General features: G+C 31.5%; 12 protein-coding genes and 1 pseudogene across 29 annotated transcripts in view; 3 read left to right on the top strand and 10 right to left on the bottom strand.

Annotated features, from left to right (window-relative positions):
* Positions 1–207: 207 nt before the first annotated feature.
* ALDH6B2 (putative methylmalonate-semialdehyde dehydrogenase [acylating], mitochondrial) lies at positions 208–7,441 on the bottom strand. 2 transcript variants are annotated; one of them, XM_006584891.4, is made up of 20 exons: positions 7,302–7,441; positions 6,388–6,502; positions 6,172–6,252; positions 5,530–5,601; positions 5,263–5,424; positions 5,077–5,155; positions 4,815–4,969; positions 4,511–4,574; positions 3,282–3,361; positions 2,904–2,969; positions 2,614–2,664; positions 2,366–2,517; positions 1,929–2,019; positions 1,675–1,755; positions 1,501–1,578; positions 1,354–1,389; positions 1,037–1,080; positions 876–954; positions 536–626; positions 208–413 (listed from the first exon to the last, which is right to left on the bottom strand). In XM_006584891.4, exons 5-20 carry the CDS (start codon positions 5,296–5,298, stop codon positions 304–306), a joined length of 1,293 nt encoding a protein of 430 aa, XP_006584954.1. In that variant the 5' UTR covers positions 5,299–5,424; positions 5,530–5,601; positions 6,172–6,252; positions 6,388–6,502; positions 7,302–7,441; the 3' UTR covers positions 208–303. The 2 variants fall into 2 exon arrangements, with proteins under 2 accessions (XP_006584954.1, XP_003531010.1); XM_003530962.4 differs by lacking the exon at positions 7,302–7,441 and having other exon boundaries at positions 6,155–6,252; positions 6,388–6,779.
* Positions 7,442–9,940: 2,499 nt separating this feature from the next.
* Positions 9,941–11,232, bottom strand: LOC100784485 (uncharacterized). The gene has a single exon (XM_003532548.5). It carries the CDS (start codon positions 10,938–10,940, stop codon positions 10,059–10,061), a length of 882 nt encoding a protein of 293 aa, XP_003532596.1. The 5' UTR covers positions 10,941–11,232; the 3' UTR covers positions 9,941–10,058.
* A 7,920-nt stretch (positions 11,233–19,152) lies between these two features.
* LOC100783956 (L-type lectin-domain containing receptor kinase IX.1) lies at positions 19,153–21,498 on the bottom strand. The gene has a single exon (XM_003532547.5). The coding sequence runs from the start codon at positions 21,379–21,381 to the stop codon at positions 19,318–19,320; it is 2,064 nt and encodes a 687-aa protein (XP_003532595.2). The 5' UTR covers positions 21,382–21,498; the 3' UTR covers positions 19,153–19,317.
* A 3,951-nt stretch (positions 21,499–25,449) lies between these two features.
* On the bottom strand, positions 25,450–28,472 carry LOC100783420 (L-type lectin-domain containing receptor kinase IX.1). Its single transcript, XM_003532546.5, has one exon. The coding sequence runs from the start codon at positions 27,715–27,717 to the stop codon at positions 25,669–25,671; it is 2,049 nt and encodes a 682-aa protein (XP_003532594.1). The 5' UTR covers positions 27,718–28,472; the 3' UTR covers positions 25,450–25,668.
* A 1,567-nt stretch (positions 28,473–30,039) lies between these two features.
* Positions 30,040–32,439, bottom strand: LOC100782884 (L-type lectin-domain containing receptor kinase IX.1). Of its 2 annotated transcripts, none has more exons than XM_006584890.4 (2): positions 32,029–32,439; positions 30,040–31,860 (listed from the first exon to the last, which is right to left on the bottom strand). In XM_006584890.4, exons 1-2 carry the CDS (start codon positions 32,355–32,357, stop codon positions 30,156–30,158), a joined length of 2,034 nt encoding a protein of 677 aa, XP_006584953.1. In that variant the 5' UTR covers positions 32,358–32,439; the 3' UTR covers positions 30,040–30,155. The 2 variants fall into 2 exon arrangements, with proteins under 2 accessions (XP_006584953.1, XP_040873924.1); XM_041017990.1 differs by having other exon boundaries at positions 30,040–32,134; positions 32,207–32,439.
* Positions 32,440–35,261: 2,822 nt separating this feature from the next.
* On the bottom strand, positions 35,262–37,884 carry LOC100782344 (L-type lectin-domain containing receptor kinase IX.1). Its single transcript, XM_003532544.5, has one exon. It carries the CDS (start codon positions 37,725–37,727, stop codon positions 35,598–35,600), a length of 2,130 nt encoding a protein of 709 aa, XP_003532592.1. The 5' UTR covers positions 37,728–37,884; the 3' UTR covers positions 35,262–35,597.
* Positions 37,885–42,564: 4,680 nt separating this feature from the next.
* Positions 42,565–45,755, bottom strand: LOC100781258 (L-type lectin-domain containing receptor kinase IX.1). Of its 2 annotated transcripts, XM_041017989.1 has the most exons (3): positions 45,443–45,755; positions 43,552–45,352; positions 42,565–42,811 (listed from the first exon to the last, which is right to left on the bottom strand). In XM_041017989.1, the coding sequence occupies exons 1-3, from the start codon at positions 45,675–45,677 to the stop codon at positions 42,805–42,807; spliced, it is 2,043 nt and encodes a 680-aa protein (XP_040873923.1). In that variant the 5' UTR covers positions 45,678–45,755; the 3' UTR covers positions 42,565–42,804. The 2 variants fall into 2 exon arrangements, with proteins under 2 accessions (XP_040873923.1, XP_003532590.2); XM_003532542.5 differs by having other exon boundaries at positions 43,552–45,754.
* Positions 45,756–47,472: 1,717 nt separating this feature from the next.
* LOC102662553 (anti-H(O) lectin 1) lies at positions 47,473–48,631 on the bottom strand. The gene has a single exon (XM_006586284.3). It carries the CDS (start codon positions 48,483–48,485, stop codon positions 47,631–47,633), a length of 855 nt encoding a protein of 284 aa, XP_006586347.1. The 5' UTR covers positions 48,486–48,631; the 3' UTR covers positions 47,473–47,630.
* A 3,117-nt stretch (positions 48,632–51,748) lies between these two features.
* Positions 51,749–58,451, bottom strand: LOC121175262 (L-type lectin-domain containing receptor kinase IX.1-like; annotated as a pseudogene).
* Positions 58,452–58,681: 230 nt separating this feature from the next.
* LOC100780181 (L-type lectin-domain containing receptor kinase IX.1) lies at positions 58,682–60,688 on the bottom strand. Its single transcript, XM_003532541.2, has one exon. It carries the CDS (start codon positions 60,680–60,682, stop codon positions 58,682–58,684), a length of 2,001 nt encoding a protein of 666 aa, XP_003532589.1. The 5' UTR covers positions 60,683–60,688.
* Positions 60,689–72,093: 11,405 nt separating this feature from the next.
* LOC100779647 (MADS-box transcription factor 23) lies at positions 72,094–78,564 on the top strand. 6 transcript variants are annotated; one of them, XM_041017986.1, is made up of 8 exons: positions 72,094–72,226; positions 72,441–72,622; positions 73,966–74,044; positions 76,647–76,708; positions 77,139–77,247; positions 77,364–77,405; positions 77,491–77,571; positions 77,797–78,558. In XM_041017986.1, exons 2-8 carry the CDS (start codon positions 72,441–72,443, stop codon positions 77,914–77,916), a joined length of 675 nt encoding a protein of 224 aa, XP_040873920.1. In that variant the 5' UTR covers positions 72,094–72,226; the 3' UTR covers positions 77,917–78,558. The 6 variants fall into 6 exon arrangements, with proteins under 6 accessions (XP_040873920.1, XP_040873921.1, XP_040873922.1 ...); XM_041017987.1 differs by having other exon boundaries at positions 72,165–72,226; positions 72,409–72,622; positions 77,797–78,559; XM_041017985.1 differs by lacking the exon at positions 72,094–72,226 and having other exon boundaries at positions 72,350–72,622; positions 77,797–78,560.
* A 10,866-nt stretch (positions 78,565–89,430) lies between these two features.
* LOC100779119 (MADS-box transcription factor 23) lies at positions 89,431–108,809 on the top strand. 2 transcript variants are annotated; one of them, XM_006584888.3, is made up of 8 exons: positions 89,431–89,566; positions 89,696–89,987; positions 103,812–103,890; positions 106,472–106,524; positions 107,322–107,421; positions 107,569–107,610; positions 107,699–107,779; positions 108,300–108,809. In XM_006584888.3, exons 2-8 carry the CDS (start codon positions 89,806–89,808, stop codon positions 108,477–108,479), a joined length of 717 nt encoding a protein of 238 aa, XP_006584951.1. In that variant the 5' UTR covers positions 89,431–89,566; positions 89,696–89,805; the 3' UTR covers positions 108,480–108,809. The 2 variants fall into 2 exon arrangements, with proteins under 2 accessions (XP_006584951.1, XP_003532587.1); XM_003532539.4 differs by having other exon boundaries at positions 106,463–106,524.
* Positions 108,810–109,766: 957 nt separating this feature from the next.
* The window catches only part of LOC100778583 (uncharacterized), a 4,095-nt gene continuing 3,913 nt past the window's right edge, over positions 109,767–109,948 (top strand). For 4 of the 9 annotated variants that reach the window (XR_005892527.1, XR_005892526.1, XR_005892528.1 and 1 more), the window contains exon 1: positions 109,768–109,948. This exon is cut by the window's right edge and continues 212 nt beyond it. Coding sequence is in view for 6 of the 9 variants with exons in the window: in XM_014778401.3 (XP_014633887.2) it covers positions 109,862–109,948 (87 nt within the window). In the remaining 3 variants the exon portion in view is untranslated. The other 5 variants (XM_041017983.1, XM_041017984.1, XM_041017980.1 and 2 more) reach the window with 4 other exon arrangements.

Genomic DNA, 109,948 nt, shown 5'->3' with positions numbered 1-109,948 from the left:
AAGGGAAAACATCAAAACAATGGTTCCTTTCGCTCTTGGTCAATTAAGTTCCTCCATTAAAACCATTTCGTGTGGATGGATATGGTATTAATGGATTAAGCTCCACGTAAACCTTCACATTAGAAAACTAAGAAAAAGAATCGTATAGTCCACGTGGAGGCACGAGACAGATAAAAACCAGTAAAGAAAAGGGAAAGGCTTCAGAACAAAGCATAACAGGAGGGTGACCTGTGACATTTTATTCAAGAGAGCAAAGGTTTCAGAAACAGCATTTATATATATTACACGCTCTGGCTATCAACATTATTTTTGAGAGGTTGGCATTGCCAAGTTAATCCTGCTACCACCAGTTGAATCCTTCCATTGCTGTGTTATTGTCTTGATCTGTGTATAGAAGTTAACCCCTGCTTTGCCTGTAATTCAACAAAGCATGCCAAATTCAAATCAAGCAGTATTATATTATGAGCAAATGTACTCCTAAATAATTATGTGATAAACAAGTGCAGAGGAGCCAGGTTTGGAGAAATCATTATACCATAGAAGTTGAGATCACCGGCAAACGATGCCTTGTTGCCGGTAAATGAGAAGAAGGGCAAAGGAACTGGAATGGGTACATTGATGCCAACCTGGTTCAAATGCAGTGAAGAGTTATTATCCATAAGAGTAACACTATCAAAATATATTTATTAAAAGAAATACTAGTAAGTCATTCTCTCCTAACGGATGAAATTCAGGTTAGTCTCATTAAATATGTGGGACTCATCTCCAAACTAGTAGGACTTGCATGAATTTCAACTAATATGAGACTGTATTGGAAAGAAAGTTACAAATGTGTTGTTAATGAAGAACGAAACGTCTCACTTAAGTAACATTACCTGTCCAGCCTCTATCTCAGTCTGAAATTTCCTCGCAGCAACACCGGATGTAGTAAATATAGAAGCACCATTTCCGTACCTGTTGGAAAAGTAAACTCAAGAGGAAGAATAGATAGAATTTTAACATAAGGAAATGACAACAAGGAGTTGTTAACAAATACTTGTTACTGTTGATAATGTTTATGGCTTCTTCCAAGCTATCAGCCTGAAGTTGAAAAGACGAAAGAAAAAAACTGTCAGCATATCTATCTATTGAGTTAGAATGAAAAATTCAAGATAGCTGTGTCTATGACGTGGAAATATTTTCAATTTAGAAATAATTTAACCCGTCAAGTGACTGGTTAATCAATTGCCAGTGTTTGGACCCCATTAATCAGTTGAAGGGTTAATTGTTCCTAAATATGAAATATTTTACCAAGAATTATATTTTTTACTCATTTTATGAAATAATATAATTCTAAGGAAGAAACAGACACACCTCCATGAAAAGAAGAACTGGACCAAAAATTTCCTCCTGCATATGTAATTTTAGAGACAGTCAACTCTAATAAACATCTAAAGTTCAAGTCTTGTGTAGTGGGAATTCTTTTAGAAGACACATTAAGATTGGAGAGCAGTGAGTAACCTTGTAGCACTCCATGTTGGCATTGATATCTGATAAGATGGTTGGACCAATAAAATTGCCAGATTCATATCCTGGGACCTACTAGCCATGCACGTATGAATACATTAGTATGAGGCAGAATGCTATATTACATTTAACCAGAGTCTGGCAATTTTAAGAGGATATAACAGCTACCACTATATTTCTTCCATCAAGCAGTAGTCTGGCACCACTTTCAACCCCAGATTGAACTAATCTGTGTATTCTCTCCTTTGCCTGTGCAGCCAGTAAGAATATTCAAGAAGCATAAATATGAATAGCTAAAATATACCCAACAATTTGTGTGGAAATGATGCATTAAATAGCCATTTTCAGTAATTCTTGAATGATATTAAGGTATTTACTTCAAATCCAATGTGGAAAAATTAAATATGGAATCATAAACAAACCTGCTTGCTGATCACCGGACCAAGGTCTGTATCAGGTTCAGTTCCAGCATTTACTTTTAGAGCTTTGGCACGCTCTAAAAGTTTATCCTCCCTGCACAAATATCGCAAAGGATGCTAAAAATAGTACAACATTGAATAGTATTTCCTTGGAACCATGTTCTCATAATTATCCAAAAGGATGAATATAATTAATTGGTCATACACTCATACTAATATTGGCATTACAATAACTATATAGTATATACAATTTGTGATTATACAGTACGGGAAGAGTGATGATTCCACTTAGCACACAATCAAATACATTCAGAATTCAAGATCATTTTGGAACAACCAACTAGAGGAGCTTTGAATTGCTCCAAGTGTAAGATGCTACTACAGGAGTCATAATAAATATGAATTAAATCAAAAGACTCAAACAGAATATAATATGGTACCATGGTTTTGAGCCACCAACAAAAACAACTGTGCTGAGAGCCATACACCTTTGTCCAGCAGCACCAAAACCAGAAGCAACTAAAGCATTAAGAGTAGCATCAACATTTGCATCTGGCATGACAATCGCATGATTTTTGGCTCCCATGTTAGACTGCAAACAGTAGCATATTAGTTGCCCAACTTCATATCCTTGTATGGTTATAAACCAACAATTTTACCAAGGGGAGAAAAAAACTACACAACCTACCTGAACACGTTTCCCTTTAGCTGCTGCTCTTGAATATATGTGCATTCCAGCCTTTGATACAAAAATAAGAACATCAAAATAAGCATAGTAATATAGGGGGTCTATCATTTAAAAAATCTAAGCATTTGATCACTAGACCTCTTCAATCTATCTTTACATTTAAGCACAGTTTAATCTAACAAATATTAAATTTTGCTGACAAGTAACAGGATTGTCTTTGGCTAGTTTAAGGTCGCAAAGAAGAATAACATCAAGAATTGGAGAAAACAAACAAGTATTAAATGACTTACAACATTTGAACCAACAAAAGATATGGCTTTGATGTTTTCATCATCACAAATAGCATTCACAATATCCTGCTCCAGTTATATGATTAAGAAAGTCAAACAGTAGGAAAAACAAAGAACTAATGCATGACTCATCATCATAATGTGACAAGTTGTCACCCTTGAAAAAATGGTTTTATGAATAAAACCAAATTTATGATGGTATCAACCATTCTTTGTATGGTACAAGTGCAATATTATAAGCAAATTTTAGATTTAAAACTTGAGTTTATGATGAAATCACCAAATGCCAAATGAGCCAATGAGTACCTTTTTTGGAAAGTATCACAACACAAAGGTGAAAAACAAAAGTATAATAAAAAAAACCAGGTGATGACATACATGGGTTCCATGAACTATATTTAAGACACCCTCAGGCAAACCAGCCTCCAATGCCAATTCTGCAAGCATTACAGAAGCACCTGGAAAATACAATGAAATTCAGATAACAACCAAGCCTTATCACAACATCTAACTACATTGAAATTTATTTCTCTACATGATGCCATCAAAAAACCAAGGATGATGAACCATAAAAGTGGACTGATGGACCAACATATGTTTGCCATATAGGACTACCCTGCATAATATTACAAGGATAGGAAAGAAAAGCTAATGAATGAATGATAAATACACAGTATTCAATAACTAGGTGGACAGTGACACTATAGCTACTAACTTACTATGATAACTTAATTTAGAATTTCCAGACAAACTGTAAAGTCTGACAATTTTCTCCCAACACACAAATTACAGTAAATAATACGACCAACATGAAGCAGAATCAAAGCCTCTGTCAAAGACACCAATGTTACTTGGGTGTTAACTTATTTACCCTTTCCTTGCTACATTGTCATCAGCTTCCTTGTATAAATTTAAATAAATTACAAAGTAAAATTCATTAATTTCAAGTACAGTGTAGGCTGGACAGACATAAGTGGAGAGTTACCATTTATTATTCAAAATTAAAAATGACTATTGAATAAAGATTGCCCGTGTACAATATTGCTCCTAGAAAAAGGTTTTTGAAAAATTCTTTAGTTTAAATGTAATGAGAAACTGAGGTGTGGAAAAATTAAATGTAAATAACACTATTTCTTGGAATTTGCAACTTTGTGCCCTGCATATCATTTTCAAAATATGCAACTCTTGGACACTGTCAATAGTAATACAGATGAATGGCCTAGTGACTGCAAAATCATTTACACTAGCTGAAGAGGTTATATTAGAGGCAATTATGTTATTCAGAAAATTTCCAGCTCACGGTGTTCACGGTACAATTCAGGTTGATAGATTAGAAATGCCTTAAGCTTGCTTTGAATGACAAACAATATTAGAGTCTATTTTTCCATTATAACATTATATTATGCTCCAGATTGAGGAGATAATTCAAGAGAAAATTTCCAGTTCACGGAACAAGTCAGGTTGATAGATTTGAAATGCCTTAAACTTGCTTTGAATGACAAACAATATTAGAGTCTATTTTTCCATTATAACATTATATTATGCTCCAGAATGACGATATAATTCAAGGGTATTGATAGACAACCAAAATTAACAGAAAACATCACCTGGGTCTTTCTCTGATGGTTTTAGAACAAAGGTATTACCGCAGGTAACAGCCATAGGGAACATCTGTAAATGATAGACATTCAGAATTTGTTATCATATCCATATCCTTATTATGTACATTACATTGCTATGAGAAATAAGAAAATTATTCAGGCTAATTATTTCTGGATCATTCTACAAAGTATACTTTTTCTATCTCATGCATGCTGATACGAATGATGACCATGCAAGTAATGGAGGTGAATGTGAAATATTAATTAGGTAGCCAAAAAGGCATCCAAAAGATAGAAGAAGACTGCTTACCCACAAGGGAATCATTGCAGGAAAGTTGAAAGGACAAATACCAGCGCAAACACCAAGTGGTTCTCTAATGCTGTAAGTATCAATTCCATGTGATACATTGGAAACATACTCCCCCATTTGTAGAGTAGCCATTCCACAAGCATGTTCCACCACCTCTAAATGACAAAGGTAAATATTCACAAAAATTGCATTATAAAAAATTATGAGCATAATTATTATCGCATTACAGTATCTTCTCAAGCAACATAATAGAAATACCAACCTAAACCACGAAATACATCTCCTTGTGCATCTTTCAATGTCTTTCCTTGTTCAGTGGTCACATTCAAAGCAAGTTTATCCTAAAACAATTACAAAGTGGTGATGCAATAATAACATGTGTTCCAGTATGGATGTTTCTCTGTTTTGGAATGAATGTGACAGCCATTGAATGTCCTAAGATGCTTACCATATCTCTGCGTATAAGCTCTTGAAGCTTCAACATAACACGTTGGCGTGTTGTAATTGGAGTGTTACGCCATGATGGAAATGCTTCCTTTGCTGCAGATACAGCTGCCTTAAACTCTTCATGCGTCGACAAAGGAACTTGTGAAACAACTTCTTGGGTTGCCTATGATCAGATTATAGGAATATTATAATTCAGCATTTTTCAAAACCACAAAAAAGAAATACAACTGTAAACACAGTATAAAACAAACAAAAAAGAAACACTTGCCGGGTTTATAACATCAATGACAGTTGATGCTTTTGAGTCAACAAAACTGCCCCCAATAAGATTTGGAACCCTCTGATAGAATCCAACAAAAAAGAAGGGGGAATTAGATGTTAAAAAAACTTATTAATGCTCACAAGTCATAAGTCAACGAGAATAGCATACATTGAATTATGTCAAATCCAATTCAGACTTACTGTCAAGTTCCACCCTGAATTATGACATGATATAAATTTGAATGTAGGACCTAAGGCTAGAAAATCTCTTAAACTTTAGACCACTGTAGATTAAGTAAGCCAAAAGGATACCCCTTTTCAGTCAATTTGACAAAATAGTCTTAATAAGTCAACAATCTTTAAGCAAAATGAAACAAAATCAAAATAAATAAAAAAAATTTATAATTTTTTCACAGCAGTTTCTCTGGGGAAAAAAGAGCCTTCAGGAATAAAGTTTCGATTTTTTCAAGCACTAAGGTAGTTAACAAATACCCATAAAAGCAATTTTATTTATTTTTACATCAGTTTCTCTGGAAAAAAAAAGAGCCTTCAGCAATAAAGCTTCGATTTTTTCAAACACTGAGGTAGTTAACAGATATCCATGAAAGCAAATACTCCAAGCTTGAGCTTACAGGTGGATTGCTCTTACTGGAAGATGGTTCAGCAGCAGTTGACAAATGGGACCTTCCCAAAGCAGAGATCTGAGGCCTCAGAAAGTTCAACTTCCTCACTGCAACACCAAAATAGAAAAAGAAAAAAAAATAATCAAAACATTTCTAATTGCTTCATCCGAATCCACATTCCATGTATTGATCAGAAACCTTGCATGTGGGCATTCCAAAAAACGAGTAATACTACGACTTACCTCGTTGAATCGAAAGCCGCAACATCCTCGTTTCCATATGCTATGAACAACCGTGTTTGAAGAGATTAAGGATGTTAACTTTTGAGTTCTGCTACGACGCCAATAAGGTTTGAATCTAATAAGTGCACACAACCAGAAACATTGACTCTGTCAGTAATCGTATAGCATATTGCGTATCAATATAATATTGGGAAGAACTAGAAAGGACAAATCAATCGATAGACATGCCAAATCAGATTCAATCTCATACTATTAAAATTAAATATCATTTAATTCAATAACTTTCTATAAAACTGTCATTGTATTTAATTTAAATGCATAGCTGATCATTTTTTTAAAAAAATTGAACATGAAGGTAATTTGTAGAGTAAAACTCATTTTGCAGAAAATGATGCATGCTATTTTCAGTTTTCTAAACATGTGAGTATAAATAATATGTTTACAAAACTGAAAATAACAAATTACTATTATTATTTTTTAAAGCAATTACTATTATTTAGATGTGAATATAAATCAAATTAATTACTTAATATCATTTATTTTTTTAAAAATAATTTATTTTGTTAAATTATCATTCATTAAAACTTGAGATCATAAATATAAAAAAAAAGAATATTTTGGAATACAATCTCATAAAAAGGTATTTTGAAAATTGAGTCATTAAATAGGATAAAGATATAAATTTAGTTGAAATTTACTTTGTATTAATATACATGTTTTTTTATTTATATTCAAGATAGGAGAAGTATTAACTTATTAGTTATATATATATATATATATATATATATATATATATATATATATATATATATATATATATATATATATTATTTTTTCTATTTTAAAATAAGTGACTTTTTTTAATACACACAATAATATGTTTTAGGTTTTTAAAGTTTTTATTCTAATTTTACCTCCCAGTTGAGTTGTAGAGTCATGTTACACATAAACCAGAGACACCACAAATGCAGGAAACACCAGCAGTCATGGTGCAGAAGAAAGGAGAGACCAAGAGGAGGGTCTGCTCACAATGATCCTGCATAACAGAATATCGTTATTAGATTTCTATTAGATTCCTTTTTGGATTTGGATAGAATTTCACACATTCTGTTATAGGAAATTAGCCTATATATAGCTATGTACATAATCAAAGCGGGATATGAGAAAAATAATACTTTCCTTCCTTTATCTTCCTCTTTTCCCCCTTGTGCTGGAGGTTGCTGCCCTCGAAGTCAGCATCTTATTCTTTTCCTCTAACAAACTGGTGCTTTCATTGATGTCGGACCCCTCCCACACCCCCGATAAACTTGAGGATGCTCTCCTCCGCCTTACACAGCAACAGTCCTCCATGACCGCCAAAATTGATGAACTCCTCATGCGTTTGCCACCCCTCCTTCACCATAACCCATCCCCTACTTCATCGTCCCCACCTTCACCGTCCCCTGCATCAGTTCATAAAATGAAGTTAGACGTTCCCCGGTTTGTATTTCACAGTTTTGTATTATTTTAAGTGTTATATTTATAATATGAATTTTAAAAACAATTATACTTACGTTTTATATCTCACAATTTTACAAATCTATCATTTATTTGAGTTCAAAACCAATGTTAGGTAAGTTGAATTCTGCGACTATAAGATTTAATTTTAGAAATAAGTATCAGTTAGTGAAGGGAAGAAAATTAGTAAAAATAAACACTTAATTAAAAGTTTAAAATGTTAAAAAGTTTAATTTAAGTGAAATTGGGGTTAAAGAAGTGATGGCCATAAAGTAAGAGGATAAGGTCAATCAAAGGTGGAGGCTTTCTAAGAGGATGAACCAAAGCTTTTGTGTGATTTTGTTGATAGTGTGGTGCAGAGGGTTAGTTAGGTTATGGTGGTTTGTGCTATCAACAGAGTTTTTTTTCTTCTTTGTAAAACAAGAGTTTTTATTTATTTATTTATGAAGCTATCAACAGAGTTAAACGAAGTTAAAAAGATTAATTTGTTAAAGTTAGAAAATTAAAATGAATTAGGAAATGTTTTTTTTTGTAGTTACTTTTTTTTGGTACGGCAGTTAATTTTACCTTTTAATTCTTTATGCAAGGTTAAAATCTATAAAAAAAAAAGTTTATCATTCTTCTTTTTTAAGAGAAAAAGTTTATCATTCGTTTTTTTTTAAGAGAAAAAGTTATGAAGTCAGGTAAATGTAATTTATTTTACAGTTGAACTTAACCTCAATCAATGTTATGTTATTGTCCTTTATTTGACTCTATAATCACCTTATGTTCATCAGTCTAGTCATCTATCTGCTCTTGTTATGTTTATCACCTTATTTTTAAGTCAAAACCGATCATTCTCATGTCATTTATTCGATACTAACCAATTTAGATGTAAAAAATGGATAGAAAGCTAAGTGGACCCGCATGAGGACGTTTTTCTACCAATACTTTAATTTTTAAAAGAACAAATAGAAATCTATGATTATCTCATAAATAGTATTGCAAGAAATGAGAAAGAAGAGAGAAATTTGCACTTAATTTCCAGTGATTTAAAATAGGAGTTTTATCTTATTCTCGAATACAAGGCCTTCCCTTGTCCTCTGTTTCTATCATATTAACCCCATGTCCCCCAAACCAAGAGAGAAAAACACAACGCGAGAAAAGGTACATTACATGTACAGTAAATGATCATGTAATCCTATAAGTTGAGACTACAATAACTGTCAACATAAAACCCCAAATAGCCATAGAAAATGTCCACAATCTACTGCGTATATTTACATGCCAACGAGTGTGTTACAATTTTAACTGCTCCAGTGAAATTTATCACATAATTACACAAGTAAACCAGGAAATTAAGGCAAATTTATTATTTCCAATGCAAATAATCCTTGCAACGTAATTCATTCAACAAAATTACACGAGTAAACCTGAAAACCTTGTGGCTGAATGGCTCATATATTGGTGTCCTGCAATCATCCGAATCATATCCTTGCAATTCAAGTGTTTCAATCCAATTCATTCAACAAAATTACACAAAAAAACTCTAGAGTTAAGGGACCAAACCAAAATGTAAGCTCCACTGCATACGTGGTGTATGATGGATAATGCTTTATGAACAATAAAAGGGACCAACGAAAAGTTGTCCCTTTGATTTTGACGTCTATTTTTAATACGTCCACTCACCATTATTGCATGCAAATAATCCGTGCAGTGTCAAGTGTTTCAATGCAATATATCCATGCAACAAAATTATATAAGAAAACCTAAACCTTGAGACTAAATGGCTCATATTCATTGTTGTCAACAACAAGCATCGAAATCAGATCCTTGCACACAAGTGCTTCAATCCGGCCAATTCTCAACAAATTTACAATCATACTAAACCAGAAATAAGGAGACTAACCCACTACTATACTATGTCCACTATACAGTACTCGGCAAAAAAAATGTCCACTATATAGCTCCCATTCTACAAAGCATCAATCTTAGCAACATTACGTGCTTAATTAAATTTATTCAAAACGAACACTATTAAACCTGAAGGTTGAGCCTAATCCATCATGCAAACAAATAAAAAATATATATAGGCCTTCGATATTACTAAATTATGGATAAATACAATTTACACTTGGAAACCGAAACAGGCCGATGTAAAGGCATTTCATTTGTATATAATAACCTTCCAAAACTTACAAGGTCTGTGATTCGGTTTCGGGAGAGCTACCTACTGAATTACCATCAGGATCATCATTATCATTATCACACATAAAACACCTACTCACTTCATCTTCAATTCGCTCTATTTCATCATCTCTCATAAACTGCCTCAGCTCCTCCTTACACATCCCTATCCGATCCTCCACCTCACACTTCTGAAACTCGTGCTGCGTGATCGTCCACTGCAACGACTCAATCACCTCCTGGTCGTAATCCAGCTTCTGCTCCGCCATCCGCCGGAACTGCGTTGCCTGAATCTCTGCCGCGCTCTTCTCGCTCTGCAGCCGCAGGATCATCGCCATCGCCTCCTCCGCAGATGAGGAAGCCGCCGTCCTCTCCTTCTCGAGGTCTGCGCACGCCGCATTGGCCTTCTGCCGCTCCATCCTCACGATTCTTCTCAGCGTCATTACGTCGAACACCTCGTCCTCATTGCAACCCTCTCTCTCGTTCTCTACCTTTCCCTCCGACCCATCATCCGAAACCGCGTTGCCTCTCTCCCCGGACTCATTGGGCCGCCTCCGGAAGGAAGAGCTCGAAGTTGGGTGGCGCGGTTTTTTCAAAGGTTTGGTCTTTGCTTTGGAGACTTTTTCCCGAGCGACGTTATCGAGGCAGAAGCGGAGTTTGGGGATGCCGCCGGAGTCGCAGAGGAAGCGAATGGAGCCCTTGGTGTTCCAGCCGAAGCGCAGAAGCTTGAAGCAGAAGGTGAGCATGAGAAAGAGGCCTAGAAGATTGAAAATGCGCGAGAGGGAGCGGAGAAGGACGAAGCCGCAACCGAATTCGGTGAGGAGATTGAAGGCGGGAGGGAAATCCATGGGCAGCCTCTGATGCAAGAGAAGGGAGGGAGTGGTCTGCATCTGAGGCGGGAGGAGGAGGCGAAAGGAGGGAAGGAACACCGATCAGAGTTGGCGCGAAAGGGAGCGAAGAAAAGAGAAGAATGAAGAAAGAGAGTGTTGGGAGCGCAGAGAGGAGGAAGAGTGGCACTGGTGATGGAGGAAGTGGTGGCGGACAAATAGAGGAGTGGTGTGTGGTCATTTGGACCATTTCAGAGATTCTGTCATGTTCGGTTACAGTTACAAATCAATATTTTATTATTATTCTTAGACTTCTTAAATTTCCATCTCCTTCCATAATCAACTTATGTCACTTCAACCTCATAATTTTGAACATCCGAATGATCCAATAGGTACGTAGCTTTAATTATAGATTTTTTTTTAATTCTATTATTTTATGACTCCTATTAATTTGTTGACCGAACGATGTTGCCAACTCCATCATTCTCGTTATAATTTATAATTTGGTGAAATCCATGCACAACATTCATCAAGGTTAAGTTTGTTCGGACTAATGTTTATCAACATGCAAATCAAGTTGTTGATGTCTGGGATAAATTTGAGCCTACTCTTTTCATATAAACTAATAAAGACGACTTTTTGATGTAGCACCTAAATTTATATCGAATGCCTTACTGACTGACATTGTTTGTTGTAGTTTTATTAAAAGTTTATAGTTTTATTTCTGTACATTCAATAAAATTCATATATATATATATATATATATATATATATATATATATATATATATATATATATATATATATGCATATTATTCAAATTACCTTGAACCTGTTCTGGTTGTGTTTTATAATTTAGGTTGAGTTTATTGTAAAAATAAAGTGAGCATTTTAAAAAAACTACAATTTATGTGTTTGTTGAAAATTATAAAATCATAATAGAGACTCATTAATTATGAAGTAGAATTTACTAAAATAGTGATTTTTAATAATAATAATAATAAAAAAATTAAAGGATGATTTTTAATAAATGTTAACGAAAGAGTGTAAATTAACTAAAAAAACTAATAAAAAATATATTTAAAAGAGTATGGTGAATAGTGTGTTGTTAACCTTTCTCAATATAATTGTGTCACTCAACTCAAAGAATATAATATTTGTCAATATACCATTTCTCAACATATAGTTTTGTCCCTCACAGTTAGTGTATAACTTACTATAATTTTCTTAAGCAACAAACTTTAGTTCCTTTTATGATAATTTCACCATAATTTTATCTTCAACTTAATTTCCTAGTTACGATCGACCCAAGTACACTAAATTATCTTTTATTCAATGCGAATTAGTTGAAATTAGATACTCGATATTTTATTAGAAAAAGTGTCTTAAAAAAATCTGAGTATTTTATTTATGATCTTCTTAACAAGTGTTTTTAGGATATTAGTTGGTTAAAAAACTAAAAAAAAATATTGTGAAAATTACAGAAAAGCATAAAAAATTATGAGTAGTAAGACACTTTGCGCTTTTTAATTTTTTTTTAATTACTTACTCAATGTCCAGAGGAATTAGTTAGATATATATATTTTAAAATCAGATAGACAACTAATAAATATATAAACTTAAGGACACCAACAACCTTAATCTGACCTGAGTATCAGTGTGTAACTATGTATGTGTGCCCAAGAATATTACCATTAATTTCTTGGAAGACATGTTCACGTACTTATATAATAAGGACACAAACCTTAATCTAGTATCAACTCTGAAAACTCAAATCACCCATCTCCTGTCCTTGTTATTTTTGCAGAAAAAAAAAAAGACTCTGAAAGCGAAGAACAAATAAAAAAACACAGAAGAAGCAGCAAGTTTCAGACAGCACAAAAGCCTTGAAATCCAAATCATGGCTCGATATCTTCCAAAGCAACTTGCAACATAATAGAAATGCACCCAAATATGGACAAACAAACATCAGTTTCGGGGGCATAATTAAGTCATGGAGAACAGCACCAAGACGTGTGATCCAGATTCAAAACTTGCCTAGCTTCAACTCTACATTAATTCAGATGATTCATACACTGAATAATACCGCAGCTACATTGCACATCGTCGCACATTATTCGAAGCTTCATATTTTAAAATGGTGCAATCGTGTTGGAGCAGACGCACTAGAGAGTTGATAAAACTGCCAAGGTACCCTTGTAAACACTACGTGGGGTCTTCCAATGGCATCCTCATAGCTGAGATTGAACCTCTTCACATGTACTATCCGTGTAATCCGACACACGGAGAAGTTCTTCGTCTTCTTTTCTGGGATCCCAAGGTACCAATTAAACTGGCTGTGCTTTCTTCGCCACCCTAGGATCACAATTGCACAGTTATGATACTAACAGGAATTAGTGATCCCGCCTTTGCATTATGTAAAGTGAAAGAAACTTGTTGGGTTACAAAATGGAGGTGGTCTAAGGATTGTGTAACTGTAGAACCTCAAAATCAACGGGCCATGCAAGATTGTACCCTTACTGAGCAATTAGGGAAGCAACAAGTTATGCAATTCACTAATGCCATTGGTTTTAAAGGTAAGTTTTATGTTCTAAGTGTTAAGGGTAGTCTAGCTGTTATAGAAGAAGTTGATTCTGTTCCTAAAGTCACGAATTTAAGTGACACAAGGATAGTGTTCCTTCTGTTTCATCAAAACCACTTTAGAGAATATCTTCTTGAGTCTGATGGAGAAGTGTTGCTGGTTTTTCTCATACCGAGAAAATCGTCTATGCACATTGTGGATAATGTTGAGGTTTATCAACTGAATACGGGAAGACTCTCTTGGGTTAATTAAGTTGGAGTGTTGGGAAAGGGCGTGGGGAGTAATTGTAGCATGCCTCTGTTGGCAAGTGAAGTTGGATGTAGATAGAACTGCATCTTTTTTAGGCACCCCATAGCTGATGAATGGTGTGTATATGACATGGAATTTGGTAACATATTGCCAGGTTGGAATGTTGGGGCAAATCCAACAACATCTGCAATTTGGATTGAACAAATAGCTAGAAGAGTAATTAAGTCTAAACGAGTAAAACATTAATGTATTCTTTTTTTTGGTCTTGTGTATAATTTACTATTGTACATAGAAGTAATGATATTTAGAATCGGTTTGCTTTGTTAAAATTTATAGTATTGAATAGGATAATTATTTCTGTTCTATGTTTCATTTAAAGAAAAGTTTATGCAATATCTTTTTTTATGTAATAATTTTTTGTCTCACATACATTAAGTATTTAAAGAGATCCAATCTTACATTTTTCTTATTTTTTGTCCATTATATGTTAGCTACAATATGTATCATATTGTGTCATGTATATTTTAAATTTATATTATCAACTAATTAACTTGCTTGCATTTTATATTTTAAATCCTCATAAAATATAATAATAATAATATAAATTATATTAAGATAATTAATATTAAAAATAATATTTTATTAAATTTTATATTTTTATGTTTGTATTGTAAATTGTTAATCAAACAATGCATTTTCCTTGTGGGTCGCATAAAATAAATATTTATTTTTATAGAATTATTTTTTTAATAAATAATTATTTTCCAATATATAAAATATATTACAGTTAAAACTTATAATAAAAATTATTTTGAGTATATAAATTATATTTATATTAATAAGAAATAATTTACATAATACTTGTAAGAAATCAAATAATATTTTAATTGGGTCTCTAAATATTAATTAAAAAATAAAAAATAATTTTTTTTATTAGAAAGTCATAAATTAATTAACAAATTTTAACGTTTTCTACATTTTTTTGCTCAGTCAGCTTATTAGAAAATTCATTAAAGGTTATTTTAGCTTTAATTAACTAAATATATTTAATAAATAATATTGAATATAAATCTTGAAAAAAATAGAACACCAAAAGAGGAATTTAAAATCTTGAATATTAAATGACGATATTAATTTAACACTTTAGCCTTTTATGTTATGTTTCATATGAAGAATACCATTAATAATTTATATATTTGATAAATTATGTTTTTAGAAGACACTTATTAATAATGATAGAGTGGTATTGGTAAAATAATAAATATATTTTTTTAATAAAAATAATTTTTACTCTTTGACTATTATTTTTAAACATAATAGTGCACAAATGTAATGCTCTTTTCATATATTTCATATCATGAATATCATTAATATTTTATTTAATTTGATAAATATTTTTCAAATACATTTAATCAAAATAATGATCAGGATATATTTTTAAAATCATTTAATCAAAATAATGATCAAAATAATGATTTTATTCGTTGACTATCATGTATTCAAACTCTATAAAGTTCTCACTCACAGTAATTGTCTTTTTCTCTACGTGAATGATGTGAACCTGGATACCTACTAATATAAAAATTAAGAAGAAAAATGAGCGTCTTAAAAGAATCCACGAGTATTTTTCTTATAATATTTTCAAACCAGGCGACTCATAAATAAATCAAATTAGTATTAGTTAGTTTTATTGATTGAATACACTAAAAAAATCAGTTATATTATATTGATAAAAAAAATGTATTAGTTGCCAGGATGTTAGTGTGCTGCCCAAGATTACCATTTATTTTCTTGGAGGCCAAGTCCACGTACTTCATATTAAGGACACCAAAACCTTAACCTAATCTCAAGTCAAACACGCAACTTGAATTTGTCATTCCAACAAAAGAAAATGGCTCTGAAGGCAAAGAACAAGAAAAAGCAGCAACCTTCAGGCAACAAAGAAGTTCAGAAATCCAAATCGTGGCTCGACCTTCCAAACCAACTCATCAACACAATACAAGTGCACCAAAATCTCGATAAAGACATCACTTCTGGTGGCATAATCAAATCATGGAGAACATCACCAAAGCACTGCAACTCAGATTCCAAGCTTCCCTGGCTTCAACTCACAAACCCTGATGGCTCAAACACTGAAAAATACCGCACTCACATTACACGGCGACGTGGTTCACTCCTAACTTCATATGCATACATTCCCTCGGGGTTTTGGTGCAGACACTTCTTCAGAAAACTACCCAGGTACCCTTGGGAGAATTATGTGGGGTGTTCCAATGGAATTCTCATAGCTGAGGCTGAACCACTTTACATGTACCATTTGTGGAATCCAACACAAGGGGTAATGTTTCGGCTTCCTTTGTGGGATCCTAAGGTACCAATTAAACTCGCTGTGCTTTCTTCACCAACAGAGGATCCAAATTGCACTGTTATGGTGCTAACTGGAATTGCTCAACCTGCTTTTACATTTTACAAACTGAGAAGAGGGTCTAATTATAGTTCGTGGATAACACAAGAGCCTCAATGGACCATGCAAGATTGCACCCTTACGGAGTCATTAGGGAGGCGACAAAAACATGTTATGCAAATGCAATTCACTAATGCCATTGGATTTAAAGGCAAGTTTTACGTTCTAAGTGTTCAGGGTAGTCTTGTGGTTATAGAAAACATTGATTCTGTTCCTAAAGTCATGGATATAAGTGGCACAAGGATATTTCCTTCGGTTTCTTCAAATCACTTCAGGGAATATCTGCTTGAATCTGATGGAGAAGTGTTGCTGGTTTTTCTTATATCGAGAAAATCATCGGTGCATAGTGTGGATGATGTTGAGGTTTATCAACTGAATATGGGAAGACTCTCTTGGGTTAAGTTGGAGAGTGTTGGGGAAAGAGCAGTGTTGGTGGGGAGTAATTGTAGCATGTCCGTGTTGGCAAGTGAAGTTGGATGTAGAAAGAACTGTATCTATTTTAAGCACCCTGTAGTTGATGAATGGTGCGTACATGACATGGAATTAGGCAACATAAGGTTGGAGTGAAGCAAATGGGTTGAACAAATCGAAGAGTAAGTAAGTCTAAACCAGTAAAACATTAATGTGTTCTCTTGTTTGCTATTGTTTATTATCTATTGTATTTGGAAGCAATGATATTTGTAGTAATAAATACTGAAGAGATGAATGTATGGTAGTTTGGTTATCAGCTGGGGCCTTGGCGGAGTTTGGAAAATACTTTTACTAACAGTAATAGAAAAAATATTTTTTTTGTTTAATTATTTTTTTTTTTTGCCTTTATCTATATATGCAAACAACTTTTATTTTTGTTTCTTATAGTTTAAAACATTCTATTTTCATCCTATAAGTATAATTTTTAAACTATTTTAGTCCTCCATTCTAAAGTCACGCAATTATATCCGGATTTTTTTTTAGAGGAACATCCAGATTTCTTAAAATAGATACAAATCTAAAACTGGCCATGCTAAGCCGCTTAAAAGAGATTTTGACAGATTTTAACTACGACAAGTTTTAAAAAAAAAACAAGACTCTATAGTGGTGATCCATCCACCGTGACCTCAATCAACCATATAATTTTGGCCCATGTTTAAATCCATTAGTAATTTCACTAATTTGTAAGTAGCATTAATTATAAAATTATATAAAATAAAATAAAATTAACAGCTAGCATCATATTATTAAAAACATAAAACTAAAACTATATAACAATATTAAATGTTATAATTAAAAAAATATAATATGTTTTTTAAATATATTTATTTTTATATTAAAAAGAGTTATTAATACAAATACATGATAATATATTTTTTCTTTTGGCTTTTTAATGAACCAATTCTCCCTTATATTTTTTGTCGTTTACATTTAGAAATTTAGTCAATGCCATGAAAAGAGAACCGATTCCCTAGAAAAATTGTTTTGCTTATAATAACTTTGAAACTTTGATTTCATTATCAAAGTCATTTTGAAATTTTTATTATTTGCAAATTATTATTAAAATAAAATTTGCTGAATATACACTCAATTTGATTTGATTTTGAACACACTGATTGTTAGTACATAATGCTCTTTTTTTTTTTTCTCCTCTTCGCTGAAAATAGTGTGTTTTGCAAACAAATTCAATCACTAGTCAACTGAACATAAGCGGAAAGACGTAGATAGAGTTACTCTTAGCCTATATATTGGAAGATAAAATTGATCAATTCTTACAATTTCAAAAACCAAGTTGGTGATTCACTCTAATTAGTTTTTACAAAACTGAGATGTACAATTGTCAATTAAACAGCGTGAAACTTGATCTTAGGATATCAGTGGGAGGCATACACCTTATAACATGTTTTTGAGAGTTAAATTTAGAGAAGGGTGATAAACAAATAATCAGAATCACCTATTTGACATCCAATGCCCTTTTTTTTTCCTCTCTCTTTTTATCAAATCAAGTTTTAAGATGTGTGTTCAAAAGAGTATTTCAGAAAATGTATTGCTAGCATTAATTTGCTTCAAGCTTACTTTTCTAGTTTTGGCTGATGTCTGTTGACTTTGTACCATCTTGAGATTAATTTTGACATTTAGCACATTCGACCAGTATATAAATTATCAAATGCTGTATGCTGGGGGTTCATTTTGTCTATATCAGATTCAAACCACTGAAAGTTAACAAATATTATCTGCCAGTTACAAGATGTAGCTCAGTTTGAACTTTGAAGTGATCAATGCTTCAACCAATTGAATTTGTCAAATTACACGTATAGAAGTCTATAGAAGCTTTTGAAAACCGCTGTCCAAGTCGAGGGGTTAGTTGAATATATCCTCCTAAAAGACAAATATAAATAAATAAAATAAGAAATTACCAAACAAAAAGGCAGTTGACAATATCACCATTCCTCCTTCCTTGTGCATCAACTCGTCAATTCCATGTGATTCCAAGCTTTCATTGGAGATAAAATAAACTTCCATAATGTTATGATTTCAGTATTCATGGTTCTTGGTTTTCAAATGCTGATTTTTTCTTTATTTATTCTTTTTTTTATATATATAAAAACACGAGTTTGAGAATATCCCATTGGGCATATGATGTGATTAACTTGGGTCAAGTTGGGTAATGTAATACTTCTGTAGGCGGTAAAAGAAAAACTATCTCCATATATAACAAGTCTTGGAAGTACTGTATATATTAGCCAATATAATGTATGTACTGAAATGGTTGCAGTTCCTATTTTAAATAAATAAATAAATTGGTACAATGAGGTAGTTTTTTTTTTATTGCCAGTAGTAAAGGTTCTTCCCTCTCCTCAGTCCGCACTGATTAGCATAAAAATTTGTAAAAGCTGAATTTTGAAGCCTCAAAATCTTAGTTGCTGTCTTCCTTATCTCATTTTTGCTGGTACTCTTGTTTGCATGGATAGACACTCATTATGATGCCCATTATATATTGATGTTTATTATTACCTAGTCAAAAGTTAATTAAAATAAAATAACTGTAAGCATTACATGAAAAAAAAAATATACAGATGACAAAATCTGGCTTCACAGAAATATAATTAATACAATGTATAGAAAAAGAAGTAATTAAATATATTCATAAGTAACAAGGAAAGAAGCAAGATATAATCAATTTCGCCGTGAGTACATAAGCGACACAGAGGGAGAAGCATCATCAGAAGTTGTGGTGAATCCGGAGGAATTTGTGTTTGAACTGCAGCCTGTGATCTGGCTTTGACCTTCCTCTGAGGCATTTATGCTGAATGGTAATATGGATGAGTGCAGTGGGTGCTCAAGATATGTTGGAACAGGCAAACTTGATGGAAGATTAGGCAAGGGAGCTTCAAAGTTAAGCACTTGAATTGCTTGCCTTATTGAAGGTCTATTACTATGGTCAGGGTGAGCACACCAAAGACCAACAATCATCAAGCATTTTATTTGCTCCTCCTCAAATTTCCCTTCTAGTCTTTGATCTGCTGCTTCAAGAATTCTCCCTTCTCCATAGAGTCCCCACACCCACTGCACAATACTTATTTCATTTTCTTGAGCCCTATGGTTTATGGGTTTTCTTCCACAAGCTATCTCTAAAGCAACAACTCCAAAACTGTAGACATCTGATTCCTTACTAGCCGGCCTGTAGCCCAAAGTACATTCAGGAGCCATGTAGCCCATAGTCCCAGCTAAAGCTGTAGTTTGTGCACTTTTTGCATGGTCCACAAACCTTGCTAAACCAAAATCCCCAAGTTTGGCGTTAAACTCTGAATCCAGCATAATGTTGCTTGGCTTTATGTCTCTATGCACTACACATTGTTCCCATTCTTCGTGCAAATATAGCAATGCTGAGGCCAATCCTCGAGCTATGTTATACCTCACCGCCCATTGCAAAATGCTTTGCTTCTTGAAAAGATGAATATCCAAGCTTCCATTTGACATGTACTCATACACAAGCAAGAGCTTTTTCCCTGCATGACACCAACCAATCAAGTTCACAAGATTTCGATGCCTTAACCGGCTAATAATTCTTACTTCTGATGCAAACTCCTTTATCCCTTGATCAGAGCCTTCTGATACCTTCTTAATGGCTACATGAGACTTTAGGTCTTTAAGGTAACCCTTATAAACACCTCCAAATCCTCCCTGTCCTAGCTTGTGCTCATCTTTGAAACCGTTAGCTGCTTGTGCTAATTCAGCATATGAATACTTCTGGGGTCCTGCCCCCCTTTCAAAATCCTCATCTATATACTCTTCAAAATCATGATCCTCCTCTTCACTTGTTTTCTTCCACAAGCGAATTGAAATCAACCCCAACCCAGCAATCAAAACAAATCCACCAACTCCCAATCCCACTGCCAAGGCTTTCTTGTCCTTTTTCTTCTGACTGGGAGCTATAATGGAGGTTGAGTTAAAATCCCATGAATTGAGAGTATGTATAGCAGTTAAATTTCCCGTGGCAGCTGAGAAGCCAACAGTAACAAATTCTGGTAAATAAAGTTTCAGATCAACTATGACAGATAGATGATGTAGCAGAGCGGTACCATTTTTAAAACCTGTGAACGCAACGCTTAAATTTAATGAAGTGGAGTTGTAACTGATCAAAGCCTGGTTGACTTTCCCTCCCTTGATATCAGCCAACCATGTGGCATTAGCAACAGATCTCAAAGAGTTGATGTCGATTCCAACATGTTCACCGGGTGGATCCCAGTCATTCCCAAAGATATCAAACTCCACAGCAACAAATGGATTGTCTGTGGAGTTCAATATTTGGTTATCAAGTGTCAGACCCATAGTACCTCCTAATGTGGAATTAGGAACCATTGAACCAGCAGGGGCAAGGAAGAATGCAATTCCATCTCCATATACACTTTGACCTCGTGAGTTTATGACAAAAGAGAAATTGGTACTGAAATCTGTGAGAGTTCCAGTGGCTTTGTCCCACAGGTGCATAGGTTGGTAATAAGTGGCTCTACCAATGCTTCCATTCATGCCCTTGTCAGCTTGGTTTGTTGTGAGTTGGATATTTGGTGCTACAGCGTTTGCTGATCTGTTATATATTATTCTGTTGTCATTAGGATCAAAACTAGGGAAGTTAAAGGACAAAGAGGAAGCATATGGGATAATCAAGAGGAAGAAAATAGATAACAACATCACTACTAAGTGATAGGAGAAATTGAGATTGGATAACTGGACATGCATTGCTTTTGGTGCTACTAAGACAATTCTGCTCAAGCTTGCAGAATTCAAAACAATTTATATATATTCTTATTGGGCCGCCAATGTTTACTCCTTCTTGTTCCTTTCCATTTCCAATGGTTTCAGTTTTGATGAAGTCTAATATGGACCAGGACACCTTCTAGCGTGCCTAACCTTGTTGCTAGGTCTTCCACAGTGCCAAAGTTTTTTCCCTGTACAACACAGTTTCCCAATCTGTTTTTAGTTTTTATTTAAAACAAATGTGAAATATGGCCCCCACGGTACATAGGAGCCTTACGCTTGATGCTTTGTCGTCTTGTGATCACACCAATGATGTCCATAGTTCTTGTCCTTTCGCATGTTTTTTACTATTTAAGATGTTATATCTACTCACAATTTAATAATTAACTAATTATATGCAATATATCAAATTCTATTTAAAATTTATTTATAATTAAACTATATAATTGTTTTTTATATTTATTTTGTTAAATATATATGTATAATTAAATGTATTTAATTACAAATAGGTTTAATTGTATTTTTTTTATCTCCAACATTTTAATTTTTGACAAATTTTGCCACAACAAATAAATTTGATGTATTTTATCTTTTAAGAAACTTGTGAATTGTAATCTCCCTTGTTTATCTATAATAAACACAAAAATTGAGGTAAAATTTGTTAAAAAAGAGAGATAAAATTCATCAAAAATAAAAAAATAGGTGCAAAATTTGCCAAAAGAGTAAAAATTGAAATTATTTTAGGAATAAAATAACGGAGAATAAAATCATAAATTTTATTAAAAATTGTAATTATATACGTCAAATTAATTTGTTAGAGATGAAATTTATTAAAAATTAAAAAAATTAGAATAAAAAGTACCATTAAGCCTTATAAATAATATGTATATTTTAAATTAATTTAAGTTTTTGTAAAAAATTGTTGAGATAATTGCGAATGATATATTTATGATTCAATATATTTACTAATAAATTATAACGATTTTTGTAATTAATTTAAGTTAATTTTATAACAGTAGAAAATCGTGGTAACCTAATAATGAAATAAAATGGAAGATAAGATAACCAATCTGATTGATTCGTAACTTAGTTCTCCTCATCGCGTTACTGTGGCTTAACTTTACGTGGTTATATTTCACATTTGTTTAAAATAAAGACAGATGGATCCCACGTACAAATTTTATTTCGCACCATGCTGAACCTAACAAGGTTACGCACTCTTGAATATAATATTGATAGGTGGTCTTGGTCCATCATGGGTCATATTTTACCACTAGAAATCACAATTGTGCCAAATGTAATGGTACTGGGTGACCCAATCTTTCTTCAATTTGGACAGTAATGTAAAAAAATAAAAAATAAAAAAAGGAGCACACTGATCGAATATATAGAAAGTAAGAGGTAACTATCATTTTCGTTTACCATGATGGTACTGCGAGAGAAAGTCCAACTGTCCATGTATGGCTGGGAGTGGTGATATTTTTCTAATTTCTGATATGATGTTTATTAAAGCTTTTGCTGTCAATATTGGCATTCAGTTTGCGTTCATGACAACAAAAATTATGGATGTCATAATTGTGATTGAGAAAGCAGCTGAAGAAAATTGAACCTGGTTAATTATGACAGAAAGCAGATTGCAAGTTGTTGACTCTTGCTTTCTCTAACCCGAGTTCTATGCCTTGGTAGATGGTATATATTTACCCGTTGGATGAATTGTATAAAGTTAGCTAATTCCTGCAACTTTAGAATATCTCACATTTTTTAAGGAAGACAATGCTTACACGGATAAGCTTGCCTCTTTTGGTGCTCATAATATAGGCATTTCTTGTTGGGATTCTCCCCCAAATTTTATTTTACAGGATCTCATTAGGTCCATATATGAGCTTCCTTAGTATAGATTCTCTTAGTTTTGATTCCTTGGGCTCGATTTGGTCCTCCCAAGTGCTTGTTCAGATTTTCTTTTATATTACAATGATATATGAGGTGTGTGCTTTTGGGGGAAATGTTAATGGGTGTCAACACAGTGGAGATGTCATTTTCATCTTCCTCTCGCACTCCTCTTCTTTTTTATTAACAAAAAAATATAATAAATGCTGGCATGAATAAAAGAAAAAGGAATGGGTCAAATTTCAATTGCTAACATCACACAAATTAAACACCGTACAAACACATTTATGAAAGGGTTTTGTTGAAAATGTCACAAAAGATAATCAAAGAGATAATTTTAGTGTTAACTCTATCATATTATTGAAAAAGATAAACAATCATTTTTGTCTTTAAAGGTGTAATTTGTTGATAAATATATTCTTGTAAATATAAAAATACAAAATTTAGTCTTCAAAAGTGTAAAAAGTACAACAAGTGTATTAGAGCGTACTTTTGTGTGTCACCATTAATAAAATAAATAACCTACGTGACACAGAGAGACAAATTTGTCACTAAAATGATAATCGCCGTGGTCATTCATGATTGTCAACATTAGAGTATATTTGTCATGTAATATTTTTTTTACTTTTCATTTTCTCACCCTGCTGACAAATACGTCCCTAAAAGATGAAAATATAAAATTTAGTCCTCAAATAGATTGTAATTAATTATTATAATTTGGAAAATTTTATAATGATTATGAAAAAAGGATCAAATTAGTAATTTAATATTTTTTTTAACTTAACTTATCACAAATAACAAACAAAAATCAATGTACATTTAAAATTTTAATTTGGTTGTTAACTAAAATTCAAATCATGGAATTAAGGTGAAAGAAAAAACATTTAAATAAGAAAAACTATAATAAATAATTATTTTTGTATTTGTTTTATTAACTTTAAATTACTGATAAAAATTTGTAAATTAAATTGAATCTAAAAAAAAAGAATATTTGTTTTATAAACTCGTAAATTATTTTTTTGTACTCTCATGCTTAATAAAAGGTTCAAGTAAAAAAATATTTATTATAAAGTATTATAGTTAAATTAGATTCATGAATAATTTTTAGGAAAAATTACAAATGTAATAATACTTTTAATTTGTAAAAAACACTCACCTCCTTTGGAATGATCTTTTTTAAGGTTATGATTTTTTAAATGACCACTCAATAAAAACTAATTGTATATAATTTAAAAATCAACAAATTTTTATTATAATTTAATATCATTGCATATACTAATAGACATTCATATTTTATTATGAAACATTTATTAAAAAAATAAATAAATAATGTTTGATTTAAGAGAAACAATAATTTTTTTTATCGTTTTACAATAATTTTTTTTGTGTGTTGATAGCTTCAAAGTTATATAACAAAACACAAACACTTATGAATATGATATAGCTCTCCCAAAATTTTGACACAATCATTATAATTTGTTTTCAAATTATAATAATTAATCACAATCTATTATTAACGTCCGAATATATTTGTCGTACATTTTACACTTTCGATGACTAAATTTTGTATTTTCATGAACGCATTTATTAGCGGGATAGGATGACAAAAAATAAAAAATAAAAATATTATATGATAAATATGTCCCTATACTGACAATTAGAGATAACTATGTCGATAATCATTTTAGTGATATTTTCGTCCTTTGTGTCACTTAAGTTATTTTATTAACGTAAGTTAACGGTTAGATATATTTTTCGCATTTTTTACACTTTTAAAATTAAATTTTATATTTTCAACTTTCTTTTACTAGCAAACTACACCGTTAGGGAAAAAAAATTAACCTATAGAGAATGTAGAAACGAGTCATATGTAATTTAAAACGGATTAGTAGAGCAGGTCTGGCGGTCGTATCAAATGTGCCCTCTCTACAGATTTTCTTATCCCTCTTCCCTTTTTCCTTCTTCCTCCTCAGATCACTGCCACGGCCTTCTCCGTGAGTGATCCAATCTTTCATCAGCAAGATGTAAGCTTGGCGATAAGGATATTGCAGTATCCAATGTTACGCAAATGATATATTGGCAATAAAAGTTCTAAACTTCATGTTGCAGGAAAAAAAAAATTGAAAACGGAATTGGATGAGTACACATCAAAGAATTGGAAGACATTTGTGGCACTTATGTAGAGAATTTTAGTTCAAACATGTTTCAATAATTAATATTACATAATGACAATTGACAAGGCTAGTTTTTAACTTGAAATTGAAAGAAGAAAATGCATTGGACCAGAAAATATTACAAAAGCTGCAGATAATGTGACAACAGATATAGAATTACACTTAAAGAAAAAAAATATTACCATAAATATCAAACTTAGTATGTATGTCAATGTGCGGCTGCTGGAGAAATGATGACTTCACAAGTTGTGTTCGATTGTGAGGATCCAGTGCCTAAGCTACTTGAAGTTGAAGAGACACATTGGTTATTTGCAAAAGCAGAAGTCCTAGAGGGCATAGAGCTGAAAGATGAATTATAGGAAAAGGATGGAACCTGTGGTGAGAGAGTGGGAAGTGGAGCTTCAAAATTAAGCACCTGAACAACTTGCCTAATTGTAGGCCTCAGATGGAAATCTGTGTAAGTACACCACAGGCCAACTATCATTAACCTCTCCATTTCCTTCTCATCAAAGTGTCCATATAAGCTTGGATCAGATGCTTTAAGAAGATCAACCATGCCATGGAGTTCCCAAACCCAATCCACCAAATAGAGCTGTTCTTCATTCACATTAGGTTCAATTGCCTTTCTACCACAGGCTATCTCCAAAGCAGCAACTCCAAAACTGAATACATCAGACTCCCTACTAGCCTTGCCTCTTGTGACAGCTTCAGGAGGCAAATATCCAATTGTTCCTGCTAAAACAGTTGTTTTTGAACCTATTGCATGATCCATTAGTCTGGCTAACCCAAAATCACCAAGCTTTGCATCAAAATTAGAATCCAACATAACATTGCTGGATTTTATGTCCCTATGAAGCACACATTCTTCCCACTCTTCATGCAGGTATAATAATGCGGAGGCCAGGCCTCTAGCAATATCATATCTCACTTTCCATGCCAGAAGGCCTTTTCCTTTAAACAGATAAGAATCCAAGCTTCCATTTTCCATGAACTCATAAACCAGCAGCAGGTCATTGTTCTGATGGCACCACCCTAAGAGTTGAACCAAATTTTTATGCCTCAGTTGGCTAATGATCTTTACTTCAGATGCATACTCCTTCACTCCTTGACTAGATCTGCGAGATACCTTCTTAATGGCAACATGGATGTTCAACTCTCTTATAAGTCCCCTGTAGACTGCTCCAAAACCTCCCTCTCCAATTTTGTTTTCTCTTGCAAAGTTATTAGTTGCTCTGGCAAGTTCTTCATAGGAAAACTTCTTGGGTAGAGACATTCTTTCGAAATCGTTGTCCATAGCATGATCAAAAAGTGAGACTTCCTCCAAACCTCTATTCTTCAGCATCCATCTCACAAGGAAAGTTACCCCCCAAATAACAATTAAAACACTCAGCCCTGCACCAAGTCCAACACTCAGCCCTATCACCAGCCCAATTTTGCTTCCACCCTTTTGTTGTTCCTTGTCTAAACTAGAGTTGAAGGACCATGAGCTAAGAGTATGTTCCTCATAAAAAAATCCTGTTGCTGAAGAGAAGCCAATTTCAACCCATTCAGGTAAGACATCACTCAGATTGACCACAGAGAATAAGTGCTGTTTAATTTTGACACTATCCTTATATCCAGTTAAGGTGACACTTAATCTGTTTGAAGCAGAATCGTAACTAATATCAGCATCATATCCTCTCTCATCCATGCTTGTGAACCATTCCGTAGTGTCAGTAGTGTTGATAGAATTAACATCGATACCGACATGGTCATATTTAGGATCCCAGTCATTAACAAAGGTATCGAATTCCACCGCTACAAACGGATAATCCTTCGCGTAATTCAGATTCTTAAGTTGTTCGCGGCTCGCAAGACCGATACCGCTTCCATCTATGCCCGATTGTGGAAAGTCTGGGTGTGCAAGAAAGAAGGTGATGCCATCTCCATGATGGGTTTTATTGGGGGTGTTGATGGTAAAGGAGAAATGGGTAGTGAAGTCTGTGACTTTTCCTGAGTTCTTGTCCCAAAGATGCAAATTTTCGTAATATGTAACTCTACCATAACTATCTGGCTCATAACGGGTGAGTAGGAGGACATCTTGGTCAGGATAGACATCTCCTGAAGTCTTGAGGGCGTTTCCCGTGTCACCAAGTTGCTGATAGTTGAAGGCTAATGAAGCTGCTGCACGAGGAATTACAAGGAGCAAGAATATTAATGTTACATGCAGAAAATAAGCACGTACATAAGTTTTCTTACAGTAACGAGATGCTGCCATTGCTGGAGAATTGGTGTTGGGTGCGGTGGAAATAGAATTGTGCAAATATGGCTTGGTTAATTTGCTTGGGGTTAGATGAATGTAGTTAATGTTTCTTGCTTCAGTTGTGTACGTACGTGGACTGGGTACCCTCTTGAATATAATTATTGTTTGCTAGGTACAAGATGTAGCTCACTTTGAAATTTGAAGTGATCAAGGCTTCAACTAATTGAACCTGTCGATTTACACATATAGTTGAGGGGTTAGTTGAAGCCTTCTTCCTCAAGGACAAAATAAGAAAAATCCAAGCAAATTAATGAAGGCAGTTGACAATATTGCCATTCCTCCTCCCTCCTTGGTATAACTCCCCAGTTCCATCTGATTCCTGCAGGACTCTCATTGGGTGAAAGGTAAATTAAATGTTATGATTTCAGTATTTGTTGTTTCTGATTTTCAAAAAATAAAAATAGCAAATCGACTTAATTATATTCTCATGAAGTAACACATGAATAAAAATAAAAAGGTTAAAACATCATATAAAAAAATCCACACTACACGTGAATAGTCTTGAGAATAAGAGAATATTAAAAAAAAATCATAATTACGAAATACTCCTTAACCCGTCTTTGTGAGTTAAGGCTCCTTACCTACTTTCTAACGCTCATCTTCACAGTCCTTACCATAACCTTATTGGCCACGCACGCACACAAGTCAAGTCACAAACGTGAGAATCATCCATCATTTAAACCGAAACGCTTCACCCCACTCACACGTAACATTCCGATAAAACAGGGGCCACCGTGGGAGATTATTAGTATTCTCTTAATACTTAAGCAATATATTATGTGTTTAGGTCATTAAGTTAATAATAGATTATTATTATTTATTTGTAATTTACGGTTGGTATTCGTTTATTACTTAAACAATATATTTTTTAAATTTTCTTTATATATATATATATATATATATATATATATTATTTTGATTTCCTTATAAAACATTAATCTTTACGGTTAAAAAAAACTTTATTTTATATCTTATAATTTTATCAAATTTCTATTAAATTGTTCACTTTTAATCTTTAAAATTATTCCATATCCCAATTTTAATTTAAGTATCCTTATATTTGGACTAAAATAATAGGTTGAGAGTTTTGAGTAGAAAAAATAAAATCGACCGTGGGACCAAATTTATTTATTTATTTATTTTAAAAAAAGAATTTAATCAACTATTTTTATTTTTAAAAAAATAGTCTCACAAAATTTAAAATACATAAAACTAAAGTAGAATTATAAGTCTTTTTCCTTAATCAATAAAATGTATATATATACCTCAAATATGAAAGAATTCCTGAGATAAATCTTGTGTGCTTCCACTTGATAAAATAAAAAAACAATTACTAACAAATAAAGAACTTAAATAAAAATACAATAATACTCAAACTAATACAGAGATAAACTTTAAAACAAAAAAAATAATATAGAGATTTATTTTTGTCTTTGGGGTGTAGAGTTATATCTGTAGGTGATCTAGGAATTGCAACGACCATATACTCCATTTGACATACTGTGGCAGAGTAGCTAATAAAGATTAATAATTAATTCAAGAAACAAAAAATTTCAAAAAATAAAAGACTTTCATTTTTTTAAATGGCAACTCAACTTTTTTATATCATAAAATTAAAGAAATTTATTTTATTTTGGAAAATAAATAATTATATTGATTAATTAAAAAACTAATTAATAATTTGATAGATGAATAAATAGATAGATAATCAAAGTATAAGAGTGTATTTTACTATTTTTTTAATCTTTTTTTTCCTAAATTCTCTTCTATACAATTCATTATGTTAATCCAAGATATATTTATCGCATTTTTTATACTTTCGAAGAATAGATTTTATATTTTTATCTTTCAGGGATGTATTTGTTAGCAAAGGAAAAAGACGAAACGTAAAAAAAAATATTATGATAAATATGTCCCTATGCTGACAATCTATGTTGACAATCATTTCAATGACAAATTTGTCCATCTGTGTCACATAAGCTATTTTATTAACGATAATGAACGAAAGTTAACGGATGAATATATTTGTCGCATTTTTTACACTTTCAAAAACTAAATTTTATATTTTTATTTTTTAGGAATGTATTTATCCGCGAATTACACCTTGACGAATAAAAGTGATTATTTACCCTATTCTAAATAATATATTTCGAAATATCTTAAAGACTCATAAATGTTATTATCACTACAACTTAACGCCAAATCTGTACAAATATAAACTAGATCCCTGTTATGGAGGGGTACGAAACTATGAATAAGATCAAAATATCCCAAAAATTAAAAATTAAGTAACCCTTTTTCAAAGAAACATGAATGCTAAATAGATTACACTTCCCTCCATTAGCTATATATGAATAAGAAAGAAGGAAAGAAGCATTCAGATAGAATCAATTTCACCGTGAGTACAGAAGCGACACAGAGGGAGAAGCATCATCAGATTTTGTGGTGAACCCAATGGAGTTTGTGTTGGAACTGAAGCTTATGATCTGGCTTTGACCTTCCTCTGAAGCAGTTATGCTGAATGGTGCTATGTATGAGTGCAAGGGGCCTTCAAGATATGTAGGAACAGGCAAACTTGATGGAAGATTAGGCAAGGGAGCTTCAAAGTTAAGCACTTGAATCGCTTGCCTCATTGAAGGCCTATTGTTATGGTCAGGGTGAGCACACCAAAGACCAACAATCATCAAGCATTTTATTTGCTCCTCCTCAAATTTCCCTTCTAGTCTTTGATCTGCTGCTTCAAGAATTCTCCCTTCTCCATAGAGTCCCCACACCCACTGCACAATACTTATTTCATTTTCTTGAGCCCTATGGTTTATGGGTATTCTTCCACAAGCTATCTCTAAAGCAACAACTCCAAAACTGTAGACATCTGATTCCTTACTAGCCGGCCTGTAGCCCAAAGTACATTCAGGAGCCATGTAGCCCATAGTCCCAGCTAAAGCTGTAGTTTGTGCACTTTTTGCATGGTCCACAAACCTTGCTAAACCAAAATCCCCAAGTTTGGCGTTAAACTCTGAATCCAGCATAATGTTGCTGGGCTTTATGTCTCTATGCACTACACATTGTTCCCATTCTTCGTGCAAATATAGCAATGCTGAGGCCAATCCTCGAGCTATGTTATACCTCACCGCCCATTGCAAAATGCTTTGCTTCTTGAAAAGATGAATATCCAAGCTTCCATTTGACATGTACTCATACACAAGCAAGAGCTTTTTCCTTTCGTGACACCAACCAATCAAGTTCACAAGATTTCGATGCCTTAACCGGCTAATAATTATCACTTCTGATGCAAACTCCTTTATCCCTTGATCAGAGCCTTCTGATACCTTCTTAATAGCCACATGAGACTTTATGTCTTTAAGATAACCCTTATAAACACCTCCAAATCCACCCTGTCCTAGCTTGTGCTCATCTTTGAAACCATTAGCTGCATGTGCTAATTCAGCATATGAATACTTTCTGGGTCCTGCCCCCCTTTCAAAATCCTCACCCATATACTCTTCAACAATATGATTTTCCTCTTCATCTACTTTCTTCCACTTCTTCCACAAGCCAAGTGAAATCAAACCCGTCCCACCAATCAAAACAAATCCACCGATTCCCATCCCCACTGCCAAGCCTTTTTTGCTCCCACCCTTATGTTTGTCGAAGACAAAACTAGAGTTGAAGGACCATGAGCTAAGAGTATGTTCCTCATAATACATTCCAGTAGCTGCAGAGACGCCAAATTCAACCCAATCAGGTAATTTATCTTTCAGATTGACCACAGAGGATAAGTTTTGCTTAATTTTGACGTTATCCTTATACCCAGTGAAGCTGACACTTAATCTGTTTGAAGCAGAATCGTAACTAATATCAGCATCATATCCTCTCTGATCCATGCTAGTGAACCATTGTGTAGTGTCAGAGACAGAAGTGACAAAAGAATTAACTTGGATACCGACATGGTGATATTTAGGATCCCACTCGGGATTAACATAGGTATCAAATTCCACTGCTACAAATGGATATTCCTTTGTGAAATTTGGATTCAGCAGTTGAGTGCGGCTCAAAAGACCAATACCAACTCCATCTCTTGGATCTAGTTCTGGAAAGCTTGGGTGTGCCAGAAAGAAGGTCATGCCATCAGCATAATTGGTGTTATTTCGGGCGTTTATGGTAAAAGAGAAATGGGTAGTGAAGTCTGCAACCTTTCCTGAGTTCTTGTCCCAAAGATGCAATTGTTTGTGATATATGACTCTACCATAGCTAAATGTTTCATACCTGGTGAGTTGGAGGACTTCTTGCTCATGATAGACATCTCCAGAAATACTGAGGGTGGCGTTTCCCGCGTCACCAAGTTGCTGATAGTTGAAGGCTAATGAAGCAGCTGCAAGAGGCATTACAAGAAGCAAGAGTGTTAATGTTGCATGAAGAAAAGCATGTACATAACTGTTCTTACAGTATGGAGATGCTGCCATATCTGGAGAACTGATGTTGGTGCGGTGGAAGTGGAATTGTACATATATGGCTTGCATGTAGTTAATGTTTCTTGCTTGAGTGGGTGGGGGCGTGGAAGGAAAAATAATACAAGTCACAAACTTGAGAGACATTTATCATTGAAGCAGAAACGCGCTTCACCCATTTCCACGTCCTTCAATTGCATCTTTTTCTTCTTTCTCCATTGTAATAAATAATGGACAAACAAGTATTAATTACTTGTTGCCGTTTCGTTTTTAAATTAAAACTAGCAATCAGTCAGGCCGAACCAACAGCAACCAAGATCTAAAATTAATTTTAGTAATAAATGTGACATTTTTTATTTTATAAAAATTAAAAATAATTACTTTTTTATATTAAATCTAAAACTTAAATTTTAGTTTTTCTATTCTTAACCGATTTTCTAATCACTAAAGACCCCAACTCAATGCTAGGAAATGTTATTATCATAGCAACTTGATGTCAACTCTTTATAAATATAAACTAGATTATTGCTGGAGTACGAAACTACGAATAAGATCAAAATACCCCCACCAATTAAAAATTAAGCAACCCTTGTTTAAGAAACATTAATAGATTACACTTCCCTAGAGATAGATATATGAATATTACATTTATTTTCCATTAAAGTTTAGTTAACTTATTTAAAATAATAATGATTATTAAAATATCCATTACTTTACCACTCCTCAAAGATAAAAATATTACACCGTCCTCCCTTCTTTTGATAAAATATACACTTTCCTTAACAAATGAAAATATTTACACTTAACTATCATTTAAAATTTTAATTTTTACTATTGTTTAAAAAACTAGCTAGTTCATTTTTTGACAGATAAAAACTAGTTAAAAAAATTATTTTAAATATATTATATATAGGCAAAATAAAATTAAACACAAATATTAAAGTAGAATTTAATTGATGTTATTAATATAGTAGTTTTTATATATATTTATTATTAAAATTATTAAATGCAATATACACACATTTAATATTATTAATAAATATTATTTTTATTTAATATAATATATTTATTGAGTTTAATAAGTCTAATGCTAATAGATGTATATTAAAGGTACAAATTTTTAAATGAATCTATTTATATTAAAATTATTTTATTAAATAAAACCGTTTTTTTACAAAATTTATATAATATAATTATATATATATATATATATACACATATATAATTTATCTAATAATTTAAATTTGTAATTATAATTTTCATAAGTTATTTTAAATTTTATTATATATTTTGGATAAGTCGTTATCGAGTGAGGCAATGATAACTCTATTTTAATTAAAAAATTTTAAAATCCTATAATGAATATTCTTTATTGATAGTAAAGTAATATATATCCTAATAGAAAACATATTCATAATCTTTTAAATCCAAGTAATATCCTGTTTGAAACAAATAATAACTTTTAAGAGATAAATTAAATTATTGTTTTTCTAAAAAAAAACTAAAGATATGAGACATATCTTAACACTCGTCGTTGACTGAATATTTTTAGACATCTAATATGACTTTGTCTTTCCTGTTCCTTTTGATGCTTGCTTTCTCCAGTTGTTTGTCTTTATTTTTCTTCTTTCACAGGGCCTCAGGAACATCTATAAGCGCTCTGATACCAGATGATTATATTTTGTTGTAAAAGGAGGAGATATATTGTGAAGAGATGTTACATGGATATTTTATAGATCTTCTTCTTTACAAGATTTTTTATGAAAAACTTGTAAACCCATAAACATAATCTTCATCACAAATTTTTATGTAACTTGGAAACTCTTTTATCATTAAAAATTTTGTGGAACTTATAAACTCTTTTTTCATTTGTGATCCCCTCTTCCGATTTGGTGGAAGGATTTTTCTATACCAACTATTTGTAGACCTAACATTTTAATTTTAAAAGAAAAAATAAATCCTAAAATATTATAAACAAATTCATAAGCTTTTAAATCACTCTCAATCCAGACAAAGCAAATTCCTCCTTCCCAAGCAAAGGTGATTGCCCAAAGCTTGGCCATAAGGATATTGCAGTGCCCAATGCTACTTCGAGATGAAGTGAAGTAATTAATCTGACCTACTGCATAACATTATACAGGGGTTGCCCAACCCAACATAATAAAAGTGGATTAAAAATTCAAATCATTCCATTTATGCTTAAGTTCGCCGTCAAAAAGTCAAAAAATTAAAAAATAATTTTTAATTGATTTAAGTTTATTTTATTTTTTATAAATATTAAATAATAAATGCTTATTATGAAATAATAGTTTATTTAGACAAAAAAATAAATTAAATAAAAATTAATAATATCTATATATATAAAATATCAAAAGAAATATTAAATTCAAATTTTTAAATAAAAACAGGCCGGAAGGTTTACTCATCTTATTTTTTTCCTCAATTTTTCTTTAACAGGCAAAAATGAAACAGGTTAAATTGAGTTGAGTGATTGAAAACCTCAACTCAATCCGAAAACAAAAGGGCCAAAAAAACTGCCTTATCGTGTCACACGTAAACACTCATAGGTGTTAGGTTCCTGTGAATAGAAGCCAAAGCCAAATTCACTGCATGGTGGCAAGACATATCTAGAAAAACTAGAGGCGGGCGCTGCATGACTCTGACATTTTTCTTAACACTTGTCGTGTTACAACTTTTTTTTTATATTTTAAAGCAAGGCATCCTATACAGATCAATATCACTTCTTTCTCATGGCACAGAAAGTGACAAGCTGAAGCATGCCGGAAAGAATTTGATGCCATTTCAATCACTGCTCTTGCTTTGTGAATTGATAATGAAAGAGAAACTAGTTTGGAATCAGTGACCTTTCCAGACTCTAGAACGCACAGATGAATTTGACACTGAAACACTGTATGCCTCATTAACATAAGGAACAAGAATATTGAACACGTTGTTTTCTTGATACAAGATCTTTAAAATTCTCTGTGTCATCTTCATATATAGGAACGGTTTATGGTTAATGGATGATGGAGGAATCATAGGGAACAAGACTATTGAAGTTGTGGCCGAGTGGCTGAGATTAACATAGTCTATGGAGGCTCTAGTTTCTTGATTGACAAATGAATACAAGGAAGTTATCTAGGAAATCAAATCTCCAAGTTAACTGTAACAGTTCCACCACCCATGAATCTCTGTCACAATTATTTCAAGCAATTGTTCATGGGACCTTAAGTGAACAACTAGCCAGAAAATTGAACTACTTTTCCATTTTCAAATACATGGACGACAATATCTGACTTTAAAGAAATGTGACTGATACTGTGTACAGAGAGAGAATTAAATATACTCATAAAAAAGAAGAAAAGAAGCATTCAGATAGAATCAATTTCACCGTGAGTACAGAAGCGACACAGAAGGAGAAGCATCATCAGATTTTGTGGTGAACCCGGTGGAGTTTGTGTTGGAACTGGAGCCTGTGATCTGGCTTTGACCTTCCTCCGAAGAAGTTATGCTGAATGGTGCTATGAATGAGTGCAAGGGGCCTTCAAGATATGTAGGAACAGGCAAACTTGATGGAAGATTAGGCAAGGGAGCTTCAAAGTTAAGCACTTGAATCGCTTGCCTCATTGAAGGCCTATTGTTATGGTCAGGGTGAGCACACCAAAGACCAACAATCATCAAGCATTTTATTTGCTCCTCCTCAAATTCCCCTTCTAGTCTTTGATCTGCTGCTTCAAGAATTCTCCCTTCTCCATAGAGTCCCCACACCCATTCCACAATATTTATTTCATTTTCTTGAGCCCTATGGTTTATGGGTTTTCTTCCACAAGCTATCTCTAAAGCAACAACTCCGAAACTGTAGACATCTGACTCCTTACTAGCCCTGCCCGAGGTAGCACATTCAGGAGCCATGTAGCCCATAGTCCCAGCTAAAGCTGTAGTTTGTGCACTTTTTGCATGGTCCACAAACCTTGCTAAGCCAAAATCCCCAAGTTTGGCATTAAACTCTGAATCCAGCATAATGTTGCTTGACTTTATGTCTCTGTGCACAACACATTGTTCCCATTCCTCGTGCAAGTATAGCAATGCGGAGGCCAATCCTCGAGCTATGTTATATCTCACCGTCCATTTCAACAAACTTTGCTTCTTGAAAAGATGAATATCTAAGCTTCCATTTGGCATGTACTCATACACAAGTAAGAGCTTTTTCCCTGCATGACACCAACCGATCAAGTGCACTAGATTTCGATGCCTTAACCGGCTAATAATGTTTACTTCTGAAGCAAACTCCTTTATCCCTTGATCAGAGCTTTCTGACACCCTCTTAATAGCTACATGAGACTTTATGTCTTTAAGATAACCCTTATAAACACCTCCAAATCCTCCCTGTCCTAGCTTGTGCTCATCTTTGAAACCATTAGCTGCTTGTGTTAATTCAGCATATGAATACTTCCTGGGTCCTCCCCCCCTTCCAAAATCTTTTCCCATATACTCTTCAAAAACATGAACTTCCTCTACACTTCCTTTCTTCCACTTCTTCCACAAGCATATAGAAATCAAACCCAACCCACCAATCAAAACAAATCCACCAATACTCAATCCCACTGCCAAGCCGGTCTTATTCTTTTTCTTCTGACTGGGAGCTATATTGGAGGTTGCTGGAGACCTGGCAACTGTGTCTGCTCCCTTTGTTATGTTTTCTTGTGCTGCCAAAGTTGAGCTAAAATCCCATGAATTGACACTATGTATAGCAGTTGAACTTCCCGTGGCAGCTGAGAAGCCAACAGTAACAAATTCTGGTAAATGAAGTCTCAGATCAATTATGGCAGATAGATGTTGCCGCAGAATGGTGTCATTGTTAAAACCCGTGAACACAACACTTAAATTAAATGAACTAGAATTGTAACTGATCCAAACCTCATTGAGTTTCCCTTGCTTGATATCAGCCAACCATGTGACATTGGCAACAGATCTCAAAGAGTTGATGTCGATTCCAACATGTTCACCGGGTGGATCATAGAAATTCTTATAGATATCAAACTCCACAGCAACAAATGGGTCAGTGGAGTTTAATCGTTGGTTCTCAAGTGTCAGACCCAAAGCACCTCCTCTGGAGACATAAGGAAACTTTAAACCAGCAGGGGCAAGGAAGAATGCCATCCCATCTCCATATCCACTTCGGTTCCGTGAATCTATGACAAAGGAGAAATGGGTAGTGAAATCTGTGAGATTCCCTGTGGCTTTGTCCCACAGGTGCATAGGTTGGAAATATGTGGCTCTACCTGTGCTGTCCCGTACGTTTCCTGTGAGTTCGATAACTGGTGTTACAGGGTTGGCTGATCCCTCATATATTATGCTCTTGCCATTTGGATCGAAACTAGTGATGTTAAAGGATAGAGGGAAAGCACAAGGGATAATGAAGATGAAGAAAATGGATAACAACATCACTAAGAAGTGATGGGAGAAACTAAGGTTGGACAACTGGGCATACATTGCATTTGGTGCTGCCGAGACCATTGTTTGGAGCTAGATTCTGCTGAAGCTTGTAGAATTAAATGGCTTTTCGTGCTTCTGCTCACCAATGTTTACTTCTTTTTTGTTTCTTTCCCTTTCCAACAGTTCTAATTGTAATTATTTTATTCTATCGTGTCGTCTGAAAGTAACCGTTGTTGTATATAGTTGTGAATTAGATTATATGATGTATTTTAAAAGAAATAAAAAAATATATTAATGATATTTAAGGGATAATAAATGCGAAGATGCACTCACACTAGTCAAACTGTTTTATTAAATAACATTGGACACTTTTTCACTTTGTATCAATTTTTTTTCTAAAATGTTTTTCTGTAAAATTATCAAAGTATCAATTTCATTCTTATAAATTTTTTATCTATTTTTTTATACTTACAAAATTAAAATATATTTTTTTTCTCAGAATTAGGTTCTTCGGGGTTGATTTTCATACTTATACTTATGTGTCACTTTCTCATCATCCAATTACAAATTATTATTTTTCTAATTTCTACCCTTTTTTCGTCTTCTCCACGATCAATTTTTTTTATTAGATGGGTCTGCATTTTAACAAGGTGCGTGTGTCTTGGTGGTTTGATGCAGTGTGGTTTTGATACAAACAGTTGGTGGGTGTGTATTTGAAGAGGCTTAATGGGTTAGGATTGCTTCTGGAAATTCTATCAGAATCACAATCAGCAACATCAGTGGTATTTTGTGTGTGAATCCATAGATACTCGAATATGTTTTGTTATTTAGTGTGGGTTTTATTTTTTTCTCATGGCTTAACTTTGTGCTTCATTAGGAAGTAGTGAACGTTAAAATTCATAGCTTTTGCTTTAGAGTTTTGGTGGGGTTTTGTAAAGGATATGGCCTCCGAGTCTGCGACAGATGAAAACTAGCGTTTGGCCTCTCACAACCGCACAGTCCAAGAGGGCCGCGCGTGCACAATTACGACGGACCCGAATCAGCTAAGGGGCTTTACGGTGATGGGCGAGGATGGTGTGGTGGTCGCCCCGAGAACAACGATGGGTTCACGGTGGTGCGATTATAGCTTGACGCGGTGGTCACAGATGTGTTCAAAGATTTGGATCTCACACGGTTCGATCTTGTGCGACAACAATGAGAATGAGATCGGGTGAGGGATATTGTTCTCTCTGAGTATTGTTCTGGCTATGCTATTTGAATTTTTGAAGAGGGTTAGCGAAGGGGGCTTGAAAATTTGTGACAATTTTTTTTTTATTTGTGGGGTTTTATTAATCCCGGGAAATGTTAGAATAGTCAAGAATATTGGCTAATTAGGGAGTAACTGATATAAAAAAATCAACCGAATTTAGTTCCAGACTAAAAACTAAAAAGTAACATTTCAATTTTTTAATGATGAAAAATAGATAATAAATTTTATAGAGATAAAATCCATACTTTAATAATTATATAAAAAAGAAAAACATATTTTTTTTTAGGAAAGTGTAGAGACGAGGAATTGGAATGATTATGGTTACTGCACCAGTGGACCTTTTACATCAATTAAAACAAACTTTTACATTGATATTAATTAAAGACTTCAAATTTAAAACTAAATTATTTAGTGTCTTATAGTGACAGCAGGATGTTACACCATACTTAGCCTAGTATTTTTCCATTTAAAGTTCTCGAAGGTGATAGGTTGATCAAATTAGTTGCAATTTATCAATGCCTTTCACTAAAATGACTTGGGAAGTTTTGCATGAGAAAGTGTTCTTCTAACTTTCCCAGCAATGGTTCTAGTGAATCTTACTTACCACCATGCATGGGAAGTGTCTTGAAGGGTGCCTTTTCATGTCTTACCCATGAGTCTTACAATAATGGTCGAATAGGCCTATTTGACCATAGTTTAATCTAGTTACTTTTATAGTAAACACAAGAAAATGTTGTCTTAAGTTGGTGGTCTTACAATAAAACTTTTGTCTCTTAATGGTAAAAAAAAGTTGGGAAATTAAACACATTCAACCTCTCTTCTCATATTTTAATCTAGTTACTTTTATATAGTCAAGGTACATGACTTAATTCATAAATGTGGCTCATCACGAGAAAATGAATATTACCACCATTTGAGTGTGTTCACCACCTTATACCATGATTTAATGACATAATGGCATCGTGGTCTTCAAAAGTTAGAACATCTCTTTATATTATTAATTAATGACCACTTATTCACTTATTTATGATATTTCATCAATTAAAGAAGGGATCGATGCCAACAAATAATTTACGTACATAATGTGTAGATTTATGAATAAGTATATGCAAGTATATGTATGTTTCTAAAAAAAAAATGCAAGTATATGGATTATTATATTTAAAAAATCCAAGTCTTCTCACTTGCTTCTTCTAGTATTCAAAATTTAAAATGTTTGACCAGTCAAAGATGGCTTGATTAATTGGCTATTTGGCTTGGCATCTCTTTCTTTTTCTCGTCCGTTATTTCAATAACAATGACAATAAAGACCCTGAAAGTCAATAGGAACTTTCCTTAGTTGCAACTTGATGAAAGCTTTCAGGCCACGCACGTTCAACTTTGTCCAAGCTTCAGCAACTTTCATATTTTGTTATTGTTTCTTTTCACGTAGATTTTAACTTTGTTAATGTTGCATGTACTGAAAAAATAAAATAAACTTAATGCCAGCTCTATGAATATAAATTTTATCGGCTTTCTGTAAATGCAGTTCAATTTTATTTATTTATCTTTATCTTTTTTGGAGTTACACAATAAGCCCAATTTTCCTATTAGTAAAAGTATACCGTGGTTATAACTTGTGTTTTTTAAGTCTAGAAGACTTTTGCCTTTTCTTTTTAAGATTAGATGCATATAGAATATTTCAAGTAAAACATTTTTTTTATATAAAAAGGTTAATCTGTCTATCTATCCTCTATATATATAATAGTAAACTTTATTATTAATGATTCTAGTTCAATTGATTGAGCGAGTGGATGAGTGTTGTAAACTTTTTAATATCTTTTTCAATTTCTATAAATAAAAAGAAATATTAAACTTCAGTCGAAGTTTTTGTAGCCATTGATTAAATATATAATAAGTTTACTTAAAACTTTTTTATAACCATTAAGTAAAACATAAGACTTGTATAGTTGTAGATTAAATTTGAGCAAATTTAATATTAACTAAGAGTTAACTTACTACCATAAATGTAATTTATTATACATTTTGCCAATAGTAACAACAACGTTTAAGAATGAACTACTACTTATATTAAAAATGAAATTATAATTTTTATTGATATATATATATATATATATTGAAAAAAGATAATTAAATTTATGTGAAAAACTGACAAGTATTTTATAGGAAAAGTATATTAAATAGTAAATAATTAAAAAAGAAAATTGGGAAGTTGCCACCAACTATGGAAAAACCATAAAAGATAAAGAGTAATCTACGATTTTAGAAAAAAGAGTTCGGAAGTTGTTGTTTACGCATAAGAAATATGTTAATACCTCACACAGTCATGAAGAAGATATCCTTTAATCAAGCATGCTAAAAATAAAGTAAATTTTTAATTATTTATCTTCCCTTGAGAACATGAATTATATTTTTTATTTAGAAAAAGAAAACAAGTTTTTATTTTTAGAAAAAAGAGAGGATTTCATGTTTTTAGTTTTTTTAATTTTTTAAAATTGACAAGGGTTTATCCTCGCTCATACGTATCCCTCCATGCAATGAGAAAATCAAACTTACGTAGTTCTTTGGGTAAAAAAGGACTTGTGTGTTGGGTTGATTTTATCCTTTTGGCAAGATTTGTTTTAATTGTGTGAAAAAAATTCATTAAGGCATTGCACCTTGAAACAACGATGAGTTTTAAGAAAATAGCATAGAGAATCACATAGGGTATTAGACCTTGAAGCGATATTGAGTAATGCATAATTTTTGTTTAGAAAAAGGAGGATTGAATGACCATTTATTTGAGTATTTTTACATTTTTTTAGAAAAGATTTTGATTTTGTAGTAAATTTTGTGAAGTCAAATAAGTTGGAGATCCAACATAACATTCACCAAAATTTATTCACGCATTATTGAAACACCACCAAGTAAGTCGGAAATCCAACATGAAATGTATGCGTACTAAGGAATACTAACGAAGAACTACACAATAAATGAATAATTAACATAGTACTCCGTAATTAATTAAATGGACCAGATGTTTGCAAATAAATTGAATAAGAATGAAAAGGGATAAAATAGAAACACTTAGTAATTATGAATGCAGGGTTGAAGCATAGGGGAAAATAAAATAAATAAGAAACGAAAAATTTACAAACATTGTTAATTAAACCAACTAATTAGGTAATAATAAGACAATAAATTGAAGAATAAGATAAATAATAAAGACAAACAGAAAAAAAAAAAAACCGATGTCTACTAATTTACTTATTATGTATCTACATAAAATTAACAATGAATGCAGTTTTCTTTTTTCTTTTTTAAAAGTTTGGTACGGGAAGTAGTTCTTTTTATTTACTGCTAGTAGTAAAGGTGCTTTCCTCTCCTCACTGACTTATAGCTTAAAATTTGTTAAAGTTAAATTTTTAAGCTTCAATCTCAGTTGCTGTCATCCTTATCTCATTTCCTTTATTATTTTAGTTCCTAATTTATTTTTTGATACTCTTGTTATTTTAGTTTTCCTGAAACTTATATTTTTAATCACACTGAATATCGTTGTATGATTCATGTCGTTGATCTTACGGAATGAGATAAGGTTTTGTTGTAGTTATATCTTGTTTGCATGGATTTATTTTATTAGTATGAATTATTAACACAAAACACCAAAGAAAAGGGAGCAAAACTAAAAACGAACGAAAGAAGTTCCTAACTCATGGATAGACATTCGTTATGATGTCCATTATATGTTTATATTTATTATTACCAAGTCAAAAGTTAATTAAAATAGGATGAATGTTAGCATTACATGGAAGGAGGTGCAGTCACTGACGTCACATGTCACATGTCACATGATGTGATCCATGTCTTCACCCTTTCTTCTGCATAGTTTCAGGGTTCAGAAGAGAACGGTGTTTCCCAAAGGTCTTCTAGCTAAATGCTGTAAAATCAATTAATCAATAGATGATTAGGAGAAAGGCCAAAGAATTCAGAGACTTGAATTCCAAGATAGAATCAAGATCAACGATACTCTGTTAATATGATTGACTAGAATTGATGTCATTTCAATCCCGGCCACTAATCGCAAAGATGAATTTGATACTGCAACACTGTATCTCTCATAAACATAAGGAACATAAATGTTGAAGACACTGTTTTCTTGATAAAACATCAAAATTAAAGGTGTCATCTTCATATAGGAATGATTTATAGTTAAAGGATGACGGGGAAACATAAGGAACAAGATTATTGTTGTTGTGACCAGCTGAGGTTAACATAATGTGTGGACTGAGGAGGTTCTAGTTTGTTGATTACATTGTCTTTGTTTTCTTCTTTTAAAGATTTGACAAAATCAAATAAATGCAAGAAGTTTATCCTAAAAATCGAATCTTTCAAGAAAATTAACTGTAATATGCAGACATAGAATACTCCGTTATCAAGGCTTTCAAAATATGGTAACAGTTCCACCACCCATGAATCTCTGTCACAATTGTTTCAAACAATTGTTCATAGGACCTTAAGTGAACAACTAGCCAGAAAATTGAACTACTTTTCCATTTTCAAATACATGGACGACAATATCTGACTTTAAAGAAATGTGACTGATACTGTGTACAGAGAGAGAAGTAAATATACTCATAAAAAAGAAGAAAAGAAGCATTCAGATAGAATCAATTTCACCGTGAGTACAGAAGCGACACAGAAGGAGAAGCATCATCAGATTTTGTGGTGAACCCGGTGGAGTTTGTGTTGGAACTGGAGCCTGTGATCTGGCTTTGACCTTCCTCCGAAGAAGTTATGCTGAATGGTGCTATGAATGAGTGCAAGGGGCCTTCAAGATATGTAGGAACAGGCAAACTTGATGGAAGATTAGGCAAGGGAGCTTCAAAGTTAAGCACTTGAATCGCTTGCCTCATTGAAGGCCTATTGTTATGGTCAGGGTGAGCACACCAAAGACCAACAATCATCAAGCATTTTATTTGCTCCTCCTCAAATTCCCCTTCTAGTCTTTGATCTGCTGCTTCAAGAATTCTCCCTTCTCCATAGAGTCCCCACACCCATTCCACAATATTTATTTCATTTTCTTGAGCCCTATGGTTTATGGGTTTTCTTCCACAAGCTATCTCTAAAGCAACAACTCCGAAACTGTAGACATCTGACTCCTTACTAGCCCTGCCCGAGGTAGCACATTCAGGAGCCATGTAGCCCATAGTCCCAGCTAAAGCTGTAGTTTGTGCACTTTTTGCATGGTCCACAAACCTTGCTAAGCCAAAATCCCCAAGTTTGGCATTAAACTCTGAATCCAGCATAATGTTGCTTGACTTTATGTCTCTGTGCACAACACATTGTTCCCATTCCTCGTGCAAGTATAGCAATGCGGAGGCCAATCCTCGAGCTATGTTATATCTCACCGTCCATTTCAACAAACTTTGCTTCTTGAAAAGATGAATATCTAAGCTTCCATTTGGCATGTACTCATACACAAGTAAGAGCTTTTTCCCTGCATGACACCAACCGATCAAGTGCACTAGATTTCGATGCCTTAACCGGCTAATAATGTTTACTTCTGAAGCAAACTCCTTTATCCCTTGATCAGAGCCTTCTGACACCCTCTTAATAGCTACATGAGACTTTATGTCTTTAAGATAACCCTTATAAACACCTCCAAATCCTCCCTGTCCTAGCTTGTGCTCATCTTTGAAACCATTAGCTGCCTCTGTTAATTCAGCATATGAATACTTCCTGGGTCCTGCCCCCCTTCCAAAATCTTCTCCCATATACTCTTCAAAAACAAGATCTTCCTCTACACTTCCTTTCTTCCACTTCTTCCACAAGCCAATTGAAATCAAACCCAACCCACCAATCAAAACAAATCCACCAATACTCAATCCCACTGCCAAGCCGGTCTTATTCTTTTTCTTCTGACTGGGAGCTATATTGGAGGTTGCTGGATACCTGGCAACCGTGTCTGCTCCCTTTGTTATGTTTTCTTGTGCTGCCAAAGTTGAACTAAAATCCCATGAATTGACACTATGTATAGCAGTATCAATTCCCGTGGCAGCTGAGAAGCCAACAGTAACAAATTCTGGTAAATGAAGTCTCAGATCAGTTATAGCAGATAGATGTTGCCGCAGAATGGTGTCATTGTTAAAACCCGTGAACACAACACTTAAATTAAATGAACTAGAATTGTAACTGATCCAAACCTCATTGAGTTTCCCTTGCTTGATATCAGCCAACCATGTTACATTAGCAACAGATCTCAAAGAGTTGATGTCGATTCCAACATGTTCACCGGGTGGATCATCGGGATTCTCATAGATATCAAACTCCACAGCAACAAATGGGTCAGTGGAGTTTAATCGTTGGTCCTCAAGTGTCAGACCCAAAGCACCTCCTCTGGAGACATAAGGAAACTTTAAACCAGCAGGGGCAAGGAAGAATGCCATCCCATCTTCATATGCACTTTGGTTCCGTGAATCTATGACAAAGGAGAAATGGGTAGTGAAATCTGTGAGATTCCCTGTGGCTTTGTCCCACAGGTGCATAGGTTGGAAATATGTGGCTCTACCTGTGATGTCCCGTACGTTTCCTGTGAGTTCGATAACTGGTGTTACAGGGTTGGCTGATCCCTCATATATTATGCTCTTGCCATTTGGATCGAAACTAGTGATGTTAAAGGATAGAGGGAAAGCACAAGGGATAATGAAGATGAAGAAAATGGATAACAACATCACTAAGAAGTGATGGGAGAAACTAAGGTTGGACAACTGGGAATACATTGCATTTGGTGCTGCCGAGACCATTGTTTGGAGCTAGATTCTGCTGAAGCTTGCAGAATTTAAATGACTTTTCGTGCTCCTGGGTCACCAATGTTTACTTCTTTTTTGTTTCTTTCCATTTCCAACCGTTCTAGTTGTAATTATTTTATTCTATCGTGTCGTCTGAAAGTAACCGTTGTTGTATATGGTTGTGAATTAGGTTATATGATGTATTAAAAAAGAAATCAAAAAATATATTAATGATATTTAAGGGATAATAAATGCGAAGATGCACTCACACTAGTCAAACTGTTTTATTAAATAACATCGGACACTTTTTCACTTTGTATCAATTTTTTTTCTAAAATGTTTTTCTGTAAAATTACCAAAGAATTCAGAGACTTGAATTCCAAGATAGAATCAAGATCAACGATACTCTGTTAATATGATTGACTAGAATTGATGTCATTTCAATCCCGGCCACTAATCGCAAAGATGAATTTGATACTGCAACACTATATCTCTCATAAACATAAGGAACATAAATGTTGAAGACACTGTTTTCTTGATAAAACATCTTCAAAATTAAAGGTGTCATCTTCATATAGGAATGATTTATAGTTAAAGGATGACGGGGAATCATAAGGAACAAGATTATTGTTGTTGTGACCAGCTGAGGTTAACATAATGTGTGGACTGAGGAGGTTCTAGTTTGTTGATTACATTGTCTTTGTTTTCTTCTTTTAAAGATTTCACAAAATCAAATGAATGCAAGAAGTTTATCCTAAAAATCGAATCTTTCAAGAAAATTAACTGTAATATGCAGACATAGAATACTCCGTTATCAAGGCTTTCAAAATATGGTAACAGTTTCACCACCCATGAATCTCTGTCACAATTGTTTCAAACAATTGTTCATAGGACCTTAAGTGAACAACTAGCCAGAAAATTGAACTACTTTTTCATTTTCAAATACATGGACGACAAAATCTGACTTTAAAGAAATGTGATTAATACTGTGTACAGAGAGAGAAGTAAATATACTCATAAGAAAGAAGAAAAGAAGCATTCAGATAGAATCAATTTCATCGTGAGTACAGAACTGACACAGAAGGAGAAGCATCATCAATTTCAAGTGTTCTGGCAGCACTAGTAGTATCTCTAGTACTTTTTTGAGATTTCTCAAGTTTTTCTTCTTATTACTCTCATAGAGTTCCCAAAATGTGAGAGAAGGAGAAGAGATTGAAGCCTCTATTTATACTATCTTCGTGCTATTCTTTTTTCTCTCTTTGTGAATATTATTTCGCAAATCCCAATGGTGGAGGTGTTTGAAATTGAACCTTGAATCACATATCAAAATTTCACGACAATCCAACGGTTGAAGAGTTTGAAATCTTAGTTTTACTGAGACAGTTTTAGATTTCTGCGAAAAAAGAAAAAACTACGATGCAAAGGGTATTTCTCTCAGTTCCGACATCTTTTTATAATTTCTAATAGTGATAATGCTTAAAATAAAGTTGCAGATCTGGTGCTTAAATTTTAATTTCACGATAATCCAATAGTAAATGAGTTCAAGATTATTGTTTTTCTGAGACAAATTTGATAGTTCGCTTAAAAAAGGGAATTTTGACTTTCTCAAAACTAATCTAAAATACTCATTTTTTTTGTTTATTATTTTATAATATTTTATTTTCTATCCAATGAATAAATCAAATGTCTTTCCTTTTTAATTTTCTTACAAACCATTATTTTAATTAATAACATCATGCATTTCTCCTTATTTATTTAATTATAAAAATCTCAATTTTTTGTAAAAAAATTCTACACTTCCTTTCTTCCACTTCTTCCACAAGCCAATTCAAATCAAACCCAACCCACCAATCAAAACAAATCCACCAATACTCAATCCCACTGCCAAGCCGTTCTTATTCATTTTCTTCTGACTGGGAGCTATATTGGAGGTTGCTGGAGACCTTGCAACTGTGTCTGCTCCCTTTGTTATGTTTTCTTGTGCTGCCAAAGCTGAGCTAAAATCCATGAATTGACACTATGTATAGCAGTTGCATTTCCCGTGGCAGCTGAGAAGCCAAAAGTAACCAATTCTGGTAAATAAAGTCTCCGATCAACTTTGGCAGATAGATATTGCTGCTGAATGGTATGATCAGTATCATTGTTAAAAACATTGAGCACAACACTCAAATTTAACGAACTAGAGTTGTAACTGATCCAAGCCTCGTTGAGTTTTACTTCCTTGATATCAGCCAACCATGTTACATTAGCAACAGATCTCAAAGAGTTGATGTCGATTCCAACATGTTCACCGGGTGGATCATAGGGATTCTTATAGATATCAAACTCCACAGCAACAAATGGATTGTCAGTGGAGTTTAATCGTTGGTTATCAAGTGTCAGACCCAAAGAACCTCCTTTAGTGGCATTAGGAATCTTTAAACCAGCAGGGGCAAGGAAGAATGCCATCCCATCTCCATATTTACTTCGGTTACGTGAATCTATGACGAAGGAGAAATGGATAGTGAAATCTGTCAGATTCCCTGTGGCTTTGTCCCACAGGTGCATAGGTTGGCAATATGTGGCTCTACCTATGCTTCCAATCATGTTTTTGTCCATTTGGTTTCTTGTGAGTTGGATAGTTGGTGCTACAGGGTTTGCTGATCCTTCATATATTATGCTCTTGTCATTAGGATCAAAACTAGTGAAGTTAAAGGACAAAGCGGAAGCATATGGGATAATCAAGAGGAAGAAAATGGATAACAACATCACTAAGAAGTGATGATAGGGGAAATTAAGATTGGATAACGGGACAACCATTGCTTTTGGTGCTGCTGAGACCATTGTTGAGAGCTAGATTCTGTTGAAGCTAGTAGAATTTTTACTTCTTGTTTGTTCCTGTTCATTTTGAATCGTCATAGTTTTAATTTTTGTAATCGTGTCATGTGTAAGCAAAAATTGTCGTATATATAATTCTAGAAAGAAATTAAAAAAATGTGGGCTACATATTATATTTTAGGTGTTAAGCTGCACTCACCCTCGTTGTAACAAACAGGTTTAAGTTATTCAATAACTCCTGCCACACGTTTAAGGAATGAGAACGATTATGGTTCGTGATACACCGGAAGATGGACTTTATATTCAAAACATACTGAAAATGTGAAAACAGTTATAGTGAAACTAAAATTTTGTCAAATAATTTATGCAACATACTGTGCAAATTTATGAAGTATATGCAAGTATGGATTATTATATTAAAAAAGTCCAAGTTTCGTCACCTGTTTTGTAGTTTTTATTGTTTGGTACATTGGTTGTAAAATAAAACAGGGGCAAGTTTGGCCCGTGAGAGATGCTTCTGCATCTCTTTCTTCTTTAATCCTTTATTTTATACCATTGCAATTTGCAACAACTATACAATGATGGCTACTTTTGGCATTAAACGTAGCAACCAATAAAGACTTAAAGCAGTGCAAGTCAATGCGTGGAATTTTCCTTTATTGCAACATCACGTCAGCTCTCCATGAATATAAATTTCCTTGCTTATTGAATAATAGGCCGGTATTCTGTAAAGCAGTTTTATGTTTATTTATTTTTTTAACTTTTTGAGTTACACGACAAGGACATGTTTAATTTAAACTCCCTCATCTTTTATATACAAAACAAATAATTAATTTATCACCATCAATAAAAATAGTTTAGTTAGTTCATTTTAATTAAGACAAAATATGTTTTGAGTCCTTAGCTATTTGAAATTTGTGTTTTTAGTTTATATACACTCTTTTTTCCTTCATCAGTATATCTTCTTAACTTTCATAAGTACAATGACACCCCTTCTTGAATTCCATTAATGAAAATTTGTCATGCACGCTGCGCATGCTACTTTGATGTAATTTAAGGATGATTTTACCCTTTTCTTCCTCACACTCATTCCTACATCAACAATGGCCTCCAATTAAAATCATTTTCACAATATTAAAATTGAAAGACCCAATTAAAAAATTGAAAATCATACGGTTTAAATAAGTGAGCACAAAATCAATATTTGAACAAACTTTTCTGCAACTAATGTTTGGACAACAACCACCACCAACACCTCAAACAAGGAAGACAACTATCACCAACACTGACTACCATTGTAGATCGCGTGCAACTCACTTCTGAGCGACAATTATCAGTAACATCGACAATCACCACACAACTTCTAAACAGTGACAATCACAACCACCAATAATCATTGCGCGTGCAATCCATTTTCAAAGGTCATCTCTTCTGGACCTCCCTTCACATATCAGAACAACAAACACTGAGTTCACTAATGGTTATGGGTTTCGCAAACCCTAGCATAGAAGATTTGAGATTTCAAATTACCCAGTATATATGACTAAATTAGTAAGGATTACTATGGTATTTTAGAAAGAAAAAAAAAACAACACCGTCACTAACTATTCTAGGTTATGGAAGGCAAAAGAAATATAATTTTAAATAGGATCCACATGTAATAAGTATTAAATGAAGGTGTGAGTGTAATTTGCTCTTTGAATTTTAGTTCCTACCATTAAGTGTTTCAATTGAATAATGGCGTGACCCACATCTTTAATTATTTTTGGGAAAAAATATAAATTATATTAAACTCAAAATGATACAATAATAAACGGGGCATACGCCGCAGTTAAAAGAAAATCAAAAGTCTCCCTGATACAAGAAGACATATATCAAGATGCTAAAACAAATGCAACAGGTGCGCTTGTCTATACATAAGAAACTTAATCTTGCTAATAACCTCTATGACAGAAAATTGATAATCTTCAAAAATCAGTTTGTTCCTAGACAGCCAAATACACTAGACTGTAATTGCTATAGCCAGACAACGTAATTTTCCTTAAACACCTGATGTGGATCTACTCCTAATTAAAGAGCCACATCTTTAATTATTTTATAATATCTTTGGTGGTTATATTTTCTGGCGATTTTAAGGCATATGTATTGAATCATTTTCGGCTGTTAAAACTGCTAGGAATTACATCCCTAAGGTTTTGAATGTATTAGCGGATTAAATATCTATCATAATCATCTCAAAATCTAATTTCCTGGGTTTTAATACCACGAAGTGGTTGTATACGCAGTTTATTGAGGACCAGGACTTTCTCTTTACGGCAGTCCTTTGGTGGATTTGGCTTTGGAGTAACAACAGAATCTTTCATGACATATTCACTATGTAATTTCCAACATCTTCTGGTTTAGAGATGACCTCTCCCAGTCAACAGCCCCTCGGGAAAACGATTCTCATGGCCCTCTTAGGGTTCCCTCCTGGAGTCCCCCCCCTTCCTCACATCTCCAAGATCAATGTGGATGGGAGTTTTCTTCCTCTTCAGGGGGTGTCATCAGAGATAGTTCTGGTAATTGGCTGGCAAGTTTCTATGCGTATGATGGCATTGGGGATGTTGTTAAGTCTGAGATTATGGGTTTACGTCATGGCCTCTAGCTGCCGTGGGATTTGGGCTTAAGGAATATCATCTGAGTCTGATAGCCTTCCTCTTTTGAACATTTTGCAGGACGATCCTTGCCCTCCTCATCATCCCAATGGGGGTCTTCTTCTTAGCCTCTTGGAGTTTTTCCATAGGAATTGGAATGTGTCCATCCAATTTATTGGTAGAGAAGCCAATTCAGTGGTCCATTCTTTGGCGGCATTAGGGCTGCACCAGGGGTCTCCCCTTTGTATTCTGACCTCCCCTCCCCCCTCTCTTGCTATCCTTCCGAAGAAGGATAGCCCCGTGTAGCTTCTTTCAGCTTTTCCCCAGAAAAAAAATAAAAAAACTATCATAACATCAACAAATTTGAGCCCACAGGAAACCAGAATTGCAAACATCTATCACCAAAAAAAAGTAATCAGCTCCATTTTGAGCCCACAGCTTCATTTTACGAAAAGAAAACATGAATCTCAACACGGGACTTTCACAAGATCCACATATCTAGATTGACGGATCCAGATCTACAATGGAAGAGTCGTTTGCGCCGTCGAGGAAAGGGAGATCAATCACGGTGCTGGCGTACCCGTCGGCGTTGACCTCATTGCAGCACCGTCGACCTTACCCAGGACTAAAAACATATTCTGCCCTTTTATTATCTTTGAACTGAATTGTGAGAGGGGACAGTACAGTTATTCCATCAGATAGTGGGCTACGAATACATTTTAAGTAAAAACATGAAATGAATTCATTTATAAGGAAATATATGCAAATTAAATAAAAATCGTTTGCATATCATACATCGGCAGTATGATTTATATGTAAATTGAGTTATTGGAGTGTCAAAATTTACAGTACTTTAAGTGAAATTCCATATACAATTGAATTGAACTCCAGATTCGAAACTGGATAAGAAAAAACATGACTATTTTTTGTTCACTTCTAAATAACTTGTCGTCTTTAAGGTGATGCTGTGAAAACCAACATATTTGTTGTTGGAGGGAGATTGTTTAGCACAGGGATCTGTGGTGGGAGAATTGGAAAAGGAGCTTCAAAGTTAAGCACCTTTATCACTTGTCTTATAGAGGGCCTTGTTTTGCTATCAGGATTAGCTCACCAAAGACCAACGGCAAGCAAGCATTCCATTTGCGGCACATCAAATTCGCCATGTAGGTTTGGATCTGCGGATGCAATAAGGAGATTTCTAAATATATAGATTCATCTTCCCAATCTATAACTAAGTTTGTTGGGGAGCCATGAAATAAAACTGAATAGGTATAATGAAGTACCAGTAAAAAATACCCTTGGAACTAAATAAAAAATTGAATTTATGTGTGATGGAACTAAATAAAACTGAATAGGTATAATGAAGTACAAGCATACGGTCTCAAAGTTTCAAAACGAAGATAATTTATGTGTGATGGAGAAAATATAAAAAATTGAAAATAAAAAGAGAAAGGTCAAAAGCAAGGCACTAGCCAAATAAAAAGTTATTGAATTTAAGTCTAACTCAACCTCCAAAGTTAACTTAAGGAGTGAAGGTTATTCCTCACTTATATACTCTCAAATAACTTTATCTTTAATCGATGTGTAACTTAAATTTTTCCAAATATAATTACCACCCCAGAAATAATTGTGGCAACAAAATGAAAGAAAACAAGAAAAATGAAAATTTATTCCATACATGTGAAGACTTCCCCATGAAGTTACTTGGCTCTTAAATAGTGGTTGTAGGAATTAATAGGTGACATCAAACAAAGATACCATTTCCCAGGTTGGACACTAGCTTCTAATCAAGGGTCAAACTGGGGAATGATGAATTCTTTGAGGTGAAAGGAAAAGGTGTAGTTTTCTAATTTGGGGAAAAATCAAGCTACATGATATATTCACGATGTGCTACTATCGCTCAACACACGGATATGCATTGCACTTTGAGGGAGATACAGGCACTACAAGAAAGACAAAAGTCTTAAAATAAGCCAAAATTAAAACGAGAAAATATCGTGACTTTCCTATCCATTAGAACCATAACATTATCATGAAGGCATAGTGGGATCATTCGTGTCTATAGCATTGAAGTTTGAAGATTTGGCAACTTCAACTATTATGCTCTAATTGTAAAGGTTGTCTGCAGGAATCAACACCGATAATCCTTTCCCTTTGGACAAATCATGGAGAGAAAAAAGAATCATTGAAACTTGTTCAAACGAATCACAGACCAATGCGGCCTCTACCACTCACTCAAAGTAGGTATTCCATCTTTTTTCTTAAGGGAATATTTATGCTAGAGAAATATGGAGTCTTTAAGATTTTGCTGAAGTTCAAGCAGTTAGCAACTAGATGAAAATCAAAGTGTTCATCACATTAAGACAATACAAAGTGATCAGTAATGAATTGATTTTGATTATGTTTAGAAAAAAGAAATAGAGCACCAACTTAGTGTTGGGTTACTCGATCATCACAGTGAAGGGAGAAACACCAAACATACTATAATTTACTCGTTAAACAGGTACCTAACTAAAGTTGTACAGAACTATAAACTCGTGGAGGATCAAAACGGAAGAAAGACATATGTAAATATCGAAAAGGAATAAAGCCATATATACAGGTATCTAAGAGACAAGAGTTTTGATTGCATATGCCAACGTGCACTTCAGATTAAAAAGAGAGGTAACCTCGATGAGAAGAATGAAAAGAAGAATACTCTTAGGCTATTATTGAATAAACTAAAGAGTAAAGAGCTGGAAGCTTGTCATTATAGTTGTGATGTCTAGTTTAATTAAAGTGCTATACATAGAACTGGGGAAGAAGAAAAATTAGCAATATATACATGTTGGGCGATTAACTGTCAACATCGGAACACGAAGACAACATTGTGATGAATCCTATGAGCACACACAACTCGTGATGTATAAACAATTAGCAGGGATCACAACAACTGTATTGTGCTGCAGCTGCCAGTGAAGGTGAAACGGCGATATTCGGAGTTTTAGAATGTTGTGGTTAATTACATACAAACTTGGCTGTGCTAGATAGCGGAGATATTCATGAAACAAAAAGGCATATCCATTGTTGATTTATGTATAAAACCATTAAAATGGTTTAACTTCTATTAGAAATAAGTAGGAGCAGTTTGATAAAGACATTGCACTACTATATTTAAATATGAGCTTTTCGATAGTATGTTGCTAGATGTTGGAACTAATAAGCGCTCCTTCTGTCTTAATTGGCTTATGATAAGTTGTCACTAAGAAAGCGCTGTGGAGAAAACCAAGTTACATTAATCCTTGCTTTTGTTCTTTAAATTAAAGACAAGTTTCATGATGGTCCCAACTTAAAAATCATGTTAGAATTTTAGCGATTGAGCTTTTATTGATAAATAGATACATTTTCATGAAAGGATACCTATCATTAGTAAAAAAAGACACAATTTTATTTTGAAAATCTCTTGACATGTTATTGGACAAAGATAGACTTGCATGGGATCTGTTGTGGGATAATTGATAAAGCTTCGAACTTAAGCACCTTAATCACTTTCTTTATAGGGGTCTGGATGCACAATCTGGATTTGCACACCAAAGACCAACAACCAATAAGCATTCCGTTTGTTGCACATCAAATTCTGCACATAGGTTTGGATCTGCTGCTGCAAGGAGATTTCTCAATCCATGGTGCTCCCACGCCCACTCAACTAATGATACTCCACCCTCCATGTCTTTGTGGTGAATGGCTTTTCTTCCTGTTGCTACCTCCAACAAAACAACCCCGAAACTGAATGTGTCGGATTCCTCCGAGCCTTGTCTGTGTTCATACATTCAGGAACTAGGTAATTCATGGCCCAACCCCAACAGAACTTTGTGACCCTTTCTCATGGTCCACTTGCCTAGCCAGGCCAAAATCCCCTAGCTTAGCACTGAAATTGGAGTCAACCATTATGTTGCTTGACTTGATTTCCCTATGAAACACAAATTTTTCACATTCTTCCTGAAGGTAAAGCCATGCTGATGCCAGGCCCAGAGCTACGTTGTACCTCACCTTCCATGGCAAGAACTTTTCTCCACCAAAAAGACAAGAATCTAAGCTGCCATTTGGCATATACTCATATATCAGAAAGAGATCATTCTTCTTGTGGCACCAACCAGCGAGTTTCACCAAATTCATGTGCCTCAATTGGCTAATGATCGTTACTTCCTCTGCGTATTCCTTCAAACTTTGCGCTGAACCTGCTGATATCCTCTTCATAGCAGCATAGGAGTTTAAGCCCTTGAAATAACCTTTATGAAAGCCACCAAACCACCTTGGCCAAACTTCTGTGTCGCTTCAAAGTTGTTGGTTGCAGTGGCCAATTAATTCATAATAACTAATCTCTTTTGGTCTCTTGGAATTTATCATTCATCTTCAGATGAGAAGTGGCTTCTGAAGTGCGTCCCTCTTTTCTTCTTCTCATCCTCCATAACAAAAGGTAGATCAATCATTATAAACTCAAAATCAAACCTGTACCAATTCCAGTTCCCTCCAACAATATAGTGTTGATTCTTCCTTTCTTTGAATGGCCCTTACTTGGTGTTGGTGAGCTTGTACTTGTACTAAATGACCATGAAAACAGGGTATGTTCCTCAGTGTATTCTCCTGTTGCAGCTGATATGCCAACAGTAACCGACTTTGATAATTGATCCGTGATATTAACGTGGTATGAAAGGTGCTGAATAATCTGTGTTGCATCTCCACCACCTAATTTGTTCTCAGTGAAAGAAACTTTCAAAATATTGTTTCTAGAATTGTATACAATACTGCAGTTACAAACTTCCCCTTGTGTAACATTTGTCCACCATTTCTCTAGTTTTTGAGACTTCTCTAGTATTGATATTTATACCAACATGTGTGCCGTAATGGTCTCAGTTGTTTGGGTAAGTGTCAAACTCCACCACCACAAATTGATAATGTGTCTCGAGAAGATTTCGGTCACCATCCACAAGGCCTATGCTAAGGGCTCCTCCTCTTAGCTTTTCATCGTCTGCGGTGGCAGATTTGGGCTTGCTAGGAAGAATGGCAAACCATCTCCATAGAGACTACTCTGATTTGAAGAAACAACAAAGGAAAAGTTGGTAGTGAAGTCTTTTGGTTCATTTGAACTATCATCCCAAAGATTTATTTGTTCTGGATATGTGACTCTTCCTACTGTCCCATTATCGTTTCAGTTCATTGCGTTCATTGTGAGTTGGATAGCAGAACCTGAAGAAGTGTAACTCTGCATTTTATTAAAATAAATAAATAAATAATTATTTAAAGATAAATAGAGTTTTAAAAAAATAATGAAGTTTTTATGATTAAATAAATAAGAAAAAAATAATTTTATTAATTAAAATAATAGTTTTAAGATAAATAAAATAAATATATATTCTTAAAAAATGTTTCATTTATTTATTTGATAAAAAATAAAATAAAATTTCTTTTGAGTTATAAACAAAGACATTATACTTTCTCTTCTCTCAATTTCTTTTTTTCCTATTTTCCTTCCAAAACTTTCTCTTTTTCCACATATATTCAAACCTATCAACCTATCTTAGTAAAAAGTGATGATCTTGAAATCGTTAACCGTTGGATCATCGTGAAATTTGAACATCATGTCTATAACTTATTTGTTCAGATAGCTACCGTTGGGATTTTTTAAATGATATATGTGGTCAGGGGAATATCTCTCGCACATAACTCTTTGTTTTTCTCCTATAAACTCAAACCTATCCTAGTAAAATTATGATTTTGAACTTGTTAATCGTTGGATTATTTTGAAATTTAGAAATCAGGTCTGAAATACATTTTCGCACATCTTAATCGTTGGAATTTTAAAATTAATATCTATGAAGGAAGAAATTATCATCTCAGGGGCAGACAACAAGTTGGAGGCTTCAATCCCTTTTCATTCTCTCTAACACTTGGAAACTCTAACCGAGCAAACAAAGGAAAAATTTGAAGAAGAATCTTAGGAAACGGCTAGAGACATTGTCGCTATCACTATCAGACTATACACGTGAGTCCGCTTAGAGTTAAGAAATGAGTTATTCACAACTGAGGAGTAGTGAGAACATATGTAAGAATCCTTAGAGGATCAATTATAACTGTGAATTATATATGTTTGACGAACCAATTGATGTTTTGATGAGAAATGATTGTGAAATTAATGTTTTATTGTGTTGAGTGTGAACCCTAAAAATTGATTTTTTTTAATTAACATGGATGTACTCTAAATAATTTTCTCTTTGATTACTTATTTTATATAAATTATTGTCTTTGTTTTGCAGTGATGACCAACATGTTATATATATATATATATATATATATATATATATATATATATATATATATATATATATATATATATATATATATATATTGTAATAATAAAATAATAAATTAAATAAAATTGTAAAATTAATGTCTAGTAATAATTTCTTTTGATATAATTTTAATTTAATTGTTATTAAAACTCTTTTTAATTGAAAATACTGGTTTACATGTATTTATTTATCTCATATATTCTGATGTGTCATTTGTTCATTTGTAATTTGTGTGATTTATATTTGTCTCAACCCTCAACATTGTGGTGAATGTTCCCACGAACGCGCACAACTCTCGATGCATAAAAAACGGGCTGGTGAAGATGGCAATATTTGCAGTTATAGAATGATGCAAGTAATTATTATGTATACAAAATTGGCTGTGCTTGTTAGCGGAAATATTCATGAAACAAAGGCATATATGTTTTTTTATATATATAAAATGGTTTAACATCTAATGGAAATAAGGAAGAAAAGTCTCAAGGTTTGAATCTCTGATCTGAAATATGTGCTGATTGTGCTCGCATCTAATACTGACACCGACCGATCTTGATCAGCTGTGCGAAAAAGAAGTTTCAGTTATCTAGAAGACAAAAAGAATAAAAAGCTTGATTGAGACGTTGCATAAATTTAATGAGTGTTTTTGGTCAGTATTTTCTTAGAAGTTATAATAACAAGTGATCCTACCGTCTTTATAGGTTGATGATATTTTTTGTCACAGGTAAGCCAGGGCCGTGTTGAGAACCCTGTCTATGTGGCAAATGAACTTGTTTTAATATTTTCATAAGAGATCAAAGAAGTCATTATTTAAAATAAAAATTGTTAGCAAACATGAATTTAATTATTTTCATAATACATAAGTAAGAAACTACAATGTGGCTACAGTTGTGTGGCGACTAGAATTAGTGATGACATTCGCGACCAAAGTGCACCTACAAGTATTTGCTTACTGCAAATGAGACCAAGCATTCCCTCTGAACTGATTAAGATATAGAAAATGTACTTGCCATAGTTGCTTAGTCCCTGTTGCCTCAAAGCCTGTCTATCTCACATTTTGTTAGCTACTGAAATAGTTGTATACTTGTATTGTTTTAAACTTGTCCCGAAGGAGCAAAATTTTGCATTTATCACATAATCACTTCGAATTGATGAGCACAGTCAGCTATAGTAATATATCAGTGTTAGAGTTCACTACTAAACGTTTACTCAAATGATTATTACATTGTGCCTATCCTTATCACTAACTTCTACCCCAAAAGGAAGATGAAACAGAAGAAAAAAGTGCTTTTATTGTTGGAGGAAGGTAGGTTGGCACAGGCATCATTTCAGGGAGAATAGGTAAAGCAGACTCAAATTTAAGCACCTGAATCACTTGCCTTATAGATGGTCTGAATGAATAATCTGGATGAACACACCAAAGGCCAACAATCACTAAACGTTCCATTTGGTTTTCATCAAATTCTCCACATAACTTAGGGTCAGCTGCTTCAAGGAACCTTCCCAATCCATAGAGCTTCCAAACCCACTCAACTACAGTTATTTGACCCTCCTCAGCTTCTAGTTCAACAGGTTTTCTTCCACTGGCTATCTCCAATAACACAACCCCAAAGCTGTATATATCAGATTCCTTAGTAGCCTTTCCTGAAGTGAAATATTCAGGCGCAATATAGCCCCTCGTCCCGGCTATACGCGTGGTTTGCGACCCTTTCTCATGATCCACCAGCCTAGCCAAACCAAAATCACCAAGTTTAGCATTGAAACATGAATCCAACATAATGTTGCTTGATTTAATATCCCTGTGAATCACACACTGCTCCCACTCTTCTTGTAGGTAAAGCAATGCTGAAGCCAAGCCCAAAGCTATGTTATACCTCACTGTCCATGTTAAGAAGCTTTTCACACCGTATAGATGAGAATCTAAGCTTCCATTTGGCATGAACTCATATATGAGGAGAAAGTCATTCTTCCTATGACACCAACCAATGAGTTGTACTAAATTTCTATGTCTCAATTGGCTTATGACCTTCACTTCAGTCACATATTCCTTCATTCCCTGTCTAGACTCTTTTGATATCCTCTTGATAGCAACATAGGACTTTAAGTCTTTCAAGTAACCTTTATACACACCACCAAAACCTCCTTGCCCCAGCTTCTCTGCAAATTTGTTTGTAGCACTTACTAGCTCATTATAGCAAAAGCTCTTAGGTCCAGTGCCCTTTGGGAATTCGTCAGCCATATTGAGATCAAAAACTAACTCTCCTTTTTTCTCTCTACTCCTTTTCCACAATAAAGCACAAATCAGCCCTAAAAGACCCAGAACCAAGCCTACACCAATTCCAATCCCCACCCACAATCCTATCTTGTGTTCATTTTCAGAATCAGGATTTGAAGTTGGTGGTGCTGCTACTGGTTTTATCTCATTTGTGTTCTCATCACTCTGTAGACTTGAATTAAATGACCATGATCTCAGTGTATGCACCTCATACAATTTTCCAGTTGCGGCTGAGAAACCAAGAATAACCTTCCCCGGCAAGTAATCTCTCAAATCAACCTTGTAAGATATGTATTCCTCAACTGGTTTACTAACATTATTGTACGTAGTGAACGAAACGCTCAAATTAAGAGTGCTTGAGTTGTACTCAATGCTGCAATTATAAACATTCCATATTTGAATATCTGTCAACCATTGCTTAGTTATGTTAGACCTCATAGAGTTGAAATTCAGACCTACATGAGTGCCACCTTGAGGGTCCCATTTATTGTGGAAGGTGTCAAACTCCACTGCTACAAATGGTTGAGTTGAATTCAGCACTTGTTTGCCATCCACAAGGCCAAGACCACCTCCTTCTCTAATATTCTTCAGAAGTGGGAGATTAGGATCAGCAAGGAAAAATGCCATTCCATCTCCATAGTAACTTTTCCCTGAAAAAACAACAAAGGAAAATTTAGTAGTGAAATCAGCAAGCTTTCCAGTGTTCATATCCCAGAGGAGCATTTTCTTATAACTTGTGACTCTCCCAACACTGTAATTGTTATTTTGGTCCATGGTGTTGGATGTGACTTGGATGGCTCCTTTTAGAATAGAAGCATCACCTTCCCATTTTACATCACCATTCTTAAAGTTCGGGTAATCAAATGATAGTGAGTTTGCAAGAGGGATTATTTGGAGGATGAAAATGGTTCTTGTTGCATAACAGAAAAGAAGAGTTGGATTTTGAAGACTATTGCGCCACCAAGCCATCTATAAGTGAGGAAATGCTAGTTCAATATTTTGTGTTGGAAGTTGGAACACTTTCATATATGGAAGAACATTGAAGGTGCAAGATTGAATTTCATGTTTTTATGTATCTGATTACATTTTTCCTTATTTAATTGAATTCCAAACTGTGATGGTAATTCCATTTTAGATTTTATACTTGTCTTAATTCCTGTAAGTTCCATCACTGCCTACCTTGCTATATATTGAGCGATAACTACAATATTTTTGTCAATAGTGATGGACGTGACTTAGCTTTATAGAATTCCATACCGGAACATGAAATTCTTGTAACCCCGTTGAAAGTCATGAAGTTGAAATTTCTGCATCTTATAACTTTTATCTTTTTGTTTTTGTTTTTTTTGGTTTGTGTGTTCTAGGATTATAGGATGGTCTTCATTCTCCAAATTTGGCCGGCATTGCTGTAAATAGTTGTGAAATACAAAACTTTGAGTCAAACATTACTTGGGGTCTTAACCATCAAAGGAAGAACACTTCCTTTTTAACTTTATATTAGTGTTAATTAAATGGATATATCTAATAATAGATAAAGCTCAAAGTTGATCGTCAAATTAAAATTAAACGGAATTGTTATTTAGCATTTAACCTTATTTGATGGATAAAGCTATTGTTGATTTGTTGTTGTATTGCTATTTAGCCTTTAGGAATTTTTACGGCAAATGACAGGCTTATCCAAGCTTCTATACTTCTACATTAGTGAAATCTCTTGCAATGGTACTTCTGGTATCATTTCAATGATGAGTTTTGCAGATTTGTAAAAAAAAAAAAATTAGTGAAATCTCTAGCAAGGCAACTCAAGTCAGAAGGGTTGTAATTAGGGACGAAAAATTTGTAGAGAAACTAATGAAACAAAATAAAAACTGCAAGATAACACAGCTTAATCACATAAACCAACTGTATGTTAAGGGAGTATGCTTCAATTGATTGAACAAAATAAGTAAATTGTTATAAAAAAATTTGTACCTATATTGAATTTCTACCAGCATATGTAAAAAATAGTGTATGGTGGCCTGAACGAAAGTGAGATCATCGTTATGATAAGAGGTAATCATAAAGAATAGACTGGGTAATCATAAAGACACTGTTACAAAGGTATTTCTACTGCTGGAAATTATCTAAAAGACTCACTAAAAGCTAAAAGGACCGAGGAAAATAAGATAAATTTGATGTTTCATTCATTGATTATAATAGGTAAAGATAAGTAAATTTACATAGTCCTAAAAATATCAATTAATGGAAAATTATTATCCAGTTTCAACAGCATATTAGTATTTTACACTCTCACTATTAAATTTAGCACCTCCCATTTTGGAAAGTTCATTTCAAAATACAAATTTACATCCTGAAATAAAAAAGAGGTTATAATTATAAAATACATATTTAATTCCACCCTATATAATCCTTATACCATTTAATTTTGGGCCTATAGCCCATCCTATCAGACACTGGCTTATGGATCTGCCAGTTTCGAATTCGGGAGTATGAATGAGCACCTAATTCATCTTCACTTAACTTTCTGTCACACATACACTACCTATCTTCACGTATAGAAATACTGCGAATATTGATTGTGACATTTGGCTTCTTTTATTTTCCGAGTTAATATGTGCATTTTGTGCCAAAATGCCCATCTGTGCATTTAGAATATCGATTTTACTAACCATTTAGAGCAATGGTTATATAAATATAAAATCCACTAAAGATGTAGTTTACTTTTCTAAAACAAGTACAAGTAGAAGTTAACAAATCCTTATGGTTTTTTAGGGAAAATCCTTTTATCTTTATTTTTTTATGATTTGGGAAAATCTTTTTATGGTTTGTTAACAATATAACCACATATTTTCTAAGAAGTACTTTAATAATTTATAATTTCAATTATGTTAGAATATACTTAAAGTGTTATTAACCTACTATTTCTGGGAAAAAAAAAGAAAAAAAGAAGAAGAAAAACTACTGCCTACTGCCAACGCAGACTATATACGCTATCGCATTAAATATTTATAACGGTTTACCCTAAGAAGTAATACTTACAAATATTAGAAGTCGCTGCCATACATTTCAGTCACATATATACTATATACAGAAAAAAATTCCTGTTAATTAGTTATTCTGACTTAGTATAGCCCAGGAGGAAGAAGAAAACTTGTGAAAATTTTCATTTATTGACGGAAGAAGAAAGAATGCCACAGGCATCCACGTACTCAGCTAGCTCAAATTTCCATATAATAAAAAATTATTCTTATAAAAACACTAAGCTACGATTTCTTCTTAATTAAAAACATATCTCGTGTAAAAAACCATTGAAAATCTAGTAAATAAGGAGAAATTCATCTGATCAAAGATCTTTTAGACCTTGAACTTGAAGTCAACTCAATAAGATATATATGATCATTTTCTTCATGGATCTCAATAAACTTTGAGATTAGTACACCACGAATTGAAGGAAGTTCATTCCTCTTTCTTAATTATAGCCCCCGAACTTTTCTCCATTTCAATGGGAGCTTGAGACTGATCGAGCCTCCAACTTGGAATTGAAGATATTCATTCAAAAGGATTTTAAAAAGTAACCCTAACAGAATCATGGAACAAGATTACACAGACAGGAATACTTTGACTAACACGTGCATAAGCTCAGAAAAACGTAGACAGTGGGCACATTCACGCCCCAAAAGTAGCTCCTCTAATTTATGATAAATCTTCATCATGATTTGAGGCACATATAACTTGGCTGGCCATCTAATCGAAAATAATGTTATCATCACATTTTTTTATTTAAAAAAAGGCTAACTAATTGAAACTGCAACCTAGAGATTTTCTAGGTTCAGAAAATTGTCACGCCTGAAAATCTTAGAACTTACGCAAATCTTACTGTGTTTGAAAATCTGAGATTAGCACGCTTTAGAGAGATCAAAGCTGTGAGTTAGAGTTCGGTTAAAGGTCCTAGATTCATGATAACAGCATTTTAATTTTAACTAAACTATGAAGAGCAGCAATCTTTCTGGACCTACTTTCGTACTGAAGTGAAATGCAAGGAAACAATCTAAATCATCAGCTCCAAAGTAAATAGGTTTCTTGAATTGGTTTGGGACGTGAAAACTTTTAGACATTCGTGATTTGTTTGTATATATAGAATAGTTTTTTACTGTACATAAAATTAAATATTATATATATTAATAAACCTTACATAATTTTTTTTGTTTTAGACATAAAGAATTAAACTTGAATATTTAAAGATTACTAGTTTCTCTACCAAAAAATAAAAAGAATACTAGTTTAGTTAATTTATATTTCTATTCTCCAATTGCTTTTATAAAGATATAGTTATAAGATTTATATGTGTTCTTAATTTTACAATTATGTTCTTAATAGGAAACATAAAGATATATGTTCTTAAATATTAAAACCAATAATTTTTTTAGTAGATATCTGTTTCATATCTTCTAAATATTTTATTGGTTTTAATATTTATAAATTTAAAACCATTTAAAATAGTTCTATCACTATTTAGATAATCAAGTGATCACATTAAAGAGCATTTTAAGGTGGCATATCTATATAAGTCATGTTATCAGTAAGTAATTAATAATCATTGAAATCATTTTTTAAAAAAAACTAAAATTTATGAATACTAAAACTATGTTTTTATAAAAGGATTGGAAATAAATTTAGTCGTGTTCACATGAATTAAAAATATATTTTACTCAAATTATAATTTATTTATTTATTCTGTGTTTTAACATAAAATGTCAATTAAATATTGTATTAATTAAATTTAAAACAAATTCATGGAGAAATTTGATTTCAAGGAATATTTAAATTAATTAATAAAGGACAAATCATATAATTCTTTTTATAATTTTCATAAGTTAGTTTTAAACTTGATTCTTTTAAGTGATGCTTGTTTCGCCGATAAAAAAAGGAAGTTTCTTTCACTACATTTATATTGAAGCTAGGCACAACAAATGAAAGCTCTTAGGATTTGTCAGATTGCAAATCCAAAGATCTTTACAGCTTGCTAGTATGCATGACGTACTCTAACAAATAAATTACATTTGGCAGAGATCCTCGTACTATAGTATTAGTTAGCCATAAAAAACTCCTAGTTGATTAATTATTTAACCACCAACAACCCTATCCTTTGATTTTTCTAGTACTATAGTATACTATAAAAAAATGTGGCATATATCAGACTTTCTAAATAAATATGTTCAATAATTTTGTGCCACCCAAATTTTAAGTCATATACGCATAGGATGATGATTCAAATTAATTCTCTACTTCACAGTTTCCTCTTGCCCTAATAAAATGATTAATAACTAAGAAACCCAAATATCACTTTAAGCTTATAGCTTTTTTTCAGTATTAATCGAGGAAAAATAATTATTGAAAATAAAACATTTGAGTCTGTCTATATAAGTGAGTCAATGAGTGAATTATCTTATATAAATATAGGTAAGTTAAAACATACATATAATGATACATTGATATTATTACATTTTACCCAATAAACAAACTAATTAAATGTCTTCTCCTAGATTAGTATGGTCCATATGTGTAGTATATATATAACTTCGCGTGCCAGTGGGATGTTAAGATTAAAAATATTTAACAGCAGTCAAAATCATGTTAGCAGTTGTCAATTAATTAATGATTAAAAAGCTTACCATATGGCACCAACAACAAACGGACCGTAGTATTTTAAGGGCCATTTCCAATGTTATAATAATAATAAATTGACTAACTATACCATCATTTGCTGATGATTGACACTTGGCTAGGGTCTTAGCTGGAGACATAAAACCCAAAGCTTTGTTTAGTCGCAGTCCTCAGGTATAAGTTGAACCGAAGCACCCCATTAATGGTCGTTCGTTTAATTTAAGGAAACAAACCTAACTTTATTGGAAAAAAGAAATCTTTTTCACGTGGGTAAGGCCAACGAGAAGTTGTAAGTTCCGGAAATATCGTACCTCAATTGCTCACTCCAATATAGAATATAGGCAATTTAGTATTCCATGGGTATATGCACTATTAACCAGGTATTCGTGTTTGAATATATAATAGTAATTGTTGTGAGTGCCATATATAAAAGTGAACCAATTCTCTGAAACCCTACTGTATTATAATAGTATAACCCTACTGTACGGAATATTCCCCGCTGGCCGCTGCCATGAGCTCGATGAAGCGAATGCATAGGCATTATTAATCACGCATATGGTGGACTATACTCAAGTGATTTACCGGTGCAACATTGTTTATAACCATGGATGTAATGGATAAAAAGAATGTTAATAACACTTTTTAACACGCTATTGTTTATGCATTCATTTTTATGATTGAAATTTGAAAATGTAAGTTACCAAATAAGATATGAAATCTATGTATTCAGTGAGATTCACATTATTTCACTTGACAGTTAAGAGAGTATATTGAAAAAAATCTGTGTTTAACATTTTTCTAATGAATATATATTTGATAATTGTTAATAAATACTACAACTTCAAGAAGGTCATGTATTCTTTTCAAAATCTAATTTGCAACAGAAAAAATGCTTTTTTTTATAATAATTTAATTCTTTATAATTATGAAAATGATAAGAAAAGAAAATGTTAGATAAAATATTACATAACATGATTAGAAATCATTATAGGTCACTACCAAACACGTGAATTAACTAGTAGAGGATCAAGGTTGTTGAATTCCAACTTAATTAGATATTTCAGATTCAAATTTTTGATATGTATTTTAAATGTCCATATGCTGAAGTTTGTAACTTATAATAGTTCTAATTCACTCAAGTATATCATAGATTGAAATGAATAGATTATGGGGGGAAAAATGGATTCAGTTTGATAATAAAAATGGTCAAGTTAGATTTGGGACAATTTTATATGCCAACCCAATCAATTAGCTATTCATTGAGTTTATTATTAAAATAAAAAATACAAAAAATAAGAATTAAGTTATAAATCATAAAATTGAAAAAAAAAATATTTATCTCAAAAGTTAGAATTATTATGTATAACACATTAATTTACTAAGTCACATAAAGTATATAATTTTTCTATTTTTTATGCTGAATATTATTTTAAGTATTTATTTAAAAAAAATAATATAACAATGTCATGTTGGCTTTTTAATCTGTTTGGTCTCTCTCTTTCACTCATTTAGAGAAGGGAATTAGTGCACTGATTATTTAGCGAAGACGATCAGAACTGGGGTGGTGGTGATTACTCCTTTATTTATCTAACATTACCTTAATTAAGCAACACATTAAAGGAAATAAAAAAATAAATCATATCGTTTCTTTTTTTTTTCCTCCTGTTACTAGAACACGTAAAAGAAAAAGTGACTTTAATCCTAAATGGGATGGTAGATTAATGAATTTGAAATGCTAGGATGATTAGATTAAAAAGTGACTTCCATTTCCAACACCAACTATGGGAAGAAGAAATTGGAAGGATGGAGGCATTGGAAATGGTCTTTGTATATACTATTACTAAATAAATATTAGTACTAATAGTACGTACTTTACTCGTCATTAACTATTTCCAATATGGGAAACCTTAATGAATCCGAAACAAGTAATTGGTTAGTCTTTGTTGCAGTCTAACAAAAAGTTGCACACTCCATCGCATTCGCATGTGAAATGTCGGCTTGATTCTTTTCTTGTGTTCTTTAACATTATAATCTCAGACTCAGTTGCAGCTGAATATACGACACCCACCTTCATTTGAGTTCCACCTGGAATATGATCTGTTGCTGAGCTAACTACTAAAGTAAATAGAATTTCCTTTTATTAGGGATCTTGCTAAACCTACAGGTTCAAAAATTAAAAATAAAACATTTATTAAAAAATTGTATTAATAATGTACTATCAAAAATTTATGATGAAAGCATATTATTAATATATTTTTCCGGTTTCAGAATATAAAAAAAATCTGAATTTTATTATAAAAAGTCATCACTTTTAAGTCCATGTCCATGATCAATACCCTTAATTTACTTTTATTTCAATTATTACCTCATTCTTTCATTTTATTTTTATGTTTCTTTTAAAGTTGCGATATGGAGATTGATCGAAATGTGTAATTAATATTTTTGCTTTATTAAAATTATCATTTGATTTCTTATGATACTTTTTTTGTATGCTCAATTAAAACATGGAGTATTGGCGAATTTATATTTTATTCTACGCTGTCATTACATAAGTTTAAATTATTTTTCAAATCATAAATATTTTGCTACTCGTTGAAGTTGATCATTAATGTAAATTTTCTATTTTTTTCACAAAACTTAGATATATTTTTTTTGGTATTGTATGTTTGTTTTGTTCTTCGATCAAAATTATAATTTTATTTCAATAATATACGTAATAAATGTTTGCATTAAAAAAAAAATTCCTGTGAAACAATTACATTTTCATAGAAATAAGTTGATTCCAATAAAATTAAATTCAAATTTTTTAAACAAAGTTTTAGTTTAAACTTATGAATAAAAAAATGTAGTTGAAAAATGAGATCAATTAAAGTTACCAAAAAACAACAGTTACTTCAGAAGCTGTAACCTTCTCAAAGAAGAAGCTGGATTGTCTGCGGTTTAAAATTAAACTGCACAAAATCCAGTTAATGTTTAACGGTAAATAAATTTTTGAGTGTGTTTTGGTGGCTTATTTCAATAAATGTGAGATCTTGGTTGTATGAAAACCGCGCCAATTGATTCCAGAAGACCCAGACATGTCAGCAGCAGCAACGCCTTCCAAAAATTAACCCAAAACCTATTCGGATAATTTTGTTGTGAGTTTACGTTTTACTAGTTTTTAAAACACTTTTTATTATATTTACAAAACAATAAAAATAGGTTTTATAGGATTTGGGAAGTGAGTTTTAATTCTTTCTTTCCTTCATCCTACAACAGCAGAGTCACCGATTATGTTCTCCAAGGCTCCATTCGGTGATTTTTCGTTTTCAGTTTTTGAAATTATTCAAAATTAAACCTAGTTTTAATTTTGAGGGTTGAGTTTCAGTTTTAAAATTTTAGAAACTATTGTAAGTTAGAAATAGATAAAATAAGTTTATTATTCTATTTTACGATGTTCCATTATAAAATTATGCAATATAAAAAATAATAAAACATAATAAAAATATTTAAAAAGTATTAAAATAAATTGTTGTACAATTTTTTTCTTAAAACTAAAAAAAAGAATGACTCAAACATACCAGTAATAATAGCATGACAGATTACATAACGTTATTAAGCAAAAAATTACGCTTGTAAAACACAAAAGTTGATAGGATTTATATATAAAAATGTGATAATAATAACAATTAATAATAATATAATTACGGTGTTATATTAGTTGCATCCTATAATCGTTGAATCAGTCGATTTCAAAAATTTATCATGTGATGGATAATTGTTGTAATCACACATAATAACCTTTGTTGATGTGTTATATTATTTTCATTTACTTCTTTAACTTCTAGTTCAACTCGAAAAGAGTTAAGGTTTTGGTGGAATTAAATAAAATTTGTTGGGAGTGAATTTTAGAGAACTTAATCGGTGAATGTATTACCATAGCTATGATTTTACTGGATTGGCATGGCTATGTTTTGTTCATTTTCTAATACATTTCTTAAATGCTCGGCTAAATTCCCCCTTTTTAACCTGTCACTTCAAGATTTTGTTTTGTCCCATTGAGTGTAGCCTAGCTATGCTTTTACTAGTACTAGTTTCATATTAATTACGGTTCATATTGCAGACAAGGCCTTGTGGCACGATTTGTAATAGAATGCTAGAAAAGTTATAATATTAGGCTATTAGCATATTCTTTAATACAATTTTGTAATATCCTCGTTACCATGAGGTGAAATTATATGCTTACTCCACTAAGTTAGTGGGTGAAATTATAAATTGCTTACATGTTCTTTATAATTTTATTAAAATAGAAATGTAAGATGATATTATGCTTAGGTAATATGCTTGTCGAATGATAAATTTTTGAAATTGATTGACTCAACGATTATGGGATAAAGTTAATGTAATATCATTGTTATATTATACTTAGTTATTATTATTATGATGATTATCATAGTTCCTATCCAATTTTTTGTTTTACATGTATAAATTTTTGCTTAATAGTGTTATGTTTGTGTTTTTTTTTTAAAAAAAAATTGTACAACAACTTTTTTAATACTTTTTAATTATTTTATTATGTTTAATTATTTTTTATATTACATAATTTGACAATGAAACACCATAAAATAGAAAAATGAACTTATTTTATTTATTTTTAACTTATAATAACTTTTAAAATTTCAAAACTCATTCTATAACAGAAATTCAACACTTAAAATTAAAACTAAATTTAATTTTAAAACTGGAAACAGAAAATTAATCATCTCGAACTGAATCAAGGAATGAATGAAGTAAGCTGACAATGTACACCAAGACAGAAGTTGGCTTCTCCGAGGTCTAAATGATTTTTTAAATCCCAGTTTTCCCCCATAATCTTGAATTAACATTTAATTTTCCAGCGTGGCAAGATGACATCCGTGCTCAATCTGTGTACGAGGAAGACTTCAATAGAAAATAAAAATTATTGTATGAATCAGACTATGATCACTTTCGTTAGCTGTAATGTAACGACAAGCCAGCTGAACAAGGCCATTGAGGGAACTATCTTAACAACAGTACTTACTTCATTACTTCTTATCTGCAATAATGGATGTACAATATAGAGAACGATCTCCACATTAAAGAATATATTTCTAACACACCTCTTACGTACATATAAATTATTATTAAAATGATTAACAATATCACCATATATACCTATGTATCATAAAGTCACAACATAAAAATCTTTAAACAATAAGTAAGTTCTGATTAATTTATTATTTTATTTGATAGTATTGCTGGATGAGAATTATAAATAATCTCACAGCATTTTCAATAGGAGTTGTTGAGTTAGATTCTTAAACTCAAAGATTGAATTCTAAACAAATAACTTTCAAGATCGAATTCATCTTTTTTTTTTAAATAATATTTTTTTTAATATTTGTCTCCCTAATTATTTTTGTCTATATAAATAAAATTCAAGAATCTAAATTAAGTCTTATTACTAAAGCAAAAAAAAAAATAACAAAAGTTTATTCTTATGTCACATCATAAAACCTAAAAAGTGATATAAGAATCCAAAATAAATTCATAACACTAATGAAACTATAAATAAATTGAATCTTCTAAAAATTTAGCAATCAAATTAAATCTTTAAAAAAATCAAAATAATTTTCAAAACACTCACTGACACGTCATGGATTGGAAGGGCACAATCATTTTTCGAAACGTGGCCTATTCGATCTGTCTGAGTCTCCGTGACTTGAGCTGCATCTTGATTCTCAGTTTTCACTGTATGTATATTTTTTTTTATTTTGCTTTCTTTTATTTGCCATTATTTTTAAAATATTTCTTTAACTCTAATTATATAGTATTATTTTATAATATTAACAGAGAATTAATTAATTTTTAATAATATCCTGAAGAAATAACTGCAATAGTAGATATAGAGCTGTAATTATACAATGTAGTAACTAATAGAAGTATTTTGTTTTGCTTAAAAAAAGAAGCATTTTATTTAAATAATTATTTTGTTATGGAAATTGGCATAATCAATTGTCTTCTTAAACTGTGTATATTATGTTAAATAATAAATAAAACGAAATAAAATAATTTTTTTAATAAGTTTAATTTTCATTCATTGTGTTTAATCGGCTAGCCAGAAATCATCACCATAACTATATTTTTCTTTAAAGTAGCAAGTTTTCCATATGTTTAGTTTTGTGTTAAAAAAACCTAAGACTTGAGTCAGAAACCTGAAAATCAAAAGTTGTATTGACTAGCTTCTATGTTGTTTAGATTGACTTATGTGCAATTGACCTAAAACTATAAAGACCTTGGAAAAGTTAATAATTTTGTTATTAATGACAGCTTTTATTGGATGGTGATATGAAAAGTCGTTCTTTAATTCTTTTTTTCTTCTGTTTTTTAGTTGTTTTGTGAGAAAATTGTATAAATTTAAAGTAAAAATATAAATTACCGTTCAGTAATTGTATGCTTTTTAAAATTATACACGAACATTTAATAAGCTAATTAATACATAGTGAGAGAAAGATAAAAGTAAGAAAAATATAAATATTATGATTTAACATGAAGAGAAACATATAAAAAAATATTTATTATCTGTTTAAAAAACATAAATGTTTATGTATAATTTATTTTTTTACATGTACTATACTACTGTTTATAAGTTATCGTTATTAAAAATAAAAGTAAACCTTATAATTTATCGTTCAGTTGGCCCCGCACACTCTGAAAGCTGAGCATACTGAACCGTCTTGAGACCTACAAAAACCACTTTTCGCCTTCCCTATAAAGCTCTAAAATAGCAGCATCGCTTTCTTCTTCTAGCTCCATCTTCCAGTTATCCTTTTTCAGTTCCATAATTTTCAAGTAAGTTACTGACTAATTTCATTATTCTTTGTCTGCGGTATTTATTAGCACTGTTCATACCATAATTATATTATATTCTCTTTTTTCCTCATTTATTTATTGTGTTTCTTTCATTTTTTAATTTTTCAATCAGTCCTCCAAATTTCTTTCTAATTTGAGAAAACTTTGTGAAAGAACCGTAGCTAGTAATTAAGTTTTGACTTTGTACGAAAAGATGGGGAGAGGAAAGATCGTGATTCGAAGGATTGACAATTCCACTAGCCGGCAAGTGACGTTTTCCAAGAGAAGAAATGGGTTAGTGAAGAAAGCTAGAGAGCTATCTATTCTGTGTGATGCAGAAGTTGGATTGATTGTGTTCTCCAGCACTGGCAAGCTTTATGACTATGCAAGCACCAGGTAAGATATTAATTAATATCATATCTTATCTCTTCTTTGTTAGTACACTTTTATTTGCTAGCTGATTTAAATTCACTACTTTACACCTCTCTCCTTTTTGGGTTGAAAACTCTTCTTTTAGGTGAATAATAATCAATAAACTAAATACACATTTATCCATAATGACTGTGAACCTCGTATGTATAATTCGAGATTGGATGGTGTTCTTCTGCTTGCATACTATTAATCTAAATATTCAGGGATGCGTTTGAAATTAAGGAATATTATTGTGGTATATATTTGAAACTTGCTAGGAAAACCCTCCCAACATGGTGTGGGGATACATTTATCTGGGAATCTATGAATTTTATAAACACTGGAATGCTGAAACATTTTCCTTTGATACTCTTCAAGAGGCCAGGATACATTTTATTATAAATAAATTAAATCTAAAGATTGTCGTTAAAATTTTAACTTGAAAAATTAATTCAAGAAAACAATTTCTTATCATGTAAATATGGGTTAGTGATCATGAGCTGCATGGTATTGCGATTCAATATCTTTTCAACCTGCAATTTGAACCCAACAAGAGTTTCTAATGGCATTTTGCTCTTTTCTGACTTTCTAGTAAGTGTAGTGCATGCTCAAAGTCTAACTTATAGTGTAACATGACATTTCTCAGCTAGATTTGAGGGTCATTGGTCTCACTCACTGCTCAAAGACAAATCCAAATTTACAGGGAGTTAATTAACTAGTTGGGGGTGTGGGGCTAATCTAAGCTGAAGTTTTTTACGTGTAAAAGCCGCATCTTCCATCTGTACCGATAAGAAATTCTGTTGTTGATTAATTCAATTGAATATTTAGTGCAATTAGCTTCATCATTTATAATTCTTTATAGTTCTCATACTTTTTGCTTTACAATCTTAGGATTATAAATGGATATAGTCTATTCTATTTTATACACATTACATATAATATTCATGCATGCATTTCCAACATAAATCCATATATTTTTTCAACATATAATTATCATAGCAATCATACTGTCCACTAAGAAAACGGCTTTTCCTTTCTGTTGTGTGGAGCATAAGGAACTTTTTTTTTTGGGTTCTTTGAGTTTAAGGAACTTGATTATTACCAAACTCATGTTTTAGTTTTTATTAATTTGTCCGTGTTCTTTCCTTTATGTCTTTTTCTGTAGTCAGTTTCAGTCTCAAGCTTCTATTGCTTGTTTTTGTTTCAATTGTTGATCCATGTATCCAATGCAGATTCCCCATGTACATATATTTAGTGTTTCTTGCATTTACAAAAAAGATGATCATGTCTCATCTCATTAATATATATGAACTTCTAAATTTCTGCAGCATGAAATCTGTTATTGAGCGCTATAACAAGGTCAAAGAAGACCATCAACAGTTAATAAATCCTGCATCAGAAGTCAAGGTAATTGCCCATGTCTCAGTACTCCTCCGTTGATGTTCTAGCTTGATCTCTTGCATTTAGTTATATATTAACTTGAATTTAGCGTCTAAGCCCGGCCCATTTTGTTTCCTTTACTACGGTAAATTATACATGCAGCACTAAGTTCAATACGATATACATAGTCCAATGATGATTTCGTCACACACCAGTATCATGACTATGGGAAAGACTATAACCGTTATAGATACAATAACTTGTAAACCTCAAAACTGTTTAAACCATAGATTTTGCCAGCTTCATGAGACTTTTAATTATTAATCTCTTGCATTAATTTAGTTATACATACCAACTAGACATTCATGGCTCCCATAATTTGCATGTATAGACATATAATATACACAACATTTACTTTTTTTTTTATATATATATACAATGATCGCAATGCGAATTGAATCTAAGTATACTCTATGCATCTATTCCAAACTCTCCACTACTGTAAGCTGACCCTAGTAGTTACCCAAAGGCTTTTCCTTGATAAAATGAAAAAGAGAGAGTGAGAAGTGTTAATATCAGGGTTAATTAAGTTTAATTTTTCATTTATTTTTATTACTCGAAATTAGTCTCAAAATCTAAATTATACAAGGGACTAAAAATGAGAAAAATATAAAATAATTTTGAATAATAAAAATAAATAAAAAAATAATAATGAACTAGGTTTTTAAAACAACTTAAATGCTGACAAAAAAATAAGATTTGACTATAAGTTATTATTTTTTCAGGGATTAAAAATTAAAATCTAAAAAAATCAAGAGATTAAAAACTTAATTAATCCATAATAATATACTTTTTAATGTTGGTATCAAATACTTGACGAGTTGTTATAAATCTACCTAGACCGTTAGATCCTATTTGGGGTGTATGTAAGTGGAAAAAGACAAAGATAAATAATAATAATAATAATAATAATAATAATAATAATAGATTTAATATGTAATATCATAAAAAATGAGATTAAAAAAATGGGGTATAAGGCATTTTTTTAACTTGTAAAATAACTTAACCTTCAAAGGCTTTGCAAAAATATTTGCATCTTGCTCTTCAGTTGGACAACATTTTATCAACACTTCTTTGTCAACTACAACTCTCAAATTTTATGAAGTAGAATATTCATTCATTTGGATCACTCAAAAAATAAATTCTTTCTTAGTGCAACTTATTGTCACAAAATATTTTTATGGGATAACTCTACTTATGATTCATTACTTCTTGAATTCTTCTCAACCATACCGCATGTGTAGCCAAACAAGTTGCTATATATAATGCTTCAACTATAGAGTGCAACAACTGGTTAAAGAATTCTCTCATTCCTTGCATATGGCAAGTACGCAGTAGTTCTTTCATAAATTTGTTAAGCAATTCAACTCCAAAAATTGTATCTAGTCTAGTTAGTTGAAGTTAGATATCTCAGACTCAGCTTCCAATCAAACTTTTGTAAATTGGGTTAAATTTACTCTTTTTTCATCATTCTCCGTTGTCAGCTTCAATTTCTTGTCAACAAGCATGGAAATTGACTCCAAATTCTCCATCTTGAATTTCTTCAAAATGTCACACACACATCTTTGTTTAGAGACAAAAATCTCATCATTCTATTGAACAATCTCAATCCCAAAACAATAAGTCATCAAGCCCAAATCTATTATTTGAAAGCAAACTTATCATAGTCTCGTTCCTTGAGTTCTGCAATAATCTTTTTAAATTAAATTATTGTTGGTAAAGATTAGATCAACATGTAGGCCCACTATAGGAATATCTCCAAGATCAACTAATTTATCATATAATGTTTTCTAAAAAAAGACACCTTTGAAATTCATGTTGCACAAAGTATGAATCAATCATCTTAATTTTATCACACTCTTGGTGCCTACTTCAAGCCATACAAAGTTTTCTTCGATTTGCAGACTTTATTTTCTTTTCCTCTAACTATGTATCTTACATGTTGGTCAATGTGTATTTCTTGCAAATTGTGTCTAATCTTGTAGCAAGAGCAAAGTAATCAATACCTAACACTTTTTCTATTCTTTTGCAACCAACCTTACTCTAGAGTGATCAAATTCTCCATCGGGATTAATGCACTTTGTTTTGTACACACCTACTTCACTCCAATAGGGCTTTTATCCGTTGACAAAATTTGTTAACTCACTTTTCATTCTTTTTAATAGCATGGATTTAATCATTTATAACTTTTCTCCAATTCTCATCACTTAAAGTTTCTTCAAACATCCTTAACTCACAATATGCAAATAAGGCAAAAATTGATATAAGGTCCGCATCAGATGGGTCATTCTCATACTAGCAACATAATCCTCTTATCTAATGGTAGGTAAAGATGCATCAGTGGACTGTTAGATTACTCTAGTTCATTAAGATTTGGATTGATTACCAATCATTTCTTCATAGTTATTATTAATAACTGTCATCAAATCTTTTTGGGACTTCGAGTACCAATCCGACGTTCCTTTCACATCAAACATCACAAGCCATGTAGTTAATTACAACTTAATTTTTTTACTTGGCATTATCATTACATATACATATAATTGATATCTATATTACCATTAACTAGCTTTGGCAGAGAGAAGTAGCAAGCTTGCGGCAACAAGTGCAGTACATGCAAGAATGTCACAGGTAAAAAGTTAAACACCCAGTTGTTGCATTGTAGTAAAAGCAAGTCAGAAATGTATGGAAACTAGTGGGTTATTACGTAATTCATAAATTAAAGCAATTACTTATATAGGAGGGCATGAAATATTGAACCCAACTATAAAAGAAAAATAGATAATTATAAGAATTGGAAAAAAAATGCACAACCTGATATTATATACTCTCTTCATCTTAAAAATAAATGTCATTCTAGATTATTTTACATAATTCAAAAAAATTCATAAATAGATAAAAAAATAATATTAATTTTATAAAATTAACCTAATTATTAATATCATATTGAAAAGCTAAAACTTTGTCAACAATAAACACATTTAATTAACAATAAGAAGAATAAGGTTTTTTAAAAAAAAATAGAAAGAATAATAATCCACGTACTTTCTTTTTTGGCAAGTGCACGCAGGCAAATGATGGGCCAAGAGCTTTCTGGATTGGGTATCGAAGAGTTAGGAAATCTGGAAAAGCGACTGGAGATGAGTTTAAAGGGTGTTCGCATGAAGAAGGTATCATTGTTCAAAGTCAAAGGAAACCAAAGCTAGCTCATCCATTAAAATTTAAAATTTCACTGATCCCTTTCACTGTACACGTACTATCACTTATTTTTATTGTCTACCTTTAGGATCAAATTCTGATTGATGAGGTCAAAGAACTACACCAAAAGGTTTCAGGAATTAGTTTTTATTCCTTAAAATGATTCATATATTCCAACAAATTTCTGAAAGCTAATTTCCTTGATACTATTGTAGGGAAGCCTTGCTCATCAAGAAAATGTAGAACTTAATAGAAAGATAAATCTCATCCGCAAGGAAAATGAAGAACTACAAAAGGTATAAAAAAAGGCACTCTATATTTTAGAATATATCATTCATAGTTTTTCATAAATATATACATAAGCATGTATAATGAAAAATCCTAGACATAGACAGGCAAAGCTAAGGGAGAGGCATCAAATATTAAACAGATTTGCCTCATTTACAATCAGCTTGCAATGTTTATCTAGAAGCAAAGAATTCATGTTTTACTTTAGCTTAAACAAGAGATTCGGATTTCAGGTTATTGAAGCTAAGTGTAGAAAAGGTGTTGCAGCATCCAATCCTCCATTCACTATCAACTATGGATGTAATATGCTTGCTCCTATCAGTCTCCAGCTAAGCCTGCCAGAGTCAACGTAGTAAGCCATCAGCCAAAGCAATGAAATTGGGATATTCCCTCAAACTATAACTATTGCCTAGGTCTATAAATATGTTTAAGGTCCTTATTAATATACTAAATTTTGGTTTTAGACTATCTAAAACTTGGTTTTATTTTGTGCTTTCTGATTTTTTAAAAGTGAACACCAATAATTTAAATTATGGTCCCAGTTTCATCTCGAATTTTGATATTATGAGAAATTGTGAACAAATATGGTTAATGCATGCTACTGCAATATGTAGTCATGGAGAGTCTAAAAATCTTGATGTCAGTCACAGACCATTTTCTAAAACCTTGGTGAAACTATTATATATGGGCTAAGTGTCAAGCGAATTTTCAACACTTAAATGACACCTTAGCTTTTAACAGGTCCGTGATAATACCTGAAATTATAAGTGTTCAGTTTTAAAAATTCACAACACAAATTAAAACACATTTTTTTAATAGAGGGATTAACATATTTATGGGGACAAAAACATATTTTATCTATTCATAATTTCGTTATAAACTAATCTTCTATAGTGTGCACAGATTACTGCTGCAATAACAAAAACTGTTTCAAAATTAGGGGTGGTGATCATTTCTGTCAAGCTGCCAATACTTGGTCCGAATGGTCATGCATAGATATTCATGGCATTAGATTATGTACCCAGAAACTTTTCATGCAATTTTCTGTTACAAGAATCGGACATAATGTTTACTATGTAACATCAATGCAAAATAAAGATTAATTAAATCGTCTTTTGTGGCTGCCTAGTGCTGTTTTATATATAAACATAAAAAAGAAAACCAAGCAGAAATATCATATTCTCGTGTTTCTCTTCTCTTCCACTAAAAGAGTCTGGATTTCTTTTTTTTAAAAAAATACATATAATAATAATAATAATAATAATAATAATAATAATATATCCATATTTTAAAATTGGAATTATAAGATTCACTTTTTAAAAGAAGAAAAGAAGATAAATATCGTAGGTTTAATTTTTTCCCGTTAACAAAAATATAAATTATTAACAATTAATATTTGTCGATTAAAAAGTTATATTTCAAAATTTTACATTGCTTTTTTTTAATTTGTGTGTGTGAGCTTTTAAAGTTTTTTGGTGTGCCGTACTTGATCAAGATTGTCTTTATTTCAAAGGGAAAAAACTAAAGAAAATTATTTGTTTACTTTTCTTTGAGGTGGAGGAAAAAGATTTTCACAACTGCATGATATCAAGATACAACGACACAAATTATTTTAGTAAAGGAAGTTGCAAGTTGATTTGCATTATAAAAATATTGAAAAATCCTTTGACTACTACAAGTAGGCATATAACAGCATGAAATAGACGACACTTAAAAGTTAACCTCACAAGATCTGCGAAAATTTAACCTCACAACGTTTAACATATTGCCTTATATTAACGAGTGCCCTAAGATGCTAGTTGATCATCAAAATATTTTTTTTAGTGGAAATGTAATAATATACTTTTCCATGATTTTTAATATAACTTTAACTCTAAAAACTTTTTATTTATTAATCTCTTATTCAGTAGTCTTAGGATACTGGTTAGTAAGATTTTTTTTAAATATTAATTTTTCAGCAAAGAAATAAAATGAATTTTAAAGAAATCAAATGAAAATAAATAAAACAGAGGTAAAATGAAAATTAAATTTAAGATTAAAATAAGAAAAGTAAAAAATAAATAAGAAAAAATTATTATGTGATTCTTATAGTTACACAAACTTCACCTTTTAGTCTATGCACATAAATCCATTCATTTTTCCGTGCATGTACAAACATTTTCATATCTATTTTGGTTCTTGAGGTTAAACAAATTTTATCATTTATTCCTTGTCATTTTATAACGGTATAGACCAAAAGGGATGTGAAAATGTTTGTATAAAAATTAATTAAAAATGATTATTTTTAAATGTAAGGATTAAAAGGTAAACTTTGTCCAACTATAAGAGCCAAAGATAATGCTTTATAAAACATAGAACTAGTTAATAATAAGTTAGCTAAAAGCTTATATGCTATGAGCTGAAAAACTGAAAGTTTACATAATAGTTAAGGAAAAAATATGTCATCTAGTATTTAAAAGAATGTTAAGATAGGTAAAATATTTAGGGTTTTTAAATTGAATAAAAGGGTAAAAAAATTTAAATAAATTAGTGAGGATAAAATTAAGAAGAAAAGAGCAGCTAACAGCTTATAAACAAGTATATTTTTTATAAGTTATTTAAAATAATTTATAAAAAATAAGCTTGTGTATCAAATACTTATTTTAATTTGTTCAAGTTAACTTATAAGCTAGTCAAAAGCAACTTATGAGCTCCGCAGAAGTCTAATCAAAATCTCATGTAAAAAACTAATATTGACTTAATAACACGATACTTGGCCACTTGCTTATATCAATTTATTTCTCTTTTTTCAACCATTGGAATTGGAATTTTTAGTTTTCCGATGAAATTTCCAAATATCTCCTCAAACTTTAGTCCTGTCGGTTGACTATAAAACTAATTATCAATTCAGAACTTAATCACACTTAAAACTTTTGGTTCTTCCTCAAAAATATATTATATGGTATCAATTTTAATTATTCTCTATTACAAAAGAAAAATCAAAATCATATTCATATATTTATTGGTTGACATGGTTCATTGTAATTATTTCAAAAAGATTATTAGACAACTTTATTTATTAAGAACAAAATTATTAATTATAGGTTTAAATTAGTACAAGATTTCTCAACAAACTATTAATTATGATCCAAATAATAATATAAATAGCAATTTTTATTTTATTATCATCGTGAATGATCATTTGATAGTTTAAACAAATTTGTTAGACAAGAAGAGAAAACTAATTTTGATCATGAAGAGAGTTTTTATTTTTAGAGAAAAGCAAACAATGTTTTATTGCACAAGGTTCAAATTATTATGAGCTGCCTAATAAAGCCTTATCATTCAATGATTCAAATATTGAAGATAACATGCGCTGTTTTTTATATGATATGCGGGTTGGAGGATAACATATGGTTAGAGAATTGTTCAATCTCACCTATTTATTAATTTTTTATGTTAGTGCGTGCGCTTATAGGTTGGTGCATTTTGATATCCTAGGTGGACACAACCACGTGACTACGTGAGTAATATTATAAAGTCATCCACAAATATAATTTTAAGAAAATAAAATTTTGAGCTCTTATTAATACTTTAGGTTTTAATTTTTTTAAAAGGATTTTGATCTTTTATCTTTAAAAATTTCACTTTGATCTCTTAAAGTTTATTTCTTATACTAAATCAATTCATTTGTAAATTTCAACATTGATTTCTTATAACACATTACAAATAATAAAAAATGCCATATCATTTAAAATTGACATCATTAATATAAAAAAAAATTGACGAAAAGACTAATTCAATCTAAGAGGAACGCTATAAGAAATCAAATTAAGTTAAATATTTTAAATTTAAACAATCAAATTGAAACCTAAAATGCAAGAGAACAAAGTTTTATTTTAGCTTTTTTTGTCTTATATTATATGTTACTTTTTAGTTTATGACTGTATGTTAATCTTCTTCCAAATATTTGTTATTTTAAAAAATTAAGAAAATATTAATTGTTGTTTAATAAAAAAAAATTGTGTCATAGTATATTAACTAAATGTTTAAATAAATTTATAATTATATTTTAATTCTTCTAATAAATTGTTGTATGATAGTATTTATGTCACTCTTTACCCAAAATTAATTTTTAAATAGTCATTGCAGAGTATGAAAATTATTTTAGAAAAGGAATTTTGATTATTTTAATAAAGTATTTTTCATTTACAAGATCAAGAATCAAATATAACATATTTAGAATATTTAGTTATCTATTAACTGTACTAAAATAAGTAAAAATATAGTGAAAATAAGTGGAGAAAATTTTAAAATCATATAGCCTCTATTTGGAAGCAAAGAGATATCGAAGAAATGAAGAGAAAGGCAGGGAAGTGTACGAACTTTCGCGCTCTTCATCGGTTTGGTGCCCAGGAAATGTTGCAGAAATATTTTTAAACTATGCGTGACCCACAAAATTTTTAGAAGCAAGCAAAAATGAACAGTATAAAAACATTTTTAGCCCTTTATTGGTTGAGAAGAAGTAAAGTGTCATCTTTTATTCAATATTTTTTTTTTATTTTTTTAACTTTTCAATTTGTTTAAAATATTTCTTCTTTGTTGCACTTTATTTTTCTTCAATCAAACAATTTTTTTTTACTTATATTTCTTTTTTTTTCTCACTTATCTGCTTCCTTATCTTATATTTATTTTTCCTCTATCAAACACAACAATAAAGGCACAATTGTGTCCCTACTGTAATTTAGCATCAGTCATCATTGTGCCCTTGTTATACAGCTGACAAAAGAATGACATATTGATCCTTACAGTGCCTCTCATCTTACATGATTAACATGATTACAGAGTTTCTAATTTAGAGGATAATAAAAGATAAATTTTTTAATTAAAATAAAGTATATAAAATTCCCACGAGACTCTTCTATAATTTCTTTCATATTTGTCTCATCTCTCCCTCAACCAACCATACTCGTGCAAGAAGAGAAAAAGCGATGCATTTGTTGAACTTAATTATTTCTAAGTCGAATCATTCTTACCCACTATTGATGTTTTCGTCTTTGCGACTCCGCACTAACTCTCCTTCACCAAACAGAGCGTTATTGTAAGGAAATAATTTAGACAGTGATTAAGTTCCATCGTAATCAAAAGTTTGTGTCCTTTTGGTCTTGGGCGATGGTGAATACTGAAGTGACGCTTGCTTGTACAACTTCGATGCTTCCAAAGTCCGAGAAAAACAGTAGAAGCATAATTAAAGCGTAGATAAGCGAAACAAGTGAAATTCCTTGAATTCTTGGATTCTGATATTACAAAGACCCATGATGCTTGGCTGGCGCCATGTACTATGATAAATCAACTTCTGTAGTGGTCCTCGTTGGCTCGTATTAGTGTGTTATCATATCATACTTAAATTGTGACTGCTTCCCTCTGACTCCTCAGCTTTTGCCAATTCTAATAATTGTCTTCCACTACTATTTTTTATTTTTCTTTTCCAAATCAGAGCTCACCCAGAATGAGAATATCCAAATCTCTATCCCATTATATATATTTCTCTTCTCCAATCGTGAATAAAAAGATTAAGGATAAATATAAATAATATTTGGTTGACAATCTTTTCCTGAATTGTCAGTACCCAGTACAGTACGGCACATGATTGAAAAAATAAAATAAATATAGAAGTGTTTGATTATGTTTGTAATTTTTTTAAAATTGTTTTGTATTTTTTTTAAATCTAGTTTTTTCTCTCTGTAAAAATAGGAAAATAAAATCAAATGGTGTAAAAATATGACTGATATAAAACAACAAGTCAAAGCAGTTTATAATAAATAAAAAATGTTTGATAAGAATAATTTAGTTAATTTTTTAAAATGAAAAATATGAACTATTTTATAAAATAACAAGCCAAAATAGTTATAAAAAATAAGACTAAAATATATATTTGGTTGTTTATATTTTAGTTTTTGTTCGAATTGATTGTGTATGTTTTAAAAGCTTCATTCATTTTGGTCCTTAACATTTTTTTAATAACTTTAAATTAATTCTTGCCATCAATTTGTCAAACGTGATAATCTTCAATCATGCATGATATGAAATGACATTCACAATGATCCTTCATGTTTTAAATTTGTTCACAGTGGTATTTTATATTTTTTAAAAGGTTTAAAATAATCTTTCATGTTTTCAAAATATTTAATTTAATTTTTAATGTCAATATCCTTTAATAAAAGATTTTATGACAAAATAATTATGTTCTATATTTATATTTTATTGAGGTATAAATATATACAAGAGAATTATAAAAAAATCTTTTAAAATTGAACTATACAAATTGATTCTTCAAATAAAATTTCTAAGATTACGTCTAGACTATAAATAAATTGATTTATATGATCACAGACTAATAATATGGGATAATATAATAATTGCATATAATTCCACACAAACTCTGTTATCTCATCATGATATCATTATCCCCTTAAGTTGAAGATGTAAATTATATGTTCCTAACTTGTAGATAGGTGAACTTAGTGAGATCAAGAGTCTCAGCTAATTGTGCATGTGTAGAATATACGTAGGTGCAATATTGCCAGTGAGATATTAGTGGCGAAAGAAGTGACAATCCATTTTAATGTGCTTGGTGGGCTCATGAAAAATCAGATTCTTGACAATATGAAATGAAGTCGCATAGGCTGAGAATAAGATATATCAAGATTATGCAGAAAACCTTTTAACAATTAATTCAATTCTCTTATTATTGTCATGAATCAATATTCAAGCTCAACAGAGGAGCGAGATATTGTTTGTTATTTCTTAGTTTTTCATGAAATTGGAGAAGATCCAAGTAAAACAAATCATCCAATAAGAGACCTATAAGCTAAAAGACATCTAGCCCAATCAGAATCACAACAATTAGATAGTTACAGGTCACAATCCTTATGCAACAAAAACACCCTATCCTAAATTCCCTTTCAGGTATCGAACAATACAGAAAGCAGTCTCCCAATGAACTTCTTTAACACAATTAACTGATGCTCTTGGTAATGACGAATATGTATATATATTAACGTGCAAGTTGGATAAATTGAAATATTAGTTAGCAATGTAAATCAGTTTTTCACTTACTAATTAATTATTTAAAAATATGTTAACAAATGCCTTTAAGAGTTGTTTATTTGCGACACTACTCTTTTCTTTTTCTTTCACAGAATAAAGATAGTTTCGAGTGCTTATAAAAAACAACAGTTGTAACACGTAAATTTGTTTTTCTTTTATAGAATAAAGATAAACAAGGTTAGCGTGGTAGATTATACTGTGTTTTTCAGCCTTGTACAAAAGTTCTCTAGGTGAATCTTAATTTGCTGGGCAATTATAGTATGTCATTAACGTCTTGACTGATAGTACAAATAATATTGGTATACCTCTCCATTCTACCAATTTACTCAAAAAATTTATATTGTGTTCAAACCTAAGATTTGATTATTTATAATTATAAAAAATTATTATTCAACACTTTTTTCTTTAAAAAACAATGTATCTCCACTATCAAAAGTTATAAAACTAATATTTTAATATAGAGATTACTAAAGAGGATTTTATCTCTCTCAAGAGAGTGACAAAATCTCCTCCATACTTATGATAAAAAAAATTCTTATCATTATGTTTAAGGAATCAAATTATCTATAATTATTGTTGGTATATTATTAAACCTTTTAATATATATATATATATATATATATATATATATATATATATATATATATATAATTGTTAACAAAACATTATTTATTCAAACATTAGTGCAACATTTTTATTTATAAATTTAGCTCTTTTAAAGTTCATTTAGATTTTTTGAGAAAAAATTATAAAGTTAATTATAATAGTTAACTAAAGCAATTAGAGAAAATGATGGTATTTTTATTCAGCACAATTTCAAAAGCTTGTTTTTTAACTCAACGATTATACTTTTTTTACCCGTTAACTCAATGTTGGAGCCAAATTCTTCGTTTTTTTATGTATAAATTCTTCGTGTCTAAAAACTTGCATTTTCATTATTACAATATGATATAATAGATTATAACAAATTGATAAAAAGAGAGAGAGATTACAATGACTTTTAGTAGTTGACTGACTATAACTGTATATTATTTGTTGATGTTTGACACTTAGCCATGGCCTTGTTAACCCAATTCTTTCCTCTCTCTCTCTTGTTTTGTACTGACCAACTCTTTCTTTTAATCGCAATCCTTAACTAATTAAATAAATGTAACGCGCGTCTCAGCAACAGACAGTTAGTTAATTATTTATGAAAGGAAAATAAATAAGCTAGCGTGAACACAAATCAGAACATAAGTTTTAGTGCATGTGAACATAAACAGCTAAGCTATCAATTGTTCAAGTTTTTAAAAAGGTTTATTACGTGCACACAAGCTTCTGTTGATTAGATTAAACAAACAAAAATTAGTTTGTTTTTTTAAACTGATGGACAGTGCATGTGACACTGTTTTGTAGGCAGTAGATTATTTGTTTTCTTGTGTAGTTTGATTTTAGATGATAGTATTTAAGTGCTAAATTGTTTTTAATTTATGAACATTATGATTTTTTTTCTTTGGAATAAATATTTCATTTTCTTTTTATACTCTTTAATGTAGAATTTATTTTATTATCAAATAAAGTATTTGTGTATTGTTTTTTATTAGTATTTTCCTTTTATAATTTGTTATTGTTATTTTTATGGCTATAAATGATTGCATTTGGAATTAAATAATTTTATTAGTTTTCCATTTATACTGCTTTAATTTGGTTATAATTGATTTGAGAATTAAAAATTATATATTAGTTTTTGCCAGTATTTTTTTTTATTACGAACACTAATATATGAGATTGACAACGTCACATGCATGATTTTTTAGAGACGCCAATAATAATAAATTTATCTTTATTTTTCTCCTCTCATCTTTATATTTTAGGCATTGTTTATGAGGTTTTAATGTTGTTTTGATTTCGAATGCACGAGTCTAATTCTAAACATGCATGTCAGTGGCCAGTGGGTAAACTTTGGAAAAACGAATAGGATATATATCAGATTTAGTTTGCCTTGCGTATAAATATATTTTCTACTGGGGGAAGAAAGAAGAAGAAAAATTCTTGAGTTGAATATAAAAAGAAAAAGCAATTTACTTATTCTTCTTTAGTTATAATTATTTTCAATATTTACAATAATTTTTGTTTAGAAAAATATTCATTTTGAAAAAAATAGTGTAGATTTAATTACAGATGATTTTCATGATATATAAGAGATATGTTTTGATATAGTGTTCATGTAATAAACATTTAAGAATATTTAATTACGAATATTTTATATAAAATTTTATTTGTATAAAAATTGTTAGATGAGGTTTAAGTTTTAAATTTGGCCGTACTACTCTCATCTAGTTCTGGATCGATCGCCCCTGGTTACACTTGTTTATAAAAATAAATGACATGTAAATAATTTATATTAATGCACTAGTTCTATGAAAAATACTAACCATAATAATTAAAAACACTTCAAAAGATAAAAAATGCAAAGAAAACAAAAAAAAAAACACACTTTAAATTACTAAATTTTTTATAATAATAACTGACAAACAAATAATTTATATAAAGGGACCGGTTTTATGAAAAACTACTAAACGATAATAATAATTTAAAACACTAACAATTTCATCACCAATGATATGAGAAGGTAGATCAAGAGTCAAAATTAATTAATTAACATCACACGATGAAGCCTAAAATAATAAATTTAAATATGAAATTATTAAAACTTTTGTTATTATACACACACATTAATAAACATGCTCTTTTACATGATGCTATATGCCTATATGTATCATAAACAGTACACTTTTAAGTTAATTAACAACCTAACTTATTAGTTATCATTTCTAGCTCCGAATTTTTCAACTCTCGGTAGTTTTTTAACTGATCGAGACAATTTTTCAGTTCTCAATAACTTTTAATCTTCTAATTATTTTTTGAATATTAGTTAAATTTTCAATTAATTATGCATTGACATGTCGTGGTAAAATCTAAGTAAAAAACGATCAACACATTATTTTTTTATTAAATAATTGAATATTATTATTAGTATTATTTTACTTACTACTTTTACCCAAATTAAGCTTTCAAGAATCCTCGTTAGATTGTCAACAGTGGAAAAATGGAAACAAGAATTGTGATTGTGAAAGGTCAATTTTGCTACCCCGAGAAGTAGGAGGTTTTTTTCCTCCCCAAAACCGGAATACAAAAGAGCCCATGGTTTCAGAATCTCCACCATGGTACATGCCAATCAGCCGTACGTTTACAAATGTAATATTATATACTCTTTTCATTAATAAGTTTAAATGATAAACACATACGAAAATGACTTGTTGTTTATTAGTAATCAATTATTATTAACATTTTAAAAGAGAAAATAGAATTAAATGTTCCACAATCATAACATTTAAGATGTATTTAAATAAACAGTTTAATTAAATATTTATTTAGGGTTTAATTTTCAATCTATTATTAATATTTGACTATTCAGTGTATTATTAATATAATTACTTAAAATATGACTTTCTAAATAATTATTTAAAATTTAATAAGTATAATTTAGATGTCAACACACGTTGAGTTTGTGAAGAGGATTTGAGTTTAATCCCACATAATACTCTTAAGGAGGAGGATGATGGACCTTAAGTGTGATTAAATCCTAAATCAAGTAATTACGGTTGTTGTTAATAAAAAGTTAAATTTTTTACTTTCATAAGTTTTCCATGTAATTTATTAAAACAAATTTTAGATTTTATAAAATAATAAAATTACTTCAATAAATTCAAATAATTTTTAAACACCTATTATTTTAATTGTTTTTATCAAATTCATAAGGATACTGCCTTTTCAGCTTGACAAACTAGAAACTTAAAACTTTATTATTTTTTTTGTTTATCTTTGTACAAAAATGTACAGTGTAAAAATTTTAATATTTTAAATATCTTAAAAAGTAAATTGTAAATATTTTTATATTATTTTTTTTATAATTTTGACTTTATTCTGTATACATAGTCATACAATATTTTTCTTCTTCTATTTCTATCCTTTGTGTTTAATTCTGATGTATTGTTAGTAAATAAAATATTTATACTATCAACAATTAAAAATCATTTAAAATATTTTTATCTATTCTTATATATAAGATTCAATTATCTAATTTATAATGATTAAGAAAAATAATTAATTTAGTTGATAGTAATAAATATTTTCTAAATTTATAATTTTTTTTTTCAAAATTATCTTTATCATTAATACGCATATCTCTTCTCATTATTTATCAATATATTCTCTCTCTTCTTTTAATTATGAATGTTTTTTTGTCTAAAAATAATTAATTCAAGAAATATTATAGATTAAATTTTATGAAAATGAACAAGTAGATGAAATATAACTTTTAAAATAATTATTATAAAAAATGAATTTTTAATTGTAGAATTATGTAATAAACTTTTACAATGTTAAATAATTTTTTTATTTTTGATAACCACTCTTATTATACCAATTAAATTCAATTGTTTTAACTTAGAGAGATTTTGTGTTTGAGTCTTTGAGTAGTTAATTGTGTTAAATTAATAGATTCAATTGTTTTAACTTAGAGAGATTTTGTGTTGGAATCTTTCGTATTTCAGTATTCAATTGTTAAGTTAATAGAGCTAAAAAGAAAATTTGTGTTATTCATAACTATTTTATACAAACTCAACCATGATTATTTCATTAGTTTATATCAACCGAAGTGACTTGAATTAAACAAGTAAAAAGAAAAAGGACGATCCTCAAATAGAATTGTTACAGATGGAGAATAGTGTCTTTTTTAAAGAAGAAAAAAAAAAAGAATCATATGCAAACCGCTTTGAAAAACTCTTTCCTTATAAAGCAATAAATTGTACGTATCATCCCGCACTTCTTTTCTTCTTCTTCAACTCTTCCTTAACAGAGCATAATTTTCTAGTAAGTTACTGCTTTTGTTATTCTTTAGTATGTACGTACTATTTATCTTTGATTTTCTTTCCGTTTATATATTTGCGCAATTTCCCCCACATTTTTCAATTAATTTAATTCAAATTAATTTCTTTCCAGTGAAAGGTGAATCTGGCCATTAATTAGTATTCGATATCTCAGATATCGTTGATTAATTGTTATTCCAAAAGAAGAGAAGAAAATTTGGTGAAGGAAACCCTAGTAAGTAGATGGGGAGAGGAAAGATTCCCATTCGAAGAATCGAAAATTCGACGAACCGACAAGTGACTTTCTGTAAGAGAAGAAATGGGTTGCTGAAGAAAACTAGAGAACTATCCATTCTCTGTGATGCAGAAGTTGGAGTGATAGTGTTTTCCAGCACTGGCAAGCTTTATGAATATTCAAACACCAGGTAAACTCAATTTCTTTTCTCTTTCTTTTACTTAGTAATCGATCAACATTAATATCTCTGAATTAGTGCTTAATATTTGTTTTACCACTTTTGTTTTGTGTGTGTGTGTGTGTTGGGGTATTTTAGCTGAATAATTAATTGAATGTCAATATATGTAGACATACATGCTTCATTGTGGTTCTTATTTATTTGGTTGGTGTGGTTCTAATTTCACTCTACTAATATATAAACTAATAAACACAGAGGTAAATTAAAATTAAACTATTAAAGTACCTGAAACTACTTAAATCTGATGAAATGATGTCTGGGAATATATCTAGTTTGTATCAAAACTTGAACACGGGGGTTGCAGAAAACTCTCTTGCTTTGATGATAGTACACTTCAAGCAGTGCTAATTTTATTTTATGTATTAATATTAATATATCAATCCTAAAAAGTTATCGTGATACTTTTAACCTTAAAAACTCGAAGAAAAACAAATAATATTGTTGTGGAGAAATGAGCTACTTCGTGCTGCAATCATCATCTATTTGGCTGCATTAATTTGAAGACCCGACAAGTTTCCCAGGAGCTTCACTGTTTTTCTGAATTCTGTCTCGTGTAAAACCTAGTATTGGCTTAATCATCCCTAATTAACATTATAGTAGTATTTCTCAGATAGATATAGTTCTTTTCGGCCTTAATTACCCACTTAGACATAAATCCAGAAAAACAATAAGTTAAGTGGGAGCTTATCGTTTTTACGTCTGCATCCTCCAAATTTCTCATCTCTCCGACAAGAGATTCTTGTCAACTTATACTTATAAGGTGCACATTTGATTCAAAACATATTTTTGCGAGCATTTAATTAATTTTTATATCCAGTAAACTGTACTTACACTTAATGGTGTGTTTTTAATTCATTTAATGAGTTTGACGATAAATGTGACAACTTATATCATTAAATGCACCGTGTTTTATTGGCAATGCATAAAAATCATATTCAATAAAAAATATATATACTACATACGGTGGGATCTAAATTAAGTAAAATTTACGAACTTCCTCACATATTTTATTTATATTATATTGTAATAATAATACGTTATTAATAAAAGTTGAAATAACGTACTATGTTATATGTTCTTTATTCGTTCCATTATAATGTACTCATAGTTTCATATTTGATATCCTATATCTTTTACATTTATAGACTGTACATACCAAAGACTAAACATACTTTATCTGTATCTTCCAGGAACTCAATTGATGGTTTAGTAAAAAATAAATTAATCTTCAATCATATAATTTAAAATAATATTTTAATTTTAAAACTATTTTTTATTTCTCATTTTTTAAGAGTTCAATTATACATTCATTTGATTAAAATAAGACAACCAAGTTCGGCAACAAGTTATACCCGTATATGACACTCTTGATCAGCGTTATGTGTTGCATAGTGAAGGAAACTAGCTATTGGATATGATGATATGATTTTCAATAACATGGTTTATTTGGATAAAATTAGTACATAATGAGATTATATATAAGTTAGAGTATCAATGCAAGAAAACAGATCATGATATATCTTAAAGCCAAAGACATACTCAAGAGACCTCAGTCAGCATTGAAGCGTGATAATGGAGGTATCATGCCTATATTTATATTATGTGTCCTCTAACAACTCTTGAAATCATTTCTGTTATTTGTTAGGAGTAGTGTGTGTCAGTCCTCCTAAGTACATGTATTAGGTGGTAGTTATCACATTTTAATTACTCACATGTTAGAAGTCTCTAGAATCTTAATCTTGGGCTAGAGATAGTAGACTTTTAGGCTTTGCCACACTAAGAGAGTGTGTTCAAAATGTGTTTCTTAATATTTCTCAAATGAGTAAATAGATATTTTGGTCTCTGACTTTTGGTCCCTTTTGTAAATTAGTCCTTATTTTTTTGAAATGTAAAAAATAGTCTCTATCTTTACATCCGTTATGCAAATAAGTTTTTACCGTTAAAATCTAATTTTCACTGTTAGTCATATGTCTATGTGACAAGTCTTTGTCCATGTAAGCAAACCCATGTGACAAGTGAAGAAGATTTTTGTCTCACAAGCTAAGATCAATTTACGTACTAACTTCTCTCTTCTTCATTAATGTCTTTAACTTTTCTATGCTACTCTGGTCTGTTTTCTTGTGCAGATATAATTAAAACTTCCATCCCTGATCCCACTCCCACCATAGCCCTAATTGAATTTTAGCTACACCTATCAAATCACATACCTTAACTTCACAGGCAATGTTCACAGTACACGCACAACAAGCAATAAGACACTAATATCCCCTATCTTTTTGTTCATTTCTCCTGTACCTTCCAATACATAAAATGGACTTTCAATTCACCTATTTTGTACCATTATTTTACCCAAGAAAATTCAAATTCTTTAGATGGCTTAGATCATCCCTCTTTTTATTACATTGATGAACAACCAAAGTAAAACCATTCTTCAAGATTGTTGGGTAGATATGCAAATTAGGGTTCTCCTTTCAGTCCCAACCCCATTGCCTACGATATAATGTTCTTGGTTTAATCATGGAATGCAGAGATGTGTACTTCTCACAAATTCAAACCCATATACTTAAACAAAGGTACATTATATGTTTTTCAACTATGATTATATATTTGAAATCAAAACTTTTGTTTTAAGTTTTAACCCATTTGACATTGTTAGAGCTTGATATAAATAATTCAGTATGTTCTAGGAAAATATGATATTTTATGAAACTTATAACTTGAGAACTTTTTCTTCTTTTGCTGTCCAAAGTAATCTCTTACGCTTTGTAGCCAATGAACTCTGCTTCATTTTGCAATTGAGAAACAATACACTATAAGATTGAATTGACCCCTTTAATTAGCTTCGAAGAAAGCAAGTCTCTTTCTCACATGAAAAAAATTAAATTTCAATGAATCAAAATAAAACACTCATTCAATTATGCATCCAAGGTTTTAAACTACTGCAGATAAGGACTGCATTGGCCAGAGTAGCCAATGACAGTAATTGTAACACAAAACTACTACTACAATTTAAACCTCAATAGTACCAGAGTTTCAAAACCGCAATTGCAGCTGCAACATTGCAGTCAAGGTTTTAAATTGCATTCATGGTTGCAGTTTCGCCATGTCAAATATAGCCACAATTGAGGTCATGTTACAGTTGCAAACACCCCAAAAACCCTTGACGTTGTGGACAGAATCATGGTCGTGGACCGTTATTTAAAACCTTGATTGTGGTTTTGGAGACCAAAATCCTCATCACAACCATCTGATGCAATTGCCCACAATTTTCGTAATCGCAGCCAGCTGGCAACTTGACAGATGATTCAATTTCAACAAATGGAGCATTAGGTAAAAGAATCATTGTTAAATATGGTTAATTTACTATAAATGTAAGATCTGTGAGCCAAGATTTTTGCAGTAACAAAATAAAATCATATGCAGGACATTAGTCTTATCAAGTCACCACCTTATTCTTGTCTCCCAATTCTTTAAATTCTTTAATTAACTTATCAATAGACTTATGTTCCACTTTGTCACTAAAATTACATGCAGGCACATTTGTTTTGCAGTACTGTTTCACAGCTAGTAGACCATCAATTGTCCCTTTAGTAGTCTTAAGATTGTCATTCACACCTTTATTATTACAAGTTTCATCTGTTTTGTAGCACTGTTGGCTCCATTTGGGTTCTATTTTTTAGAAACCCTAATTTGAGGAAGAAGAAGCAAGTGGAGAAGAAAATATTTGATAACTTTTTAAATTTTACATCAAAGTCAAGTCTACGTGTTACAATCTGAGATAATTTGTCACATTGGATAGTTTATGTGGCACTAGAATTGTCAACAATGTATCTCATTAACGACGTTATTTTCAAATTTAACGACAAAGACTATTTTGTAAAACTTATGCAAAAATATGGATTATTTTTAACATTTCAAAAAGATAGGGACTAATTTATAAAATGGATCAAAAGTCAAAGACCAAAATGTTTATTTACTCTTTCTCAAACCTTAAAAGAAAGATCAATAGGCTCTACAATATTGAGCCTAGAGACTTTAGACTTTTTGGCTTTGTGATGCTGAGAGAGAACAAATCTTTAAAAAAATATCAATAAAAAAATGGAGGTAATAATCTTTTGATTGATAATTTCAACAACATAATTAAATAGGAATATTTTAATTTAGAAATATATCAATTAATATTTTTTATAATGAATGTGCACTAACCTTAAAAATCTATATATAGTTTAGAAATGGAAGGAGTCATAAGTTAATACTTTGAAATAAAAAGTTCATACTCTTCATTATTTTACTTTTTTTCAGGTTAAATTAAACTATAGGTTGCTGAATTATTTTTTTAAATTTTAAATAGTTCCATATAGTTTTTTTTTTTTTTTTGCAGTAAATAGCGTCCACATAGTTTAGAAGTCTATAATTAGGTCCATAAACTTATTAATCATTCTTAGTTAGATTTGTGATTACATTTTTATTGTTAGGGTTTCATTAAATACAAAACCTAGTTAAATATTTTTAAATAGTTTAGGGATTTACTAAAAATTAAACTAATGACTGAATCTCTAGATTATTTGAAAATTTCCAATTAGGTTCTTGTAGTTAACATATCCTTGACGAAATCTTAATAAAAATGTGGCCAGGGATCCAATGAAAAGTGATTTAAAATTTAGGATTATTATTACAAACCTTTAATTGAGACTTATTTTAAAAATTTATTAAGTTGTTTGAGAACCTACAGATTATTTAGCCTTTTTTTTCTGAGATTGTGAAAAGTACTTGTTAGTCAATTAAAATGTATTGCCATAATTTGACAGCACTTACACAGTTTTAATTAGGAAAGAAATCACAAACACTCCTTCCAACTGTCATCATCTGCAATTATTTGTAAAACAAAAAAAAGAAAAAAGAAAATCACGATCATTAATGTAGAAGCTGTTAAATTGAGAACAAGATTTGTCCAATTCAAGACTCAATACAATGCTTATCCGAAAAAGAAAAAAACAAATTATCCTCAAGCTAGTTGTTTCCTACTAAAATATCTGAAATATAAGTGTCTTCATATATCTAGCAAGTAAAAATTATTGTGTTTGCATCACCCTCTTTTATACACTTCGATACTTTTGAAATATAAATCTTTCCATTATGTTCAAAACTTTCCATACTTTTTTTTCTTGATGGATGCAAAATGTATCGCAAAAGGGAGGTTGAATTATGACCTCAAAATTTATAGCATGAAAACTTAGAACCTGAGTTATTTGTATAGTCTTCCTTTTGCATAGAATCATTATCCATAGCCTTAGAAGACAGATCGGCAACTTTCTTAATGTCCAACATTAAAATAACTTTCCTAAAGTCCTTTGAGAAACTTCAATTTCTATATTTTCCGGTATTCTAAACTTTAGAAGACTTGGTGTCTTTTCTTCAAGGCAATGCATCCATGGTAGTTAAGTAGAGATTAAAATCCTGAATCAAAAAGGCCTATTTTGGGAATCGCAAATTGAACTGTAGCATGAGTCATAATATTTATGATCAATAATTAAACAGAATGTACAAGTAACAAAGACATATAAAAGCACAAATTCGTGATTAATAACAAAAAACATAAATCTAAGAGCATTTTAACATAAAGAAACATATCAAAAGTCAAAACACACATAATATATTGATTCTAACCTTAGAAGCTTCCTTATATCCTTACAATTTTAGGTGACAAATTCATCATGAGTTGTGATTTGAGTTATCAGAAATTAATGATTCTAGTTTTTCTTTTTTTAATTTTATGGTCAGCAAAAAAAATATTAGATGAGACAAAAGGTGCCTTAATCCATTTGTCCCGTAAACCTGTCATTGACCTTCAATCTTCCTTTCATGTAGCTTCCCACACAAATTACTGCTGTTTGGCATATCCACCATTCACAAATGATTCTAGTAAAGTAACAACATGTAGGAGCAAAATGTGTTGAAATATAAACTTGATTTTAGACCTTATTTGTCTAGATAAGAAAGTCTAAGTTCTAGAAGACATGCTAAACTAAAATTGTAGATGTATGCTCTAAAAGGATCTCCTTAAAAGATAATTCTAGAGTAGGTTATAGAATATTTTAAAATATGAGTAACTTTATATGTATGAAGAAAATTTTAGAGAGTCATTTGTAACCATTAGATTAAGTATGTCAGTAAATTCCTAACCATTGGTTTGAGAGGAGACACTAATATAAATAGAAGTGTTGCATTAGAGTTTATATGAAGTCAATATCAAGTCACAAATCAAGAAGTCATTATTTGTATATTTATACAAATAGTCTCTTCCTCCAAAACTTTCTAAGCTATCCCATTCTCAAATATTTCTTTCACTACTAAAATTTCATTCCAACAAGATAACAGCTGAGTGTAAGAGACCTTGGTAAGTGAGGATGGTGCACAATGGGATGATAGTGTTTTATTTTTTTGGTGAATATGGGATGATGGTGGTTAATGGTTACTAATAATCTCGCATGGACGATTATCCCCTAACCACCTCATCTTAGAGTGAAAGGCGTGAAACCCTTGAATGCCTCTCCAATATTCCTACCTAGAATCAACAATTAGTGTTGATACTATTATCTCCAAAGAGTTTATATGACATGGCATAGGATGAAGTAACAGTGGAGTGCTTTTACGCTTTTGATGGGATATTATCTCTTAATTGCAATTAGACTATACATCTTTTGAAGTGTACGTGTGTTTACGTGAGAAGGGGTTAGAGACCATCATCTTGGTTATGTACCAAGTTGCCTCAAGAGCTTTTGGAAGGTCGATACGCTATTAACATGATGGAAGTGTTCTCTTAATCATTATGGTGATCATGATTATAAATTGTGATTGCGGCAATGGTCACGGTTATGTTGTGATCCTTGATAATGCAGGAAAATGCAGTAGATGTTCCAATAATTGCGGTTGTGATGCGATTGTGGTGGATAAGAAAACCTTTATGTCAAGGACTGCAATTTAGAACCATTTGGTGATCTGATGTACATGTCATTGATGAATACCATGCACAATGATGACAGACACTATATAACCATGTCGGACACATAGTACGCTAAAACAATGACCTTGTAGTTTGAAGAGTCAGAGATAAGGCTTCTCTGGGTTGTGATTACGGAACAAGTTGCCAACCCTAATAGGTGAATTGAATATGATATCTACATAGTTCCATAATTATGTAGTTTCATGCATTTTTTTAAAGATATAATTTTTGGCAATCATATTTTTTTTCTCTGGGGACTTTCTAGTGAAATTTTTTCTTGTACTACAACTATTTCTGGACGTAGTAGGAGAATCTACCGTGGTGGTGTAATGTTTTGTCTGTTGTCTTCGTGTTCCGATGTTGACAGTTAATCGCCCAACATGTATATATTGCTAATTTTTCTTCTTCCCCAGTTCTATGTATAGCACTTTAATTAAACTAGACATCACAACTATAATGACAAGCTTCCAGCTCTTTACTCTTTAGTTTATTCAATAATAGCCTAAGAGTGTTCTTCTTTTCATTCTTCTCATCGAGGTTACCTCTCTTTTAATCTGAAGTGCACGTTGGCATATGCAATCAAAACTCTTGTCCCTTAGATACCTGTATATATGGCTTTATTCCTTTTCGATATTTACATATGTCTTTCTTCCGTTATGATCCTCCACGAGTTTATAGTTCTGTACAACTTTAGTTAGGTACCTGTTTAACAAGTAAATTATAGTATGTTTGGTATTTCTCCCTTCACTGTGATGATCGAGTAACCCAACACTAAGTTGGTGCTCTATTTCTTTTTTCTAAACATAATCAAAATCAATTCATTACTGATCACTTTGTATTGTCTTAATGTGATGAACACTTTGATTTTCATCTAGTTGCTAATTGCTTGAACTTCAGCAAAATCTTAAAGACTCCATATTTCTCTAGCATAAATATTCCCTTAAGAAAAAAGATGGAATACCTACTTTGAGTGAGTGGTAGAGTCCGCATTGGTCTGTGATTCGTTTGAACAAGTTTCAATGATTCTTTTTCTCTCCATGATTTGTCCAAAGGGAAAGGATTATCGGTGTTGATTCCTGCAGACAACCTTTACAATTAGAGCATAATAGTTGAAGTTGCCAAATCTTCAAACTTCAATGCTATAGACACGAATGATCCCACTATGGCTTCATGATAATGTTATGGTTCTAATGGATAGGAAAGTCACGATATTTTCTCGTTTTAATTTTGGCTTATTTTAAGACTTTTGTCTTTCTTGTAGTGCCTGTATCTCCCTCAAAGTGCAATGCATATCCGTGTGTTGAGCGATAGTAGCACATCGTGAATATATCATGTAGCTTGATTTTTCCCCCAATTAGAAAACTACACCTTTTCCTTTCACCTCAAAGAATTCATCATTCCCCAGTTTGACCCTTGATTAGAAGCTAGTGTCCAACCTGGGAAATGGTATCTTTGTTTGATGTCACGTATTAATTCCTACAACCACTATTTAAGAGCCAAGTAACTTCATGGAGAAGTCTTCACATGTATGGAATAAATTTTCATTTTTCTTGTTTTCTTTCATTTTGTTGCCACAATTGTTTCTGGGGTGGTAATTATATTGGGAAAAATTTAAGTTCCACATCGACTAAAGATAAAATCACTTGAAAGTATATAAGTGAAGAATAATCCTCACTCCATGAATTAACTTTTGAGGTTGAGTTAGACTTAAATTCAATAACTTCTTATTTGGCTAGTGCCGTGCTTTTGACCTTTCTCTTTTTATTTTCAATTTTTTATATTTTCTCCATCACACATAAATTATCTTCGTTTTGGAACTTTAAGACCGTATGCTTGTTTTAGTTCCAAGGGTATTTTTTACTGGTACTTCATTATACCTATTCAGTTTTATTTCATGGCTCCCCAACAAACTTAGTTATAGATTGGGAAGATGAATCTAGAGTCATTTAAACGGGAGTGCCTATAGAGTCATGAACATTTTTTGTTTTCATGCAATGTATCATACACCATTTGACAAAGATGATATCAGTGGTTAGATATTAATACAGTTTTTCTTTTACTACACAATAGCATGCATTATTTGTGGTCGAATCTAGACAAATGAAAAGAAATATGTTGGAAGCCTCTGTGGCCTTGCATCATATAGTCCATTTGATTACATAGAATCAAATATGTTTTAATCCTTCATATTTGAATTCTGATGAGGTGATTGACATGATCCAGGTCAGGAGTTGATTGTGGCTCAAGGCTAAGCTAGATATCTCTTCCATGTCATTCATTATATAAGTGGTGTGTCTTGTATGTCCATTTATTCTACTTCCATGAATGAACACTATTTGATGTAATTAGGCAAGGAGTACTCTTTGTACCGCGTCTTTTTCGATATATGTCTTACCCAAACAAAAGCAGAAAACCTATAGGGTCATATTTCTACGTGAAAGTGATAAAAAAAAATATTTACCACCCAATTGTCAGTTATGTCATTCCCATATAATGTCATTTGATTAACTATTCTACCATAATATTCTTTTATATATGATCTTAGATTCCATCATTCTAAGGATTTGAAATTCTCTTTTAAGATAATTTTTAATGGAGAGTAATTCTTAACTTTGTTAAAGCTCCTCTTGTTGGAGAGCAAACAAGATATTTTTATTTACTTCCAATTTCTTATGCCCGGATTTAGATAAAATGTCTTTAATTAAAGCTCCAAATTAAAACCATAGTTTTCACAAGTAAAAACTGATAACGGGATATATCGGAAACTAAAAGTAAATATATCCATGGGTTAGAAGAAAATTGTGGTGGTGTGGTATATGAATGATAGTTCAAGAAAGGAAGTTGTTATATGAGCCTTACGCTCAAATCTTGATCGTTCAAACTCTAATAACGTTGTTAACTTATTGGATAAATAATACAGTTGTACTTTATTCTTTTCATAAGCAAACCTTTTTTTTTTATATAAAAAGACCACAGAATATCTAACCTATATATACATAAGATAACTAGTCATACTATAAAGCTTATCCAATGCAATGCTTAATTGGATTCACATATATCAGCCAGTTTGCAAAATATATAACCGTTCCCATTCCTTTTGAGACAACCCAAGTCCAAGAAAGAGTTTTAAACAAATATCTTACTGTAAGTATATTTTCAAAATCAAACTCAGTTAAGCTCGAGCTTTCTTGGCTCTGAAATAATAAAAAAAATAGAATATATGTTGCACACAACATAATGAGAAGCAAACTTAAGAGGATACTATACACAAAGATTTGCATATTAGTTCTCTATGAATTTTGGGCTACATCTACTTTTAGTTGGATTTTTTCACAATATTAGATATGTATTTTTTTCCTTAAGCCTCCACAAGCTTTCCAGGTAGTTTCCTTTAGAAGACACCATAGGCTAACCACTCACATCAATATTCTTTATCACTACAAGCTTCAATCACCAAGTATTCTTTTTTCAAGCCTTTTCGGCCATAATAACCACCTAAGTACGTATTCTTTTCTGAGTCTCTAAAGGCTAGCTCAACCAATAGCCAAGTATTCTTTTCAAAGCCTCTTCAGGCTCAACCTATAGGTTAGCAGTTATCCTTATCCACAAATAACACAATTTGCACTAATTTGACCTCTAGAAGAACCAATCCACTTGAATGATATTTTGAGTTTCTCTAGCTTTTTCTCACTAGACATACTTGATTTTCGCTATCTTTCAAACATTTCAAGAGTGGATACAAAGTGAATTACAAATATATATATATATATATATATATATATATATATATATATATATATATATATATATATATATATATATATATATATATATATATATATATATATAAAAGTACTTTATTAGATATTTCAGAAGTTGATTTCTCTCTTTTGAAGCTCAAATATTTAAATGACCTCCACTTATCTTATTTTTCTTCCTTGCAATGAGATATTTGATTTAAGAGTTTATTTATCGGCTCCATGTCTTCAAACTAGTGGTTTGTGGTTGGTAGAAACAATTTCAAGACCCAATGAAATGGTCTTTAGAAGTTGTTTGGGCTGTCCATTTCATACAACTATCTTTAGAGGACTCTATAGGTTAATTAACCACTCTCATCAATATTCTCTACCACTACAAGCTTCAATCACCACGTTGTTTTGTGTTGTTAGAAACAATTTCAGACTCAGTCAAAGGTGTCCCATATTTGTTCGTAGTTTCATAAGCTATTTCTTTGTCATACTCACTTATGCTTAACGCATACAAAAGAAAGTACTTTACCTTAGAGTTTAGAAAATATATATCTTTGCTTTACTTTTAAAGTTTATTGAGTCTTTTGACTTTGCTTTTGATTCTCATTCAAAAGTCTTCATAATGGGGGTATAAGGATCTTCTTGGACGAAGTCCCACATATGTATATTTCGGGACTCCATGAAATACTTCATCTTGTCCTTCCAATAGTAGCGGTCATCCCCATCAAATCCTAATGGTTTATTGGAGTGATTCGTAAAAATGTACCGCTTAAGGACAAATGTATTCAACATAATAATAATAGTGAATCTTATTAGTTTGGATATCATACCCTGGAAACTAATTAATTGTGTTCCCAAATAACAAATTTATATAGGACAAGAGATTGAAAATTGGTTTGGTTTGCAAAATAGCTATAAGAATAATAAAGAATGTGAGCAACAAAAATTAAACCAATGAAGGTTCTGACAGATTAAGAGACCTAGGGATGTAATTTCACACTCATCTTTATGTTTCCCTTAATTCTTTGTTTAAATTAAAACCTCAATTATTCGTTCCAATTAATAATCATGCCTCTTAAAATGATAAACAAAATTAGGTCATGTCTTGAAAATTCTCTTTTTTCCAGCTTGTTCTCTTATTGTTATTTAGGTCTTAAATGAGAAGGAAGGTTAAGCACATAGAGATTAATTAACAATTGCTAATTAGGTTAGAAATTTCGGGATAAGTTGATTCATGCAAATCCTAGGAATTCAATTGCTAATTAATTGAAAGTAGTTGATCATAATTATCAATCAATTTAAGGTTTTAGAATGATCAGTCCCAAATATCAATAAAAAGAACATAATAATATAATTGAGAAACAATTGAGAATTTTATCACAATAGATGGATTAGGGTTCACAAATAGATCCTACATCACAATCCTAACTTAGGGTTTTAGCTAGCCTCGGGTATTTGAAAGCATAAAACCAGCAAAGAGAACAATAGAAACATAAAGAGAGAAAAATCTTTACAAGAATTAATCTGCATGGTATTCTTGTACTTGCTTTTCTCACTTAGTAGAAGTCCCCTCAAAAGTTCCCAAAACACTCCAAAGTAAGGTATATTTTTAAGTACGTAAGAGATAAAAACTAAAGCCTAAAGATTGAGCTATTTATAGCTTAATGGGTTTGGAGGGATGTTTAGACACACATGATTGTGCTTTGAGACAAGCACGATTGTGCTTGTTTCTAAAGCAGATAAAGTCTCTCAAAAGTTGGGTCTGCTTGTTTCTAAAACAGATCGAGTCTCTCAAAAGTTGGGTTCCTAGCACAGGCGTGCTTCTTGGCAAGCACATATGTGCTTCTTTGCAAGCTCTTTTGATCCCTTTTTACGTCTTGTTCATGCTCCTATGCTCCCCGCACTAAAAGTGACACTTTTTAGGTTAAAAAATAACAATTAAAGTTCTAAAAAGTGAAAAATTGATGTGAGATACCCCATGAAAATTAAGAACAAAATGGACTTTATCATGGGGACTCTTTTTAGAATGAATAATCTAATGATTGTGTTTGCCATCATTTCTTCCTAAATCTTCTCCTCTCATAATGTCAAGTATGTTCAACCCTAGAAGCTAAATTCTATACCGGTTGAAGTAGATAAGAGAATCACTAGAAGGAGGTTTTTGAATAGTGACAAATTTCTTAAGGCCTTTTCCTCCACAAATAAAAATTTCTAACTCCCATTACAACCAAGTATATATTATTTTCCCAAGCCTTTTCAAGCTCAAAGCCACTCAGGTATTCTTTTCTGAGTAAGTCTCAATCTACAACCAAGTATATTTTTTACTTCTGGATACTCTTGATTTTCTCTCTTTTTATCACTTCAAGAGTTTATATATAGATTAAAAATACTAGAAAATTACACTCTCCTTATGTTTTAATCATATTACATCCAATATTCTTTTTTTTCGCCCTAAAGAAAAACCACTAATTTGTATATAATAAAAAAATGAACCAAAAAGCTAAGGTACCAAATTACATTTGAAGGATGAATCTGTCTTACATAGTGAGTTAGGTTACAACAAGTGTACCCATATATATGTACAAATTAAATGCTATCTAAAAGATAAAGTGATCTTATATTATCTGAAGGGAAAAAAAGACAAACTAAAATTAATCTTATCTAAAGGATACAATAATTTTCTACTATCTCAAAGATAAGCTACATATCTAATTACAATCAACATATATGATCAAAGTGATGTCTTGGAAATAGTTTTTTTGCTAAACCTAATAAGTCTCCATTTTTGTCAGTTAATTAAATGGTGCTTAAATACTTGTTTATGCATATATAGAGCTGGTTAATCTAGTTTCAGTTAGTTAACTCATGATGTATATGGATTTGAGTACCCCATATATACTTGTTTAATGATATTTCATTTGCCTATAAAAAACAATTGTTTTGATACCAGCAGCCATATTACATGACTCTGGATTTAAAGTTCAATTTACATTTTTCTTATCTTGGCTTCTACATTCATGACAGCATGGAAACAATCATTGAGCGCTTTAACAAGCAAAACAATAATCATCATCGGCTAATGGATGCTACTTCAGCAATCAAGGTAACACATGCATGTTCCACTTCTCTAGTTATCTTTAAGCTCTCCGGAATATGGCTATCTAGACATTTACCATTCTCATAGTTTGTACTTCAGTATATGGACAATGACACAACTAAACTTGTAGTATTATTTAGCATTATTAAGATGGAGCAAAAAAAAGTAAGAAAAAACAAGAATAACAAGATAAAGAAAACCATATATTGGTTAATTTTCTTTCAAGAAATATCTAATACCGACCATAAAACTTCATTAACTTAAATTTAAATTAATCTTAACCTGAACAATCCAACTAATATTTTAAAAATTAGATCGATCATCAATTCAGTTGAGATATTAGATTAATGAATCACTAGTTGAACCAATGTATCAATAATTGAATCACATGAACCAGTATAAGTAATATAAAATAAGTATATATATATATATATATATATATATATATATTATTTGTGTTATAAATTTACTTATTAATCATGGTGATCTAGTAATAAGTTGATTTACTAAATGATTTTCAGATTTTGGATTTGATTCTTATGTATTTCATTTTTCTTGTATTGGTTGAACTAAACTGGTTCATCAATTCAACTGTAAAATCCATTGGTCATGCCGATTCAAATTGAGTGAAAGACATATCAATCTAGTGAGTGGCTTGCACAAGTTATACCACCAATATTTGGTCCAGTCGGTAGAATTGGTTGGTCCAAGCCAATTTTTAAAACTATGAACTCGACCACAGGCTTACAAGGAAAACTAGAAAGAGTTCACTATACTCTTAACATTAGTTCTCTTGGCACAACTAAATTTTATACCTATTATTTAACCATAAGTTCCGCCTTCTATATTAAACTTACACTGAATTTTTGACACATTTCGACCTATGAAAAATGGCTCAACAAGTAGTATCAAATAACATTGACTACTATCAATAAGGTTTAACATAGTTGGTAGATAATTTGATTCCTTAAGCATGTTAACATGAGATTAATTTCCAACCATCTAAATGTAGAAGACTCTTTATTGGAAAAGACAAAAGACATTTCAATAATATCTACGTCTTCAAAGTAATTAGTCTTCAACTATAAGTTGGGAAATACTTTTGGTGCAAACCAAAAAAGATAGCTGCATTGACTAGTCTCTTAATGGTGATCTTAGTTTTGTTTGTGAAAATTGTCGTAATTAAGACCTTGAGAAAAGCTTCACATAATCTATCAATAAGAGAAAATAAGAAAGAAATTTGAAAATTGAATATATGATCCGAAAATTCAAATCCAATCTTTTTTATAAAAAAAAACTCTTACAGTCACATTCAATTGAGTTCATCTAGAAGTTGAGTTGAAATAAAGAACAGAGGCATAAAAACTCGTAATTAAAAGCATGTAAATGGTATGCGATAAAGAAATAGTACTGTAAAGAGAATTGTAAAAACTTTACTGTTAAAGCTACAAGATAAATGAATAGGATTGTATGTGATAGATTTCTCCATAGTTCTTACAATTTGTTGTAGAAGTAATCTTTATAAGCCTAAATTAGCCATTAGCATTCATTAAGACTATCATTTTTTATAAGCAAAATATTATTAATTAAAATACAAGTAATCTAACCCAAACATAACAGTCTTACAAGGACAAATTAATAATAGATAAAATAAAGACAAGCTACATGATTAATACATCAATAAAAAAAAAAAGCATTGAGTACGGTCCATTTTAACCTTAAACTACATTCATGCTATTTGATCTTAATTTATCAAGTCTAAAATAATATTGAAGCCAAAATTAAGAACATTTAAAACATGATTTTATAATGTAAGGAACACCTGCTCAGCCTATTAATCACACTCTTATTCTTTAACCTACATTTACAATCATTAAACATCATGACCTAGAACCATAACCGTGATAACTATCACATTATTATTAACTAAAAGTGTACATATAAAAAATATATTGTTTAGTTAACATATTAATTTTTAACATTGAATTGGTCTTTTCAGATTAGTGAGGTATTGAGTTCGAGCTTTATATATGATAAAAAAAATATAATTAAAAATAAATATTCCAATAAAAGTGATTAATAAATTTTTTTAATAAAAATTAATCATAAAAAAATTATTGAATATTTTATATCAATAACATGATAAAAAAATCTAAAATGTATTAATTAATATGATTTTAATTGACCACATCACATGTTGATAGTACTTGGGTTTTCACCCTTCTTTGTTTGTACAAGTTAAATTTTCATTGAAAAAGAAAAGAATAGCTAAAAGCACAAGAAGTACATTTGCCATTTTACAAAACTCACATAGTATTATGCCAATTAAAACCAACAACTCAAACCCAAAGAAAATACCCCAACAACACCTATAACATGAAACAACTGCATAATCAACCACACGATATTCGGATCCTAACTATTTGTGAATTTTCTTATAAGACGCTGCGGCATTGACGGGTAGGGAAATTTTGACAGGTGCAAATGTAATACTTTTCACCTCTGCAATTTGCGTTATCATTTACTTCTTTACAAATTGATGTTACATACGTCTGATATATGTATTACTACTTGTTAGTTTTGGCAGGGAGAAGCAGCAAGCTTGAGGCAACAACTGCAGCATTTGCAAGAAAACCACAGGTAAAAGATTAGACACCCAACAGTTGAATATTTGTCATTGAAGCATGTCAGAAATATGGAAATTAGCGAGTAACACGAACTCTTGAACACATATTGAAATACGTATGTGCAATGATTTTTGAACACCTCAATTTTTTAAACACTTCTATATCATCTGTTAATTTCTTCCTATCATGTCATACCATTTATCATACATTCATACTTATAATTTATCTTTTTTTATCTCTCTTACTAAGTGTCAAATAGTATTTGAGGTATCTAAAAATCATTTTAGAATGTTATCTTCTCAACAATAAGTTATTATATAGACTTAATAATGGATTCTAGACAAGTTTAAGGGGGAAAATTATACCGAGTGCATACGGTACTTCTTGTTAAGGTAGTTAATGTTGGGTGAGATGAATAATGATCATGAAAGGCTCATAGTTTTAATTTGATGTAACTATGTAACAATATGGAGAGTACAAAAATGGAGGAAGTACGTTAAGCAAAACCAATACCCAATACCCATATTGGTCTCCTCTCATGCTTTTTTTGTAATGAAAATGGGAGGGGGCAAGGGTTTTCCGCGTTCCTAATTAACCTTCCTGAAGCAAAACAATGTCTTAGCAAAAATTTGGAGAATAGAAAGATATGCTTGGTTCAAAATTACTCTCACTTTTCTATACAATCTAATAATGATATCACGGTAAGAAACTTACTGATGCATTTGTATTCTAATCACATAACTATATACCATAGCAATAAACAAATTTAAGATGAGAAAGGACTACATACTTTCTTTTTGACAAATGCAGGCAACTGATGGGTGAAGAACTTTCTGGTTTGGGTATTAATCAGCTAAAACATCTGGAAAATCAACTACAAATGAGTTTGAATAACGTTCGCAATAAAAAGGTATCATGATTCAAAGTCAAAGCAAATCAAAGCTCCTCTTTATACTACATGTTTGGTTTTCATTAATCATTTTTAGTAAAAAGAAAGTTTGTTTCCTCCTCTTTATTTCATGCACGACTCTTACACAATCATTTATTTCATCTGCAGGATCACATTTTCAGTGATGAGATCAAGGAATTACAACAAAAGGTTCCAGGCATCAGATTTTGTTCCTTTAATACTCCACAAATTTCAAATTTTGAACCAATCTCTTCATTGACACCATTATTATTTGCAGGGAAGCTTGATTCGTCGACAAAATGAAGAACTTCATAAGAAGATAGACCTTATCCACAATGAAAATGCAGAACTAAAGAAGGTAAATCATCAAGAAAACATATTCTATGATATATAAGTATATGCATTTATACTCAGTTTGATAATGGAAAATGTTGATAGGTACGAAACCTAATTTTGTAAAGGACACAAAGTGAAAGAAAAAAAAATAAAAATAAACTCTTAAAATAATTTTTTTTCTCTATAACTACAAGCATTTTTCTCTCCATCTCCACATTGTTATAAAGTCTTTCCTTACACCTTTAACCAAAAATTATTCATACATGATGTAATGAAATACCTAACCACACAAGCCCTATAAAGGGCATCAAGTTTAGGAATCCAATAGATTTTCCACATTTAGGGTATGTTTGGATATACAAAGCTATAAGAGCTTTTGAAAGTTTCTCTATTAAAAATATAGAATTTTTTGCAAATAGAAAAACTCTCAAGTTTTTCTAGCTTTGTATCCAAATAGACTTGGATCATGCCATTTAATTATCTAGAAGCTGAAAGCTTCAAGTTTATTTTAGCTAAACCTAAGTTAATGATTTGGATCCTAGGTTATTGAAGCAAGGCATAAGGAAGAAGAAAGGGCAGCACTCAAACCTCCATGTGCTATCAAAAATAGATATGATACACTTGACCCTAACAGTCTGCAACAAAGGCAGTCCCAACCCCAACCCAGTGAACCATCAGCCGAAGTGATGATTATGGGGTACTCCCTCAAATTGAAGATGTAAAAAATTTAACGTGCATGTGATGTAATTTAAATTAAAGTAGAAATATTTTAAAAAAATAAGCGATTATTCTCTAAATATAAACTGCACTAAACATGCTTTAAGTCTATAGATTTTTATCCTTAATTACTTTCGTTATAAAGTAACAAGCCAAGTGTGCAGTGCACTAGATTACAGCTGCATTGGTCAAAACCTGTTAGATAGCGATCGAACCCATATATGGAGATGAATATGTTCGGTCCATATGATTTCTAAATCTGTACTGTGTATCATGAATCATGAAACGAATAATGCATCTTAATGTACATCTATATCTATATATTGGACAATAAAGATATCTGCGTTGTGCCTGGGGGGTTTTATATATGATTTCTTAATTTATACTGTATATCATGTATCATGAAACGGAATCCAAACACCACTCCCGGGGGCACCTAGGCCCCATACTGTATATCACATGCATCAGATTGCATCCAGAAATCTCACCCTACACCACTTTTTATCAGAGAAAGGTTAATTTGTCCAGAACGAAGATTTTAAATTCCAAATTACCTAATCCTAAATTTACAAGGAACATTTCCTTTCATTATGGAAAGATTAATCCAGAAGGAAAGTTTTACATTCCAGATTACCTAATTCAGAATGTACAAAAGGTGTAGATTGAGATTGTTAGGGTGCAGAAAAAAGAGGCCCAGAAAATAAAATCCAAATTAACAACGAATTCGGAGTAGGAAATTACTTTGTGCACCCTATTTTTTCTTGATACACCCAAATTCATGATATCCCCTCTTTACCCTTTCTCTCCCAAGCAAACCTAGCTACCTCTCCCATAAATCTTCATGACCATTGCACCCAACCTCCACCTAACCACCCAACACCTACGCCGCACTCAAACACCACCCAATGCAACCTCCACAACACACCAAACTCATCATTGTGCTGCAACCTACCCACACCTACCATCGTCACACGCATTACCATGATTCCTAAACCCTCATGACTTACCAAATCACCATTTCTCCACACAAATTCTATATAATTATGAATTTAACAATTCACCATGTATTATAAATTAGTTTATATGTAATGCATTTGTTTTTATTTTAGATTGAATTTGTCATGAAATAAAAGAAAAAATAAGATGGTAAAAAATAGTGAAAATAAAATGTAAAAATAAATAAATGTGTTAATAAGAATATATAATAAATATATTGATAATGTAAAAAAAATTATATTATCTTTCACTTGACGATAATCACTTCAAAAGTGATCGCATCACTATATTTTCTGATGCATTTATAATTTCTGTTTAGTTTACATATAATTTCTTATTATTGGGGTTTAGTTTTTTCAAAATCTTATTTTCGGTTCACAGTGTAGGGTACATGTCTCTTGAAGCTGCGAAATGGATCATTAACCCAACTCAACGATTCAAAGGAGAAAAACAAAAGAATCATTCAAATGAAATGGTG

The sequence above is a fragment of the Glycine max genome, chromosome 8 (assembly GCF_000004515.6).
Source record: "Glycine max cultivar Williams 82 chromosome 8, Glycine_max_v4.0, whole genome shotgun sequence".
Taxonomy (NCBI): domain Eukaryota; kingdom Viridiplantae; phylum Streptophyta; class Magnoliopsida; order Fabales; family Fabaceae; genus Glycine; species Glycine max.
Note: the sequence above shows the minus strand (reverse complement) of the source record. Positions and strands in the feature narration are given on the sequence as shown.

What these genes read in the sequence shown, in the direction of transcription:
- LOC100784485 (XM_003532548.5), bottom strand. Translation starts at nt 10,940, where the DNA reads ATGCAGACCACTCCCTCCCTTCTCTTGCATCAGAGGCTGCCCATGGAT.
- LOC100782344 (XM_003532544.5), bottom strand. Translation starts at nt 37,727, where the DNA reads ATGGTCTCGGCAGCACCAAATGCAATGTATGCCCAGTTGTCCAACCTT.
- LOC102662553 (XM_006586284.3), bottom strand. Translation starts at nt 48,485, where the DNA reads ATGGTCTCAGCAGCACCAAAAGCAATGGTTGTCCCGTTATCCAATCTT.
- LOC100780181 (XM_003532541.2), bottom strand. Translation starts at nt 60,682, where the DNA reads ATGGCTTGGTGGCGCAATAGTCTTCAAAATCCAACTCTTCTTTTCTGT.
- LOC100779647 (XM_041017985.1), top strand. Translation starts at nt 72,441, where the DNA reads ATGGGGAGAGGAAAGATCGTGATTCGAAGGATTGACAATTCCACTAGC. An exon ending in ATCCTGCATCAGAAGTCAAG is followed by an intron (nt 74,045 to 76,646) that starts GTAATTGCCCAT and finishes ACCATTAACTAG; the next exon opens with CTTTGGCAGAGAGAAGTAGC. An exon ending in TACATGCAAGAATGTCACAG is followed by an intron (nt 76,709 to 77,138) that starts GTAAAAAGTTAA and finishes TTTTTTGGCAAG; the next exon opens with TGCACGCAGGCAAATGATGG.
- LOC100779119 (XM_003532539.4), top strand. Translation starts at nt 89,806, where the DNA reads ATGGGGAGAGGAAAGATTCCCATTCGAAGAATCGAAAATTCGACGAAC. An exon ending in CATTTGCAAGAAAACCACAG is followed by an intron (nt 106,525 to 107,321) that starts GTAAAAGATTAG and finishes TGACAAATGCAG; the next exon opens with GCAACTGATGGGTGAAGAAC. An exon ending in TCAAGGAATTACAACAAAAG is followed by an intron (nt 107,611 to 107,698) that starts GTTCCAGGCATC and finishes TATTATTTGCAG; the next exon opens with GGAAGCTTGATTCGTCGACA.
- LOC100781258 (XM_003532542.5), bottom strand. Translation starts at nt 45,677, where the DNA reads ATGGTCTCGGCAGCACCAAATGCAATGTATTCCCAGTTGTCCAACCTT.
- ALDH6B2 (XM_003530962.4), bottom strand. Translation starts at nt 6,424, where the DNA reads ATGGAAACGAGGATGTTGCGGCTTTCGATTCAACGAG. An exon ending in TCATTGATGTTATAAACCCG is followed by an intron (nt 5,425 to 5,529) that starts GCAAGTGTTTCT and finishes ATCTGATCATAG; the next exon opens with GCAACCCAAGAAGTTGTTTC. An exon ending in ATATAGTTCATGGAACCCAT is followed by an intron (nt 2,970 to 3,281) that starts GTATGTCATCAC and finishes TAACTGGAGCAG; the next exon opens with GATATTGTGAATGCTATTTG.
- LOC100782884 (XM_041017990.1), bottom strand. Translation starts at nt 32,357, where the DNA reads ATGTCTCTCAAGTTTGTGACTTGTATTATTTTTCCTTCCACGCCCCCA. An exon ending in TATGGCAGCATCTCCATACT is followed by an intron (nt 32,135 to 32,206) that starts GTAAGAACAGTT and finishes TGCCTCTTGCAG; the next exon opens with CTGCTTCATTAGCCTTCAAC.
- LOC100783956 (XM_003532547.5), bottom strand. Translation starts at nt 21,381, where the DNA reads ATGCATGTCCAGTTATCCAATCTCAATTTCTCCTATCACTTAGTAGTG.
- LOC100783420 (XM_003532546.5), bottom strand. Translation starts at nt 27,717, where the DNA reads ATGGCAGCATCTCGTTACTGTAAGAAAACTTATGTACGTGCTTATTTT.